Source organism: Pieris brassicae, chromosome 6 (genome assembly GCF_905147105.1).
Source record: "Pieris brassicae chromosome 6, ilPieBrab1.1, whole genome shotgun sequence".
Classification (NCBI taxonomy): domain Eukaryota; kingdom Metazoa; phylum Arthropoda; class Insecta; order Lepidoptera; family Pieridae; genus Pieris; species Pieris brassicae.
In genome coordinates, this window is record NC_059670.1 from 9607354 (window position 1) to 9708510 (window position 101157).

At 33.1% G+C, this 101157-nt stretch overlaps 4 protein-coding genes across 7 annotated transcripts; 1 reads left to right on the plus strand and 3 right to left on the minus strand.

The window, feature by feature from the left end:
* Positions 1-523: 523 nt before the first annotated feature.
* LOC123711314 (speract receptor) lies at positions 524-50745 on the minus strand. Its single transcript, XM_045663830.1, has 26 exons — positions 50583-50745; positions 41694-41826; positions 40663-40778; positions 36775-36882; positions 35045-35167; positions 34503-34704; positions 33741-33818; positions 30815-31059; positions 29364-29509; positions 25143-25260; positions 23442-23532; positions 20091-20267; positions 18950-19176; positions 15237-15341; positions 14553-14624; positions 14280-14451; positions 10885-11107; positions 9928-10062; positions 9238-9350; positions 5549-5700; positions 5107-5205; positions 4541-4685; positions 4035-4133; positions 3172-3436; positions 1635-1743; positions 524-1101 (listed from the first exon to the last, which is right to left on the minus strand). Exons 1-26 carry the CDS (start codon positions 50610-50612, stop codon positions 919-921), a joined length of 3666 nt encoding a protein of 1221 aa, XP_045519786.1. The 5' UTR covers positions 50613-50745; the 3' UTR covers positions 524-918.
* Positions 50746-51832: 1087 nt separating this feature from the next.
* LOC123711132 lies at positions 51833-57296 on the minus strand. 2 transcript variants are annotated; one of them, XM_045663549.1, is made up of 6 exons: positions 57171-57296; positions 56598-56800; positions 56369-56479; positions 56111-56263; positions 52451-55752; positions 51833-51935 (listed from the first exon to the last, which is right to left on the minus strand). In XM_045663549.1, exons 1-6 carry the CDS (start codon positions 57227-57229, stop codon positions 51924-51926), a joined length of 3840 nt encoding a protein of 1279 aa, XP_045519505.1. In that variant the 5' UTR covers positions 57230-57296; the 3' UTR covers positions 51833-51923. The 2 variants fall into 2 exon arrangements, with proteins under 2 accessions (XP_045519505.1, XP_045519506.1); XM_045663550.1 differs by lacking the exon at positions 57171-57296 and having other exon boundaries at positions 56369-56507; positions 56598-56732.
* A 276-nt stretch (positions 57297-57572) lies between these two features.
* Positions 57573-59748, plus strand: LOC123710758 (syntenin-1-like). The gene is made up of 5 exons (XM_045662915.1): positions 57573-57745; positions 57903-58137; positions 58218-58555; positions 58728-58991; positions 59189-59748. The coding sequence occupies exons 2-5, from the start codon at positions 57919-57921 to the stop codon at positions 59235-59237; spliced, it is 870 nt and encodes a 289-aa protein (XP_045518871.1). The 5' UTR covers positions 57573-57745; positions 57903-57918; the 3' UTR covers positions 59238-59748.
* LOC123710757 (sterol O-acyltransferase 1) lies at positions 59618-77626 on the minus strand. Of its 3 annotated transcripts, none has more exons than XM_045662913.1 (10): positions 77435-77625; positions 76840-77052; positions 74242-74393; positions 68330-68466; positions 64387-64529; positions 63070-63199; positions 62155-62301; positions 61727-61864; positions 60565-60742; positions 59618-60257 (listed from the first exon to the last, which is right to left on the minus strand). In XM_045662913.1, the coding sequence occupies exons 2-10, from the start codon at positions 77049-77051 to the stop codon at positions 60097-60099; spliced, it is 1398 nt and encodes a 465-aa protein (XP_045518869.1). In that variant the 5' UTR covers position 77052; positions 77435-77625; the 3' UTR covers positions 59618-60096. The 3 variants fall into 3 exon arrangements, with proteins under 3 accessions (XP_045518869.1, XP_045518867.1, XP_045518870.1); XM_045662911.1 differs by having other exon boundaries at positions 76840-77056; XM_045662914.1 differs by lacking the exon at positions 62155-62301 and having other exon boundaries at positions 76840-77056; positions 77435-77626.
* Positions 77627-101157: the final 23531 nt, after the last annotated feature.

A 101157-nucleotide genomic window follows, 5' to 3' on the forward strand; every position in this document is an offset into this window, starting at 1 on the left:
ATATAATAAACTTTTGTCATAGTTACAAGATTGATGAAAATAATAAAATTTGATTGAATCGAAATAATACCTAATAACAGCACTGGGAACCAAAATTTATGTTGACTTAATTTATTGAACTTTCCGAATATCTAGGTATTACGATAACTTAAACAATCGTTATCTTAAATATAGGCAATTATTACACATATCGTGCCATGATGATTAAAAACAATTATTATATGTTAAAAAAAGGTAAGAAATTCAAATATTCAACGTAACGGTCAAATCCCCGTTTTACGAGTAGGTACTTAAGGATTTTTTTATTATAAATATGTATGATTTGAATAATAAAATATATTTTAAGACTATGTGAATCGAGAGAATTTAAAACAAATAATGCAAAGATAAACTAATATATACTTCTAAAGTATACTAAATAGACAGATACAATCCTCATTATTACATAATTAATACGAAGAAATGGAAAAATCTGAAATAATTAGTTAAAATGAGATTGTTTTTTTGACAAATGACCTCAACGTAATTTATTTTTAATTTGTTTACACTTCTTAATATTCCAGCCAAACACATAAGCCTCAAAGAGTAAAAAAATCTTTGTTTGTTTTTTATGAATGAAACCCTAGTAGTTTTGTAAAATCTGCCTTATTTTTATATTGGGTTTTAACATTAATAAAAACAATTAAACACATAAAAAGATGCTTGCTACACTCAGACCCGTATTTCAATAGGGATCTCAAGTCCTATCCTCCATTTGCATTTTCAAATAGCCATGTCAAATTTCAGCTGTTGATAGCTGATGGAATTCGTGGGCCAAGGCTTTTATCGGCTGTAATTAATCATTAAAAGATAGGATTTGCTATTGATGTTACGAGGTAAACTGAAGAAAATCCACCCGGTATAATTGTTTCTACTATATTAAGCATCAGCGAGCAGTGGTAGAGCCGCGGGATCGTGTACGCCATTAACAATTAGTCGAATGTCACATTCTGGGACATGTTCAATTATGGGGCATGATACGCTGGTGTACTCCTGCCGAAGGCTTGGTGCCTCCAGGAGGTCTATCCGCGGGCTTGGAGCAACTCGGTTTTCGCCTATCACCTTAAATATACAAAACCACTGTATGAAGTCTACTTGCCAGAAGGCAATGCAAAATATTTTTTCTAATAGATTACAAAAGGGGGTAAATTTTGATCTACATCTATCTATTGTTCCCCAATCCCAAATAAATAATTTCTCGGCAACTTAGTTGTATCAGAGATTAACTTTACAGTGTATTTCAACTTAGAGAACCGTCTAAGTTCCATCAAATGCGGTCAAGTAGTTTGAGACACGGAGTATCCACGCAATGTTCACAGCTATCTGACATTTGTTGATTACTCTTATAACAAACTGTATATACCCTACAGTTTATCACAATACAGGATGCATATAGTATAACTATGTATGAATTATTCCTACTGTTGCATTTGTACCTATCACACATTGCCAACCAATTATTATGGTTTGATTCATTTTTTTTTTTACATTACAGTATTACAATATTATTGTAATAAATGTTGAAGCTTCAGTGGCCGGTCAACATGAGACCAATTTGTATATGTTAAAAATAAATAAAAAAATGTAATACTAACTTCCATGAGGTATTCGTCGCTCCGATGATGCATAACACTATCATTGTGAGATTCTAAGTGATTTCCCGAAGCAAATCTTAGTTTCTTTGGAGATTCTAAACTACAACATCTGAAAAATATAATCTATCGGAACTGGTTCTTCAAGTCATACACAAATTCTGTATAAAAAATATATTTAGTACACTTTATTGCACACACAAGGATGTAAAATAATAAAACGGGAAATGTCAGTACATATGTACCTACTTCACATAACCAAAATTCATTCATAACCAAGCATTCATTACGTAGAGTATCGGAATGGGGTAGACTTTTAACATAGTCCAATTTAACCCCAACAAGACACAAGTTTGCGCGTTTTCTGCTAAAAATAACTGCCGTTGTACTCCTCTCTTTGAAGTCACTTTCTGTAAGGCCTCAACTAACATCGGAATACTGGGCGTTGACATGTCGTATGACGTTCAGTTTCGCGGTCATTTGGAAGTGAAGGCTAAATTAGCCTCCAAAAAGCTTGGTGTGCTCAGCAAGGCGTGACGGTACTTCACTTTGGGCCGCCGCTTACAACTCTATAAAGCGCAAATTAGACCCATGTGAAGTACTGTTCTCACATCTGGGCGGGATATCTCCAGTACCAGCTCTTTCCGCTTGACCGTATTCAACGAAGAGCGATTCAAATCGTCAACGACCAGTCACTTTCCGTGCGGCTTGATCTCTTGGCGTTGCGTAGAGATGTGGATCTTCTACCGCATTTACCATGGAGAGTGTTATGAGGAGTTGTTCGGACAGCAGCAACTTGCAGCTGTCCGAACCAACCATGAGTATTTTATTCAGTAGGTTAAATGTCATAATAAAGTATTTTCCCTAGAAAATCTCTAATCAGCTATGGGATACAATGAAATGCCAATTGACAGGTCTATAAAACGCTGAAAGTGGAAATGGATGTGCTATACGCTCCGGAGGGATCCAGTCCATTAAGACCAGATCCAAAATGAAACGTGATCGCCCAAAACCGACCTGGCAGCGAAGTATCATTGCAGAGACGGAGGAAGCTGGAATTACGTGGTGTGAAATTAAGAGAGCTGTCCAGGACCTATCAGGCTGGTTTTCTATTTTGGAAGCCCTCTGCGTCGTTTGGAAGACATAAAACTTTAAGTTTACTTGACTTTAATCACGTTTAGGTATATATTTCATAATTTAATTAACATTGAAACACTAACTTCACGCTTTTAGGGAATTCTTAACCATGCACTACTACCAGCTGCTGTACATGATATTTGAGAATCAATTCGACTTAATATTTTTAACAGACTATACTTCGTTCTGTAACTTTGTATGCTGCTGGTCCTTAACGGGTACGCTTAAAAGCCCCTAAGTTGCACTGATGCAAAAATACCTGGCAGCCGGTTCCACAAAGAGGAGGGCGGCAGAAAGTGTCTTAAATTGTCTTTGTTGTGGAATGCCAAATACCGGTGATAAGGATGAATTTGGTGATCGTGCTACTCATTCCCCCGTTTTATAAAAAAATATATGGCTATACCTATGCAAGCCGCCAACTTGGTTTTTCCACCCCCGTGACTTCAGCGAGCTCCTATTTCGTGTATTGTCAACGATCGGTGTATCTTCCTTGTGAATGGCTCGTCGTCTCATCCGACTTGCAGCTGCCTCTGGGTCCTCACCACGCACCCAGTATGTCACCTGATCCCGTTTACCCTTCATAGAAACTATACCGCGCTCTTCCAAAATATAACCACCGAGCTGGTCCAGCAAGGCCTTACAAGCCGAGCTACAGTGGATTTTGAGGGCTGGAAAAAATACAAATATCCTGCCATATTAAAGGTAACGAATATGGTAATATGATCTTCTTGGCAACCTTGAGGTTCTCAAATATAAAACGAAACATACATGGAAGGCGAGAGATGTATCGCAGTCCCTATGGGAGTTACAAAACATCGGAACTGAGTCTACTGAATGGCTGATTCTTCTACTGACTGATTTCGTTTGGTTTATATTTGTCAAGACCTATCCGGGTTTATTTTACCCTATAACCATTTCAATGGCAAAAATTACGGCACACTTGACAATTTTTGTTATTAATCCAGACGAAGTTAGACATCCATTTTCTCATAAGTATATAGTATAGTTTCAGAAAAAAAAACAATCGCAAAATTACAATCGACTCAAGTGACGTCTTAACATATAAATAGGCCAGGCTTAGTAGGCCGTATATTAAACTGAAAAACTTTTCGATTTCGGTGAAGCTTTCAGCTCTGTCGCTAATATATTTTTATATCTCTTAAATATATTATATTAAATATTTTTTTAATATAATAGAAAATATTATTCCCTAGAAGAAAAACATCTAATACCTATATTTAATATTTAGTTTTATTTATTACTTACCAACGCCGGTGGATTCAAAACGGCTAGCTGTGTTTACTGTGTCACCAAATAGACAATAACGGGGCATTTTCAGTCCAACGACTCCTGCGCAGACAGGACCTGTGAATATTATTTTTAATTTGTCTTATATTTGTGAATGTATTTTCTGTGTTATTTTACATAATATTAGCGCAGGAAACTTTTTTCCAAAGGTGCCACCTTCAGAAGCTCCATAGAAGCTTTTTATAAACTAAATATTAACTTCCTTATTGACAAATTATCAAAAAATATCTATAAATATAATACAGTAAACAAGTATACTTATGAACGTCAAAAAGAAATTAAATTAATTGTAAATTTACAATTACTACCACTATTAAGACATTATCAGTCTTATAGCATCGTTCTAACTACCGTACTCATTTGTCTCTGTTTATCACAGTATAAACATAATTTGATAGAAAGAGACAAAAGAGGGTAATTAGATCAATTTAATTTTTGAGGTTATGTTTGTATACTGAACTTACCCGAGTGTATTCCAATTCTCAGGAGTAATCTCTGGTCGGGTCTATGACGTACACGAAACGCGCGTGTCGCAGAGAGCAAAGCCAGAGCCATGGAGGCTATTTCACCCGCATGAAGGATTCCGTTGCGTATCGGGAGCCCTGATACCTGATACAATGATGCCGTCAAAAGCATAACTTGTAAAAAACGTCGCCCAACTCAGTTCTTCTACCGTAACATGTTGTGAGATCCATGTCCACCAAATCGGTTAACTGAATTAACCTCTGTTTTAAGTTATGAGCTAACCTAACAACATCTTATACTGACCATATTTATAAATAAATAGATTGATTTAGCCAATGCATTTAAACACAATAATATATATATATACTAAAACTTATATGTGTGTGTGTTTTTCTTGTTACATTTATATATTGTATTAAATTAGATTAAGTTGAGCTTTTTAGCTCGACTCGAATTTTAATATAAAATTATATTGAAAATTGTTTAGACCAACAATCTAATTTAAAAAAAAGTAGCACCCTATAAATTATTACATATATAATTCAAGTACACATAACATACTTACAACCATATACGCATCTCCGATAGTTTCAACTTTGTAGACGTCAAAATTTTCTAATATCGAGTCAAAACATGTGTAGAGATCATTTAAAAAGTCGACCACCTAAAATAATAAAAAATTTAATAGATTTTTTAAAATTCGTATCGTCTAATTCTAACAAATTCTGTTTACGTTATGATAGAAAGAGACAGACGTGTAATTTTATAGAAAGTTTTCAAACACTGACTGACAGACAGAACAGTTTCTACTAATGGGATAATCACGCACTTAAAACTTGTCTGTATTCTTCAAATCTATCCAGGGCATTGAGATCCGCTGGATTGATAGAGGGAAAGATGTGCTTCTGCTGAAAGCAATTGGTGGGAACAGCACAGGACGGGGAGCGCTCGTTTCGATATTCGTATTCGTTTTTGATAACACTTTTTGTATCTAAGATCGAAGTTACCTGTAACGGAGTGCTCTCAGCAGACATGGCCGTGAAACCAACAATATCACTAAAGTATATGGTAACGGAATCATAGTTTTCGGGCAACACACGTCGCCCGCGCTTCAATTGTTCTGCAACTGGTGCTGGCAACATCTCCTCTAACAGCGCCTCTGAAAATACAAATCTATGCTGTCGTACTAATTCCATTGCATGTAATGCGTATTTAAATAAAACTTAAATTAACATCGTAGTCATCAAAAACAAAGGTCGACTTTATAAATAATGCAAAAAAAACACGATTTTCTTTTGTTTTTTTAACGGTAGATCACGATGTCGTGGAATTAGTTATCATTTATTCTTTTGTCTTGACAGATATGTCAAGCTAACCCATGCAAAAGTCAAATTATAATTAAAATCAGTTAAATTATTTATTGTCATGTTCTAGTGTACTTAAGTGTTAGTGTACTTTAATATTAAGTGCTAAACAGTGAATGGAAAAAAAATGGACACAAGAACAGAGTGTCTTCCCTTTAATAGAGACTATAAGTAGTGTTATTAGACACTTACTTATGATAACAATCCTTTTTAGTAAATCAGGCTTAAGTTACTTATTAGTTAGGCTAGATCGTAATGTTCTATGATGTCGTAGTAAAGACACATGTATGTAAAAAAAAATTCATGTTCTATGTCAGTATCTCAAAACTAATAATTTAAGAATCCCTTTACGTTATAGAAGCACCGTGACTTCAAAAATGCAACCACATTCCCCTTGAAAACATTACAGGGTAGTGTTCTGTGACCTCTGGGAAGATGACTAAGTAGTTTGATTGCCATGTGCTACCCACAGCCATGTTGGATTCCTATTATTATTCTATTGTATTGATAAACTTTTATTGCAATAACTAAACTACTCTTTTGTCTCCTATATATCTACTATATATTCTTCTGTGATAAAAAGATACAGATGGCTATGGGTAAAGCGGTGTAACGGAACATAGTTTTTATGGTTAAAAGAGTTCATCTTTACGTTATCTTCTTTTGTTTAAATAGCTTCTCAGATGTTAAAATTATGATTAACTAGCGTGAACCGCGATGATGATGAGGTTTACTAAGCCTACCTTTTTTGTAGCTACATACCAACGTAGCAATATGGAACATTTTGGTACACTACAAAAAACCTATAATGATTTTAGGTTTCTCCATGTAATTTTTCTTCTCATAAAAACCTTCCTCAGAGTTTAAACTGAGGAAGGTTAAAATTTAAGAATACGCAAATCTCGAATTGGTCCAGCCGTCTTCCAGTTTTGCGATTAGAATATATTTCATTTATGAATATAATTGTTGGATAGATTGATTGATTGAAATTTTTATAATTGGATACATAAATAATAAAATAACTAAACCCTAATAATTGCTTGGTACGTGATAGATGCATTTCCATAACCAAAAATAAAGGTAAGCAGTTCATGAGTGTTTTAAGGCGGACAGGAAAGGATGACATAGAGAAACGTAAAAAGGGCGCAATACAATCCACAAGGAAAGGGCGGGACATACTGGAAAAGATATAATGGAATTTAGGAAAGATATTATTACTATCTGGTAAAGTGTCTATATTACTTTAACATCCGAAAATATACGTCGAATGGATGTAATTCCCACGACACCGCAGTAACCAATCTACTTATTTGTAAAAACAGTTTATAGTTCCCGTTCCCAGTTCTACCATTGCTGTGGTGGTGCAACAAATCCAAGCTAACAAATTAACATTTAAAAATGTTATATTATAAAATGTGTTCATTTTAGAGAAATTATTTATTTATAAGTTCTAATAACAAGAAAACCTAGCAAAAATAAATAAAAAATGTAGTAAAGTTGAAAGATGTTCCGTTTTATGAGGTTTATTAGTCGTGAATCATTGAATATATTGGAACCGGGTGATTTGAGAATACTAAAACTTTATATCTAAAACATAAAAAGTTTTCACTGTCATTTACTAAAACTAATGCCATTGAGGTTCAAGAGAGAACTTCGTCAAACTTTATTAGACAAATATTCGATATTTTTCTGAGTCTTCTAAGGTTTAAGAAAATAAGTTCAGGCAGCTTAAGCGTAACACTTAAACTGAATAAATCTATGGAATTCATTATATTAATTTATTTTTTCATGTTTAATTATTTTGGTTTATTACGTACTTATGTTGTTTCTATAGTTGGGACAGAAGGCATACGAAGGGTGATATTGAACAATGTTTATCACCGCCTACAACATCGGGCAAGTCTATTACCAGCATTTTAATTTTTATGTAAAATCAACTCGTCAACTAAGGTTAATGAGCCTTAGTCAGTTGGATTTTAGTCGGACCTAGTGTTCAATTCTCGGGGAAAAAACTTTTACTTTTAACTTATTATTAGTTGCTCAGCAACTTAATTAGAAAACAATTACGTCAATAATGAAGTCGAAAAAAGGGTTTTAAATTTGGGTCGAGGTTTTTTTATATAAAAAATAAACTATATATGAATAGATAACATGATGATATGAACTAATGTGTTGTCTCAGCTGTTAAATGAATAATTATAAAATCAGTAACAGTTTGGTATCACAGGTCAATGGACCAAAGACAAATTCAAATCGAGTTTCCGATCGTGACCGAAAGTTGATCCGCTGTCATACGCGTAGTTATGGAAATAAGATTTAATGCGGGATTTGAATAACCTTGTAATAAGTTCGTCAAATTCGTGTATTTCAAACTAATCCACATAATTCCATCGATATAAAACTATGTAAGTATTAGCATATACATACATAGTTTATATGGCTTATGATATATACATATGGGGCTGTTAAAGTATTACGTAAGCATATTTGTTACAATTTATCCCCCCACCCCCTTCCCCTTGTCAGGAAAAGTAAGCAAAGCTCTAAAAAAATAATAGTATATAACCTTAGTATTTTTTTGTATCTTCTATCTTATAATCATCGGAAATGCATTTCGTTTTCAAGCACAGCTGAGTAATATGTGTAAAAAAGTAAATAATTACTATTGACGTAATCACCAAATAAGAAAATCAAAGACCGCCCTCACCCGCCCTATAGCGCTTACGTAATACTTGAACGGCCCTTATAATAAATTTAAAAACAAGTTTTTTTTTAGATTTTACAAATAAATTTATTTTGTAAAATTAATTAGTGAGATTGGCGCGTTGAAACAACAATTCAGTGGCGTGACCGTCGAGACCCTAAATGGGTCTTTGCCTCAGATGGCATCAGATTTTTTGATAATTTTTATTTTATAGACAAGCCTTGTGTCTGACACTGGTTTCCTCATGATTTTTGCCTTTACTACTGCTAATTGCGAAGTGCACAGCAATGTTTCGAAACAATCAGGAATGAGGGCCGCACGATGAAGCCGTAGGCCAACACTGCTCTTGAGCGTTGACCTCGTCGTAATTAATAACACTGTCTATAGTTTTCTGTTTTGCCTGTCAAAGACAGAGCTTGGTCACGTGACAAGGGGTTAAAAAGCTAGCCGAGTTTGAAATACTCATTTTTTAAAGATGATGTATGATTTAACATTTATAAAGAGGATTTTTGAGTGTACCGTAGCGTGTAATATTAAAAATAGACAAATGATTTTGTCTTATGCCCATGAGCAGTTTCTTTCACACAAGCAAAACGTAATTGTTAAGAAAATTGTGATTTTTCCTCACCTGTCTTCTTTTTCTCTTCCTGTAGCTGATCTGTTCTTTCGTCGACCAGTGCTTCTAAATTGTTAGCATATTTTTCCATCATAGCTATCATATTATCGAATATATTTGGTTTCCTGTAATAAAATTCAAATAAATCAACGCAAATTAATTATTTAAACGTATTACTGAAATTAATAAAAATTGGAATAATTATCGTATTATTCAAGGCCTCAAGTAGCTATTTAAGCTTGACTAAAGATTCCGTTACCATGGCTACCGTTTTTGACATGGAATTCTATTTTTTATTTAGGTAGGTTTAGCAAGTTAATAATGATAGCTAGCAGTTCATTGTATTGCGTATATTTATAGTAAGTACGCTCTACACTTATTTGTTTAAGTCTAAATTTTAGCTCAAATATATACGTATGTACACATGTATGTATAATGAATATCATATTAATTATTTATTCCCTTAGGATAGGATTCAGAAATGAATCTAAGGTTTAAGTATGACTCCCGTACGTCAAAATTGTATCGGATTTTGACATACGGCGGTCACAATTCGCGTTAAGTTTTTGAATCTGATCTTAATTTATTTTTGTCAAATTGATAATACACGAAAGAGAATGAAAAAGATATAGTAAGTTTAGTTGAAACGACGTGATTTCACAAATTGTAATAAATAAGGAAGTTAAACTACTTGGAACTCACATGCCCTTCCTTAACGGCCGTAATCTTGTACGTATTGCTTTAAAATCAGGACGAGTGCTTGCATCCTCCACCCAACATTCAGCACAGCATTCTCTCACGCAATCAAAACGATCTGCTAAAGCTTCTAGAGGTGGTCTGTAATGAGTATAAAGAAACTTGTTAGCCGTAAAAAAATTCTCGCTAATCCATTAAATGCTCAACCATTTACGTCAGAGATTAGCGTATATGGACAGATGCACGGAAAATAATATTTAAAAAATATTTTTGTGGTCTATTTTGTTTTTTAGCGATTTCAATCTTCTTCATTTTTTTAATGTACAGGTTTCTTCATTTATGTCTTATTTATATTTTATTTAATATTTCATTAATTTAATGATATTAACAAATTGATTTAGAATGCTTATTTTATTTAAAAGGGCTTACACTAATGCAATATATTTATAACTTTAATGTAACTTGACTATTAAACTAGTTTTCAGTATATACAGTAATCCCCCCTATACGCGGTAGACTCGGGCCGAGTTTTAGGAAATCGCGTCACGAGAATACTCCTAGTAGGTGTTCTCGTAAAACCGTTTGTGTGAACAATTCAAAAACTAGGAACACGTATTTATTAAATTTAATTTTTTAACACAATTGAAACGTGCAAAACTAATTATGCACTTGACAAATCATTATAAATTTCACAATACAGAAATATAACTTGTGGAAGCTCCGCGTTATAGGAGGGATTACTTACGTATGTATATGCAAATTTTATTATAACATCTCTCATAAGCGACCTGGTTAGTCACTTATTGGATCGGAAGGTAATATATGATAAGATAAAAATTACGTCAAAACGCTAATCGAATCAGATTTTTTTCGGAAACAACCCATCTTGAAAGTGTTAATATCTCCACAGACTTTTATATGTTAGTCGTAGGCATTTGTGAATGACATTTGACACATACCTACCTATAAGGCGCAGGGTAGGGATGCGCTAAACGACGTAATAACGAGGGCGGGGATGGAGCTCCCGGGCCAAAGGGACCCCGACGAGTGTGAAGTTCGTACAGGAGTAATGCAAACGAATAAACGTCAGACGCCGGTGAACCGCACCTAACTTCAAGTGACGTTGGGAAGGAGTCCTTTCCCCATCCCACTGAACGTAGCAGCTCTGGAGATAGGTAGACTAGACCTAAAAACAATCGTAGGTTAAAATTATATGTCGAATTCTAAACTTCCTCTTTCAAGTTTCTTGAAGGAGGTTTCCTATTATTTAGCAACATAATTAAAAAAAACATTACGAATCTGTACATTTTTTTGGAAGCAATAATAATCTAGATTTGTTACAATTTCTATTTTTGATAGGTCGAAAAATAAATAAATGTTTAGTGTCTAAAGTAGAAGTCAACATTCGTCCTAATAGAAGGGGAGCCCAAGCGGGGATTTCAGGATTTACTACAGCATGGCAGATTAATATGCAGGGGATACCGTGTACCCAGAGAAGTACCTCCACCGAATATGATATATATGGCCGTCCGTCAAGAATAGTGGATCTTATTCAACCCTCACGAGCGACCTCTCCCATACAAACAATCAGATTACCAATCGTACATTAGTAAAAATACGTAGGACATGGATGCTGTCAATATCTGACGCGCTCGAGTATGTCCATGGCACAGTTTTTTTTACATGTTTGTAACTATAGCCGCTCCCTCCACCGATGAAAAGGTATACATTATATATATAAAAAATCTTCTTTTTATCTAATCTTCACAACTCAATAGGTCTCTACGACGCTTTGAGTAAATCCCCATTTAGCATCGTGGGCTTCACTACTAAGATCAAAACTTCTAGATCGAATAAGAATTTTTTTTTTCGAACCAGAAATTCTCGAGGTAAGCGCATTTGGTTTAAACAGACATACTAGTAGAATATTATGTACCTAAATAACTAATCACTATTCATACATTGCAATATTTATATTTTACATTGAAATACATGTGCATATTTTATACACCCTCGTTTTTGGGGGCAAAACCAACCCTTCAGTTTCGGAGGGGATGGTTAGTGACGAAAACAGAAATCACGGAACGACACAATCAAAGTGAAAAATAGATATGTTAATAGTGTAATTCGTTAGACGAATACACGGACGAAAAATACTTCCGAAATAAATTTTATGTTAGAACGGATCTTAAAAAGTAAAAAAAAAACAGTGGCGCTGCAACTTTTTTTTCGGTCTGGGCTTCAGATTTCTGTATCTGTTTCGTGTGTCATTTTTCGGTCTAAGGCATCCTAGTTTCCTCACGTTGTTGTTTTTTTGCAGGCGAGTCTTAAATGTGCCCATTGACTTTCACATCGGCCAATTCACCCTGATTTGTTAAGATTAGGGAGGTTAGGTACAATCCTTGTAGGGATGGGTCAGCTTCTCTTCCCTTTTTTTGGACGCATGAACCCTGTTCACCCACTCCAGCGTCTGCGTGATCAGGATTATGCGCCTTGTTGCACGGTGCAACAGACGCGGATGGGCTGCGGGATCGACCTTCCTGGCCCCCTCTTCCTCTACTTTAGGGTGCATTATTACAGCTTCGCAGATCTCTGGAGGATGACGAGGAAGTGCCTTCACTATCCGTGCTTGTAACTGCTACACTCACAATCTTATCGAGAGTAGAGGAGTAGTAGTAGGAGTAGAGGTCTCATTCCACCTCCCATGCTAGGCAATCCTTTGGAGCGCGCCATCAACAATACTAGCGTCACAATGGTGGCAGGTTGATGCCTCGTTACGCCCGACTACCTTGTGTAAATTGCTACCGTAACTGTTGCCGTGTCCGGTCAGTTTCTATATGAGCCGGTAGCTGAGGCGGTCCCACCGCCTGCTCATCCACTTTTCAATCTGAGGTCTGAACGCGTTGATGGTGGACGCGCGCTAAAGTTACTGGACTAGCACTGTACACATGTAACTAAAAATTTTCAATAATGTTTTATTTACCGAATGTACACAGACGTTACAAACTGTTCCAAACTAATACACAAGAAGATATGAAAAGAAAGGCAAAAGCTCAGTTGGACTAAATAGATCGTCTAAAATCCGAAAAATGCCGTTTCTTCTTTAGTCTTCTAAAAGATTCTTCTCTAGTCTATAGAAATCATGACGACAAAGAAGAATTCTCTTTTTGTTTGACAGGCGAGACATGTTTAAATCGTAACATTACTTTTGTATCACTATACTTAAAAACTACTACAGACCTTAGTAATATCAAAGACAATTAAACCATATTGTCTTTGGTAATAGGGATAATGGAATCATAACCTATATGCTATAAATATGAGCACTTGATTTATCCGAAATCCATTCGCGCAAGATGTCGATGGATGCGAAATTTTATAACCGCATTTTATATCTTACAAGTATGATGTTTCTATATTGAAGAATCGTAAAAACAGCTCCATAAAAACAGTGTATTAAGATTTATTATAATTTATTTTATGTTTTCGATGCGGTATGTAAACTTTGGCATAAAATAAAAGATTTATTGGTTGACATGATCTGATTTTGCAAATAGATCAATTTTTTATATAATATTGTTTCTGTGAATCATCCTTGTTGCTTGCTGTTTGATGACTTTCGATTTGTTTTTTGTTTATTATGTCTTCAAATTTCATGTCGATTAATACTATATAGTCAGGTAAATTTCAACTTAGGGAACAATCGAAGATTTATGGAAATTGGATAAGTAATTATCGACGTGTTTATGTTTTGTTCTATTTGGTCCGCTGATGGTAAGCATTTGTTACTTAATCTACGTTTCCATATGTCATGGGGAAAGGGTTGCCGTCCTTTACCATTTCCTCGTAAAACAAAACAAGAGTGGAAGAGAGTTAGTTTTTTACAAATTCTTCTCGCCCGCTCTACGCCCTTGATTTGGGAGCTGAATAAATATTGATGTTCATAATTTTCTATGATTAAATAAATAAGGTTTGAGTTATGGGTAGGTATGTATTTTCGGGAAATTTTTCATGCTAAAAACTTTTACATACACGAAGTCCTGGGAACCAACTACTTTAGTATAAAATTTTAAATGGGTGGGTTTTTCGCTGCAAAATGCTGCGGTTTAATTTTGACTGATTAGTAAATATGTCCAGTAGATGGATTGTCTGGCCCCCTTGTCTCAATAAATTCTTTTACATTAATTACGAAATTAACAAGTAAATTTGAACATCACCAAATATATCTTCCACCTCTCTTAGCCTCACTCTTTAGTTTCTTAAGTTGTAATAAGTTATTGATAATTTGTATTAATTTTGAATTTCGTTTATGTATATGTATGCATTTTTAACATTAAATAAATATATAAAATGCTTACATTCTATGTGAGATCTAAGAGCTGTAGGATCAGAGGGAGGCAGCTCCCCGCGGCGGAACTCCCGGAGGCCGAAGTCTGCGAGTTTGACCACCCATCGCGCGTCCACGAGGCAGTTTGAAGGTCGCAAGGACCCGTGGTACTGTAGCGGGGACTCGTGTATGAAGATCATACCCTGGAATATGTAACCTTTATTGTTTGGCTTGTAAATTATTAGAGAATATTAATATTTGAAGTTTGACATTAAAACAATGTATACAAATAAAAATTCTGTACCCGTATAATGTCTCCGACAAGCGATGCAATAAACATATTATCCAATTTAATGTCTTCATTCTCTAAAATATCCTGAAAAAAGGATATAGGGTTTAAAATACTGAAACATATATGAAGATTATTTACATAACATTTCATGTGCTCTACAGCCGCAGTCACCAAGTGACAGAAATAATGTACCAGTCAATACTCTAAGAGCAGTGTTTCAACATGGGGCCCACACCCTACAGGGGGCAAACACAGCTCTAGGCTTTGAATAATTACAAAATTATATATATGTCGTGTTTTATTAAATTACTATTGTATGTGAATAAATTATAATACACTTCGAAATTAATTTTCTTTGATTTCTCCTTTGACTATTGTAAAATATTTTCAAATAGAAGATTATAACAATATTAAGTAGACTATTTATTTCAAATATGATAGACACAGTAAAATTGTTTGCCGAAAGGAAAAAAATATTACAGCACTTATTACCTAAAAGTTTCTACGTACATTTAGAAAATCTATAAAAACAGGCTTTATCTAATCTCGTAACGTGTAACGTCAAAACAATTCGATAACGATGTTACACACAGAATTGAAAGGTGGAAATAATAGACTACATATCTATAGAATACCTCCTAGAGTTCCGCTACGATTTTATCCAGCAATTTTGAACAACTATTCCTACAGACTTACCTTCAGGCTGCCTCTAGTACAGTATTCGGAGAGAGCGCATACATTAGGCGGCTCGATACACGCGCCAACAAACCCATTCACATTGTCATGTTGCAAATCCCGCATCTGCGACAATGAGATATTAATGATGCCTTAAAGGAAAACAGCGTGGGATTTCGCACGATAACGGATGTTTCGTTCTCAGAAACCCAATTCTGAATGCAATTCTGTGTAATTTACAAAATTTATTTCCGAACGTGATTTGGGCCGTACTTTTTACCGTACCATTCGTAAATTATATGTGATGTGTAAAAAGCTTATTAATTTCTACATTAGCAACTCGTTCTCTGCAGAATATCAGTTTTTAATTATCACCAAGAAAGGGGGTCTTTGATTTTGTTATTTGGTGATTACGTCAATAGTTATTATTTACATTTTTACTAATATTGTCGGTGCTTGGAAAGGCGTGGGGAGGGGGATAAATTGCAGTAAGTCTGCTTACGTAATACTTGAACGCGAATCATTTAAGTTTTAAGTAAAATATATTTTTTAATATTAAAAATTATGTATTTTACACAAGTCAAAAGTTTGGGAAGCACTGCTCTGGAGTCTAGGCTTTGATTAATCAACTACATGTATACAATGAACATTTCATTCGTAAATTATACGTGATATGCAAAGAAGTTTTTTGTACATTGGCAACTCTTCTCTTTCCCGTTCTTCTATTGTAATGATTTTCAGTACGTCACCATTCAGCACTCATGAATAATCACTGCCTAATTCATAAAATACTCTCACAGGATGGTATTGAATGAATTTGTATTTCGTTAGACAAAAATACGTGTTTAAGCTATTAGACTCTTTACAAACACTTATAGCCGCTATTATTTTATTTGAAGCTCACCATTGTACGTTTCAGGTTATTTATCACCTTCCCACATAAGCAGCACGATTAACGTAATATATTATATACTTATCTACACGTTAATAGCTATTTATTGTACAGCCTATAGATAATTTGACAGATTGCAAATGAACCCGGATATCGAAAAACAAAGAGAATACTTTGCCTTGTTTATAATATAGTAATTTATGAAATTTTTTGCAACCAAGTTTTTTGCGGATGGAAATCTAGTTAACAAGTCAAAAGGAAGAGACTAGCTGCTGACACACACAGACCTCCTTGTGTGATTGCACTTATGTATAATAGAGATTTTTTTAGTATTCAAAGTAATGGTTTTTGTGAACAAATATGTTATTGAAACTTTATTATTATTTGATCGATCAACAGTATCCTTAATTGATTACTGACGGTCTAAGGAATATTTTACATACATTAAAAGTAAATTTTCTACTTTTCCTTCTTGTATTTTTGTGGACTAAGTACATTTTGGAAAAGAGCTCTTAGATTTCTGTGAATATGAATTTTATTATACTATTTATAATAAAATTTAATTAATTAATTTAACTTAGTCCAGAAAAACACAAAAAGGAAAAGTAGAAAATGTACTTTTTCAAGAAACACTGATAAAAAATATTCATTTATTTATTTATTTATACTTTGTTACTATAATATACAAAATTATACATATAAAAAAACAAAAAAGCACATACATTACTTAATAACACATAGCTTCAATCCGTTTAAAAAGTGTTTCTTAATGTGTAAAAGCTATCTTAACAAAAGACAATACTAGGTTACATAAGTCATTAGGCAACGGGCGGCCTTATCGCTAACGAGCGATTTCTTCCAGGCAACCCTAATATGGGTGAATAAAGAAAAAGAAACACCCACAGTGGGTAACACAAGTGCATAATTAATTAACAAAAAATCTCAAAATAACAGGTAACTAAAATTAAATAAAGTAAAATCTAAAAAATAAAATAAATAATATGGATTATGTAGTGAATTATACTTAGTTATTGATTGTTATACTTGTGTACTTTGCTCTACGAACATATTTTATGTAAAAATGATTAACTGTTAACTGTTAAGTCGGGACTTACAGACTGTTTATTATTATTATTAACATTTATTCATTCTCGCTAAATTTACTTTTTGAACTAAAAAATATCATTCTTTTCTCAGTTTTTCCATGCAGGATTTATGTATATCTGTATGTTTAGATTAGTCGCTCTCTCGTCCAAGAAGCTTTCATAATAGAGATAAACAATTCTCGGCTTACGTCTAATTCTCATGAATCGCTAGCTTCATATGTTATTTTAACATCTGTAAAACATAGTTATTTTATTTGATACTTGGCTTCGTGTATTTTGAAGAAAAATAATTTTGCGACCTCGAATAAGCTAACATTTCTCAGCTCACTTTTACAATGATGTAAACTGATAAAAATTTGTAGTTTTGGATTTTATCGTGTATAAACAGGACGGACGCGAGGGTCTTCACTATAATTATTAAGATTTATTTGTTACCATACACTTTGTTGAGTATATGATATATTTTGATTCTTCTCGTCTATGTATTAGTCTATTAGTGTTTGGTTTTCGAAGAAAAAACAAACCAAGCGGCTTTTTTCATAAAACTAAACTAGAATATAGTTAAAAATTTCCTCAGTCACATGACATAGAAATGTATGGAAATAATTAATGAAATGCTGATTAACAGACGTTTGTAATTGTTCGTTGATTGAACTGGCTAAAGGTCTTTATTCAGATCTTGTTCACGTGCAGCTTATTTTGTTAAAAATAATAAGAGATAAATCGTTTCTGCAAAATGACCAAAAATGTTTACTTTGCGAGGTATATTTAAGAATTAATTGTAACCTTTGAAATATCTTTCTTATAGCGGATGTTTGGATTATTTTTCATTCCTCTTATTGAACCAGGTTGATCTGAGAAAATACCGTCTATAAAGGAAAATTAATGTCTGTGAAATAAATCCCATTTTCTGAGAAAATCCACCTATCGTATGAGAGATCTATGAACCTTAAAAGGGAATTGAGCTACTTTGAACAAGGATCACGGTAAGTGTAACAATATTTATAAAATATTACATTAGAGTTTTTACGGTGAGGAACGTATATAAAAAAAAATTACGTCGAAGCAATGGCATTACTGTCATTTCATGTCTCAGAGCTTATAATCAATGAAAGTCAAATCAATTAATACGTGTGATTTTCCAATTTTCATAGATCTATTAAACTATGAAATTATATTACTAGATAAATTAACGAGTATTCAATAGTCCTAGTATTACTTTTAAAAGTAATATAATGACAGTGGTAGTTGACAGTAACGTCATTGCTACATATGTTATTATTTATTAACCCTATATTGTCTTTTTTATAATATGTTTAATTGTGTTTATTTCATAATAAATAAAACATTTTCCTAGTATATAGATGTATGTTTTTTATGTAATAGGAGTCAAACGGGCAGGAGGCTCACCCGATGTTAAGTGATACCGCCGCCCATGGACACTCACATCGCCAGAAGGCTCGCAAGTGCGTTGCCGGTTTTCTTGAAGGTCCCTAAGTCGGATTGGTTCGGAAATACTACTGTGGGCAGCTGGTTCCACATAGTGGTGGTGCTTGGCAAAAACTGCCTTAGAAAACGCTCAGTTGTGAAACGACAGACGTCGAGATGATACGGATAAAATGTATGTAGAAGATTCTTGTCGGAAATGAATTTTCTAGCGGTCTACCTTCTATCAGTTTTAAAGCAAATAATTGTTTATGTTAAAACAACGTAAAATAATTTTTAAAACAGCTTACAATTTTAAGTTCCTTCTTGATTTCCCGGTTAATATCGATATGATGTCGTCTCACGCGCTTCACTGCCAACAATCGTCCACGGTAAAAAGCGACTTGGGTAAAGATGGCTGAGTACCGGAAGTCCAAATCTGGGTTAGAGCTGAGAGAGACTTGGCTTGACCGAGCCGCCCCTGTGCTGCCCTTCTCGCATATCGCGTTACTTGAATTCGTATTCAAGCCAGTGCTATCTTGCTGGAAAAAATCAGCTCTGATCAACTAGCTCTGTTTTTGTTTATTTATGAGTAAATGTCAGGTATACATTGTAATGTATATGATAGGAACGCTATTATGTAAAACCGATATCAATGATGAGTTGATAAGCATTAGCATAGCCACACAATGCCCTTAAAAACAAAATAACAAAACCCTATTTTCATGTACATTATTACCTATAATAAACCTTTAAATATACCTATAAATAACAGCGCTGATGTCGTACATTTGAAATTGGAATCGGAAATGTGTTCGAATCTGCTAATAATTTTTATGGAATAGAATGCTAAAGCGAAAGTTTTTCAAGACATAGACAAAACATTTATTACAGAAACACACAAAATACCAATATTAAAAAAAAGAGAAAAAAAAAGTTTTTCTTTTAAAGAACAAGGTACGTTTTAAGTGTGTAATCAGCACACACGGCTGTGGTTGTAAATGGCCCTGGCTCAGAATAATGCTGAGGAGCAGAATGTTCCACAGCGCTGGGCATTCTGAAAGAGACCACAGCAGGTAGTTTGCGCCTCAGTCGCAAAAATAATAATAATATAATATTAACCTAGTAGAAAAAACAGATCATCTTCAATGTCGATTATGTGTCTAAAAAAAATCCTCGAGACTCTTCTCCGTACATGCAAGAAAATGAAAATTCCAAAGGGGTGCAATCGCACATAGAGTTGTGACTAGTCTCATCTAAGTTCTTATATCTCTACTAGAATAAATCAAAACAAATTGTTTCCCAAAGTGGTGTGTATAATCAAACGATTTAACTCCATATTCATAAGCGCTTTCAAACTTTACATAGACATTATTTTAACTAAGATAGTACATTTACATGCATCATGCAAGTCGAACATGCAGACAACATATATAAATTGTGTTTACCTACTCATTTTGTTGGCGCGCTGCTCATCATCAGGTAAGTGGAGATCTCTGAAATCGATTTTCCACAGAAGTGAGTCCAGTTCTTGCTCGTATCGCCATCCTCGGTATAGAGCTAAGGCCGCAAGTGCTAGAAGAACTAGGGTACCACCAGAAGCTCCAAGGGCCCACGCACCAATATGACCTAATAAAAGAGTAATTATAAATTTGTGGAAGATTATGAAACAGCTGCATAGTTGAAGGGAGAGAGAGGAGTATTTTTTTTAAGTTTTAATAAACCTTACGTAGACATTAGTTTTCCTCTTATTTTTTATTAAGACCCCTAGTAGCCTTAAACAGCCGCTTGATTGGAACCGGCAAGTGGAAGTGTGGTTGTCCCAGGCAAACCTGGCGGCGTACAGTTGCCGATGAGGCAAAGAGAGCGGGAAAGACTTGGTGCGAGGTGAAATACGAGGCTCAGGACCTAACGCGATGGAGACTCACTGTGGACGCCTTCTGCCCCTAGGGGTTATAGGTCTGGTAGGCCTGGTGTCTCCCGCCGGGTATTTAGGGGTGAGTCAGAGCCCGCTGGCCCGAGTGAGCTGCGTCACCTCTTGTGCTTCATCGTAGCAATATATTTGAATCTGTGCTCGAAGAACATGTCAGATAGTCCATCTTGAGATACCAGGCCAGTCTCCAGATCGCAAACGGGACTTGCGAAAGTAGGATCGTCCACAATAAATGAACCACCATTTGGCAAGTATTCGCCTTGTAGGTTGAGAAGCGCCTTGTTTCGAATTGTTTGTATGCCGCGTATCTTTACCCCCTAGAAAGGGTTCGTTCCATGTGTCTTGGGACAGCGGTCGTAAGAAGGAAAGCGAATACGCGTCGACCTATTCGAGATGACACTCCCCGCTTATTAAAAACTAAGCAGTCAGTTCTAAGAAATATACTGGTCCGTCCCTATGTATCACAACTCGTTTTAAAGTCATGAAAGAGATAATACGACTTATTTAGGTTACCTAATGCGCAGGGGTGAGCAGTTTCGTACACAATTTATATTATAGAATTTTAATATAAAGTATGAAGATAAATGTTCATAACGTCCCGCTACGACTTTTAAATATTATTATAAAAAAACAAGAAAATCATACCTGAATTTATTTCAAAATAAAGAAGAAATAGAAATAAGAAATCAGAAAACATTTTCCCTATTGGGATATTTTGCAAAGAGTAAACAAAATATTACACCTCAAAAGCACTTAAGGGTGTAAACGATTCGAGTCAATATACAATATGTTTGAGACACATGAATTGGAATCGTCCTAAATGACGAAACCCGAAACTTGGAAGAAAATACTAACACAAAAAGTGCGAAAATGATGACACGATATTGTATAGATTTATTTTTAGAAGAAAAGTATCTTTTAAGGCATGTTAAGATAATATTGGCTAGTCATGGCTTTTCATAGCATCAATAGCATACAGAAAATATCAATTAAATTATTTAGTAATTTAAAAGACTAGAAGTGTTAGTGACGTGTACAAATTCGATTGAAATAACATTTGTTGTCCACTTTTATACATTTAGGGGTGCAAGTATTATTATAGTCGCATTATGAACTGAGGCTTCGAGAAATAAATCATATTAATCTGTCTGTCTCGCTTGCACAGGTCTTAGGAGAGGTGTAGTGATACGTAATAATTGTAGAGGTGCATATCGATAGCGGGATAAGTACGATCGATATGCTAAATTGTGTTAAATGTTAATAGAAATAATTCGCTATCTGAAAATAGACTTTTTAAATTTGTAAGATAAATGTCACCATTTAAGTTCTTGAAAACAACGTTAGAAAATAAATTGTGCGTATTGCGTAACGATGCGTAAGTAATGTAATGAGTGTCATAACAAAAAAATCTTATATTTATAGAACAACAACCCTTACTCCTAATGAACATCAGGAGTCAGAGTGCGTGCTCAGCTAATTATCGATATCGGGTTGCATTACGTGCACATTCCTACTGTCAGTGGCATTTATATCCCGACGACTCAGCTTTAAAATGCATCGACTAAATGATGTTATTAGTATGTCATTAAGTTTTACATAAAATAATTATTTGGGACATGAGCCTTTTTATGTAACTTCCAATAGCAACGGCAACTGATCCAACATATCCTGACGCTTTTGTATGCACATTGGGATCGCGCAGACCGTAATTATTGAGATAAGGATTGCGCATATCGTCATTGGGAGTTATGGAGTAAGGGCTCTGGTTTTACGTCTATAATATACTGACAAAAAGAGACAAACGAGAAAATTTACAATAGAATTTTTTTCGTAGTAAATAAGTTATTCATGCCGGTTACGGCTGTTTAAAAATAAAGATATACGTAATATATTGACCGAATTTTCTATTCTTTCAATGTAGGTAAAGGCTACATTTCGTATCGAAGTATAAGGATTCGAACGTGATCCATTTAGACTTATTGATTTATTACAAATACATTGTATTCTTTTAGATTTCTATAAATATTAAAGTTTGGTTTAAAAAACTTAAATTCTTGACGAACGTCATATTTAGAAATCTTTTAATAAATTAATGTTTGATCATCGAGTAGTTGAGTTTTACAAACTTCGAGTTTCGTAAATAAATTCGTTAAATTTCGCTCCGTAACCCTGTAATTAACGTGTTGTGTTTTTTTTAAATAAAATTAACTGATAAAATCCGTAGGCTTATATACTATTAACTCCATTATAGGAATACTAAAATAAAAAAAAGAATTTCTAGTTTTGTATTTAAGAGAAAATCTTAATTTCTGGAAAGGACGAAAAACGCACAGCGGGTGACGCGTGCGGCCGATGGCCACTGCTCGACATTGTTTGTAACATTACGCTTTACGACCCTTCCTACTCTTACAAGCTTTGCGCTTAATGCTCCCGACCTCCAGCTAAGCATTACTTTTTTAGTTCCGGCAAAATAGGTCGACCTAATGTATTTTTGTTGATTCTATTAAGCACTTATCGTACGTAAAATATTGCCGCATAAAAACATTTATCTTAATGGGGTTTGAGGTTACATCTAAAACGTCTGTTATAAACTTGGATGACGAATTATTTATGAAATCCTTACATTACAACTCATTTATGATTAAAATCATATAAAGGTACTTAATTTTTAGCAGGAAAAAAATATATACATTTTAAAAATGTATGTACAAATGCTGAATTTTGCAGGTAATATTATTAATACATACGTATAATATGGTGTATTTTTTGTCCCTTTTATATATTTCAATATTATATATTATTTGTATTACAGTTTTTGATTGAGTTGTGTCGACTTAGGCATTTTAATTAAATTTATAAGATTTACTTACTAACGCATTTTTCACCTCGAAACCCGCAGGGAGGTTCTGAGAGTGGCACTCTACCTCCAGGCCATTTCAGTTCTCGGTGGAGTCGTAATTCCTGTTAATATTACATAAATTAGTATACATGAGAATGTACTATAAACTTTTTACTCGTTATAGTTTATAAACTCATTACCTATCCACTTTTAATATTCCAATAATTATAATTGAAATCATCAATACACCGTATGCCGCGGTATCTTGTCACGTTCTCGACTTCCAAATTTTGAATAACAAATAATATACTTCGGAATTTAGTACAAATTTAATAGTGCCAAAACCCAGCACATAACCGCATACGAGCCAATGCCATACCATAGATAATATTTAATTTTTGTGTAATGCTATAAATATGACGCGAATCTTTTGAAATAATATTTTTCGTATTTTAAACTATAACTAAAAATAATATTTTTGGTATTTTTGATGTTGTCTTTGTAAAGTGATTAACAGTATGTATTTCAAATATTATGTTAATTAATTATAACTATCGGGGCTAAAAAACCCACACTTATCTGTTTCGTGATCATTTGTTTTTTTCTAATCAGCAAGAAGATTCACGTGCCTAACATACGTCGTCGATATTTGGGTCTAAGTCATACCGGTTTTCTCACGTCGTTTTTCTTTAAAATATACGGGTGTGCAAGCCGTGATTTGAACGATTGACAGAGATGATAGACTAGTTAAGTCTGGAGTTTATAGATAAATATCTGCGTCGTTTCAGACTCAATTTGAACATAAACAAAGCAGCAAAAGCACTGTTTATGAAATTAAATAACGTGAAATTTTCATCACAGCTTTAAATAGAAATTCCAGAGGAAAGAATGTCCATTTCGCACATTCCCACAAATATTTGTTTTAAGGGATCGACTATTAAACATTGCGTACATTCGGGAATAATGAAAATTGTTTTATTTTTTCTTTCTATTACATCTACGAATACTTTAAAAGAAAATTCAATTAATCGCTATAACCTTTGGTGAATGAAAGCTCTTGGTAAGCATTGATATATACATATTATAATTATTATTAGTGTTTGTTTGACTGCCCTAATAATATGTTTCACATCAACATAATATCTGATTGCTTAAATTACACGGTAATTCGAGATTAATACTAAACATGTGTACAACTGGTCTAGCGAAGCGAATTAAGATACTATTTATAATATAACATAATAAACACTACTCATACAGAGCTTTACACAAAAAAGCACTGTTAAGTGTTTATCTGATACGCTATTTGTAATTTTATGCTTAACAATAACCAGACTAAAATTGGAAATTAAATATTTTTATTATATATATACTTTTTTTGTATAAATATTATACCCATACCATAATTGTATTTTGGAAAAGACAGAAAACATATACTGCAGATATAATATTATATTTGAAATGGTGAACTTTCATCAATATTTAATATATTGTTATATTGTAATTTCATATCAAATTAAAATTTAAGAAAAATGGTTCTTATCTTTAAAACACGGAATAAATAAAAAAAATTGTTTTGATTTATTTATCGCATTTGGCGATGCATTTATTCAGTCATAATAGAATAATTTAATGCTTAACAAATAGTACAAAACAAAAGATTTAATTATCATCAAATACAGGTTAACAATTGAGTACTCTCTAGTTTCCAATTTAACACATAAACACTTACCGGAGACATTTTGTGGAAGACTCCAAGTGGATAGAGCCCTGGAGGCTTCGTGGGATCTACGGAGAGTAGTGTGTAGTTACCCTCTGCGTCACCGTTCTCATCCATGTGAATGCTGTACCTAAAAGATAGGTATAATTGCTATCTAAATATTTCTATTATCGAATGACATGCTCATGTATTACGTATTTCTGGGTCTTTTAGCATAACATTAAGGGACATTTTTCACGTTGTACCACAAAGAACGGTTCGGTGGCCGTCGATACACAATCTTATACTAGAATAATAAGTCCTGAGTACATACCTCGTTACAATATCTTCTTCTCAGGAAGAAAGGCACACAATATTATCAGCCATAAGGATTTGGAGAAATTCTATTAGTTTGGGAACAAAGAGAGGTTAGACTGATGCTAATACCTTGCCTCACGATAGTTCTCATAATCGCACTAAACACTCACTATAAAATTCTAAATAGTGGACGTAACTATTATCAATTATAATTAACAAAAAGTATATATCGAATAAAAATGTGTTTAACGTAACCCTAGTAAATCTCAACACCGACTCAACTAATAAATGTGATGATCGGCCGAGAAAAATATTTTGGATCACCCTCATCAAAATTATTAAATTGAAATTATGTATTTCGAACACACATATTAAGACTGTGTAATACCTGCTCAAGTGAAGTGTACATAAAAGTATTTATGACCTTCGTTATTTTAAAAATTAAAATAAAATCCTCAATTGATCGATAGCAGAGGTCAACAAGTTCGATAAAAATGACATGAAACGAGGTTTAAAGTGTTTCTTTGCTTGGCAAGATTAGCATTACTTAAAAATTAATTAACTAGCTGTGAACTGCGCTTGAGTTGATTCAGTCGCAGCGTTATATGGCTTTTTTAATTAGTCTTGCTTTAAGACAAAGAAGCAAGAAATATGTTAATAAAAGGGTTCGATTCGTAAAAAGGTTTAATTACCAAGCCTTAGATCAGTGTTAGTTTTTCTTATAGCATTCCTTATGCTAGCAAACGCCCAAAATCGATACTCAATTCATGGGCGGCGATGTTATTTTAGTGGTTGAATTGCCGACCTTTCAGGGAGGAGTATGCTGTTTTTTTTGGAGGTCGTATCTCCCACCGGGAGTCAATTCCACAGTTTGCTAGTTCGTAAAAGAAAATGTCTTGTGAAGCGGACCGTGGAAGACTTACAGATCAGTGTTAGATTAGTGGTAAAACGTGCAATTCAACTCCATGGTCCTGTATTCCAAGGCTGGCTAGCTACCTGTACACTCTTTGATAGGAAGGATCATATTCTTTATGTGAATTTGGCTTTGCACAGTATTATATAATATATAATTGTAAACCTACAAAACAGTTAGCGGACGGAAGACAGCGTTTTACATGCTATGCATTTCAATTACTCCAGTGTCGTTACAAAGAAAGAAATTTACGAGTGGGAGACCGATACTAGAACAGTTTAACAGAAAAACACTTTACGAATACTAATTAGTGCAAATGAGATGCGAAACAATATGGTTGTACTTTTACGCAATGTTTCATTAATTTTGACAGAAGCTTACAAATTCTTAAATATACATTTTTTAAAAACGTTTGACGGAATAATTACAGACTATGAACATTTCTAACGTAATAATTGTTCAAACATTTGTGTGCATTCATTGATGAGGATAGGAATTTCATTATGTTTGTTGGTCAAGATTTGTTTTTACGTAGCGTAGGTTATATTATCATAGGATATAGAACATCAATGACCCTTGTGGTATACATAATTAAAACTTATTTTCGTTATAAGTTTATAGGTAAACTATCTTCGCCTACAAAGCACTATAATGACGTCATCATACACATAATCTCGCTAATAAAGTTATCCCCACAGATAGTCTATATACAACTTCTTTACCGAGTCTTTCCGGCCTGGTAGTGTTCAGACTGGTGATCTTATCTTTACTTCAGAGCAGCACCTTCTTTCATAAGGCTGTTCCATTTTTCCATCTCATCATATATTCCGTCGATCTTTAGTTGTCTCTATGATTTTCTTAGAATTTCGTTTTTATCTTAATCTATACGTCCAGTAACACCCCCTTACGCATACACAAATAGTAAACCTTAAATGTCTACTGATTGTTTCAACTCTAAGTTTACGACTGGGACGGTAAGTCCAGTCAACATTGATAGAAATTACTAAAAATAACTTATTAATTTCAATAATCGATTAAATATTCGATTCAAACGTCTATTGTTTGAAAATATGTTTAAAATTCGTGGCGCGATGTCCGATCATCGAATTCTTGAACCTGACCGGGTTAGAATCAGTCTGAATTACAAAATGTTGTATACAAATAAATAGTCAAACAATAAACTATTCCGCTATGAGGAGTCTATAAGTATTTTATATTACTATATTATATAATACGGAGGATATTGTATGTAAATAAACAAATAAACTCGAAAACTTTTTTTTAAATATTATTTGAGGCAAACGGTTAGGTACCCATTTCTACATGAATGCTACATGATTCGTAAGTACCACGCTATTTATAAAAATAAAAAAAATCAAATCAAAATATTAAAAAAAACATCCAAAGACAGTCCACTATTACTAGACTAGACTAGAAGACTAAAAGACTAGACTAAAAGAGCTCGGTAACGTTACGTGTGTATGTAGAATTACTTAGGATCCTTTCATTTTAATTGTAGATTATTTTAAGGATATGAACTAATGAAAAGGAAGCATAGGTCAGGCCAAGTTTTTGCTTTGGATAACTAAATAGTGTCTAAATACAGAGATATACTAAAAACATAGATACTAAATAGTATATCTATTAAGAAAACACTTTTTAAACGGATTGAAGCTATATATTATTATTATAAACGTATAATTATTTACATAATTTTAAATATATTAATAAATATATACATAATTTTAAAAAATTAAGTATATATATATATATATCTATGTTTGTAAATGTGTGAGGACATGGTCCTGTCTACATGATAACTTAGTTAGCTGCTGCATTGTTTTTTTATCACACCATCTTTCTTTGTTCTAGGTCACATATAATTATCAAATCAATGTACACAAAATATTGTAAAAACTATTTTGAGCGAGTAAGTAGGTATTGAGTTTCTTGGCCTTTCTTCTCCATATGAAACTACCTTTTAGGAACTAAAGTAATTTTTTTTTAATAATTCTAACTTATAATTATGGCTTTCAAAAATGCCTTTTAAAAGGTTTTATTTAAATAAATGATTTTGAATGAATGAACCAACTATGAAAATTAAGGAACGTAGTAAACTGTAATAAAATCAATGGCGCTACAACCTCTATAGGTCTGGGCTTCAGATTTCTCATGATCATTTGTTAATCCAATAGGCAAGTAGGTGATCAGCCTTCTGTGCCTGACGCACGCCGTCGACTTTTTGGGTCTAAGGCAAGCCGGTTTCCTCATGATGTTTTCCTTCACCGTTCGAGCGAATGTTAAATGCGCACATAGAAAAAAAGTCAATTGGTGTACAGCCGGGGATCGAACCTACGACCTCAGGGATGAGCGAAGAACGCTGAAGCCACTAGGCCAGAACTGTTAAAATAACTGAAATATTTTTAAACGTAACTGTAAAACTGTTTGACGATGTTCGTTATGGGACATTTTGTAAGAAAACTTCGCTACTACTATATGTTCGTATATTATAAATAGAACCCTACCGATATAGTGTATATTATTGGTCAAACATCTGTTAACCGCATGAAAAATTTGTTCAACATGCTTTAAAAACAGTGATTATCTATGAAAATATATTTTCAAAATAGATTTCTAAAGTTGTTTCATGATCATTTGTCAATCTAATAGGCTAGTAGGTGATCATAGTTCTTTTAAATTATTTACCGTGTTAATTTACATAATAATAATAATAAATAGATAACAAACTTTATTTGAATGTCAATGTCGACATATGTCGTTCAAGTTATGTACATAGTTTGTTTTAATAATAAGATTAAATATAATAATATATTTCCAAAGAAATACTTCTTTGAATTTTTATTTAAAAAAATATAAGCGTCCATACATGCGTTAACCCTGTCAGAGTTTAGGTAGCCAGTTCCTACAATTCACAGAAAGGTTCATCTATATAATGCAAAGAATATCTTTCTCTTAGAACACGCAACCGGCTTCTCTCATAATGAAGGTATAATATAACATACCCCATAACACTCTTGTATGTGGTGTTCCTCATGTAAGCAGCTAAAGCGCGACCATCACGAGGACCTTCGCCAGTTCTAAGAGCAGTCACCAAGGCGCGAGCATATAACCACACAGCGTCGTGCAACCAGGCTGCTTCTACTGGTATCTTTATAAAAAAAAATATTAATCTTAATATATAAAATACTCCTGTTACAGTGTTAACCAAGCTTCTCCGAAACGGCTTGACCTTATGAAATTCTTTGTATTGGTATGTATATTTATATATTATATATTTGTATTCTTATATATGGCTTGAGAATAGGTTGTAAATTATTTTTTATTCTCCTAAATGATAAAGATGGCTATATTTTTTTGTTTCTGGAACGTTTTTCTGATTTTTATAATTAAAAATAGAATAAATAAATATTTTTTACCATTGTACCATTAAGTTTTAATAGCCTTATTAGTATTGCAATAATCTTTTTATGACAAAACGTTTCAGTTCAGTAAATTTAACAACACATACCATTTAACCCGTAAGTCCTGGGTACGATTCTTGGAGAAAAAATAATTGTCAGGGCTGCAGACGTAGCATATGCCTATTCTAGCATTATGGGATTCAAAGATTTGATGTAGATAACATACATAGAATGTCAGAAAACTAATTGTTAAAGTTACGGAAAAAATCTGAGGTCAATCCACAGCCGTTATTTATAAGTTCATTAAGATTTTTAATTAGTGTTATGTTATTTTAAAATTACGATGAGCTACATTTGATTAAAGTGCTAATCACATCCACTCGTAAAACAACAGTTCTAATGACATTAACATACGCAAATTACCGTAATAATCGCTTAATTTAGGTATTTAGGGCAGTAGTTATCATTAACAGCCTTCCGGTTCCAGTGTCTGATAACGCAACGTACTATATTGATCAACACTTACCATGCGTAAGTCAATAATTAGATAAGCTATAGTTATCATAATAGTGTACAAGAACGAAGATTTGATCGTTAGGAAGTGAAGTACCTCTTATGGTAATATTTATGATCAATACTTTTTTATATTTTATACATAATCAGAAGAAAAAGAAGTACAAAATAGTGTGGTGAAAATGTAAACTGGACACAGTTTATCTGTCCTCCAGGACGCCGAAAAAATTATAAAAATATATACTAGTAATTATATATACATATATACCAAATAATTATATATGTAACTATAACATTGCGCGTATAAAACATTCAAAAATAGACGTTTTTACATTGCAGTATATAACTTCCATGTAAAATTCCTTTTAAGACAAATTTGCACATTTTTGAATGATATTCTTGAAAATAAATTATTATTAATTTTAGTGCATTTATTTATGTTGGCATTTATAAATAAACAATTGATAGAAGATATAAATAAAACTTTTTGTAAAACGATTCCTATGTACGTACTAAAGTAGCAATTCCATTGTACTCACCACTTTCCCTCCTCCCAAAGCCAATAAAGGATTAACAAAATTGAAAGGCGGCATCTGTAGACGCTTATTCACTTCCATAGAGAATACTGGGTACGAGGGCGCAGGCGAAGGTGCCACAGCGAGATAAGACCGGAAAGCCTTAATCGTCCTCGCACTGGGTTCCTTAAGCAACGGACCAGCGAGATAACGAATGGCCTCTTCTGACTCGTATTTTTCGACATCCACTCCAATCGCTGCGTATTCGCCTAAAACATGTTTTGAATAAACCTTTCAAACAAAAACGCAACACCAGCCAGTTTGTAAACAAACACATTTTTTTAAAGAAAAATTCCAGCTAGTATTTACACTAGGACTATACTACTACTGGATTATACTACAGTCCCTAATAAGGTATTGGTTATCTATCTGTGATATTATTTGGCCTATCTACGCATATTAAGCCGTAATAATTATAAATTCGCTAGGAATGGAACTATTTTACACTATATTAACCAATTAGCCATTTAGGTTATTTACGCGAGTATTTAGAGAATATTCCATTTCATATATTGTTGAAGGCAATTCCATAATTATTATTAATAATTCTAAATTGATGCGTGCTCATAGCTATAGCCTACGCATCACCGAGAGATATATCATTGAAATGCCATCACAAAACTCTTCCTTATTCGGCGAATTCTATAGGCTCTCCGAAATAAGTACAAGTATTACTTGTCAACATCGTATCCCGAACATAATTTATAAATTATCATTATTTGTGTGTCTTCTATACTTTTATATGTATGTAATTTTAATTTTTAGTATATTTATGTAAATTTTGCACTTGTTGCGCTGACCTTTTTTATTATATTTTTCCTTCCCTTTCCATTTCCCCTTTATTATTAAAACAATATAATTTGTCGTGAAGAAGAACGTAGTGTATACATAAATAATACTTTATCCGTCGCATTATTTTATAAGAAGCGTTGATTGAAATCTAAAGCTAACAAAATTTATTTATTCCAACAAGCTTCCGAACTTAACTAATTTAATAAACGTTATCATTTTCGCAAACTGCAGCCGGTTTCTTTGTAAACAAAATAAACGTTTTCTGAATAATGTTTAAGTTATTTTTCACTGAGTTTTCTATTTATAGGTCTTCAATTTAAGCACATCATTTACTACAGAAAAATAAAATCTCTTAGGTCCACATTCTAATTTGTATGTCAAGTTACAACCTCGACTTGAGCGTTTAAATGGACCCAGTCAGTAATTAGATAGCCTAACGTTAACTAATATACAAAGTAAATTGAAAAACATTTTAATGGATTTATCGCGTTCCTGAACACGACTGCTATGGTTACATTTATACAAACCACAGCGGTTTTATTATAGGTTCTATAAAATAAATAAATTAAAAACGTTATTGTATTATTAAATGAACGTGTAATAAGCTAGGAGAAGCAGGCTCGTCAGAAATTTAGTATTTTCCATATTTTTGTACGGATTCCTGGTCAATTCGAGCATCGGACCGAAAAAGAGATTCGAGATCTGGTGTAAGAGGAGAACGAACCATGGACTGAAAAATTAACAAATAAGTCTATTCTCAATCAACTCAAGATCACAATAAGACTGTCAACTATCATTTACAACGAGTGATAAACTACTTTGGCCAGGTCAGAACCGAATAGTCTCGACAAGCTGGTTATGGTGGGGAGGAGTGATGGCAGAAGAAGTTGGTGTCGATTGCCCAATCGTTGGTCTGACTGTTATGATAATTATGGGATGATGACTCAACATCCCTAATAAGCACTGAAACAAGCTGAGGATGGAGTGGTGTGTAGACAGCAAGTTGTACGTACGTTTTAAGACAGGAACGACCTCAGACTACGAAGAAGAACGTAAGATTATTTGTGACTTCTTCAAGTTAAATCATCAATTAACTGTAACGCAATCAATTTACATAAAACTAAAATGAATTTTACACCAAAATCTTTGTAAGGAATCAATCACTCTATATATGAAACTGAATACTGGTTAAACCTGTACTCTGGGTAAACAAAGTCGTTTGGTAGATTTTGAGTTTATCAGGTACATACAGATAGACGAGAGTAGGATTACATTTTATAATTTGTAAGAATTTACTGCAACGGTGACGATTTATAGAAAATTAGTAGGACCAATAGTAGCTGAGTTATATTTTTAAAGAGGTTAAAAGCAATATGGCAATTCAACAGAAATTTCAAACGCTTCAACGATAGATGAGTTTTTATAGGTGAATGACCGATTTTTTTGACGTGATGTCGGAAACCTCGCTAATCTACGGTTTTATTACGGAAATAAAAGATTTAAACGTAATAAAAGTTAAAATGCGTCCGCGCACAGATATGAAGCTGACGAGATTTCTAATTATAAATAACGCTGATCATATTTTCTATAAGTTTGACATGGATTTTATTATATTAATTGAAGTGAAACTTCTTAACGGCGTTGGAAAAAAAATACCGTCACATTTTTCGGTTACGCGCTATCTTTTTCTTGTCCCTACCACCGTTGATTCGAAGAGAGTCGAAGCCATAACAAAAACATATGATCACTTCTATACATAAAAATTACATTACAATTAATGAAATTCTGTAATAATCTTAATAGTAATAAGGTAAAAAGGCAAAATGAAATAATTGTATTATTTGTATTCATGTATAATAAAAGCCTTTTGTTACACTTTATATAATTTAACTTTATTTAACCAATTTCTGTAAAGTTGCATATAGTAGATCATTTGTCGAAAAATACGGTCATAAAGAAGTTTCACTTCTTACGTGTCTACTCGTACACGCACACATTTTTTTGAAGTAGTTAGGATATATAGGAACGACATATTATATTTTAACAATTTAAAACAATGGAATTTTACGGTTTAAAAACTAATAACGGTGTTTCTTACCAGCATCTAATAGCTTCATGCTGTCCAAAGCCAGCATCAACCCAATGTGATCATGATAGTACCCAATTGAAACGTAAACTGTAACAAAATTTCGTTTGTATTTAACCTGAATACCCTTCTTCATAAAACAATTGAAAAACATTATTTGTCGATGTGTTCATGAAATTCATAATTTAATTAATGAATTTATTGAAACAAAAACTGAGGTTACAGCCTTTTAGCTCTGGGCTTCAGATTTGTTCTGAATCTGTTTTGTGATCATTTGATTTTTGTGATAGGCAAGACCAGTTTCCTCACGATGTTTTCGATGTACAAGCGAATGTTTCATGCGTACATTGACAGAAAAATAATTGGTGGACAGCCAGGGTTCGAACCTACGATGTCAGGGATGGGTCGCACTGCAGCCACTAGGCCATCACTGTTCACTGAAGAACTTATAATGCATGCAAAATCTGCAACGCTGCCAATGGTTAATGTAATTGTATAGAACTTTCGTATAGTTTACTCGATACTCGATACCATAGAGACTGACTCAATATTTTATAGAAATAAATAGAAGAAACAAGAATCGTGTTTATGCATTATAACAAATGCATTACAATGTATAAGATTTGGGAATGCTTTTAAGTAAAAAATACTCGTTTCAGGGTTCCCACCTCTTTAATAACAAACTGAATAGTTACTTTCGTAACACAATTCATGTATATATATTTTTTTCAATTTAAATTTTTATTAATAATATTTACAACAACTTTTACTTACTTCTTGTATCCTTGTATGTCTCGCGGACGATGTCCAAAAATGGGTTTCGTGAGAAGTTCTCTCTCCTATTTTCATAATAATAAGGCTGTCGATACACTTGTACAGTACGGATGGCGATTTTCTCCTCATTAGCTGCTGTTATAATCGCGTGGGCCAGGCGCGAAAAGTCATGATTTGGTGCCTTTAGGTAGACGACCGCTATCTGATTGAAAGTTGTTATGTAATTTCAGCTTATAATCCTTATTATTATTGATAAATTTATCGCTTACGCTATAAAAACAGTATAATTATGAAATTCAAGTTCGATTGAATTCTATAGTAAACTTATTAAAAATTTTAAAGGAAAAAATATTATTTATTGCTATACAAATTAATTGATATGAAATCGTAAAATGTCAATGTACATATTGTAATAGTTTCTATATATTATTTTTATAGTTTTCCAAAGATCGAGCGCAGAATTTAAACTACACAGTGTTAGCTCGTATTTACAGATTAAATAATTACTTCTTAAATATAAAAAGAAAAGATAAAACTTTTACATGCATGAAATTAAAATGCGTGAGCACTGCAACCACAGAGCGGGATATGTCGATGTCCGAAGGTTTTGTTCTCGCGAAAGTTGAGTATACCCGTTTGTTGGAGCTGGCTACGTCTCGACAGTACTGTAAAATAAATAAAATAATGTACACCTGAGAGTATATTCAATAAATGAGACAACATGATAACAGATATCACAAAAAGTACACAATACTATACACGATATCTTGATAATTTCTCTCAGATATTTATCCTTAAACTTCATAAGCAATGAATTTGTATTTGACAATCGATTGTGGCGCCAAAGTGCGAGTAAAGAATTCGCCCTAAAAGTATTGTCTATGCTATTCACAGATCACTTTTTTATGTTTAAAGATAAACGATACGGTTCCTGTTATGTTCTTCAATTTTTAATGCGTCTTAGAAGTGCTAAGTATTAAATAATACAAACAAATTATATGTCGAATTACAACACTCTAAATAGAATTATTAAAAATGGTTAAACTCTGTTCCACGATGTGCGCTGTCTAAAATACACGACCTACATATATATTTTAAGTTAAAAGCGCCAGGAATAACATGATTAAGTATAATAAGATTTCCTGAGCAAGTAATCCGTGAGCGTTAAGTACATCAGTAAACCTTCCTTGTTATTTCATAAAATATACATTATTTATTTGCTAGAGCAAACACGCGTTTGGAATATTCAAAAGCGACTATAGAAAAAAAATCTAACAAAAGCAAAACATTGACACTGAAACTGATGACATTTACCACGGTTCAATGACCTTAGTCCATTGAAATGTTACAATTTGAGGGCCAAACTTTTTAGAGGACACAACTTCATATATGCGACATATAGGGGTAATTTCATGCTTAAACCCAAGTTTGTGGGGATAGCATCCTTGTCCCCCGTCCTTTGGTGATAGTCGTATGTTTGTATAACGTACTATAAACAAATACTGAACACTGAGTCCATCGAAGACGCGTGCTGTTAGAACTACAAAGGCTGTTAATACTGTTAAAGCCAGAATTCGTCAAAACCTAATGAGGTTGCAGAGGAACCAAAATATCTTATCACAAGAAATGAAGATTCCTGCTAGGACTCTGTCGCGTATTAGAAATCAAGACCTGAAGCTTGTTGCTTATACTCGTAGTCGATATACAGCAAATGCCTTAAATCTATCATTACAATAAAAGAGACTGGATCGATCAAAACGCCTTCTGTCGCGATATGTAGGTGAAACGTACAGAAATATCCTCTTTGGCGATGAAAAATTTTCACGATTGGAGAACAAATAGCAAAATGAGTCAAAATGTCGGAAAGGTACAACATGTACAAGTTTTATGCGTGTTTAATTAAACTCTTCTAAAGGCGTGGTTCGGATAACCAAAACTAATTTGATTATGATGAAACCTAAACTTTCACTAAGGGAGCGTTCAAGCATTATGTGACGATTTTTTTCCTCTTGTAAACGTATCGTAAATATTATTTTCGAATTTCCAGTACACACCTCATAATAGTAAATAATAGTAACAGTCACTGGGTGGTCACGAAACGAAACTGGGTGGTCACGAAACGGGGGGGGGTCTACAATCTCCAAAAAATGACGTAATACTCCCTAAGGAATTATCCGACTTTTATAAATAAATTGATTTGACTATTCGATTTCCAGAAATACGTAGAAGTATTAACATGTTGATATATATAGTACTCGTGAAAATAACATACATAGCTTATCATGGGTAGGTTGAAGGCTGCCGCCATTCGTCCCTCATGTACACACGTCTCTTGCGGACCTATGAAGGCCGATACATTAGCTGCCCATAGCGCTGCAACCTGGAACACAATTAATGGATAAATGGTCCGCCCATTGTTAATAGACGAATAACAAATAATAGTTAAATAAAATAAATAATAATGCCAGAAGTGTGGGTTGCCGGCTTTTTAAGGACAGAGTCGACTTAGGAGTCGGATTGGTCGGCTGATGTTAAGTAATACTGCTACTCTTGGACACTCACATTGCCAGAAGTATGCGTCGCCGGCTATTCAAGAATTGCCCATGGACACTAAAATTGCACGCAGGCTTGCAAATATTGCGTATACGGCAAAATTGTACGCGCACAACGCTATTTTCTCTAAGGATACAGGTCCGAAGTTGAATTGGTCGCCTGATGTTAAGTATTGCCAAGCGTTATTCTTGAAGGATCTTAAGAAATCTTCATTTTTCGATTTACGTTAACGCAACATATAAGCGGCGCGACTTTTGGATTTGTCATTTGACAATCGTTTGAAATTTGAGTCATTTGGATCCCTGGTCATCTAGACCAGTCCACGGAAGGAGGATCTATGCTGACTTACACCTTGTATTGATGGCCTCCTCCTTCGTTTAGAACTCTGTTATAAATTACCTAAAATGACGTGCTGAAACAGTGCGTAAATCCATAGATTCGTGGCCGAACAGATTAAAGGCCTGTATAAAAGCCAAAGGTGTCGAATTTTGAATAGATTATTTTTTTGCTGAGACTTTAATAAATATGTAGGTGTATTTTTTTAATAATATTACTTGATTAGAAAAGGAATACATTTTCATTTGTAACAGAATTATGGCTGGACACATCGAAATAACATCTATTTTACCCTACTTGAATGTATTTTAATGCATATTTGACATTACCTCTTCAATCGATTGTATAACAAAAAAAATATTATTTTGGCTTTAATAAATATTTAATTTGGTTATTTGACGTTGGTCCTAGGGAGAATATATAATAGTTGGCATCACTGGCTTGATATTAGGCATTCGGCTGCGACTGTAGAGATGTAGGAAGAACACCTTCATACCAAATTAGTTATAATTAGCTATACAAGTCGATCGTATTCGCAAAAAATTTAGCGTAGGTTGTTGTGTTTTAAATTGCAAATTACTAGAGCTATTATTCAACTGTCTGTTCCCGTTTCCTCTGTAATGAATAGCCATCACAAGCAGGCTTCGAAGACAGATTACCTAATTTCTAACGCGTGTTAATTATAGTATACATAGCAATTTATTATTGTATTTAGTGCGTTTGAAAGGCGTTATTTTATATCTTTTTTAGGAACTTTACTGAGACGTTAGATTATGAAACTAATTCGTCGTTCCCATATCGCTATCAATTCTATTGATTGACAGTGATTAATACTATTTTGTCTTAGTCTATGAAAAATCAGTGGCGCTACAATATATAAAACCTTTTTAGGTTCTCTTCTTATCTAATAGGAAGTAGGTGATCATCCTGTGCCTCACATACGCCGTCGACTTTTTGGGTTTGAGGCAAGCCGTTTCCACGTGTTTTCCGTCACTGTCCGAGCAAATGCCAGCCAGACGAACCTACGACCTCAGGGATGAAGCCAGTAGGACAACACTGTCTTAGTCTATATAGCATATATTTGATGTAGTTATAGTTCATGAAAATAAAATGGAAGAAACACGTTTTGCATCTTATTTGTATGATAGATTTGTTAGTAAGTTTATGCAAAATGTGTTTTTTTACCGATGACATAAATTACATTGAGTTCAACGTTTTCTTTTTTCTTTGAAATCTCGCATGAAATTTAAAGAAATATTTCACTCTAATGGCGTTAAACTGGAAGTTCATTATTAAAATGTGCTTATTACATTTAATTATTTAAAATGTTTCATCATGAAACTGTGTAATTTACAGTCAGCATGTGCTCTGCGTTTTGTAATTCATTGAAACGTGTTGTGTTCCGATCTGGCCTAAAATAAATCTCTTAATGCTATTAAGGATGCCACGTATTTGCGGAAGGAAACGGAAATAAAAAAGAAATTTTAAATAAAAATAAAGTCCAAGTGAATTAAAGTTATACTCTTTCTTTTGGTTTGGCTTGAACGCGTTCTGCCTTACGATGGCGTCCATTACTGGGTCATTGCGTTTCTCAGTTGAATTATTTCTGGAGTGCCGAGTGCTGCGTGATGTGAATGACTTGACTTCTGTACTTGTATACAATTCACACCTGTTCAAAGACGTGTCCAAACAAATGGTACACTTCAAGTTTGTTAGAAAAATATTTCCTTAAAATGAATAAAGAAAAATTGTTTGTTTGTCAATATATCAAAACACAAATAACCGTGTCGATTTTGTTACACTAATGAAAATATAAAAGATATTAAAACTTTGGAATTAGATATACGGCTTTGTTTTATTTATAAACAAAACGCAAAGTTTGTGTACGAATACTGTTTACTTGTCGTACCTATTTTAAAAATTGATTTAATACTATTATTATATTTCTATTTATTGTTATATAATTCAAGCAACATTCGTTACAGTTAAAAGTCTTAACAGTTGAAACAGTTTGTTTTTAAGTCATTAGTGACTATGTGTAACCAGCTGCCGTACGATTGATTGGTAAATTCCACAACGAGCCTTCGAGCCTTCTAAAGAGCATGCCAAATAAATGTCCGTGCATATTACAGCCACAGCAAAAGATCCTATCGACATTGTGATTATCAATACATCAGATAAGCTTCTCACTCGTAGCGGATTTTTCCGGTAATGAAAAACATCGTTATACACTAAAACCAATTACAAGCAAATATAATCAATTCCGTGACTAGGGATTCCAAAAAATATATTTTATGAAAGACCTATTAATCTCGACCAAGATGTTGTATTAATTGAGGTGTACTTTTATTGCAATAAATATAGAGTCTTGGTTTTATGACGTAAGAATAAAGTGGCGAACCTTCCGCTTTGTTCTGGAGCCAATAAAATTCACGCTCCAGTGAGTAAAACTATTTTATAGGGACACGGGTAGTGTATAGTTTTACGAATAAGTATTGTCAATGCTTCCATTTCTCATCTGTTACACTATCAAATTCACAACGTAAATTATGTAAAGATATTTTAATGTAATTTTGTTTTGGTACTGCCACAGGGTCTTTTTAAATTTTTATGATTTTTTTATACATCAATTTTTAATTATTGTTATTATTAGGATGTAGCTTAATAATATTGTACTATTGTAGATTCATAATACACTGCATATCTGTGTTGGAAATAAACAAAAATAGTATAACTACATATTTTGTTTATAGGTTTGTAACATAATTCTGCGATTACAAATAAAATATTAAAACTTTTACTAACGTATGCTACTTAGGTATTTTATTTTTCATCGGAACGATGATAGTAACAATTATTATCCACAAATTTAAAGTCTACAAAAAGCTGTAAAGAATGTTAAAAATTTAAAATTGGCCAATCTGATAAGTTTTTGTTGAAAGTCTCATATCAGTGCCTGATTAGGTATCTAAACTTCTTTCTCTCTGAGAGTTTATTTTTTCAAATAAACAAAAACTAGGAGTAAAACTTAAAATATTTAAAAATTGTACATCTCTCTATATTATTATGGGTTTTCATTGACCATGATTAATAATATAATCACGTTGATAACCGTTAAAGTTTTCTTTCTAAAGCTTTTATGGTTTACTATAAACAATAGTTTTCGTTCGGTTATTATTTATACTTAGCTAATGACACAGCCCGAGGGTTCCTCGGTGACCTTCTGAACTGAACGGAACTGATAAAACACCAGTTACATCATCGCGTTTACCTGCTTTATAGAGACTTCTTCCTGTCCAAATGTTTCGGCCACTACGAAGTTTAAAGAATGTCCCATTGGCCCAAGGAGCTTTTCATTGACTTCTTCAATGGCCATAGGTATTGCACCTGTATAATTTATAATATAAAGATTCAAGATTTTATTTACTATTAAAAATATTTTTGGATGAAAGACATTGTGCAGATATTTTTTCAGTGAAATATACACAGGAATGGATCTATGGAGCTTTTAAATATCGTCAAAATATCAACGGCTTTCATTCTTTCTTTTATTTCATCATTTCTCGGCTTGGCTTGGCTCAGCTCAACAACTTTGTACTAATATAAAACGGGGAGAATTGAATCATGTTTGTTACAAGATATCCGCCATTATTAGGCAAGTATTATACAGTCAAAACCGTTAACGACGTCATCGTTTAGAACAACATACCGGTCATATTGACCAAAATCAAAGGTCCCGGCTGAATTCAATTGTACTTGGTACTTAATAACAACGTCATCGGCTGTTACGACTATCGGTTTTTACGAACTGTATGAGTAGGCCCTTCGATGGCGTTATAGCAGATTTTGACGGTATATACAATTAATATATATAAACTAGTAAAAAAGCAATAATTATTAAAAATACAAATTAGCTTGATTGCGTAATTAATTTACAACCATAGGTACCATTATTGAAATTTGAACCTAATTCAATTTTTGAAAATGTATCGTAATCAAATTAACAAACAGGTTACTTTGCAATTACAAGAAGTGATATACTAAACATGTTTAATTTGCATTTCGAATGCTAAGTGATCGTTTTAATTTGTGTTATAAAATTAATTCAATGGGCGGCTGCTTTTTTCGGAATTTGAAGAAAAGTGTTTTTTACAGTAATTTAGAAAAAAACATGTGTTGATGTTTATTTTTTTAACAACAGTAACGCTAGTAAAAACATTCCAGCATGATATTAATTCCCAATTTGGCACCATGATAGCATCCTTTTATTGTCATGAGAAAGGTGGTATTTTAATGATTTACCTGAGATGACCCTCCCCGGTCTTGGGTAGTTCATATCTCCAGGCCGTCGCTGCGACCCAGTGATGTAGCCCAACGTGAATGATTCTCCATACGAACGATTTATGGCCAAACTCAGTAGGCATAAACAGCGAGACTGCAAAAAAAATCTATTAATCGTGATTTTTTTTTGGGCAGACAAGAGACTGCCTTTACGATTTGTTTGTTTGTATGCCCATTGGTTGTTGCCAATTTAAAATAAAAACAACGTATCAATAAATAAACCGGTATTAAATTGTTAGAACAGATAATAAATTAACAATGAAAATATACCAACATCTATGAATCGTTTAAAGAATACAGACTTTAAAATTCGAATTTTAAATTGTCAGATGACAGCATTTCCAACCCTAGACCAATTTTTCAGTCAAATCGAAGGCAAGTTTATTTTTCGATTTCACTGACTTTCATTTACTTTTCAGACAGTGGAAGGTAATAAAACGTGTGGAGAATTGTCGACTCGAAATTGTAATTTTAAAACTAGTCGGATCTTCCGTACACGTGCGACTAACATTTCTCCGATATTGCTCATAAAGTAGGTACTTTGAAGTGTTGTGAGTGTTTACTTTTTTCCGATCTTCGTTAATGGAATTTTTATAAATCAATCTACACACGATATTAAAATAAAAATGTTATGGGTGTCGTTCTAAAAAACATTTCACTATAATGTTCTACATTTAGTTATTAGAATATTTTGAGAGCATACATTTTTGATATAAGCAATAAGAGCTTGGGTTTTTGTGTTTGAAACTGTTTAGAATGATATATACATATATCTGTACTAAGGGACCGTACAGTATTACGTAAGCAGATTTACTGCAATGTATCTTGTCAGCAAAAGTAAGCAAAGTTTTTGCAGGAATCCTCGAAAATGCATTTCGTTTTCAAGCATAGAATGTGTAAAAAAGGAAATTATTACTGTTGACGTAATCACCAAATAAGAAAATCAAGGAACTCTCCATAGCTTTCATGTTTAAGCTATTCATTAAACAGGAATTTCTATTTGAAGCGGTCTCGGAAACAGCAAAAATAAACTTCTAATTTTTCATAGACTTACAGGTTTTGTTTAACGCATTATTTGTGTTACTGTTACCACACAATAAGGTTATGACAGTAGTTTAATATTTACGGAACCCATATGTCTTACGATTATTCGTCCAAGTGTTACGCAATGACATTAAATGTATGGCAGGCACCGAAACTCGTTTGCAGAACGACAGGTTCACAACTCACGAAGTACATTGTACGGGGTTTTGTTTTGTATTGTGAAATAAAGCATATCTGATTAATATATTCTTTTTTACGAAATACAATACAATCAATAATTTAAGAAATTATTATTGTATACTTTTAGCTTCTAATTCTAATTAATAGGAATTATAACTAACTACTCCTTGGCTTCGCACGGATGGCCCTTTATCTTGGTACTTTTTTAGCCTCAGTGAATATGTAATGGTAAAATAATTTCTGAATTTACATTTGTACTTATTGATTCGTTTGTACATACAAAAATCTATAATAATATAAAACAGTATGAACTGATTAGTTCATTCTTTGAACTCTATATTAAAATGCAAAATTAATCGGATTGATGAAAAAAATGAAATGTATTATCTTGAGTATATAGCCTCTAAAGTTATTACTACGGCAAGTATTGTAAATTCTTACTAAGAAAGTTATACCCATACTTTCATAATATACGCCCCATACAAATAGGAGGAATAACAAGTATTGCAAACATTAAAAAATCGATTAATCTAAAACGTATAACATTTAAATACATTTTATGAGCCTTTTTAATGGTTTGCCAACTTGTTTTGGGGGTCAGAGCTTTGTGCGATAAAATAAGTCGTAATCGTAAACAAAGCAACGTATAATTAACGGTGCTTTAAGTTCTATGTAAATATTCATTGTAACTTAATGTTTTATAATGGTTCTCAATGGAGAGAAGTTTAGTAAATAGAAAAAAGAACACAACACGTATAGAAGACATTGCATATTATTCGAAAGGACAAGTGGGGATTGACAGGACACATCTTGCAAAAGCCGAGAAGTGGAGTAAAACTATAATGAGTTGGTACACAAAAACTGGATAAAGGAAAGAAAGGCAGACATTACAAGAGATAGGATGAATTAAAACTGGTTGGAGGCAAGGTTTGGTCAAGAGTGGGACGAGTAGGCGCAGAATGGAAGAGTCTGGAAGAGGTCTTTGTCGGGATCGGAAAATGCACTCAGGTTTGTTTTAAATTTGATTGTTTATGAAAAAGGAACTTGTACGAAATAAAACGTTTGTTTATTATATTACTAGCGGACCCGACAGACGATGTCCTGTCTTAACTATGAATATTGATATCGATCAAAAAATATTTCAGAAACAAATTGTTTATTATTCTAATGCTTTATGATATACAATATTCTTTGTTTGTTTTTCTAAAGCATATATAAATTGTTTTGTTGGTATTCCGACACGGGAACAGACGACATATAACTGGCCAAGTGAAAAACATGAATTTTCAAGATAATTGCCACAAACAATTAGCGACTTTAACTGTTTAAAATGTATTTTATCAATATAATAACTGCCATCAAAGCATTTGTTTTCTAACGATATTCATTTTTCTTACATCCTCTTTGACGATATTTGCAGCCGCATTCTGTCAATGTTATGTCAAACGCCATAAGGTTACATAAAAAAAGTTTGAATAGTAAAAGCGCTATGCACTGAAAAAAAAATTTGCCATCGTAACAAAAGTCCTGATTACATAATATAACATAAATTTTCTCCTGACAATAACAAACACAACAAAAAAAGGAATAAGCGAAATCGGTCCAGCCGTTCACTTGTGATGCTGTGACCAAGGAAAATAGGGATTCATTTTTATGTATATAGATAACTGGTTTAATGAGTTTGTTTGTACACATTTAATTTGCACTAATAATGTAAATAAATAGAGGTACAATCAGAGATTTTTTTATTAATGTCCGAGTTTTAAAAGCAGAACTATAATTGCAACAGAAGCAACTCTGCCCCTTAAATCTTAAACAATGTAAATACTTTGAATCCCGTATTGTTTTGGTGCTACCCAGCAAGCGACCTGCTGCCCATGGGCCTCTATAGACCCCGAAATGCTGTAAATACGTCATCGGGAGAAAAATATGATTACTGGTTTACCAATCTTGTTTATACATCGACATTATATTAAAATCTACAGACAATTATTAGAGGTGAAATTGGTGATTAGGGCCTCTATGTAAAACGCAGCAATTGCAAAATACAAAATGACTGCTCTGTGGCATTAATTTTGAAATTCATAAATAAAAATGAAACCTTTTTGGACAAGCACGCGATTGCCTTCTTCTTTTGGACCCCTGCAATATTGCTGGCAAAAGAAAACAAAAATAGATTTATTAAGCTATTATGAAAGGTTGATTAAAACCAGCCGGTGTATCAAGTCTTGTGACCCTCAAGAAAAAGGCACTCGCGTCCTAAATATGTTATTTTCTTGGATTAATAATTATTTGTTTGAAATACTGTCAATGAACAATTATTTTCTATTTTTTACGAAACATACTAATAGAGATATAGTTAAGTATCTTGTGCTATAGTTTTATAAATAGTCATCGTGTGAGATATTTATACAACTATAACCGGGTTATGTCGACGTGTCAGAAATAGTCTTGACATATAGGTACAAAATGCACTCGCACGGCTAGCTATTTCCGTTGAATGCTTAGTAACATTGCCAACTAACGATTTTATCTAATTGAAATATGACGAGTCATATCAAAGCCGACGGAATTTTGGTAATTTTCAGTAAATAAAAAAGGCCTATTTTCAACAAGGATAAGTAATATATTTATGTGTATAATAGTATACTTAGTCTGGCCATAAATACTGTTACAATTGAAAATTAACAAAATATTACATTGGAATTTAGAATCTGTTGTCATTTTTATATCATTGTTCATTGGGTTTTCTCATTTTGACGTCATTTGATATTGTGCGATATTAAAATGGAGTGGGTTGATAAAGAGAACCAAATCGCTGTCATTCCATTACACAAAGTAGGTATGGAGCCAAATGCAATTTTTAAAACTCAAACGCTTGATATTAGTAAAATGTATGTGTACTGCGCTATTAATAGATACAACGCGACCTCCTCTGTTTCTCACAAAAAAAGATCTGGTCGTCCACGTAGTCTTAGTTCAACAAAAGGTAGTCAAAGCATTAAGGGAAAGAATTCGAAGAAATCCTGTCCGAAAGCAAAAGATTTTATCTCGGGAGATGAAGATAACACCTAGAACCATGTCGCGTATTTTAAAAGATGACTTAGGACTTGCAGTTTATAAGAGAGGTAGTCATTTCTTAACTGTTATTTTAAAAAAGAATAGGGTGGTAAAACCAAAACAACTGAAGCGGTACGCAAAGGGAGGTCACCGAAAAATTTTGTTCACGGATGAGATTTTTTTTACAACTGAGCAACATTTTAACAAACAATATGACCGTATCTATGCTCAAAGCTCTAAGGAAGCTTTTCAATTAGACGATAGAGTGCAACGTGGGCACTATCCGACTTAATCCGCTAGATTATGATACATAGTCAGTTTAAGAGAGTACGGCTTGCTCTAAACGCCATGACAATTTGGAGTCCCTAACGCAATCTGTAAGATTCCCAGTGAAGAATTTTCCTATGGAAAGAGTGCGTGACTATTGATATCTGGCCTCAACGTTTAAATGACTGTATTGCAACCAATAGAGACCATTTCGAATAAGCTTTTTATATTTTAAATTGTTTTATATTTAGGTATTAAACTAATACACTGTAAAGGTAATGTTATTTGAAATAGATATTTTTTTCTTTGTTTCAGTATTTATGGCTAACTTACTTAAAATTATCTAAACTAGCATATATAAGTATATACTAGTCTGGCAATTACTTAAAACACCTAATATCGATAAAGGTCTCTCAAAATTCACTGATGCCTTAAAACGAACGTGGTATGAAATGTAATATAGTCAACCCCCCCCCCCCATCTCTATTGGAAGATAAGGTAGTAAAAGTGATCCCTGCCCTTATAACAAACTCCATTATGTAACAGATAGAAACTTTAATAGCTAGGTTTGTGGACTAGAACTGTGGACATTGGTAACTGCTTTAAAATAAATATTAACTTAAAAGGCTTTATCAAAGACCTTTCAAAGGCAACGTTTAACAAAGAACATCGAGTAAAGTCTAGCCAATGCGTCACCTAGATTAATAACAAAACTTTGATGTATAGTTATTAAATGTAATATTTTGCGTACCTCTTTGTTCAAAATATGTTTTGAAATGTTTTTTTTTTTGTAATAAGATTTATATTTTTCATAGTATGGAGACGACTGTACGCTGTCTTGCTATTACGCCATATGTATGCATAATAGTACATAAAAAACCAAAACAAACTTGTTTTAAAATAAAACATATACTAATGCTCGTCTGTGGAAATTGTTGTTTATACAATATTATACATAAACCAGAACTTATGTGTTATTTGTTTTCTAAATTCAAAACCGGTATCTTATTTGAATATTGAAACATTCTGCGTATTGTATATAAATTATGTAATATATAGATAATACATAATTAATTCAGTAAATAAAGCAATAAACTCCTGTCTTAACGCACAAGTTTCGTTAACAGTTAATTTAAAGATTGTGTAATGATCCATAAGGTCAAACAAGAGAGGAGTTTTTCCTCTTATTATGAATGTTTTGAGGGCTATGTTCCGATAATCGAAGAGGTCGATAAGAATTATTACGATGGATAGTACTGAGGTGGCATTGACACAGTTGTTGATGCTGCGTCACTGCGTCAATGCACCGAACGCACGATGTAATACCTACACTGTATTTACTAAACTTATTAAAATTTATTTAACTTAATCCGCGTGACTTGATATACGCGGCTTATTTAAAATCCTGATTTAAAAAATATTTGGGGCATCTAAACTAAGTAATGTAGAGGGATAAAATTTATCGAATAGAAAGTCCATATCATACAATATAAATCTTAACTAAATAGGCCCAGGGTAAACCGAATTCGTACAAAATAATTATTATTGCGTCTATAAATCGTTTACTTAGATACTTGATTTTGTAAGCTATGTAACACGTAATTTGTATTCAACACTTGCTTGCCCGTATAGAGTAGATGGATTAAACCCGTATCGTTTTACGATTATTGTCTGATCCCGACTGCGATGCGACTCTCGCGCAATCTCTTTCAACAAGTGAAAACTATGTATAATAGTACCTACTAAATCCATAAATGTAAAGATATGTCATATCGTTAAGATTAGGCAGTTTGATTTAGCTAATGTTGAGATTGCAGGCTGTACCCCGGGATTTCAGATTTTTATGTCTGTGTGCCTTATAACGCTTGTAATGGCAAGTCGACAGGATACTGTCATGTATTAGGGTAAGATTCAGAGTATAGTCTCAGCGCTGAGTATGACTTAGTTGTGTCAAAAACGTATTGGATTTGACAAATGGGGTTAAGTCTCGATTCCATATCATATGTGTCGCTCGCATTGTGGCGGCGTAGTACGTTGCACAAATTACTGATCACCGGATTAGTTCAAAATGTGATTAACAAAACAGAAATTGAAATTCATATATAACCTTTGTTATGATAAAAAATAAACCTAAATTCGTCATTGCTTCATTACAATTTAGATTATTAAACATTTAAAAACCCGCAAATTATACTGTATATAAATTGATAATTTATTTAAGATTTATGTAAGAGCTTATTTTCAAGCAAAGGGCTTGAAGGTTTATTATGATTAAATTGTCAATCCTTCTTCCAAATTTCCGGATGTCATGGTCTATGCGGAAAGAGAACTGTGGCAGTAAAAAGAAAATTCTAATTATAAATTCACTTCGTTTATTCATAAGTGTCATATTTAGTATCATAATGATTACTGTCGAACTATTCTGATGTAAGTGCTGTTAACGTAACAAAAAAGGTAGTTTAGTACTGTAGAGACCTCAAATTCCACGTCGCTTCTTTTTCCACACATACTCTAGTTATTAATTATAAACAAATAAATTCCACTAAAATTTTATATGTATGGACATGGGATCTCCCACATTTTAAAGGTCTGTAGATATTTCTTCCATAACACGTTGAGTTGTTGTCATTTGCCACGACCTCATTTGTTTAGAACTGAGATTGCTTATAGTAGTTTAGGTGTATGTAATATTATTTAGGTGTAAAACATCACAAGCCTACCTCGATACAACCCATTCTCGATTATAAACTTGAAATCGCGTAAATTTGTGTCAAATTAGTTTATGTAGACGTTCATTTGTTATAAATTTTGGAAATAAATATAGTCTATGTTACATAATGTAACAGTCCAATGGCTGACATACAATACAAATGTTTCCTCTTTATAATATTAATATAGCCTTGATATAATATTAATTAGTCCTTATATAAATTAACACCCTAATTAATATTATTCATAACTATTTGAATTCTGTTTCTCTAACAAATAAGTCACAAAATTTTCGTTTGTACGTTTATGAATGAGACCTTTGCATAAGACGTTTTCGTGAAAAAGATTAATCGAGCTAAAAAGTTTAGGCATTATAAACTCGACTTCACTCTAAATATTCCATTGAAATGTTACAATTTTAGGTCCAAGCTGAACTCGCAGGACGCAGTTTTATTTATGGGATATGTAGGGGCCCCACAAGTATGTAATTACAAAATTACATTACATAACAATGTTAAAGATTTACTAATGTTTTGCTTTCCGGTTTTGAATTAATCTATATATAAAAATGAATCCCGATATCCCATGGTCGACGTGAGCACGCGTGAACGGCTGGACCGATTTCACATTTTTTGTTGAGTTGGTTATTGTAAGGAATTGTTCTTATAAAAGAAAAAATTAGGCAAATAGCGCGGAAAATTATAAAATTTAAGAATACTTAACCACCACATTAAGTAATCATGACTTTTGTAACGATATCATTTTTTTTAGAGCATATACCAATTCGAAATCAAGATTCATAGTTAAGACAGGACAACTTCTGTCGGGTCCTTAGTCAATTATATTTTAAAGTAATAATATTTCTTTGACTTCTTAAAAATGGCGTGTTTCGTATTTAATTATTTAGTTTTTTGATCATACAATCGCAAATCCATTATAATAGTTACAATAGGAATATCGAAATTAGTTTTAGTTTTCAAAAATTTAAAATTATTAATACCAATCGCGTGTTTGTCAGTAAGCTTGTCAACGGGAGTCCATGACCATTATAATAGATTCTCTTTTACAAAACTAAAGGTAAATATTGTTTTAAAACGCATAATAAATTAATCAATATTAGTAAAGATAGGAGTGTTTTAATAGTTTAGTAACGTACTGTAGTTTATCTTATTAGCAATTTATATTATAACAATATTGTTTGGTAACTATTTGTGCATCTTTTGTATTTGAAAGACTGATTAGTAAAACAAAATTTTGGGTTGACCTAACATGAAAGGTTTAATCTGAATTAAAAACTATTGTAGGAAATCATTTTTTACATAAAAAATATTGATAGTTAGAGCAACAGTTGTTGTTTATGTTAAAACACTATATATACTTTAAAAAAAGTGTAGGATTATGGTTTTATATTTAAAATCTATGACTATACGGTAGTTTGGTAATCGAAAACAGGCAACTTTTTCTTAAAGAGGTCACGCTATGTTTATTATTCTAGTTATTTTTAGACAAACTTTATACTAACAAATGAAACACTTGCTAAGTGCAACTACTAAAACTAAAAGTAAAATTAACTTGGAATACAAGACTTACCAAAACTGCTGCTAAATTTGTTAAAATCATCGTATTTGATTCACAACACTTTAACTGACAACAGTCCACACTCACATTTTTGAATTTAAAAATCGAATCTGCCGTTCGTCATCATAAAGTTTTCCCGCGTTTGCAATACACTACTACGCACAACGTTCGCAGTCTGACGTCTACAACGGACTGACGAGTGACGTGACGTTGAGCTAAACTTTGTGGAGTGCTTCGAAAGTAAGTGTGCAATAGATTCCAAAATATAACTAGTACACTTAGGTGATGTTTAGAAACAACGAGTTCACGCTAAGTCTTGTTTCTGAACTTTTAGAGTCATATTCGGAATCGAGACTCAGTGTGAACTCCCATATATGTCATAGTCATGATGTACGGGAGAAATTAACTTATTTATAGTATTATACTAAACTCTAGATCTACTGAACTGATTTTAAAAATTGTATAGAAGGCACATATATTGTGAGTGTAATTGGCTATTTATTTACATGAAATATTAAAAGACTTTCGGACATAATTTATTTTACAATTTTCTCCAGCAAGGGAGCGTTCAAGTATTACGTCACGCAATTTTTGGAGATCCTTGGACCCCCCCCCCCATGAAACGCACCGTAACGTTCTCTGTATCCAAAAGTAAAACGTTTCGTGACCACCCCCCAGGGACTCTTTATACCTAAATTTACCAATATGTGGTATAAAGTACTGGAAAGTCGAAAATACTATTATCAATAACGCGGCAGTCATTATACATTAACAAATTCTACTTTCATGTACGTATATATCACTAAATTTTTCTAATGAATTCTAGAAATTGTTGTTTAAAAGTCTATTTTAAACCTTCTTACGTAGTTGTAGTAGGCCCACTATAAATTTTCTGTAAATCTTTTGTTATTAGAGATCACGGTGCTTGGCAGAGAGATTCATACATAGGATTATAGTAAATTGGGTGAATATTATAGTCTACGCCCCTTATTTATACAAACTAAAGCACTCTGTGTTTTTTTTTTACTATAAAACTGTTTATACTCTACGATGAAGAGACAGACGAGTAGGTACTTTAGTAATGAAAGCAATCGACCCGATGATTTTTTTTAAAATTAAATAACTTACTACATATTGCAGAATTATTTTTTCTTTCACGAAATGTAAATGTAATGTAAAGTACAACAAAATTACTAAAATTTAACGTAATTACGTTAAAGAAATTTATTTCCATTTCGTTAAGGTAGGTAGTAAAACAAATATTTGTCAGAACAACATTACTTTATTTAAATAATTATAATAAAATATAGTAATCACAGTTATAGTGTCTTCATAGCGTATACTTACAGTCTATCATTGCACTTTCTGGAACAAAAGGATAAGTATCATTTTAATACTATATTCTAATAATATAGATTAAAAAAAACTTGTAGTTTTCTTATAAATTGCTGGAAGCGTTAAAAAGAAAGTAAAGGTTTTAAAAAATTGCAAAGAATCTTTGGAAAGATTTGAGGGAGAACTCTTCGCCATCTTTCCTGCTCGCGGCCTAACTGGAAATTTTTTTTAATAGGGGTTTTATTGATAATCATTTCATTTCACTATAAATTTGTTGTTTATTTAAAAAAATCATCTATGTAAAATTTCAATATGTTTTTCACAGCTAAATGTATAAATTCGCTAATGTCCAGACCCAGTACTTTCTACGTAAAACTAAAAAGTCATGTACTAATTCTTCAGTTACAAATTAAATCATATTATATTTTAGGATGATAATAAAACTCTAAAAGCCTGAGAAAATGTAAAATAGAAATACGTTTTGATTAGGAAACCTTAGCCAACATTTTACATAATCTAAGATTTAATATATAAATGTTACTTACCATTGTTATTTCTGGAAACAATGTGCTGAGATTGAAGTTACTCCGCGAAGCTACAGGGAATGTTGATGAAGTCCTTTCGCCGTGGACATTAGACCCTACACTCTGAACGTTTGAAGGCATGAGGTGGGTATTGAGAAAATCTGGTTGATACTGTGTGGGCATCTGATTGCCTATGAGGTTAGGAAACTGTAATTCCTCTGACATCATATTGGTGTGTCTCTTATTCATTCCTTTATTCTGCCACAATATGTTTGTATTCTCCCCCCATTCTTCAGACTCTGTGGTAATTTTCGATCGTTTTGTGGGGTATTTCTTAGTTGTCTCCTTTTTGCAATCAAGTTTGTGTTTAGCGACCTCTCTTCTTGTGCTTTTGTCTTGGTGAAAGTTTGTGTTGTTTCTGAGTTTGATGTCGTCGTATTTGTGATTTACGTAATTGCATTCGGATGACTGGTTATAATCTACGAATTCACCGGTAAACGGACCACCTGTGTAACTACTGGGCATTAAGTTACTTCCATTTTGCATAAAATTCGAATAAAATGTATTAGGCATTGTATTTGCCGTTGAATTATACAATGTTGTGGTGGAATATTGTTGGCCGACGTAACTATTTTCCGAATAATCCAGTAGTGGTGGGTAATGCGACACTTGGGCTACGCTTGTATCGTGCGTAACATTAAAATCACCAAATTTTTGAGATGGTATTATAAATTTTGTATTGTTCTCGTGCACTTTTTGACTGCACGTACCACCGCGTATTAGCGCTTCAGCGGAATAATTATTTTTTTGTTGTTTGGCATTCTTCTCCTGTTTATTTGTTTTCGACTTCGTATGCGAGAACTGGTTTAGTGCATCAAAGTTATTGGTTACTTTAGCTTCACCGAATCCATAACAGTGCTGAAGATTGCTTTCGCGTGGATTGATAGACTTGCGGCTGGTATCGCTCACAATCTGGCTTAAATTGTGTTTTGTATTGGGCTTCTGTTCAATGTTTGTTGCATGTGACCGCGAAGTTGGAATATCGGAAGAACGGTTCATCAATTGAGTGACAGAGAAGAAGTTAGAACAGTTTTGATCGGCTTGATATATACCTCTGTTGATTAAATCATTTCTTTTCTTTTCGTGCGGCCCCAATGCTAAATCTCCAACTAACGTTGGCAAGTGAATTGGCGGTGGTTCAATACTGATTTCCGCTGTTCCTGCGGGTTTTGTTGGCGGCCACATCTGCAATTCCTCGTGATTATTTTGCGATGGGAAATGATGCATATTAATAGGAAAATAATTTTCATTTTGACCCACTTTTCTCGATGCGTTGATGTGGCCATAGTTTGCTTTATAGTTTTCTTTGGTTTCTGACTGAATTTGTTGACAATTGTTTTGTGAAGGTCTGGTTTCGGATGTCATCCAATTTATGTGCATTTTACTGGGTGACTTTTTCGTATACTTCTCAGATACATTATGTTGGTTGCCTGTGACCGTTGTGTGAGATTTATGGTTGTCTAAATTTATTAAATTATGTTTGGAATCATACTGCTTCGAGGCCTTTACATTACTGTTGACTTGATTAGGTTCTGTGTACTGTTGGTTCTTTGAAAGCGTATTTTTCGTGGCTGATGCATTAGCAAATATGGAACTCACATCGTCAGCCCATAAGTTCCCGGTCTGGGAATAAAAGCTAGTGATTGCTTCAGTAAAAGTGGACGATTTACTAGTTAACAAGTCTTTTTTAGCTACATTGGATAGAGAAGCATGGAATTCTGGATTGAAGGGATTATAAGAGCTAGAGTAAGTCGAGGGGGTTGAAGTAAATATATTATCTTTGTGGAGGGAATTTGATGTTGTCGTACAGTTGAAATCAAGACTTTTATGTGACCATCCCAGATCAATATCATAGGTAAGTCTAGATGAGTTAATCTTCATAAGATTTTCGTCAATGTTAGGAAAGTCAGTTTTATTTTTGGAGGAGTAGTTGTCTACCGCGCAAGGATACAGACCGAGACTGTTATATTCATGACCAGAAGACAGGCTACTAGTACTGTAAACAGTGTTTTTTACTGATGCAAACGGATCACTTTTATAGAACAAAGCATTACTACTGACATAATTAGCGGGTTGGTTCGACGGGGCTTTACTTACATTGCAATCGAAATCTAAGCCAAATGAAGAATCAGTTATGCTGCAATTTGTGGTAACAATCGTCGGGAGGGGTAAATTAAGGAAAGGATTTTCACTGCCGACACTCGCATTTGCTGTTGTCATGGGCGGTTTAATGTCTGCAATTTTATTTAGGATTTTGGGATTTTGATTTTTCTCAGCAATTGTCGTTTTAATGCTTTCATTTTGAGGTTTACTTATGGGTTTCGGCTTTTGCTTTTCGAAGAAACTCTGAGGGGGCAGTTCTGTTCTACAAGTATTCTCTTTCAAGTTTGTACTCTGTGGTGTTTCCTCATTGGGACTGTCAGCTCGATTACCGCTAACTAATGGAAACGACATAAGAAATGCAGCCGTAGGCGAAGCAGCCAGAAACTCTTCTGCTAACTCTAATCTAGCATTGCCTGCATCAACGTTTTCACATATCGGCTGCTGCAAAATATTTTGTAATTTTGAATCTTTCTGAATTTGATCTTTATTATCTTTGAACTCAGTGTTTTTGTTTGTTGTTGCTGGTTCATTTGCTGCAGGTTTTGTGTTAGGAACTGCATGACTTCCAACATTTGTATTCAGAGGCATGGAAGTCTTATCCATTTGACTAATACTCTCTTGATTTTCAGACGATATTTTGGCAGGGAAATTTTCTTCAGATGTATTTGTTTCTTTAGGAACTTCTGTATTATTGACCGAGTTAGATTGAGTTGAGATTTGTTTTTCTGAAGAATCAGTATTCACCGTATTCGTGCTTTCTGCCGATTGTTCGATGAGTCCTGCTGAACTATCAGTGTCTGTTTTCTTTTTTTCTTCAACATCTTTACTTGTTTCGCGAATTAAAGTTTCTTTGGTACTGACAGGTATCTGAGATACATTACTTTCATCTTTTTTCTTTGTTCCTTTTTTAACAGTACTTTTTGGTTTACTATTTCGCTTTGTTTTTGCAGCAGATAAGGGACGTGAATATGCAGATATAGGTAGCACATTTACCATTGTAGTTTTGGTAATATCATGTATATTTCTATTAACAATTGGCAATTTATTCAGTGATTGTAAATTGGTATCTAGTAAAACAAACGTTGGAGTTGCAGTCGGAAATAAAATTGGCCTTTGAGGAAATATATATGGTGTTGCTGGCAGCATAACAATTGTATTTTCTGAAAACGAAAACTCAATTTGGCTTTCATATTAACCTAAATAAACAAAACAGCAGTTAATTCTTAAATTACTCTATATTAATTCCAATATACTTCTGTACACAAGAACAGGACTCATTAAAAAATCTGATGTAAATATTATTTCATTCCGCTACAGTAGTTATTTAAATTGAAATGAAATATATCATGCAATGTAATAAATAAAAAAATTCTCCATAGCACACGGAGAAAACATTTACACAATTATACGAGTTGCATTATCTCAATGTTTGTATATTTAAAGAACTGTTTAAAATATAAAGAATCAAAATAAAAAGTAAACAAAAAAGAACTAATACCATGAGCAATTTAATCTTACCTTTTTTACTTGGCAAAGGCAACAGTTTAGGTAGTTGTCCTAACGCTTTTCTTGACTTAGGAGGATCCTTCCCTGATTTTTGTGGTTTATCATCCTTGTTGTCTAAATTATTTTTGCATTTTTTTAACCTTAAGAGCTTCATGTATTTATTATCTGTAAATAAATTACACAGAATTATGTAAAGGAATATACATTGTTATAAATTTTGTATACTACATTATTTTTTTTAAGGATTATGAAAAAATGGTTTATACATACTTTGTTTACCTCTTCCTGTTCCTAGAGTAACCTGAACGCACTCATCTTTAGTATCACATTTTAGTTTTTTAAATCCTTGCAATTTCACTTCCAATGCTAAAACTTCAGCTTCTGAAATATAAATGATGTACTTAATGTTCTAGTCAAGTTTATATAATGAAATATAAAACTTGATAGAATTTTTCTGTGATTTATTGTTTTTGGGCAATACAAAAGATTTAAAACTTACTCAGCTTTGACTTTTCATGTGTAAAATTTGTTAAACAAATTATAGCTTTTTGTATAATTTCAATTTTAGGAAATTGAGTGCTGCCTGATTTATCATTTGCAGTATCTCCATTTTCTTTATTAATAGTCAGTACTAATTCACCTAATTTAGCAATTGCTTCATTGAATTTAAGACGCCTTTGACGTTCCCATTCTCTACATCGGCTGAAAATAATAATATATTTTTATTAAGTCAGGAGTTATCAGTCATAAACAATTATTTTAGTTTATTAATCATCGATAAAAATATCTTATTAAGGCTATATTTATATCCTTTTCATTCAATAATACCAATACTAGTTAACTGATGTAATAATTCCAGTAGTAAGCACAATTTTTTCACTTCAACTTATTATCTAAAATTGATTTTGTTTAATTGCATTAGATCTGAGCTTGAACTTTTAAGATTATTTCACTATTCAACTAAATGTGACCAATAGAGAGGAAGGACTAAAACCACTAAAAATATTAAAAAATAATGTATATGACGATAGTTATTAGATGTAATTCATCTAATAAAAGATGCATTAATCACCTTGGAGTTCGATTTTTGTTACCATTACTTGGCTCGGTTTGTGATTCTTGAGCTAACATATTAGTCGATAAATGAATAAGTATAAACAATAAGTTTACATGAAATTGAAATGAAAAAAACAACAAATTATTTAATATTTACCACTTAAAATGACAATCATATATATGACAATCGACCCATGATTTGTCAAATTTTTACATTTGATTCATCAGTACATTTTTACAGAACACGAAAATAAAAGTAACAAAAGTTCCAAACATCATATATATATATACTGCTGATTAGACCTACTCAAGCAGCTTTTTGATTTTTTTATGCCTCGAAGTATAAGTTTGTAAATTGTAGCCTTCGCCATAGTCTGCTATTATTAAAAGTACGCCATGAGAGGTGACGTCTGACAGCTTGATGACTAACTCAACTTTACTAATTCGATAATCCGTAGCGTAAATCGTAATCCGTAACTAATTTTTGCTCTATCTCGCTCTCGTTCTCAATTTTCAACAAATATTTTAATTTAACCATTACAGTAATACAGTTGTCTGTAACTGATTGTCTTGGATTGTAATTTGTAGTGTGTACGTATTGTATTTGTGAATCATTGTGACATTTATAATTGTGAAATTCCGTCGTATTTTAAAGATTATTATCGACATCGTCTGTCCGCGGTTGAAAATATATTTCACTGAAATATATTTTCATAATACCTTGGTTATTTTAACAATCTCATTGTAGACGCTTCTTCATCATCATGTCTCTGTATCCCTCATTGGAAGATATGAAAGTGGATAATATGATACGCGCACAGTTGAGTCAACAGCAAAACGGACCACCATCTTTCCCACCTTATCAACAAAACACGTCGCCAAGTGCTCCTCATCATGTTTACCCCGCTCTTGGTGATTACATGGGGCTTGAATTATCTCAAGATGTGATCGCTCGCAATATGCCTGAATATCAAGTTCAAGTCGTAAGTATAAGCCTCAAGTAAAATGTTGTAATTTGTACAACAATAAATATTTCCTAATGTTGTGTAACCTATTTCTTCAGCCCCAACCTGGTGTACTAGCATCCTCATGTAATATGATAGCACCACTTTCATCACAGTCTTCAACTCTGTCTAAAGCAATTGTATCTGGCGCCATAAGGCAAGTGATGTTATGCAAAGACCGGGACGGTAAATGTGGACTAAGGCTTCATTCTGTAAATAATGGAGTATTTGTTTGTTACGTTGCTGCTGGAAGTCCAGCTACTTTAGCTGGTTTAAGATTTGGAGATCAGATACTTGAAATCAACAATGTATCTCTTGCTGGAATGTCAATGGAGCAATGTCATGCTATTTTAAAGAAGTCACCAACTAATGGAATCACTATGGCTGTTCGTGACAGGTACTCATTTCTTTGTCTATAAATTATATTTCAGTTAAAATTATGCAATTTCTTAATGAAGTAGATAAATAGCATAGAACTAATGACTAATACACCACTAAACAATAATATATTAGTTATTGGTATTGCAATGCCCTTCTGTGATAATGAATTTTATTGCTTTGTTTTTCAGACCTTTTGAACGAACAATCACTCTACATAAAGATTCGCTTGGACATGTTGGCTTTCAGTTTAAAAATGGAAATATAGTTGGATTGGTCAAAGATTCATCTGCAGCTCGCAATGGCTTACTGACAGACCATCAGATTCTGGAAATAAACACTATAAATGTTGTGGGCATGAAAGATAAAGAGATCTCTAAAGTTATTGATGATGGCCCGACTGTTGTGAATGTGACAGTAATTCCTCAATATATCTACAAACACATGATAAACAAGTAAGATATTGCCATGAGTCATAGGTTTTATATTTTAGATTATGGGGTTTTCCTTTTATTATTCTTATTTTCTCAAAGCTATAATTTCTATGTACTTTTGGAAAATGCTTTTTTTTTAATATTAATGACCGTATTTTTTTATAAAGCTCCTATAAGCATACATGTTTGTTTAGAACATTTTAAATTTCCTATTTCAGAATGTCAAATTCACTGTTCAAAGAGTTGGACCGCACACCTGCTGTTTAAGAAACTCAAAGCATTTCGCTAATTTTATCACGAATTTATCTTTAAGAACTTTTTTGTACACCTTTATTCTTGAGTATTCCATACCTTACTTTATTAGTTGATAGATAGTCAGTAAGGGCTGTGATCGAAATTTGCAAAATGTGTCATATTCTGCCATGTTTGGGACAAAGATTTGCCAATATTGAAGAGATTTAAGTGAAATTCCATTATAATATAGTATCAATGCCGCCATTAAAAGTTCAGAAAATATATTTCTATGTGTAATAGTAATAAGCTGTATTTACAAATAATAGACTTGTTTACATTTTATAAAATTTAATTAGATTTCTTATAACAATAGACATGCATTCCTATTTTCTTAATTGCTTATAGTAAATGTCAGATTTTGAAGAGATTTTTATGAACGACAATTTATTAGCTCTAGTTCTAGCGTAAGGCACATTTAAGTATAGGCCAAATATATGTTAGAGTTAAGTTTTATACATGTATCCAAATAAACACGTTTCTATAACTTAATTGTCTTATTTATGTCCTTTTTAAGTTAAAGGTGTTGTATGTTGTAAACATTATCTATGGTGAATGATATAGACTTCTAAGCACAACGTTTCGTAATGTACATTTGAACATAACATTTTCAGTAAGTAAATAAATCTCGATACAACGTCGAGATTTTGTCTTTTTACCAACATCTATACATCTTTTTTCCAACTTAGGAACAGTTGGTTTTACAAAAGTCGGTTCAGTAGCTTTTTATATCTGTATGTCCACATTTTTGTTGTGTATAGTATTGTTTTTTCAGTTCAGTTGATATTTGTAGCTAGAATATTTTTTTATTACTTTTATTAACAGTTATTGCTTTTTATTCTATATTTAAATCAAACGGATTTTCAAATGTCCAATTAGGTTTTAGTACTATTTTTGGACAAGACCATGACTTTGGTATGAAAAAGCTGTCATTTTCGGAAGGCGGACAGTTCTTTCGAGCAAAATATTCCATTGGGTAGAGACTCCATAACATTCCTGTAAAAAAATATTTTTTACTGTAAAACTATATCGTAACAATCCTAACATTATTTATAAGATTTTTTAAAAATATTTTAAGCTTTTTTAATACACGTAATAAAGTTACCATAAATTTACCAAGAAAATCTTTTTTATTGCATCAGTGGGATTCATTCTCATAAAATATGTTTCACATCGATCTAATGGTTCATGAAGCTAGTAAATTCAGTCGTAACCTAGCGCTAAGAATGTCAATGTTTTTAACATACTGTCTCTTAGCGCTAAGTTTCGACTATGATCTTATCAGCTCACTAAACATAATTACCTGTGCCTATGAAAAATGAAAGCCACATAAACATATTAAATATGCTAGGAAATCGTTTTCCCGCCGTAGCGGTGAGTGGCAGGAGCATCACACCCATAACGCCAAACTGTATCAGCAATACAGGATAGAAGAACCCAAAACCAAGTGCCAAGATAACTTCGTGAGCTACCGATGAAACCTGAAAGTTATCTGCTGTTTTAAAATACAACGATGTCCTCATAAGATGGCTGACCGGTGTTAAATATTACTAGATTTTTATGATCAAGTGTTATTTTAATGTTTTATTACTCGGCGCGTATAATATTGTACAATCTCCGAGGGCTCTATCGGCAAGACTACCGTTGTGGAACGCCTGACATTAAGGTCATACGGATGATATTACGTTTTCTATCTTATACCAAAGGGCTTACCCCGTTAAACCGACACGGGAGGTTAACAGAAAAAACAAAAGACGAAGCACATTGTTTCGTGTGATTATGATTGGTCCACAGTATCAACAATCATAGACGCGATCCTTTTTTAATTGTCTAGTTTTACCGATCCGTGCCGAGGGATGATAACGTAATTAGCTATTAACTAGGGCGAATATTCATCTTACATTTAGCTGGAAATATTTCAGTTATAAATACTTGTTCGATACTAAGTACATGCTAAGCCTTGACCTATCACAAGTTGAGAGTTTAACGATACAAGTTGTTGCAGAACATTAAAACAAGCGCGAGTTAAATATTCCATTACGTACTGACCTTAATTCGTAGGTCGTGCGTTTATTTGCGTGATGAAACTATCTAGAATATCACTTATTAATATATTTACTAATAAGGACGCATTTAAGCATATCAGGTGTATCTATCTGAGATTCTATAGTTTAGACTGCTGTTTATCCACTTAAATTGTATTGGTTTAAAAAGACAACTAAACAAGTCTTGGTCTTATCGTTTGACTAGATTGAATTACTGTTTTATAAAAGGCAATGAGTTTTGATTTCTAAAAATATCCATACAATAACTATATTGTTACACTATTTTGTAAGAAGGATGTGCTACAATTAAGCTGCTTTCTTGGTCGTAGATTTAATGACAATGCAAAATAGGTAAAGAATACTTTAATATCACATGAACTGTATTTAGAAGAAAGCACGTACTGTCGATATATTACTTACAAAGAATACGGTTACATAGGCAAGGGGACGCCCAGCGAAGGGGGTAATTGGGCGGAAAATGTAGTCACGAAGCCAAGATGAAACTACACGATTCCACGCCCGATAGTAATTAGAATACCTAGATTTGGTCCACCAATCCTGAAATAAAAAAATCTTTTTGTTGCATGTAAACATTTTTACTGTTTTATAATTAATAAGGTAAAGGTTACGTAATTACGCTATAGTAGAGACTTCAACGTAATAAATATTGATTTTAGGATTTGCGTTTGAAAGCGTAACACATATCCTTAAAAACATAAATTGTTGAAGTGTTCTCGTACTATACGCACTTAGATTCTATTTATAACATATATAAATGTAGGTATATTTTAAGGCCAAAAAGTACTACGCACAGATGTTGCGAAACATTATTATAAAGCTGTAGGTACCTCGTAAAAAAGACGGTCTCCAAATGTCATAATCTCAGCGAAGGCATTGAGCCAGGCGTGTAGAAGACAATAGAAGCCACATAGAAATGATATTAAACCGGGCAAAACACAGGCGAACATTCCGCGTACTACAGTACCAGCTTCAACCTATAAGAGTATAAGTTAATAAGGTCATCAGTCAATGTATGTGTAGTATAATTACACATTTAAAATTAAAATAAATAAATCAATGGCACTACAACATTTTTAGGTCTGGGCCTCAGATTTCTGTATCTGTTTCATGATTATTTGTTAATCTAATAAGCAAGTAGGTGATCAGCCTTCTGTGTCTGACGCACGCCGTCGACTTTTTGGGTCAAAGGCAAGCCGGTTTCCTTACGATGTTTTCATTCACCGTTCGAGCGAATGTTAAATGCGCACATAGTATGAAAGTCCATTGGTGCACAGTCGGGAATATAACCCACACCCTTAAGGATGAGAGTCGCACTCTGAAGCCACTAGGAGACTACCTATTATGCTAATTAAATGAAGACGTCAAAACTTTAAAACCTAATATTGTGTAAACCTATGATCCTTGAATTGTAGAACGTATATTTTTTGTATAAAGAAAAAAGTAAATGATAATCTGTTTCAATCTTTCTACAAGATAATATAATCGTAAAAGTAGAATTTTTATTACACAACAAGATGTCTTTACACTTTTGCCTTCATGCGCTTAAAAGTGTTGAGTTTCTTGGCCATTCGTCTCCACAAAAAAATTTTGGAAGGGGCATCTAAAATCGTCTTTATATGTAATTTAACTATCAAAAGTGCCATTTTAGGTGGTCTTATTAGAATAAATGATTTGACTTTGACTTCAAAATAATATCAAATTTTTAGCAAAATATACAAATATAGTGAGCAAGGGCTACTTACCTGTGGCTTTTTACCATAGTCAGACCAATAAGGCAATATAAATCGCTCCCAAAGAAAACAATTATAAAAGACGACAGCAGCGACCTCTGAGAAGTGAAACAAAACCATTCCCCACCTTATCTTCTTTGTTCTGAAAAAGATTATTTATTCATGAAAAATACTTGCTAGAATACTGGCTCTTAGATGGTAATGAATCCGTCTTTCCTCCTGTCGTATTGTTTAAATTACGTTTCTACTTTAATATTAAAATCCTTTGAGAAATATTTTGAAGTAATATTATAACATTTAGATCAATTTGTATAGTCTTTATTTATAAAACAGAAATAAACAATTATAAACACGGACAAGTCTAAAAGCTGAATCTCACCTGGCAATCATAAGTGATTTCTTTCATACAACCGAACCGACAACGTGTTTATAGTTGGAGCCTAAAACACCAGTCTACTTAACTATCTTCGTGGTTAAGTTAATCCATGATTAGTTACTTAATATAAAATTATTAGTACTCATAAAAACTTTATATTAATTTACTAAAAGTAATGCATTGAAATCGTAACTTTCTCCAAGTTTTTGTTAGTAATTCACGTGATTTAAACATACAGAATTTAATCTATAAATAAACGTAAAAATATATCAAATAATGAATGGTTAAAATAGTTAAATTGCAATTCAATACATGGAAGTACAAGTACTGCAAAACACGATGTATTCCCTTCCTCTAATAATGGTTACCTACATTTTCAACTTAGCGCAGGATATGTGACCTAAATTAAACATTGAACAATACTGCATGCTTTTCTATAGGAAATATTATTTATTTTTAACTATGATTAATTAATTGAATAACCGAATTCGTTTAGAATTGAAAGAAAGCTATTAAATAGGATATTATAAAGGGCTCCGTTGCTTTTGTTACTTGAGGTTCCGTAATCGTAACCGTACGAGATTATCGTAAATAGAAAACTAGGCATTCTTGGATTTTGGTAATATTTTTAGAATAGGTGAGAGTTTTGTTTTTACTGTTAATGTTGTGTGTGTATGTTATCTGGCTATTGATCGAAATCGAGATATGGACCGAATTTCTTACGTCTAGTTTATATGCCGTTTTTAACAGAAATATCAAAAATAATATCTCGCTATAACGTGACCTTATTACAACAGCTTTTAAACCGTATAAAATATAGGTAGATTACATAACAGAGTTTTCAATAAACATAAATTAAATAGTGAGGTTTTAGTTATTTTAGTCTTTTTAACATAGCAATACAATTCTTAGAAATAATAATACATTGCTTTACTTATTAATCCAATACATACCGAGGGTATGAATCTCTATAAATAAGTGTCGGTGCAAACAGGAAGTACAAGTAATGTTGGAATGGTGGCAATGGCCTCTGATCGTTGTGGCATCGGGGTATACAATCGCCTGCCACCGCGCAGATTTTCATTGCAAAACGGAACTGTAAGCAGAAGTTGGAGCGTTATTTGCCCGGAGTTAAAACTGTTCTTAAACAGTTCTTAACCCTGAACCTGTACAAGGAAAACATTGTAAAGACATACTAGTTGTTTGTTGAAAACCCAGAAATAGTGAGTAAAAACATAAAAAGTGTATACAAATACAATAAAACACATAAAGATCAATTGACTCGCAAGTGTAGAAATCGGTGACCCATAAAATGTTGTAGCATTACTGAATGTATGTATAGGAATTCGAAACTCTCATCCCTAAGGTGGTAGGTTTAATCTTCGATGTGACTCCGTAAATCTCTAATGTGACTTTATTTATGTGTGCATTTAACATTCGCTCGAACGGTGAAGGAAAACAACGTGAGGAAACTTGCTTTAAACCCAGAAAGGCGACAGCGTGTGTTAGCTACAGGAGGTTGATCACCTACTTGCCTATTAGATTGACAAATGACTATAAAATAAAACAAAACCCAGACCTAAAAACTTTAAGTGCCACTGGTTTTTATGTATCGGAATTGCAATTATACTTTCCATTTCATGTAATTGATTTTGAACACGTTTACGATTACCTTTGTAAACTATAAATAAAAGATACCTCTCTACGAAGTATTACACTTTATAGGGTACTGTGGAGCGTTTGTTTGATTTAAACCTTTTTGGTAATATAAAGTTAACGTCCGTAGAAAAAAATAGATAATGTGTACTGTAATGTGTACTGTAATGTGTACTGTAATGTAAAACATACATCCTTACACAATATTGAACTAACAAAAGAGAACCATCGTTTCTTCCGTTGCGTTACTATCACCTTATTATTATTCTCAAAATCTATATAGATAACATTGAATCGCGACATATGTTGCTAAGCGCAAAATTTGGAGATGGCAGATGGCATGCCAGTATTTTTTTTATTTATTCCTTGAACTCTCTACAAGATTTACGGAGAAACCTTCATAAAAAAGAATATACGCGAAACGAAGATCGCGGGGGCAGCTAGTTGTGAATAAAAATATTGACAATTTTATTATTTTTGCAATTGAAAGTGTAATAACCATTTCTCTAACATAAACCTAGTTTAGAAACAGAAAAGTCTATGGTTAATGCTTCAAGAGCAATATGGAGCAACTTAATTACCAACGAAGCAATGGTCATTACTAATGCTCTCAGTTAACAGGAACGCAGTGCCCAATAAATATGAATCAAGTTAATACTTAGGGGAATTACTCATTGCGAGTTTAGTGCACGTATTTACGTGAAATAAAAACACGTACAAAATAACAATACCATTCGATCGTTGAATGTATTTTAATTATCAAGTATCAGGCACAGAAGGCTGATCATCTATTTGCCAATTAGAACAATTATGTAACAGATATAGAAATCTGAACGGTTTCACGCCACTGTTTTTTTAAATAATTTAAATAAAGCAAATATTATTAAATATAACACATGTAAATCTTAATTAATACAAACAAGTTGAGGTGGTATGGTAATACAATAATGAATAGATTGTATCTCAAGGTGGTTTAATTTTATTATCAGATAGTGTAACAAATATATCAATTAAGTGCCTTGATAAGGAGAAAAATAGGGCGATGGCGTCATATTACGGAGTGATGTAGGACTTGGTAATGGTGTTTGTCAGCGGCACCCGGCGTTGGAACTGTTATTTACTAGCGTTCACCGCGGTCTGACGAGGGTGTCTGATTTATGTTACATTTCACTTTCTACACTGTTTTACTGAATTATGTCTTTATTTTTTTACCATACAAGGAATCGAATACAGCATGTAAACTTTATCTCTTAGACTCATAAGTGATACATTTTAGAATTAAAAACTTAGCAAACTTTATATATTTTATGTAGCTTTTGTTTGCTAAATGCCACAGGCTAAACTTGCACAAGTAAAATCTTTGTATTGAATTCTTTAATTAACGACAACCGTCAAAGGTTACAAAACGTCCACACCAATAAGGTACTACTAGCTACGGCGTAGCAGGTATTGCTACGAGAATAAATCTCGTTATGTTTCTAAAGCTGTCTTTTTACACGTGCTTTCAACAACAAAAATTACCTATTTATATTCAAATAATAATTGCTGAAAAAAATCGTAATAAAGTCCCATATGTAAACAGAAAGACAAATGTCTCAAAAGATCACGTCATAATATTTTTAATGCTGACTTTTTACACGTGCTTTCAATAAAACAATTACCCAAGTTTCTGGCTGATATAGGAAGGGATTGTTGTTTGGAACTTTGACATGAACTTAGAGCAACTTCTATAGTGTTTACGAGGAATTCGGGAACAATTTAATAAGTTATCACAGCTAGTAACTTCACTAACGTTGAAATTTAAATCAAATGTTATTCGAATAACGGTTTAATAACTAGAATTATATTATTTATACTAACAAAATGCCAAACAATAATTATAATATCGACTATATATATATAGACTATTTTAGAAGCTGCAATTCTACCATAATACCATATGGTAGTTAGGGAGCGTTCAAGTATTACGTCACGCAATTTTTGGAGATGCTTGACCCCCCTCCCCCATGAAACGCAGTGTAACTGTACTGGTAAGTCGAAAATAATATTATCAATAACGCGTAATCCCCACCCCACATCTTAACGTTTTACAAGATGCCCCCCGGCTCAAAAATTCATTACGTAATACTTGAACACTCCCTTCGGTTCGATTCCCGATACAATAATTCTTTGTTTTGGAAGTCATGAACAGGAGCCAAGCCTAGTGATAGGTACCAATAAAATAGATACACTAATGCAGCATCTTGCCACATTGGAGGTTTATATATTTATTTAAAAAAAAAAAACTATCATAGTGTTACGAGCTAGGGGATCGGTTAGAAAATGCCGTGAATTTATTCAAGGGTTTATTTCTTGATAAATCAATGAGGAATTTATGGGCACAAAATTAATTGCAGAGATTCACTAATAACACACAAAAACACAGTCACTAATTACTTCACTTCTGCACACTTCACACAGTACTTTATCACTTATATTCACTTTATTCGCACTTTATCGCTTCGGTGTTTCACTCTTGTTATCGCATTCAAAACTAAGTGACTAGTCGCGTTTCGGCTCGCTTATATATCCCTGGGAATAATTCTAAACAATATTCGAGAACTTTCTAGGCGGGCTTGCTACTGAGTAGCGATTGCACAATTCTAGAACGTTCGCACTCTTTGTCTCTTTCGCACGTTGCTCCGTCCTTGTCGTACGGCGTTCTAGAGTGCTCGTCTATTTTCGAGAAAGTTCTGATCTTCTCTCTCTCTCTCTCTCTCGTATCATTTCGTCCTTGTCTCACACCTAGAAAGTTCGGTCTAGAATATTCCTTCATCAAAGGGGTATAACTAGGCCTGAAAACGCCTGAAAATGGGTCTCCTGAAAACTGCACCACTCGACTACACATGTTCTGAAACCGACTGAAAAAAGGTTTCAGCTTCCTGAAAACTAGGGTAACATTATGAAAATTACAATTTTCTAATATGTGATTGACCCTCTCCTGAAACGGTCAGAAATCATATTACAGCCTGCTGAAAAGTTCACTAACTAGTGGAAAAATCTATAAACATTGCAGTCGACCCGTCTTCGTAACAATAGTTTTTATAAACACTCGGCTTTTTTACACTCAGTATAATGTACCCTGTCAAACAAGTAACAACTAGTATTTGTATTATACGACCACGGTCACATAGATAAATAGTTATGTAAGCTATAAATTATTAGCAATTTTTTTACATTTAAATTTGCATTTCCACTAACCATTTCACAAGTCACCGCCACAGATGACCCCACAGCAAGATGTTTTCTTCCTAATTCCCAGCATGGCACTCCAATCAGACATATTTGCAGTAGAATGAGGCAAATTACACCAACCACTGCTAGAAGTTGACAGGACGCTGTAAATATCCATATTATATAGTATTAAACTAGTACTAGAGTATGAAATAGTATTAGCAGTAGTCTTCCTAGAGGTAGGATAATGATTGCACACGGGTGCTACCTAAATTTACATGGGAGAAGCTTCGGAACCTAATTTAAAAGCCAGCATTCTAATGTCGTGATTTCCGCCTGAAGAAATTGGCGCCAGTACTTTATTCTACTCTCTATTCTATATTCCTAATAGTGTGTGATCCCAAGATATCAACATGGCTACGTATTTAAATAGCTATACCGAATAATAAAAACGTTAAAACCACACTATTCCGTTGCTAGTACGTAGCTTGCATTAGTCCCAACAATGGCCGACCGCCGTACTGTTTGTAAAAAAAAATCAACACGAGAAAAAATTGTACTGATAAAGTGTTATAACGACGGCTTCATCCTATATTATTTATAGGATTAATGTATTTTTTATCGGTGACGCCGGGACCGATCTATCATGAATTTGTATTCATTTCAAAAGACCTAATGGGAAACCTTCAAATAAAGCTAAGTCATCAGATAATATAGTGTCACGGGATTTAAGTGCCATTAGATGTGTTTCTCAATGCTCCAAGTGTTTTCAGTAAATTAAAATAAGAACGTTCTGAATTTAAGGTGGATCACCCAACTAAAATAAAATAAATAAATCATTGGCGCCGTTACGCCGACACCGTTTCGAGTCTAGGTCTCAGATTTCTGTATCTCTTTCATGATCATTTGTCAATCTAAAAGTACGTAGGTAATGGGCCTTCTGTGCCTAACACAAGCCATAAATTTTTGGTCTAAGGCAAGCCTAAGGTTTCCTCACTATATTTTTCTTCACTGTTCCAGCGAATGTTAAATACGCATTTAGAAAGAAAGTCCATTGGTGCACAGCCGGGGATTGAACCTACAAGATGCGAGTCGCGCGCTGAAGCTAGGCTCACAATTTATTTGTCAACAGGTTCTGGATTGGCTTACCAGCGAAACTACTAGGGTCGATATACATATCACAAAAATATTCATGAATAGCGGAATTTCAAACGAATTGACGCATGATTGCGCATTGAACAACAAATTGCCCATTCCCTATAATGAAGTCAAATGATATGTATAGCTCTGTTTTTTGAAAAAAATAATAAAGGCTTAAATTAGCGTCGTGACCTTATATCTTTCTAAGTTCGTTACTGTGATTACATTGGATTTGGTAACAGGATAAACGAGCTTTCGAACAAAAAGGTTTATACAGATTAGACCCAGTTAGTTTTGCAACGATCGTTGGTCGGATCAACCATCTTTACATACATAATAGTAACTGCGTATATTTCAAATAAATATTTGTTGATAAATAATTGGTACTTTATATATACAAACGAGTTATTATTTTACAACAACTGTAACTTGTAATATATACAATTGATCTCCGGTTTTGACTGTTGGGAACACTTTTGAATTTTTCAATACTAATATTTTTTTTGATACTTTTACACTTTTTGGCTAAGTCCTCGTCCTAATCCCTCCATTCCTATTTGCACTATGCCACTCTCTATCAAGTAAATGCCATTTTTTAACTTATTCATGAATTAAAATAAATAAATAGTCTTATTAAACCGACATATCTAACATAACTCCTGATGCTCTTGACCAATGACAGTAAAGCGCCATTGGTACACCTTAAGTGTTTTAATTTCAAAGAGTTTAAAGTACCACAGAAAAGACTGACTTACTATTATGAAAAATACTATAAAACCGGGATTATTTGCTACCCTTGTAACCCTGTTATATAGCTAGCGAATGTTGACAATATGTGTTTTGATTGTGTTATGTGTCAACAGAGCTTTTTCTAAATCATGCAGTTGCCGTAATTTTCCTTTGTTTATTTTGTTTGTGTGTAACTGTTAAATATTTATATTTCAAAAGTTCGATATTCGTTCTAACTGTCCAATGATTTTAGACTAAACAACAAATTTAATGTAAATGTTTGGTTAATAATCAGCCTGGCCTGATCAGTGTGTAAGTTTTAAAAGAGGCGCAAGAAACGCAGTTAAGTGATGCTAGCTATGGACACGCTTAATGCCAATTTAAAAAATAGGCAGTTGGCTCCATATAGTGGTGGTGAGCGGTAAAAACTGCCTTAAAAACGTAATACGTATTTTGTATTCTGCCTTGACGTCCGATAATCTACCAAAATTTCTGGTTCCTAATATAGTTTTATGTCGGCGATAGTTTTCTCAAATAATATTAAAATGAAAAAAAAAAAGTTTAAAGAAGTAGCTATAACTTGTTAAACATTATTTTATATTATTTCTGCTTCCAAACATCACAAATGTTAAAATGAGGACAAACAATTACTAATGAAAATATGTTGAAACGTGTGAAAATGACATGAGAACTTAAGAAGGCCTAAGAATGCATTTATTATCATCTGAGTAAAAGTTAGTTTCTATTTGGTTGACAGTATACAAACTCCTTCAAACTAAATATATAGCTTTACTGTTTCCCATTATGCACTTAAAACTTACAATAACATTAGAATTGATAATCTCCGAGCAAAGGTTATCATCCAACGATAGCATAGATGCTTCTTTATTAAGTATTATTATGGATAAGTTGGTACATTTACTCCGGTATATGTTTGGTTCATACATTTTCACAGATACAAAATTAAGCTTATCCAAACGAACTATTCTATAAAAAGCATTCCTTGAACTTGAACGTTTAAACTTAAGTACTTAACTCTCATTAAGTTAAAGGAACAGTACAGTGTACATCTTCCCGTCTTTATCCATTAGATTAGTCAGCCAGCCAGCCATATTCGCGTTAATTCCTAATACCGACACGAACCATTCTATAAGAAGCGTTCCAAAACATTTTGTTTCCCGGGAAGCTTAAAAATAATAACATCAGGTGAGCCTCCAGCCCGTTTGCCTCCTATTACATAAAAATATATTTGGAAATGCAAATATGTAAAGAATTTGCACACTATGTGCCTTATGTAGTGATTTTTTTTATCTAAACAATTTTTAACTAATATGATAATATGAACCTGAAACAATTATATACCTATTATCGAATGCAATTTAATATATTTTGACAGTACATATTGTACCTATACCTATACCTATACCTTCAAACTGCAACAATGTAACGTTGTTGAAAAGAATTTAAAATGATAACATTATCGTTAATTGAATTATTCAATCAATAATTGGGGTTCATCACAGTTCACAATGATGCTGTGTAACGTTGATTGCATGGTTACAGAACATGTCAAGTGATTTCAAGTATAGGTTACATTTTTGTGTATGGAGTTATGTAACGTTACATAAGTTAAGTTACATATATATATATATATTTTAGTAAATAATTTGTTTGCAATCATCGCACATGAAGCCTAAATGAGCCCTTTAGTTTTTCCCACAGTCATTAATTGTAATAATCATTCTTGTTTCCGATAATGTCCAAAAAGGTCACCTTATATATTGAAGTTTTTTATTAGCGTCGCAACACGTCGTCTAATTTTATGTTAGTTATAAGCTCGATTTATACGATTAAATCTAGTTAACACCCAGTTTCAAACAAAGTGTTTAATTTAAAATATATTTGAACATATCTACAACAACCGCCACCGAACTTAATTCTTTTCAATAAAAAAAAACAAAATATTTTTTATTTATCTTACTACTTTCGAAGACTCATATTGCACTTTTAATATACAAAAATAAATATAATTTTGATATGTTTTCTAGTATTTATTTGTGTATCTATATTATTATAGAAACATTTCTTCTTTTCAGGCAGGCTTTTCCTTATCTAGATCAATACAAATATAAAAAATATATTTCTGGATTTAAGTAGCAAACACGTCGTAGCATAGATTAAACCAAATAAATTGTCAAATGAGTTGCCTGAGGTAATCTCCTAATCAAATGTCTTTACGGCGACATAAGCCTTAATTGCGCCTACAATCCGATGCGTATTACTACGATGACGTCACATCCTAAATAGCGCTAACATGTTCCGCTAAAGATATATATATAACATCGCGACTGTAGCCTCTGGGGCCTTCAGACAGGTCAGTACGTTCACTAGACGAAGTGTCTCCGTTTAGGGAGGAGGAACAGTTCACCATCCTTCGGCTACAATTGTTACGGGTTTCATTTCATCAAATCCGGCACAATGGAAATCGTTAACAACTACTGGTTCTGTATTCTGTGGTGACTGTGCTTTCAAAATAAACTCAATTGTTCCATTCATCCATGAACACGAATTATCTGCATAATTCGGCAAAGTTTTAGCTAAATACAACACAATTTATGAAGATGTTGACATTTTCTACCTTCCAGAAGATCAGAAAATATAATAGGAAGCGAGGGTAGTTTGACTTTATTTAGTAGTAGTAACAATTTCATTTTTCATTAAAATCTTTAATGTAGTTTGTTTAATTTAAATTTTCTTTTGTTATCCATTCATGTATTTAATGACTTATGTTTTCTGTTACGTATATTTTGTTCAACAATGTAATATGTATGCGTGTAGCTATATCATTACTTAAAAATAAATATATAAACCATATTATAGACCTTACTAAATCAATATTTTTGTAGTATATAAGTAAGGCAAGCAATACGCGGCATCATTAACGTCTCACCAGGAATCGAATCAGCACGAGACTGCTATATGCTCACCATTACGTCACGAAGCTTAATTAAATCAAATCGTGGCAAATCAATTGATTAATTAAATAATAATTACTATACAGTGCATAGAAATACGAAACCGGGTCACACCGTATCATACTTCGTATAAAAGCCTCAGAGCCCTGGGGTTTTATTATAAGTACCTAATAAACAGCGGTAGAAATAATCCTATATAGCGTTATTTCGTGTGTTTATACCAACGCTGTGCAAACTTTGATTTCTGAGATTAATGCCTAATACTTTTTGTTGCGGATTTGGCGCGGATGTGATAACCTATAAATCTCCCACACCAGGTCTTTGTCGTCCTTTTGAAATATTAAATTTTTCTACAAAGCCATTGTCATTCTATGTAATTAAGCTTGATGTCAATGGACAATATGACGTAGGTTTTGTGAAAGATTTTTGAGTTAATAAGAAAATTATTAATGATCCGGTTGACTGGCTTTTTGTCATTTTGATTAAACTTGCTGGCTTTTGGGCTTCATTTGAGCAGATATATTTTGAATCCCGCGCCTACCACCTCACCTACTGACTTGTTAAAATAGTCAAAAATCTGTAACCTACCGCCGGGATTACAGTAGTACCGTGTAGGATTATTATTTCATTTATGAATTTTAAAACTATGACTACAAGATTCAGATCATTATTTATCATACTATATAAAAATACTTTCCAAATTTGCGTGTTCTTCTATAAATATATTTATATTATAAACTTATTTTTAATAATCGTTATTTAAAGAAAACACTTTTTTACCGGATTGAAGATATGTATTATTATAAGTTTATATAAATTTATAATAATACATAGTTTCAATCAGCGGTGTAACCACGCAAGCTGTTAGCACGCGAAACTTTGGAAAATTTTGAAATAATTATAAGTTTATAATAATATAGCTTCAATCTGGTGAAAAAGTGTTTTCTTTGAATGTAAAAGCTATGTTAGCAAAAGACAATAATAGTTATTAATAATAAGAATTATTATCTACCCAGAAAGGAATAAAGTAACTTACTAATATAATAATGTAACTATAGAATAATGTATTCAATATCATAGACAATTTTATGTTACCTGCACTTTTTTTCACCAATTTTCTCGTAGTTGCATATATCCGTAGCCCCGGATAGAAAATAAGAGCGACAGTAAGCTCGAACAGCCAAATCTTGAAGGCACGCTTGATGTCACCGAAACCATACACCACAGATGCAATACCAACATTCAATCTGGAAAATTCAATTTCGTATTCATTTTATTTGCGAAGATTTCGTATCAAGTTTAGGTAAGACGCGTTCTGTAGCATATGTGTTAACAATAGATATTTGCGCTCCGTGGACGTATTCGGAACTTAAAAGAGGCAACACGGTTCTCAGAGAACTTATTATACTTGTAGTAAACAACAGGAGTTGTTTGGATAGTCGAAACGCTATCATCGTACATAACGAAAATATTGAAGGCCTTGCTAACTAAAATAGTAACAATAAATTATAACAGTGGAGCAATTTGATTGTTATGGGGGGGCGGGGGGAATATTAAAATTATTTGCAATTAGAATTTAAGTGTTTAATTATATGTTTTAATTAATGTGTATCGTTAAAATTAAAAGTTATGTCAATTACAATTTGTCATAAGGTTGTTATAGATTATATTCAGCCATTGAAACGCAGTTCTGTTTCGCCTTTCATATGTGTTTATTTAGAGCCTGGGGCAAATATCACATAAACTGATACGGACATGGACTCTAACAATACCAGAAACCTGGCAATTGAGTTGCCTAAGAGTCGGTATGACTATCAAACTTGTTAAAATAACTCGAGTACATTTAAAATTACCTCTATTTTAACTATTACAACGGCTGGTATTGTACATTTGAAAGAAACATGTAAAGTAGTGATAGTTGATTTTTCGAATTGTTTTATTACATAACTTAATTTAATTTAACTATACTAACAATAGTTTCATTAATTCTGTGAAGCTCCAAAGTCCTTTGTAGCCTACAAAGGACTTAAGGGGTGATTTGCATAATATTTTACGACCGTTTTAGAATGGTATTAAGTGGACTTATTGTCTCGCAGAGTTATTTCTGGATTATTTGATTTCAATGTTTACATATGTTATAAAATTTGGTCGTAAAATATCGTTTCATCGTTGTCTGAATTATTTATATAAATGTCATACACTTTATAGTGAAATACCTGTGCGTCTTATTTAACATGTAACGGTAATAAACCGAAATATATTTTGTTTTTTAAAGATTTAAATTAATAATATTCGGCTAGGAGTTCTTCAAAGTTAAGAAGACCTAAATGTGCAGAAAATTAAATACTTTTAATTTAGATATTAAGTATCAAAATGATTACCGTCAACGTATACTGAGCAGTTTTGTCAACGTAACAAAGAAGGTATAGTGCAGAAATCTCACGGCGGTTATCTTTCCGTATATCTGTCGTTAGTTTTTTAGTGAAACTTCTTTATCGGCGTTGGAAAAAAATTTACCGTCACATTTTTAAATTACGCGTTACATTTTTCGGTTACGCGTCAGATTTTTCCGTTACGCGTCATCTTATGGCCCGTAGTAGGGCCACGGTTGATTCGAAGCCATTAATAACAAAAATATATAATACCGATAACACTGATAGTAATAATTCTATTATAATTAATGAAATTCTGTAACAATCTTCGTGCTATAAGGTAGAAAAAGGTTAAATGAAATAATTGTATTACTCTATGATAAAAAAAGCCTTTTGTTAAACTTTATTTAACCAATTTCTGTAAAGTTGCATACAGGCGATCATATTTCGAAAAATAAGGTCATAAAGAAGTTTCATTTCTTACGTGTGTACACGGACACATTTTATTTTATTAGTTGTCTCTGCACAAAGACACAATTTAACATTACGATTACTTAACTATAGACTAATAAGTAATTTAAAACTAATGTTATTAATAAATAAATAATAAACGGCTTAAATGTAGGAGTCTTTCCCTACTTCTATTCTGTGCCCTTTGGAGTACAGACTCTTGGTCCGTAGGGTTCAAGTGCACAGGCACTAATTAAAGAATTATTTTGGTACCTGGTAGATAGTACCAGTGACTCCAGAGCTAGTGCTTTCCTCGCTAGCGGCGAAATGCTGCCAGTGTTAAAGGTTTTGTAAATTTAAAAAGTTTAGTACTTGTGCCAAACTTTTGTTTTAATGTTCTTGTTATTAATTTTTAATTATTTTTATAATTACGTTTAAGAAAATTGTAAATACTGTATATTTCATTGTTAAGGTTTTACTAAACCATATATTCCATTACCAATTTACGATATTATTTAACATAAGTGTCAATAGCACGACTTACAGACTCAATTAAGGAAATACACTCTGATTTGTGTACTATTTTTTATCCACTTACCACTTAAGACTAACATGCACTTACACTAATCCACTAAAATAATTAAAATAATGATCTTAATTTTTTGTATAAATTGCGTACATCAAAAGCTGTTTTTCATCGAATCTAAGAGCGTTTATTTACAACGAGAATTTATTTTTAAAAAACATGTGAAACTGGCGAGTGAAAGAGAACGACGACGCTCGTATGAAAATTCATGATCTATGTGATAACTAAATAGGTTTCCATTCGGCAAAAGTGTATATAGAAAGATTATAGTAATGTTTTACTTGCTTTCCACGTTCCACGATGTCGTAAATGACTGTGTCCAAGAAAAGCATGATCAAAATGGCGACAAATATGTGATAAATCGCCTTTATGTGTAGCGACTCATTCATGAGTACTGTTAAAACGGACTCCCTATGGACGAATTCTGGATCTTTATCTTTTTCTTTCGAATAACCATTATCATTTTCGTGATTCCGTCGGCGAGCAACGCGTTCCATACTATCTAAAAAAAGGTAAAAATGTTAGGTGGTTATCAAAAACTTGTCTTATTAAAATGAAAGGTAGTTTGTAGTAGACATTCGTTTAAAACATCGTTAATTTCATAGTACTTTATACTCGTATCTTTGACATCGTATTAATCAAATATTTCCGCATCGACTTAGGAAATTGGGTCTTTTTTGAGTCTGTTGTACACACTTGATTTATGAATTGATAGTAAAATATTATATATTTTTGTTCCCAAATATACAAGATTAAATTACATTTTGATTTTGTTAAATAAAGTTGCCCTCCTTTTTAATTAATAATGTCAATTGTATTATGTTTCTGTACTTGCAATGAAGTGTAATCAATAATAAAATAAATTGAGGCGAGTACTTACGTCTGTATACGGATATTCAAATGTTTACTGAACGAAACTGATGTAACCGGCAGTGTTTACGCACTTAACTGATAGCAAACAAAATAGTTCTATGTATTTTCTAGATGACCCAATTCAATAATTGTTTTACTGTCAATAATTAAGCGTACACGACTATCTTGAAGAATAAATCGATTGAACTGCTTTCAAACATTTTATCACCATGGGATGCGATGAACTACGTATTGTTTTTATCGACAGCTGTTGGTGTGATAAAGAGTTACAAAGTAATTATTACAACTCATTAATTTTAAAAGAAATGATGAAATGTTGCTACGTGACACTTTGTGATATTGTATAAGGTTTAAGTGAAACATGTAGGGCTTGAATCCCGGTGCATTAATAATAATTTATTGCAGGAATGTGGTACAAAAAGGTGGTACAATAGTAAGTTCGCATATTCTGCCACACACAATGGCGCGCAAATTTGTCTTCAAAGGAGTTTTACATTTTACTTTATTAGTCATATGAATTGGTCAATTCTTATATTATTTGGATTGTACAAATCATATCATACGTTATTAAATTTATATCAACTAGAGTGTCTCATGCAAATAATCATTTATTGAATAAAACATTTTTTCCAAAAATAATACACCAAGTCGATTTTTAAATACTCTTTTTGTAAATTATTGTAATCCTTAATTACCATACAAAAGGTGTTTTTCCTAAACTTCTAGATTGATTTTGGCACAGCCAATTTCTCCCCATGTCTACTTCTTACTTCGACTTCTACATTCGACTAAAAATATGTATGTTTCTGTGCACGAATAAGGACATTTCTAAAGTATAAATACAGGGAAGAGAAAAAAATTGAGCATCTTAAATAAGGGTACGCAACGGTAGGTTAAGTTAAACAGTTTGCTCCACAAATTGCTCTAATACATTTCTTTTGAGCCTTAAATAACTTATTTACTTCGACTTAATTTCCCCAAACTATAATTCCATATCTAAGTATATATATGAAACATATGCATGATAAGCAGCCAATAACGTATCATGGTTAACAGTTATCCTTAGTTGTTTCAACACAAAATGAAGCGGTCTATTTTGTTCTGTAATTTTTCAGTGTGTGCTTTCCAACTACAAAATTTATCTACCTTGTTTGTTTAAGGTAGGCGGGAAGACTAGACTCCGAGGATCACTTGCATATGGTCGTTTTGCGACCCGACGTAGTTATAGCAGGTATTTTGGTGGGAGATGTCAATATTGGTGATAATCTCTCATTTGTAATTTGTTGTGAAATGATAGAGAAATTATATTCCTCAAATTGTTTCGTCGTTGAAAATAGTATGATTTAAGTTTAACCATTTATATTCTATGAAACAATTATTTAATCTTTTCATCACAGCCTGTGTTATAATTCATAAGTATTCGCAATATGCGATGGAGTTAAAACGAAAGTGGATTAATGCGTTAACCAATTTGTAAAACTTAATTTAATATCCTTCAGAGGATTTGAGTGTTAAATTAACGAATTAATTATTACTGTGAGAAATTTTCGAGCTATAAAGTACTTGTCTCTAGTACATAGAGCGAACGAAAATCTATGTTTTTATGATTGTTTGACCACGGTTTCAGACTGGTCATGTAGACAACAATATGTAATTAAGATAATTATTATATAGATGACCCGATGAACTTCGTATCACCAATATATATTTGTGTCAACACTTAATAAAAATTTTTAAAAAGAGAAAAAGAAATACACATTTCTGAGAGCATAAATATATGACAATGTTTTATTTCAAAAAAATCAAACACATCAAATTTTCCTTAGATTTAGTTAACCAACCCAAAGACGCACTTTCTTCGCCCAACGCTTTTTCTCCCTCCGAGGCCCTTTAATTCTTATCCACTTTCATAAAAACAATGTTTATTAATATTTCAAAATTCACTTACATACATTTACTAAGAATCTTAAACAACATCTTGCCAACCTGTCCTATGTTGATATAGAAAATATTTTTATTGTGAAACAATTTAATTATAAATTGTGTTATGTAGAACTTAGTGTCAAGTACAGTCAATCTGTCAAAAGGAAGAGACTGGCTGCTCACAACACAAGGAATTCTAGTGCAACAAAATATCCTGTTATTGTGAATAATATTTGATTGATTGGTCTTTTATATACATCATAATTATAGTTTGTGTTTTGGCCAATACGTAAAAGATACATAATGTATCCTTGATTACATATATGTATTATTAAAATATCTTTAATTTTTTGTAATTGTTATCTTTGCACTCCTCTACTGCTTCATTTAAGAATACGTTAAAACAACTATTAAGGACCTAAGCCTTGTATCTTTCTTCTTTATTATGGCTACTAGTATGTTTGTCGTTCTCCTGATTTATAAATTTTGTATTGTATTGTCTACTTAAATAACATTCTGCTGTCATGTTTGGTTTTGTTTTACTTTATATCTCATTTTAATTTTAGATATGTATATGTAAAGGTACGAGCTTCTTATTTAGTCAAAAGTTTTCCGAAGATTACTATAATTTAACTTGTGTTAATTTTATTTATAAAAACCAAATACGTCTAATAAAATTACGTCGGTAACTTTGGGGTTTAAATAAAGAAAAGGAATAAAGATTATGTTAATTCACATTTCCCTAAGAAATGGAATTGTTATTTTAAAATGGGGTCGCTGTTTCTGGCATTTTATTTTTGTTCGTACGGTCATCGAGGATATTTAAGGGGCGGGCGGAAATTTGGGAAGGAAATTGACATCAAACGTTACGATTTTCATTAAGGATAATTTTCGTTGTAAATGTAAACTCTGGGACAAATTTAATTAAAGCACACTTTTAAAAAAAGAGATAAGAATTCTGTTATAAGGTATCATATGCTACTTTCAATTTAGGATTGTTTTATCCATCAAACATTTTAGTAGTTCCGAATAGCGCATCGAAACAAACTCTTCGGCAGTATGAAGAGTACGGTATTCTCGAATTATAATTATTATTATTGTGGACTAAATATTTGGCACCGCTGATGAAGGTACATTACATTAAAAAGAAATCAGTAGTTTTTAATGTTTATTTGTCAATCTAATAGGCAAGTAGGTGATCAGCCTTCTATGCCCGACACACGTCGTCGACTTTTTGGGCCTTTGGCAAGCCGGTTTCCTCACGATGTTTTTCTTAACCGTTTGAGCGAATGGTAAATGCGCATATAGAAAGAAAGTTCATTGGCGCATAGCCGAGGACCGAACCTACGACCTCAGGGATGAGAGATGACCCTACGGATATTATAACTTCTCGTATCATAACATAACATATCGAAAGCTGTTCCTTGTTAATTCGGATTATTCAAAAACATATTTTTTTCTGAATACTGTATACATTTATTTTACAACTCCGGCTTATACGGACCTATATCTGAATAATTCACTCGCTATTGTGGTGTTATATTACTCAATAAAATGCCATAAAATGTGGTCTTACAAAAGGATATTCAAATATCGTGTGTGAAGGAGTAATAAAATCTTGAAGTATGAGATTATATCAGTTTTACTACAGATTTTTCGACTTTTTCTGTTAATTTTTTTTCGCTGTTAGGATAAAGATAATGTTTAGTTAAAATAACCTAATACTAATGAAGTTTTAGCTTGAAATGGAAGACTGTCGGATTTGTATTTAAGGTCTCAGTTCTGTGTCCGAAATAAATCTTAATACAGTATATGTTTTTCATCTTTCATTTGTAAAAATTACCTTGTACGTAAAGGTACACTGTCACAGAAACCACACTTTTTATATTTGTTTTAATTTTCTATATATTAGATTTTAATTATTATTACTACTATGTAGGTTAAGAAGATTGAAAATACTGTATATGTTATGTTCGAGGGTAACTTCGTTATTCAATACCACCAGCACTCTGTTTTCTAAAACCCTTTTTTGTCTCTTCCAGTGTAAGTATAGTACGGATACGCGGTGATGAAAGAGACAGATCAGTACTTCAGTCAAAAAGATATAATTCGATTGATGTATTTGAATAAAAGGAATTAAAGGCGTAAAACGTTCATAATACCTACATATGTACCAAAAGATGAATTTGAGTAACGTTATTTTGTTAGGAATAAAATAAGAACATATAATTATACAGATAAAGTATATTTTATACAAAAAGTAATAATTTTACTTTCCATTTGAATAATTTTTTTAATTAATTGATTTTATGTAATTATAAAAGTGTTTTATCAAATTAGGATCTAGGCGCTACTTTAGTGCAGACACCCTTGAGACATTTGAGTGGTTCACGACAAACTGCTGATGGAGTTTCTCCCAACTCCTTGCTGTAAGTCTTGCAGGCGGCTCCTTCAGCTGAATAAACAAATAGTTTTATATAATATCTCGAACTGTATATCATGACTTCGCACGGATACTTATTTGAAACTAGCTGCCCCCGCGAACTTCGATTCGCCTTAATATGATTTGTTTACTTAGCGAACCTTTTTAGTAGCTACATAAATATGGAACATTTTGCTTTACCATCCCATAAAGATAAGGAAGAAATAAAAACCTAAGCACTCTCCACAAAAACCTTCCTTAGAGTGCATGTGATAAATAAATAAAAAAATACTCGAATTGGCCCATCCGTTCGAGTTTTGCGCTAAGCAACATATTTTGCGATTCATTTTAATTTATATACATTTGTAAATATACGTAGCTTTCGTTACTCAATATAACAATATAATGGTTAAGGCAGTTTTGAAATCTAACTCTAGTTTAAACATTTATATAAAAATATATGAATGGTTGTAGCGCAACCTTTTTAGGTCTGGCCCTCAGATTTCTGTATCTGTTTCATGATCATTTGTTAATCGAATAGGCAAGTAGGTGATCAGGCTTCTGTGCCTGACGCACGCCGTCGACTTTTTGGGTCTAAGGCAAGCCGGTTCCTCACGATGCTTTCCTTCACCGTTCGAGCTAATGTTAAATGCGCACATAGAAAGAAAATCCATTGGTGCACAGTCGGGGATCGAACCTACGACCTCAGGGATGAGAGTCGCACGCTGTAGCCACTAGACCAACACTGCTAAACATTTATATACCTAGTTATATATCTCCTGCGATTAATGTGCACATTATGTGCCCAACGCATGAGGTACTATGTGGAGGCTTATGCTGCTCTACCTCTTACCTAAAGGAAGAAACCTCGATAAACTACTTGCTTGCCCCGAATGCCCCAGTCGCTAAGGAGAACTATATCACTATCGATATATTTATATGTTCGCGGAGTGAATTCACAGTAGCGATATTGTGTAAGTTATGTGTTTAATATTATATACTTATTTTATTACATTTTAATTAATGTTTCTCGACATTATCGTATTGGAATAGTATGAAAGGATGTATGTATGTATGTATTTCTGTAATAAATAAATAAAAATATATCCTTAGCGGCCCGAACAAGTTTGTTTGTTAAGAAAAACACTTTTTCTTAATGTGTAAAAGCTATGTTAACAGAAGACAATACTAAGTTTGTTTGTCATTTTTAGTGTGACATCAACGTAATGATTTATAGTAAAGGATGTCGCTAAATCTACGATACTGCAATTTCAAGTTAATATACTGTTTAATAGGTCTGTATATCTTACTTAATAACGTAACGCAGGCCGGGCAGCAAGCACATTTGCCAGCGTGGTTGGCTCGGTACAACGCAGGCGTTTTACAAGCCTTTGCGCTGATTTTCGCCGTGCATGGGTTGTCTTTGCAGTAGCTTGAACCACAGACTAGGTCTCCGTAGGCAAGGCTAATGGCACACGCCAGAACTAACAGCACCAATGTGACCTTCATTCTGAAATAAATATTGATGTTGTAATTTCTGTAGTATTTGTCAATTTTTGTCACCGTAAAATTGTAAATATAGTTAGTTTGTAATCTATCTCGCGAGATTTTGAACTGTTGAAAGACTGTTTCACTTCGATAGATTACAATCTACCGAATAATAAAACATTAAATTGTAAGCAGCACGTTAAGGTTCACAATCTTACGATAGTTCACAATCTCGCGACATAGATTACAAACTAACGGTATTTAAAATTTTACGGTAACATATACATTGTAGCGATACCTTTAAATACTGACCTGTAATAAAATGTTATTTATTCCATAAAAATAGTTAATTATAAATAATGGCTTCTATATTCAAAAAACATCAATTGAAACAATAACATTTACGAAAGCATTTTGTTATCGTTACACAAATTCATATTAATAAAAACTCAATTATACAGTTTTATCTAATTCATTCGTGTCTGTTTTTGTTTGTGTGTAGACACAATTTGACAGAAAGAGACGAATATTGTTAATTATTTTTTATTAAATTTTTTGGTTGATTGATCGATGGGATTACTATAATCCCGTATATTAACATTAACTGACGTTCGCAATCAAAGACAATGCCTATAAAAATATCTACTATTGAGTGGCTGTGTGTGACCACTTCAAGTCAATTTATCTGTAGGAAACGCAATCGCTACCGTTAATAATAATACATGTATACGGAGATATGATAACATTATTGGTTAAAGTTCAAAGTTGATACTTGATTGCAGTTGTATATAAAAAAATATTACTAAAATCTCCCCGTTTTAAAAAGCATTGTTCTTCATTTATCTCGTAGAAAAAAAACTTTTTGGTGTTTCCGTATCTGTTACTGAAGTATGTATATTTATATATGTATCAATATTACACCTTACAAAGGGTTTTTTTTCAGTTTTATTTTTATTGACACATTTTGAATATTAAATTACGTACTAACGAGGCGTCCAGTAACATTAAGTTATTAATACAAAAATATAAAGCTCAAATAATCTCTATAAACCTGTATAGTGTAGATATATGACCCAAACAACTAACATACCACGTAGTCCAAATATATATACATTAAAATTCTATTAAAAATAAATTAAGTTAGTTAAATTGTTCCCACTTTTGCCTTTAAGAATCTTATGTTTCCGGAAATTTAATTTTAAAATTAAAAAATCGTGATGGGAAAACGTATAAATTGTATAAATTTTTTGGCGTATCAAAATATTGAAGTGCCTACTTACATTTTGAGATGAGTTTGCAGCAAGACCGTCAAAATGAATGCCAAGAAAGCATGATGATGTATGTAATTATACAAGTAACTTACGATAACCTCCATCCATTTGCAAAGATAATAATGTATAATCTCGAATTTCTTAAGAAATACATGTTGTTGTTTAATTTTTATTTTAACATAGGAGCCCCGTATATAAATTTTAAATATTTTCATCGACATTCTACAGTTTAGAATATGGTTTTATTGCATACAAACAAATGGAGGTAATAAATCACGCGTAATGGAGATAAAAATTTATTAATTGCTTTGAGAATTGTAGCATAGAATCACGTTGAACACAGTCAGAACAAAGTTCTATTTACTCTGATATATTTCTAAAATTTTCATATGTTCCGTTCGTGTGGAATCCGGAAAACGTACAAATTTATATTCAGTCTTCGAAAAGGTAGCTTTCTTGATGTAGTTCAGTGTGAGAAACTCACGTGTCATTTGACCAGAAACAATTATTGTTTTGCCGGAAATCGAACCCTACTTACTGCCCTACGTGGGTCAAAAGCCACTACGAAGATGTTTATTGATTTATTCTAATATGTACATTATTTAATGGTATGTTTAATCTAATTGTCTTTTAATTTTCATCTTTTATTCAAATTTTTAAATATAATTATTACTGTTTAGGTAAAGAATTTTGTAATTTAGAATATTAGTGTGATGGAAATAAATATCACATTATATTGTGTACATTTTTGTTTAAAACACTAATACATATTTCAGTTCGACTCACAGTTTTATATCAGATAATATTTTACGCCTAATAAGAAACAAAATAATGCTGGTCTGTATAAAAGTAAGAATGTTTATTTCTATGAAAAGTAGCTGCTATATAGAAAAGTCCAATTATTTTAATAGCATAGCTACGAGAATTCTTTGCAGCAACAATATATTCTAGACCAGTGAAAGGTTGTATTAACAAAGAACACTATCTTTACCAGCATTTTGTACTTATTTTACATTAATTTATATTATATTAAAAGCGAAAAGTAGTAATAACGAGGTGCTATATAGGTGCCACAGAGAAAAAAATGAATATATGTATTACTCATTAGAAAAATATGATTGGGGCTGCTAGATGTAAACTGTCTAAACGTAAATAAAAGTAAGATCTTGTGACACAAGAGCGTGTAAGCTGTATGTTATATGAGTGAATGAATTACTAATGAGATATTAAACACTATTGTAGTAATTTCAGGCTTGTCTCTGCCTACCACCGTCGGTCACAAATATAGTATGTTTATAAATAAAGCAATATTCCACGTTAATAAGTATGTTACTGAAAAAATAGATGTCACTGTTACAAACAGTTATTTTTATTTCATGAATTTGGCTTGGCCAAATTAATTTTATTTCTACGCCCTCAGTTTGATAATTTCATTTATTTTCAGCGTGCGTCGCTCAATGGCAATCTTCAAACTGTCTACTACGTACACTCGCTCGTATGGTGAAGGAAAACAACGTGAGGAAACCGGCATACATAAAACCCAATAAATTAGACAGCGTGTTTTAAGCGTAAATTTAAAGCAGAAGGTTTTAAGAAAAACAAATAATCTCGAAACAGATATGAAAATCTGAGACTCAGACCATGAAAGGCTGTAACGCCACGGGGGTACATCACAATCGATATCGCGATATTGTCAACTCTCGAAATACACTTTAAGGCGCGGAAAGAAAGAACATCTGGAACAAACTATTGACATTTGACAAATGAATCTTGTGTATTATGAGATTTGCATAAGCGAATTTATTTATTCTCGCGGGTTCGTTAAAATTATGCTTCATTATATTGGCGATAGATTTGAAGAATATATAGAAAATAAGGTTTTACACACCTACTATGTTATTTTAACTAACCCTACACATATACGAATAGAAACTTAAACATAGTGTTAAGAATGTTTGTTATCAGTTCAACCATAAGAGGGATTTATTCTGCACAGTTCTGCTGAACAATATTCTGAAGTTTGCCAAGGTTTAGAACCAGTTTGGTGCACAGAGCCCTGTTAACTACTAAACCGCCACCCATTTCTATCCATAGTAGGTATACAGTTTTGAGGACAATAAGTCTTTCACTTGATCGGTCCTTCTAATTGGTGAATGTCCTTGAGGCCCTTTGCCTTCTGTTTAGCAACAACGAGCAGTTTCTCCAAGAAGCGAAATATATGATAAGATTCAATCATTCAATCATGAAGATCAGACTTTTAAAATGTATGAAAAATGTAATGTGTTGTCAAAAGCAAGTGTTTGCTGTATCGTGTATGAAAAATTGAATAAGAGATAAATAAAACAATGTAAGCTCAGAATATAAAAGTGGATCTTCACATAGGTCAAGGGTCAGGAAAGGATTAACATCCGTTCTCCCTTGGATTTTTTGGGAACCCTAGGAAACGGCCTTTGTATATAATTACGATGAGGTCAAATAATAACACTTCCCTAATTGCCTTTTCATAAAAAGTAATGAATTCTTTTGTCTCTTACTATGATAAAAAGAGATAGAAACACAGAGATCTTTAGTAAAAGCCGTGGAATAACACAGTCACACGCAATATAATAATTTTAATTTTATGTTTTGTTATTAGTATATAAGTTTTAAATTTGTTCGACATCCTGGTGAACATGCAAACTGTCTTGTTAATGTTTCCACCACATGACTAATAATAAATAATACTATTGGAAAATCTATATTACATTCACCCATGGTGGTTCTAGATTTGATTCCAATGGACCAATGGTGGAAATTAGACGAGGTTAATGAGTTAAGCTTATGACTTGTTTTGTTTTTATTTATCCCAGTCTTTATTATAAGCTTCATGTGCCCTCAACTATGACTAACCTTCAGAAAAGGAGTATACACATAGTATTTGGCGTATTAATTTAACCTATATATACAGAATTCGTTAATTATATAGGTTCGTTTAGTTAATAGAAACGAATAAACGGAGCTTTTGCATTGTCCGATGAATGTTCTGACAAAAGCTTTTTTATTTGTTAGTGTCTAGTTTTATAGTACTTAGTTATTTTTTTTTGTATTATTTATTATGTAAGTATTACGGATTAATTTTGTTTTCATTAATTAATTTCTTTTTTGTTTCGTCTGTAAAAAAAAATCACTCGTTGTGCACTCTTGTCAATTTAGGGTCACCTGTTAGGACCGGAGTGTTTTTATAAATAAAAATTTAGATAAACTAAAATGTTTGTATGGTTGGTGAAAATGTATTTTTAAATAAGTACTATGATGCAGTTTATTCATGAATTAATAAATATTAACAAATTTAAATTGATTTTCCTCAAAGCTATTTTAAGAAAATTGTCCTTAACATTCTACATTTGATTAAGAAAAGTATTTAAGTACGCAATTCGTTTCTTTGTATGAAACATTATATTTTATACGTCTACGCTTTTAGTACAATTACCGCAAAATGGACATTAACGGACATAATAGCACTTGAACCAACAAAAGCTTCGCTAACTTTCAAATTTATAAAGCTATAATGGTCATAACTTTTACTGAAAGGAACGCAATTAAAGTAATTAATTCCTTTTAATATTTATATAAAAGGTGCATTAATTTACAAATCGTTTTAGTTTCGCAAAACTTTAATTTTACAAAGGCCTATAATCTATAGCAGTATATCTATATGTAAAAAAAACTTGGGCGAATTTCAGTTTCGTAATAAGTAGAAGAAAGCTTCTTCGTCTTCGTAAGATAGAGTTTAGGGGACTACCATGTTTCACCTTTCGTTTTAGCTTCTTGGAACCACAGTTAGAGAGACACATATCAAATGGATTGTTTTAATTATGCTTTATATTTGTTTACATCTTAACATTTAAACATTTTTCTAAACAAATTCTCTTTTTCTTCGGCTTCTTTCTGTAACTTTTTAAATCACACCAGCCCGTCATAGACATCACAAATAAATCGCTATTCAGCGAAGAGTCAAGAACAGAAGCCAGAGCAAATCGGGAATGGGCTTCCTGACTGTGTGATATCCGAGTAGAATATACAGCAAAGAGTTTCCGGTTTACAATTGCCTAAAACCTAGTAACATAGAAATGATGATGAGCCTCCCAGGGTAAATTGTAAATTAATTAAAATGAAATGACAGTAACTGACATTTTCTAATCCGTAATTCTAGATTTTGTTTCATAATCACAATCCATTACATCAAATTTACGATTTAATTATGAAAATTAATAAAAATTTGCACAAATCTAAAAGTAAACCAAAAGCAATAAATTGTTAAGATTATATTTTTAAAATATCTTTTCACCATCGCCCGAGCAGGTGGAATGAATAAACGCCGGCCGGCATAAATTTACAATACCATGCTTATAGAAGCGAGGCCAGCCTTAAAATCTTAAAGAAGATTATTTCACAGCGACGACCTGACGCCCTAACAATTCATAAATAATGAATTTTCTGTTATTCTTGCTACAGATCGACGATTCAATATAGGTTTATTAATCAGCACAATTATTGCTATTCTATATTCTGTTCAACCATTGTTGTTCTGTTATAATACTTTGATTCTTTCTAGTGTTGTAAGAAGCTGTTTCAGATTTAAAATTCTTAGGTCCAATTGAAAGCCTATGTCTATCACTAGTCTATCAGACAGTCGTAAACTATTTATTGATTTAATTATTAATATAATAACAGCTACATCTAGCTAGTTAACCCGTTTTTTTAAATTACTTTTCATGGACAATTTACCATAGAGTACGTTATAACGATCGAGTGTTCATAATATAAATGTTCGATATTGTCAAGATTATTTTCTATGTGTGAATATTTTAAACGACTCATACATATCTAGGATAAATGCATTAATAATAATAATAATAAGCCTTTTTATTTCCTGTTTTACAATAGTTGGTAGTTGCTATATAAGCTAAATATTGATTTTTGTTAATATGTCATCGTAGATTATGTTAGTAATATATTTGACATTATTTATTTATGAATTAACAGGAACCCCAGTTTGGGTACGACCTCCTCCAAAGATACCCATTCTTCTCGGTCTTGGGCTATGGAGGGCCAGTTTATGCCAGCTGTTCTTTTCAGGTCATCTTCACAGCGGTCTAAGGGTCTCCCTTTCCGCCTCTTGTCTGGTGGTCCTTTCCATTGGGTAACTCGTTTGTACCACTTTCCACTAGACATTCCCGCTATATGGCCAGACTAATGCCATTTCAGTTTTTGAGCAAAAGTTAAAGCGTTTGTAACTCTTCTCTCGGCTCGGACGGCTCTTATTTTTTATTTGTGTTTAACATGCTTCGCTCTAAACTTCTTTGATATACTCAAATGCATATAATTATATATATATATCTACAAAGATTAGACACACAAAGATTAGTCTAAAATACCTAATGTTATACATAAACGACATAAAAAGTAACGCATACATGTGTCGACAAAAATCTTAAATTATATAAAACGTATTTAATATCGTGTTCGGGAAACATTTGATAGTGGTATCTTTGATATTAAACCTCTAACAGTCACGGCTCGTCACTCGTCGAGTACTACTCATTACTGTGACCGCAGCGCGTATCAATTTTCCATGAGTTAACAAACTTTGCTATTTGCTTTGCCGCAAGAGAGGTGTTTTCGGTTTGGGAGTTCGTCAAACCTCGAAGAGTTTCTACCGTAAATTTAAATATAATTTAAACGTAAAGTTCCTTTAAGCCTTTGTTTGTTTATGGCTCAGAAGGTTAGGGACACCGGACTTGTTGCAATCCTTAACTCATGGCAATATACATTATTACATCTCCGAGCAACTAAGAGACGCGTGTCTCTGAATGTCAGCCTAAATATCACGTGACCTATATTGTTTTCAAGCAGGTCCTGTTTAGTCCGCAAATGTCAGATAGAAAACCGTTATGGATATCATATACAGAAATCATATTTAACTTATTATACTAGTACTTTCTTTATCATCTTCATAAAAACTAAAACTAAAGTAGTCTACATAAAAACAAATTAATGGTATAAGTTGAAGCAACCATGTCCAACCGTAATGAATTCCAATTTATTACGAAACTTTTGCATAATCATTTTATTACAATCGGCTTGAAAAGTATCTCCTGAGACTCGGTAGTTAGACTTTCATAACCGAAGTATTACAAACAAACATTAAAATAAATATAACGACAATTCAAACAAAGTGTGAATAAAACAAAATGTTCAAAATCTTGTCGATTCGATTCAGCAGTGAATAATAAACCTTAAATATCGATCATGTCTCGGTTCAGTATATGAAGAAGCAGGTGACTTCTATTATTGGTGACTTATATATATTATATAGCATAGGAGCAAACGAGCCCACGGGACGCCTAATTTTAGTGGGTGCTTTGATGGCTTTGGGGTATTCCGTTTTTTTAAACAGTTGGAGATCGTATCTCCCAGGATGGATACATTAATTAAGATCACAAATTAATTTCCAGTGCTTTTGAACAAATGTACAGTGCCACATACTTATCTTGTCCGGGGGCTGAAATATAGTACAGTGTAAGAAATACTTTCATATAAACTTTAACTAAGATTATTTTTACTGTAACTGAAGTGATCCGTAGAAGAACGAAAGTCACTGACGTAGCAAAAGGGCGTATAAGGTTAACTGGCAATGGGAAAGTTGCCTAAAGAATTGATGACCCATGGGAGCATTGGGCTGCCTTCGACTAGGTGGACAGATGACCTGGTGAGGGTGGAGGGAAGGTCTTGGATGTAAAACCCGTCGTACTGGAAATTTAAGGGAGAGCCCTCTGTCCAGCAGTGGACGTCAACAAGCTGAAACGACGACGAACGCACCGTAACTCGTGAGTAAATTTCATTCGTTTAGCCGATATTTCTTTTTCATAAATAATCCAACAAAATATCACCAGTCCAAACGTTGGATATCGATTATTTCGTTTTATAAATGCTAATGATGTTTGGAAGTCCACTTTATTGGTCAAGTTATACTGAATAGTATAGACAGTGGCAAAGGTCAGCATTAACATTTGAAAGACTTCGAAGAGCCAGGTCGAGAAAACGTAAAATTTATAAAACTAAATTCTCATTGAATTTAATGTAAATATTTTTTTTGGTATTTCTAGGGATTGTGAGCTTTAAGCTTATTGTATGCTTTGTAATTATATTTATTCCTCATTACGATCATTACAACATTCACTTTCATGAGAAAATATACTAATAGGCTTATTAATTAATTGTATATTGCAATAGTAAAAAAGTACAACAGCAGGCAAGAGACAGAAGACTTATTAGACAAAAAATACAATACAAGTTACAAAACACAAACAAGAAATTGACTAAATATAATACAAGAATGCATAGAATAGAAGTAATTTGACAAGTAACATATAAATGTATATTACTTTTATTTTTTGTCAGTAATAAAGAACTATTTATGTTATAATGATATAACTATAAATTTTAAATAAAATTGTCTTGACGCACTATGGAAAATAGTAGAACAACGGCATATCAAAAATCGTTTTTACTAGTGTTGTTATTGACGAATTTTTAAAAGTTAATTGAATAATATAAGAGTGGAACTTTAATAAAATGGTATATATGTTCCACAACTGAGCGTTTTACATGGCAGTTTTTGCCGCGCACCACCACGCGGATCCAGCTGCCCACTTAAGTATATTTCCGAACCAATTCTTACAAGCCGGCAACACAATCGCGAGCTCTCTGGTATTAAGAGTGTCCGGTATCACTTATTTTTTAGGAATAGTTATAAAGTGTAATACATTTTTAGAAAGCCCTTGAAAGTATTGACGCAAAAAATTGCTTAATTTAATTTAATTATGATCATATTTATATAAAAAAATTACAGAGAGGTGGAGGGAAAATATACAGTATTTTAACTTCGTCGAGACTTTTGACAGTTGCTGATGTCTCCCGGTGCTTTACATTTGTTCTGTAGCGTAGATATTCAAGAATAACGTACATGCGGTTTCTGAAAGTATCGCGAAAAGTGTGTTACAAGTCCGGAATCAGAAAACCTCTTTCTATTGTGGTTTTTAATGGTGAGCTATTTAATTGATTAGTTTGCGGTTATTTATTGATAACAGGGCGTTTTATCCTTAATTTTGCAGCCATTTATCCATTACTTACAAATTTTTGAAGAAGTCAGGAGAAGGTTCTTATGAAAGAAAAAAATAAGAATGGTGCACAATTTGAAAATTTAAGAATACTACCACCATTTTAACTTTTGTTACAATAATATAGTTTTGTTATAATAATAGAACAGTGTTGGCCAAGTGGCTTCAGCGTGCGACTCTCATCCCTGAGGTCGTTGGTTCGACCCCCGGCTGTGCACCAATGGATTTTCTTTCTATGTGCGCACTGAACATTAGCTCGAACGGTGAAGGAAAACATCGTGAGGAAACCGGCTTGCCTTAGATCCAAAAAGTCGACGGCGTGCGTCAGGCACAGAAGGCTGATCACCTACTCGCCTAGTAGTTTAACAAACGATCACGAAACAGATAAAGAAATCTGAGGCCAAGACTTAAAAAAGGTTTAAACTTTTTTGATATAACCTTATGGCGTTTGACATAACATTGCCAGAATGCGTGCAGCAAATATCGTCAAAGAGGATGTAAGAAAAATGAACTTCGTTTAAAACAAATACTTTGATCGGAGTTATTATATTGGTAATCAATATTCATAGTTAAGACAGGACAGCGTCTGTCGGGTCAGCAAAGTAAAGCATCTGAAGTAATATTTAATAATAATAATATAATATATAATGATATGCATGTGCAAAAATTCAATCATCTTTCTTAAAAGTTATCGATTTTTGTTATGAAATAGACGCGGCATGGTTATAAATTATATATTTTAAGTGCAGGATTTTGGTATTGAATATGATTTAGTCATGTTTAATCATATTAAATATTCATTGAAATTCACGTAGTCGTTATTTATGGCATTTTTTAGTTCCAAATCCAGACACATTATGCGTGGTCACGTGACGCGTCAGTGACCGACCGTATGAATTTAATCCTAATAAATTACTTTTACACCAAACAATACTGGAAAATACTTATAGCTTAATAAGCAACTGAACTCCGATGTTATAAATACGATATCTATCCGACGGATATGTGTGTTTTTTTATATAACAAGGGGCAAACCTAATGTCAAGTGATACCGCCACCCATGGACACTCTCAATACCAGAAAGTGGTTTGCCATTTAAGAATTGATACGTTCTTTTCTTGAAGGAGTCTAAGTCGAATTGGAAATACTTTAGAGGGTTCCACATAGTGGTGATTCGGAACAATGAGTTCCTTACAAATCTCTCAGTAGTGGAAAAGCGGACGTCGAGGTGAGGCGAGTGGAATTTTATGTTCCGCCTCGACGTCCGATGATGAACCTTAGCTGCATTAATCCAAACAACTCCCCTGAACCCTTTGTGCTATAAAACTAACACACGGAAAGCAGACATTGTAAGACAGGCTTGCCTGCGCTTTAAAAATCGATGACGTGTGTCCAAAATCATGACCAACATATGTCCGTCAAATTTGCAATTAAAAACCACAAAATTGTGTCACATCCCATGCCCGGGTTCGGCGGAATAAAGAGGCCGGTAAAGTAAAGAATAAATATAAATTTAACGACGTAGACACGTGCAGGGAAAACCTTTGGCATTTTCATCTGAAGCGGCTTCACTAATGGTCTTTTATATAATTTCTAATGGAATTTTGTATACTCTGACGTAATTGAATATCAATGTAACTGGATATAATGAAAGTGGAGATGTCAAAAGGAATTGTGTTAAAGAAAAGCATTTCAGCATGGGTTTTCAAACATTATAATTATTATGTCTACTGGACTGATTTAAATATGGAATACATATAATTTGGAAGGGTATTCGGTAAAATATAATAATAACAATCAGTGAAGCAACAACCTTTTTCGGCCTGGACCTCAAATTTCTGTATCTCATGATCATTTGCCAATCTAAAACACAAGTAGGTGATCAGTCTCCTGTACTTGTCTAAGGCAAGCTGTTTTCCTTGACCGTTCGAGCGAATGTTAAATGCGCACATAGAAAGAAATTGCACAGCCGGGGATCGAACCTACGACCTCAGGGATGACAGTCACACGCTGAAGCCAGTAGGCCAACAGTGCTCTACTTGTCCTATATAATATATAAAATCTTAAATTTTAAGCGCTTTACAGTTGTAGTACTTTTTTTTTTACCTACGTAACGGGCGGCTGATATTGAGTGGTACCGCCGCCCGTTTTCAATAAAACCTCTTTACTTTTTTTCTATTCCACGATGTTACCCTTTTGAGTGTTTTATTCATAAGTGTAATAGTATTGATTATCTAATCAAATATTGTACTGGAGCCACCAGTGAAGGTAACCGACTCGGTTCATAATTCTTGTTCGCTATTGAATGGAAGTCCCTCGCTGCGTTTATTTTTCAATACAACAAAGAACTTTAAGAGAAGTTTTATAAACACATTTAATAATAGAAATACGTATTTATTGGTTGGTTAATAAACTTATTGCATCTACACTTTCAAGTTGAATCGACCGTCGTTTAGTAGGGACCTATGTAGGGTCACAAACCTACATATATTAACAAGGATTTGGTGTAATGTTATAAATATTCACATTATTCTTCATTCGAGAGTATTTTTAATATCTATGAAATATATTAATAACAAATAGAAGGCCAAACGCAGTATGAAGTGTAATTGTATTTCTCATTCATTATTTTTACGTCTACTGATATGTTTTAACAATTTTTCACGTAGTATGTACCTTTACGTACAGTTTAAAGTTGAACGACTCAGCTGAAAATGTCACGTACTGACTTTAAATATGAACGATGTACGTGATTTAGTTTTATAAAGTTTAATCCTTTAAAACGTCTTAGAGAATGGTGGACAGTTTCGTATTATCCTGATATTAAATGACTAATCTAAAGAAACAAATGATGAATTCTCTGCACCCTAGAGAAGCTCGAATTTCTTTGGAAACGTTCATAGCACAAATAAAGGTAGTCAAATACAGTCGTCACATCGTCAAGTGGTTTATATACTTAATATTGGAAATTTTATGTATTTAAATATAGCTTGTACTAGCCAAGGCTGTACGTTTTGCTCACTCAGTTTTATAAGCACGTCAATTTCCTAAATCGTCGCGAGAGCATAGCCAGACGTAGGCAGTTTCTTCAACTGTTACATTGCACTCATTCGCTACATAGCAATTAATAGTTCATTATTTCACTTTAACTCTATTGTTGTACGCGAATGGTTAATATAGAGTAAAAATAAAATCCCTCCCGATGACACAGGGACGTAAATAGCTTATGTAACTCGAATATAAAATCTTGTTGTTTTTGAGTTTAGTCTTCACAAACGTAGCTCATGGCCTCAGGTGTTTGTATCTGTTACGTAATCCTTTGTTTTCTCTCGAAAGTAGTTAACCTGAACCTCAAACATATAAAATTATTGACATGAATCGACTTTAGCTACTGTCTGACTAGTTGTAAACAAAACACACAAATAATCGACTCATGTAAATGTAAAATTACATTAAAATTTAATGTGAAAATGTTGCGTGTTAAGTTTAAGTAAAAAATAAATAAATCAATGGCGCAACAACGCTTTTTAAGTTTTGGCCTTGGATTTCTGTATCTGTTTCATGATCATTTGTTAATCGAATAGGCAAGTAGGTGATCGGCCTCTTGTGCCTGACGCACGCCGTAAACTTTTTGGGTCTAAGGCAAGCCGGTTTCCTTACGATGTTTTCCTTCACCGTTCGAGATAATGTTAAATGCGCACATAGAAAGAAAATCCATTCGTGCACAGTCGAGGATCAAACCTACAACCTCAGGGATAATGGACGTACGCTGAAGCCACTAGGCCAACACTGCTCTTAGTTTAGTTACTAGTTTAAGTATATACACTAAATAAACCGAAAAACAACCACTTCTCAAGTTAAGACTTACAGTTTTACCATCATTCGGAAAAGTGACATCCTTGATGGATCGTGTTAGCCACCAATGGTATCCTGAATGTGTTGATTACAAAGAACACGCATTTCTTAGAACGTTGGTATACTGTCCATGCCCCACTAAAGATTTCTGTTTAGTTTACTAACCGATACCAACATAGCATTTAAGACCGAATTGTAACTAACTTTAACTAAAACTACATATGGATATATTCTGAAATAATGTTTCAAGTTGGCGCCTGGTGACCCCAAAGTATGTTCCTCGCTCAACGAATATATATCGTAATACAGCAAGGAAATGCTGCCGGAGTTAAATTTGTTTCCATTTTCAATTATTTTTAATATTACTATATGTAGTTTAAAAAATTGGTATATTTGATTCGTCTGTATGTTTGATTATTATGTTTGGTCCTTAGTCTGGAATTATTAAAATAAATAACAAATGAAGATTGCTACTCGCAAACCATTTTGTAGGTAAAAAATCTCATACTTTTTCTATTAAATTAAAATTGACTAGTAACTAGTTAGATGACTTCGATAAAGAACTAAATCATTCTCGCTCTTTACACTTCATTTATATGTTCCTCGGCGGGGTCATTTATGCAGAGAGCTCAGGTATATTTGGTACTGTTGTTTTGATAGTATTTTCCGTGGAACTTTTTCCACTATGTGGAACCAGCTGCCTACTAAAGTATTTCCAAACCAATTCGAGTTAGGGTCCTTCAAGAAAAAAGCGTAATGTGAGTGTCCACGACCGGCGGTATCACTTAACATCAGGTGAGCATCCTATTACAGGATGCAGTATATAGAGGGGGTCGCTAAACCAACAATTTTACAAGTAACCATGTTAACTAAGTTTTATAATTAATATTATACACGATATCTCAGATATATTTAACAAAAGAGTTAATCAGGTCAGGCTCGTAAGTTTCCGTTGATTACGAATAGAACTTCTTAATAGAAATCTTCCGCAATCAGTGCAATCGCTTTTCGGAACATCTTATATCACTGAAGTTTCTAGATTAAAAAGTAGTCTGTAAGAATGTTCTTTATTCACAAATCATTTATTTATCGGTCAGGCCTTAATCGACAAAACCACTTTTGAGAACCTACTTTACACGAAACCAAACAAGAATATACGAAATTTATTTTTATAAATAAACTTTACTAAATTCAAGAAATATTTTAGTTAAGTTGAATTATGTAAATTGGGTCTGTGATGGTGATAATGCAAAACAAAACACGACACTGGTTTCATTTGATTTAAATTGGTATAGTGTCTTGAGTCCTCTCACATACGCGAACCATCTTTCTGAAACATTAAAAAAACGCAACATAGTATTGACTTTTCTTTAACTTAGTTTAATTGTAATTTGAAATTAGTTACCGATACATGTTAAACCACGTATGTATGGCATCCGTAATTAGCATTAAGTTACAGTTGAACTACACACTGGATACGTGCAAATGATAATATAAATAAATAAAAAATCTGCGTTTACTGCACAAAACGTTATGCGACATAATTTTCATCTTAAGTTCTAATATGTAACTAAACGAATACTTGATGTTGTTGGTATTAAGTAACAGCGTATATATTTTCTCGTTCTCTCTTACTCTCTCTCTCAATCTTTATTACTGTAGCTCCCTCCCAACTCTAGTTGTATGTACAATGGTAAAAAAGGCTTGCGTCTACAGCAGTATCGCAGCCCTTGGTAGACATAAGTAATTCTAAGTTATTTTATTGTTTTAAATAACTATTTTTAACATTACAACTTCCAGAATATAAACTTGGAACTGAGTTCGTCAAAAATCACACCTACGGCCTACGCCTTATAACCTTATTATATAATTTGAAATTGATTAACAATACCTGTTAAACTACGTATGTATGGCATCCGTAATTAGGAGTAAGTTACAGTTGAACGTGATATTCAGAATTATAATGGCTGCAATTAAAAGGTCCTAGTGCTGTTAATCGCTGCAATTTTGGTTAATAGCTGCTATCGTGACGTAATAAACCAATTATAACTTTTCGTTTTATTTTTAATTTTAGTGAATTAGTGTGAATGCATGTTAGTCTAACGTGATAAGTGAATAAAAATAGTATAGAAAACAGAGTGTATTTTGCTTAATAGAGTCTGTAAGTCGTGCTATTGGACAATTATGTTAAATAATATAGTAAATTAGATATGGAATATATCATTTATTAAAATCTAAATATAACAATGAAATATAAAGTATTTACAATTTTCTCAACCAACATAGTAAGTATTAAAATAATTATAAATTAATAAAAAGAAAATTAAAACAAATTAAAAAGTTTGGTCCCTGTAGCAGTGTACGCTGGCAGTATTTCCGTATTGCGATATCACATGAACTATCTACTAGGCGCCTTAACTTCAATCTTTATGAAGCGTCTGTGCACTTGTATCCCACGGCCCAAAAGTCTCTACTCCTCTTATATTTTAGCCGTTTATTTTACATATGTTCTGCGGCCGCGCTTTTGTGCTCACCCGAGGGAGTGGGGTGTTTATTATTTTTCGCATGTCAATGTTTTAGAATGTAGGGATAGAATGTCCTTCTTCGATTTAAAACGTTGTCAATAATAAATTTAAGTATTGACTAAGTTTCTACTGTGACGTGCAGGTTTTAATGATAATAATTATGATCTATATATGTATTGATAATTAACATCTAACGATTATATAAGTTTCATATCATAAAAAAACAAACTTAACGCTTACTTTAATATAATATAAATGAAACCGAGTGCGGAAGCTAGTTAAAAGAGAAGTTTGATTGCTTTTAAGTCCTTTTAAAACAATTTTCATGATATCGCTATGGAACAAAATCCAGGGACGAAACGTGGATTAAACTAGTATTTTCGATTATCCTAAAAAACGTAGCGGCGTTTAAGGAGCAGGCGTTAGGGACTACGATATATCTATAATAAACGCAGAAATTAATGTGCAAAAAATCTAATATGCATAAGGTTGTCCTATAAATGAAAATAAGACGGAGACAGGTGCTAAAAGTCTACAAAAAACTTCGTGCATACAAATTACACAGATATCAGAAGAGAAAATTCTTTGTTAATTTATTATTTAAAAAATAAATCAATGGCGCTACAACCTTTTTATGTCTTGGCCTCAGATTTCTGTATCTATTTTATGATCATTTGTTAAACTAATAGGCAAGTAGGTGATCAGCCTGACGCACGCCGACGACTTTTTGGGTCTAAGGCAAGCCGGTTTCCTCACGATGTTTTCCTTCACCGTTCTGGCTGATGTTAAATGCGCACATAAAAAGAAACTCATTGGTGCACAGCGGGGGATCGAAGCTACGGCCAGGGATGACAGTCACGCGCTGAAGCCACTAGGCCAACACAGCTCAAATGTTTTATTATAACTAACGTGAAATCCTCAATAGATGAATGATCATCATGAGTACCAGCATATGATCACTCCATGTATTTCTATATCTGTATTCACCCTGTTTACACACTGGATATGTGCAAATGATAATATTAGGTCCTTACATATAAAATTGGCGTTTTGTATGGGAGGAACAAAAAGTCGAATATTTTTAAATATAATATATTTAATTAATCAAAGTATGAACCATTGTTTTCTATGCACTTTTGCCATCTCATAGGTAGTTCATTGATCCCTTTACTAAAAAAACCAGTCGGACGGGAATCAATAAAATCTGTGAAGGCGATGTGGACTGCCCCATCAGAGTTAAATTTTTTCCCTTGCAAGAAGTTGTCCAAATTTCGAAAAAAATGGTAATCTGTTGGACCAAGGTCCGGGGAGTACGGGGGATGTCTTAGACATTCCAATTGAAGCTCTTCTAATTTGGTAGCCGTCTGTTGTGCAGTGTGTGGTCTAGCGTTGTCGTGAAGTAGCAGTGGCGTGGAGCGATTGACCATCTATAGCTATCTTTTTAATCATGGTTTGCAATTGCTGACAATAGACATCAGCCGCAATAGTCTGGCCAGATTTGAGAAAACTGCAATGAACAATACCGGCACTAGTCCACCAAACGCTTGCAAGTAACTTTTTTGGGGTTAATTATCGCTTGAGGCAGGAGTTGGCCAGGACCCAACCATTGCGCTGAGCGCTTCCGACTATCGTAAAGTATCCATTTTTCATCACAGGTAATGATTCTGTTTCATCATTGTGCCGGTTCAGTAATATAACGCAGCAGTCGACGCGCGTTTGCCGGTTTGCTTCAGTCAATTCGTGAGGTACCCACCTTTCAAGCGTTTAAATCTTCCCAATTTGCTTCAAGTCAATTAAAACAGTTTTATCACTAACACCGCAGCTTGCAGCTAACTCGGACGTGGTTTGCGATGGATCCGCTTCCACAATAGCCTTCAATACTTAATTATCAACTTGGGTCTCAGGCCGTCCACGGGGCTTGTTCTGCAGGACGAAATTTCCAGAACGAAAACGCTGGAACCAAAAACGAACTGTGTTTTGTTTTGCAACATGACCGCCATACACATCATTCATCCTTCGAGTCGTTTCCCCAGCACTAGTGCCACGGCGGAACTCACACTCGTAAATAATGCGATACTTTAAGT

What these genes read in the sequence shown, in the direction of transcription:
- LOC123711314 (XM_045663830.1), bottom strand. Translation starts at nt 50,612, where the DNA reads ATGATTTTAACAAATTTAGCAGCAGTTTTG. An exon ending in GGAAGAGAAAAAGAAGACAG is followed by an intron (nt 5,701 to 9,237) that starts GTGAGGAAAAAT and finishes TTGTATTTTCAG; the next exon opens with AGGCGCTGTTAGAGGAGATG. An exon ending in TCGGAGATGCGTATATGGTT is followed by an intron (nt 4,686 to 5,106) that starts GTAAGTATGTTA and finishes TCATTGTATCAG; the next exon opens with GTATCAGGGCTCCCGATACG.
- LOC123711132 (XM_045663549.1), bottom strand. Translation starts at nt 57,229, where the DNA reads ATGTTAGCTCAAGAATCACAAACCGAGCCAAGTAATGGTAACAAAAAT. An exon ending in AACAAAAATCGAACTCCAAG is followed by an intron (nt 56,801 to 57,170) that starts GTGATTAATGCA and finishes TATTATTTTCAG; the next exon opens with CCGATGTAGAGAATGGGAAC. An exon ending in AACAGGAAGAGGTAAACAAA is followed by an intron (nt 56,264 to 56,368) that starts GTATGTATAAAC and finishes ATTTATTTACAG; the next exon opens with ATAATAAATACATGAAGCTC.
- LOC123710758 (XM_045662915.1), top strand. Translation starts at nt 57,919, where the DNA reads ATGTCTCTGTATCCCTCATTGGAAGATATGAAAGTGGATAATATGATA. An exon ending in CTGAATATCAAGTTCAAGTC is followed by an intron (nt 58,138 to 58,217) that starts GTAAGTATAAGC and finishes CTATTTCTTCAG; the next exon opens with CCCCAACCTGGTGTACTAGC. An exon ending in ACTATGGCTGTTCGTGACAG is followed by an intron (nt 58,556 to 58,727) that starts GTACTCATTTCT and finishes TTTGTTTTTCAG; the next exon opens with ACCTTTTGAACGAACAATCA.
- LOC123710757 (XM_045662913.1), bottom strand. Translation starts at nt 77,051, where the DNA reads ATGGAACGCGTTGCTCGCCGACGGAATCACGAAAATGATAATGGTTAT. An exon ending in CCTATGTAACCGTATTCTTT is followed by an intron (nt 60,743 to 61,726) that starts GTAAGTAATATA and finishes GATAACTTTCAG; the next exon opens with GTTTCATCGGTAGCTCACGA. An exon ending in TTCATTTTTCATAGGCACAG is followed by an intron (nt 60,258 to 60,564) that starts GTAATTATGTTT and finishes ATTTTTTTACAG; the next exon opens with GAATGTTATGGAGTCTCTAC.